Source organism: Myripristis murdjan, chromosome 12, assembly GCF_902150065.1.
Source record: "Myripristis murdjan chromosome 12, fMyrMur1.1, whole genome shotgun sequence".
In the NCBI taxonomy this organism is placed as follows: Eukaryota; Metazoa; Chordata; class Actinopteri; order Holocentriformes; family Holocentridae; genus Myripristis; species Myripristis murdjan.
In genome coordinates, this window is record NC_043991.1 from 23,586,742 (window position 1) to 23,708,637 (window position 121,896).

The following is a 121,896-nucleotide window of genomic DNA, read 5'->3' on the forward strand; positions in this document are numbered from 1 at the left end:
GCCACGTGGCTACAACAATAAGCTCTCTTGATGTTCTAGGAAAAAAGCAGTGTGTGCTGCTGACTGCCTTGTTTGAAGTAAAATGAGAGTAACTCTCCCTCGCGGTTTAAATGAACTACAGCCGCCTCTGACAGGCATTAGTTGTAAGCAACAAAATGTTCCAAAATGTGATAGTGGATGACTGATAGCTTTTGAATGTAAACTCCTGAGTGATGGAGTGTGGTCAGATCGCGACGATAATACCCCTCTTAAAACTTTTGGTGACACTGATGTATTCGTCACTTTGGATTATGAAGCTCTAGCTATAGCCAAATGAGTTCAGCTGTTCATAGTTTGCATTAGCAAGAACTACTCACCCATCCCCACCTAAAATGGGTCACCTAGACCAGCTTTGGCCCTTCGAACAGGGAGCAAAACAAGCAACCACAGAGGAGTCTTTTTGGGTTTTGCTTCAGATGACTGCTGGACTTTGTCACCTGTGAGCCTGGGACTAACATAATGAATGCTTATTATTGATAGCAGTTGTATAGGACAGTATTGAATGGTATTTGATGGCACTGATCTTCCCATCCATATACATTCTTGCTTCTACAGATAACTAACGTCCTCTTTCCACTCCCAGCATGTCTCCTCTGTTTTAGTGTGGCATACAGCAACAGAGAGAAGGTCAGCATGGAGTTGATTGCCAACATTTTCAACAAAATTCTGTCACAACTTGTTGGCCCACATTCAGTTTAAATGTTAAAAGCATCTGTTTAAGGTACTCACAATATTTGCAAAATATCATATTTTTGCATGCCCTTTGACTTATGACAGGTTGAGAATAGTTCACAAGTTTAAACTGTATGCCTACATTGTGCTCTGTGGAGGCCTACGTGCATTTTGAGTATCTTGACTGTGGCAAAAAGTTAAAAGTCAGCCTCAGGCCATGTCCACATGGAAACATTTCTTAAAAACAGCTTTATTTATTCATAAAAAAAATCTCTGTCCGCATGGCAGCGTTTTCAAAAATATCTCTGTCCACAGAGGAAGCAAAAACACATCCATTTCCACAATATCGGCATCCGCAAACAAGCTGAGGAGTGACTGGGGAGCGGCTTGTTGACGTGGAAATGTGGTTAAAAATGTACAATATCCAAAACTGTATGGAAAACTGAGTGGAATGATAAGAAGATGGTGAGCAGTTCATATGGACAGAGGAGGTTGTGCTCCACGTAAAACATGGAGATGAAAACAAGTTATTGAAATACAACTGCATGATCAAAGTCAGACCCGCGTGAGGTCAGCGTCCCCGCTGTTAGTCCCACTGGTGACATCCATGTTTTCAACTTGTTTAGTGTTCAGCTGTTCACACAACAAAAAGGAAACAGCAGATTCAAAAAACTCCACTTTGGAGAGCATCATCCAAAAGTATTCAGTTCATTTCACTTCGATACGCCATATGTTTTCATTTCCTTTTTTGCTGAACTGGTTATTGATTCATATGGCAGCCACGCGATGAAGGCATCATTATTACGTTGTTTCATGTTCATTTTTTGTGATGACACAGGCTTTTACAGTCATAGCCACTGGCTTGCTGGCCTTTTTTGTGTGTGTTTTGTGTATTTGTGTTGTTGCTGCTTGTGTGTGGATGGCCATGTCTACTTTGTCATCGTGTTCATGTGTGTCTGCCAGTTCCAGCAGGTTTGGCTTGTGCACAAGTAATTTGTTGTCAGAGGTGTGGGTTGATTATCTGTGGCTTGATAATGTTATGCTATGTGGTTGCATGGGCACTCAACATGAGTGAATGTCAAACTGCATTTATTTTCTGTCTGTAATATTTATCTGATGAAGTTACCTGACTGTGGCGAGTTACTGGTGCAATCCATCCATCTTTATCAACAAGGGGTGGTGTAATAACATCAAAACCTGCAGCACAGTCTGTACACCTGACATGAAGATGCTGACCCGTCATTGTGCCCCTTCTACCCCCCGAGGGAATTTCTCACTGTGGTAATCAGCTGTGTTTGGATCCCGCCCAGCGCTAACACCAAAGTGGCAGCAGAGCTAGTAGCCAGGAGCGCTTCCTCCATGGGCATATCTTCCACTCAGCTTTTCTGACCGCAATGTTGTCTTCCTGCTTCCACACTACAAATCGGAACTGAAACACATCAAACCATAAATCTACTGCACCTAGCAATGGTCAAAGGATGCCATCACTCACTTACAAGGCTCACTGACATGCAATGATTGGGACATTTTTCAAGGCAATCTGGATATCAGGGAATCAGTTATTACTGAATATCAAGTTCTGCATCACTATCACCATACCCATAAAAACTTTTAGAAAATATCCTTACTCTAAGTGCTGGATCACATTAAACTCAACCTGAAAGAGAAGCAGAAAGCATTACAGTGCAGGGACTCGGCTTCCCTTAAAACAATCAACAGACCGATTAAGAATGACATTAATAAGGCCAAACTCAAATATAAACTCAAATATAAGGACAGACTGGAGCATGAGTTTAGCAACATGAACACAAAACAAGCCTTTCATCAAGTGAGAACCCAATTCAAGATCATTCCACAATCACAGACCCCACCACCTATGCCACCACTCTGAACACTTTCTATGCACGGTTTGACATCCACAACCTCCCTGCTGCCTGTGAGGAGCTGCTTAGTGCACTCCTGTCTCCCAAGCCCACACAGCCCCCCCTTAACAATGGAGGATGTCCGGCGACAGCTGGGCAGGTGTAAACCTGGCAAGACACGAGGGCCTGACAGCATCCCAAATAGGGTGCTCATGCTCTGTGCTATGGAGCTCTCTCTCCCATCCTCCACTCCATTTTCTGTGATTCCTATAGGACAGCATCAGTTCCCACCCTCTGGAAAACATCCAGGATTATACCAGTATCCAAGAAACCCTGTGCCTCTGAACCCAACCACCACTGATCAGTCGCCATAAAGTGCCTGGAAAAGCTGATACTGCAGACCATCCTACCAGCTGTCAGACCACGGCTGGACCCATGTCAGTTTGCTTACATGGCAAAACTACTTCACCTCAACATCCCTCCACTTCTCATCCACTGGGTCCTCAGCTTCTGCAGCAACACACCACAGGCTGTAAGAATAGGCACAGTAATATCATCAGCCATCATCACCAACTCTAGAGCCCCACAAAGACCGTGCCCTTTTTTTTTACAGTCACTACACAAATGGCTGCATGAGCCCCTCGCCCCTCTCTAAATACTACAAATACTCCAACAACACTGCCACACTGGGACTACTGAAGGACAGCAGCTTCATCAGAGCCTATCAACACTCCAGTTCTCATTTCACACAATGGTGCACTGACAACTACCTCCAAGTGAATGGAGGCAAGACAAAAGAATTGGTTATTAACTCATCAAGCACAGTTTGAAATGCCTTGGACTCACTGTAGACAATAAACTCAGCTTTGAACAAGACATCACTGATATCCATAAACGCAGTCCCAGCAGAGACACCCAAGCCACCCACCTTTTGATGCAACTTGCCTCCTGTTGTCGCTTTACAAGAGCATCATCCGACCCATCCTGCTGTGCTATACCCCCGGTTCTCTACCATGCTGACCATCTCCAACAAGAACAAACTCAACAGGATCCCACATGCTGCCTTCAAAGTCATCCACTCCCCCACACCCACTGTCTCAGACATGAATGACAGAGCCATCACACGCCTCGCACTCGCAAGAGTCAATGATCCCGATCACGCCCTCAACCCACATTTCACACTCCTGCCGCCAGGCCAAAGATACAGGACTTTGAAATGGAGAAGAGCACGATCTGGCAGAAGTTTTGTCCCTTCTGCCATAGCAGCACTAAACAAACTGCCTTGCTCATCCAGTATAGACCCAAGATTATCTCTGCGTGTGATACATGTACATGTGTTGGGACATTGCATGGGTGCATGTTGTCTGTATGTATATCTGTATATTGCGGTATGGTTATCTGTATGTTTTGGTGTTGTACAGGCTGTGAGAACAAATTTCCTGTGGGACAATAAATACTCTATTTATCTATATCTATAATATAGCTGTGTGGATAAGAAATTTAATCCAGTAATCTGGAAGAGCAAATCCAGTAAACCAGATCTACTTTCTCATTCAGACAGTTATATTATGAAAATTCAGCTGTCAGGGTTCAAAACAAAACATATTTTACTAAGAACTATGAGAGTCATTTTGTGAACACAATATACAAATGTCTTTATATACCATGGAATATACTATAGCTTCAGTTGGTTTTCAGTGGATATGGAAAACCTCAACTTTTGTTCTTATTTTTATCTAAGTAAGCAGGTCTCTGCATCCTGAATTTTTAATTAGTCAAAGGAGGGTGTGACCTACATAGGCACACTGGGGCAAAAGAGGAAAGCGACTGGTCACCTGATCCCCACATCCAGCTCCCTTCCTGCACCTCCCCCCGAAAATCAGAGTAGCCCTGTTAATCTAGATGGTGAATGGGCTGAGGCTGCTGTGAGAACAAGGGCACTTGGGTGTGGTTCAATGAATCGCTGAAGTAATGTGGCCATGTGATGTGTGCCTGGGCTGCTGCAGGTTTGTTTGAGTATCCTGGCAGGCGCCCTCTCTTCTCCTGTTACAGGACAGGACAGGCAGTATGTGACCCATGTTCCTTTGAGACACTTAAAACTCTGGTACAGTTTCAGTCAGTGACGTGATCTGGACCTATATATGCCTGACTGCCAACTGAAATTCAGGCTAAGTTTGGATGTGTGCCAGATACAAGACAGGAAAGAGCAGGGACATAGTGAAATGCTGTAAGTCCAAAGTCCAAGTCTAATTGTGCCAAATGTGATTTTTTTGCAGTACCCAAATCTACAGTATTACCCTGCATTTGGTGAACACTTCAACGTGTAGAGACCTAATTACTTTAGCAATTGACCCATTAGATCACTGCATTGATTTCTGTTGTCTACATGGCATTATGACTTTCCTGTATCATATTCTGAGTACAGGAAAACACTAAAGAATTGCTGCTTTCCTAATGTCAGCTTTTATCATCACGTTTTTCAGTTGTAACTGCCCTCCAGCAACCTGTGCGAGTGATAAAATGTGGTGCGCCATGGGACTCAGGGTGGATTTAAGTGGCACTAGGTGGGAACCTGGTGAGACTGTTCTGATTAATAATGCAGCAGTGTCTGAAGGGGCAACACAATCTCTTCCTACCACCTGGACCTTTCTGGTACTGGCTCAAAATGTGACTGAAGCACTTCAAGCACTCATATTGGGTGCACTTGTTTTGTGTTTAGTTTTGTCTATTATGTATTGACATACAACTTCTTATGATTAGTCTCCACTGCAGTGTGCCTAATATCACTGAAACATACATTTTGCATTCTAAGATATCATCCATCCAGCTGTTTCTGTAGGTTACAGTTGTGATGGCAGCAGGAAATGAACAGTCCAAACGCCCTATTGCCCATTAACTGTTCTTCTGAAGCCAACAGGGTTGCTCTCACCGCCTGTCCTGGGTCTGTCCTGTGTCTGTCCTGGCTCTGCTGACTATGAAACCAAACTCCCTGGTAGGGGTGGTCTCTCTCCTACTCTGAAGTCTTGATGAAAGGATGAGAAAAAGAGCTTTACTGGGAATGTATTGCTCCAAAACAAATTAAGTAGAGCAGTGACACAACTATTTTACACCAGAAAATAATCCCACCATTTTTGAAACCAGAGGGCTGAAGAGAATGATGAAAGTGAACGTGTGTTGTTGTGCATCCTTTAAAACAATTTTTCAGCCCTGTGTCCCTGCTGAAAATTGTTTTTGTTCCCTGGTTTATCTACTCTTTGTTCTTGTGACAGGAAAAGAGTTAATCAACCAAATTGTGGATGTATTATGCTTGCATAGAGCAACATCCACCACTACATGGGTAAAAATCCTAACTATCACTTGAGGGTTAAGTCGATCTCATTCAACACGCGTACTCAGTTCTTGTTTGTGACAGGAAATCACGACATAACTGAGGTCTGAAGAGTGTCCGGACGTTAGGGCGACATCTCTGCTGTTTGCAGATGATGTTGTCATTTTAGTTTAATTGGACTGTGATCTCTGCTGTGCACTGAAGCAGTTCGCACCTTAGTGTGACATGGCTGAGATGAGAATCAGCACCAAGCAATTAATACAAAGAAGTGCAAGGATCAAAGCCACTGCAGCATTATGATGTGAGCATTTTCAAGGCATTTAGAGTCATACGACATTGAGGAGGTGCGTTTACAAGCTGTGACAATGGATTACAACTAACTGTTCTGTCCATGTAGGGGGAGGGAGGTCATTTCTAGATTGCTATTGGGAACTTCTTAGGACTTGGTGGTAGCAAAACACAGAGCCCATTTGAGGATATCAAGTCAAGGTAATTTTATTATCCCCAATGGGGCAATTTGTTGTGCAGCCAGCAGAGAGAACACTCCTCCATACATACATGGACATACAACTCATCAAGACAGTGGACATGATAAATAAATACAACATAAAGAAAAAAAAAAATACAATAAAACCAATACAAACCAATGAACCGTACTAGTTAAAAAACAGTCATGTGATAGTGTTTAAGAAACTAGTGACCGTGGGTATAAAAGAGTTCTTGTGTCTGTTGGTCTTACATCTTTTTGATACAAATCTACGGCCGGACGGAAGCAGTGTGAACTCTGAGTGTAGGGGGTGACTAGGATCATCTAGGATTGATCTGGCTTTCTTAATGGCTCTGTTTTTGTAGGTGGATGGCAGGTCATTTAAGGTAGCCCCAGCAATCTTGCTACACTCATGCACAATGCTCTGCAGACGTTTTTTGCTTTTTAAAGTTAAAAACCCGTACCAGCAGATAAAAGAAAAGGTAAGAACACATATATATATAAGGCAGGACCATGGTGTGGAGATTTTAATGTGCAGCTCCTTAAGTAGTAACCAGTACCATAGTTTTGACTTTGGTATGAGCCTCCACATACAGCCAGTGGAGAGAGTGGTAATATCTGGTAACATGGTAATATCTATAGGCTAGCTGCTGTATTCTGGATGAGCTGTATGGGCTGAAGACAGTAATGTGGGAGCTGAATCCAGAGGGAGCTGTATTAATGCATATGAGAGATGACTGCAGCTTGAATATAGGAGGAAGGGTCTTATTTATTATATATCATAGAGTGCAAGCCTGCAGGATCAGGATTTGCCTATGATGTAAGCCTCATGCGGCATGAAATACTAACAACATAATAATTTGTATTTTCCCTCATCTGTGATAGTTCAATCAATTTGTGAACCAGTTCTTTATGCTAGACACAACAACAATCAAAATAGTTATGTCAACAATCTGTAAGTCAGTTGACCAGAACTAAGAAAGGTCACTTCACTGCTTACATGACTGGGATTTATTTCAACCAAAAGATGTAATCTCATCCCCAGAAAATGTACACATGCATTTGTATGGAAAAATCTCTGTGGAACTGCATGAAACTCCTCTCTTATTTATTTATGGCAATGGATAACAGCAGTCAACATATGAAACTTCAGTGTTGCTATCCCTCAAAGGGTCTGGCCAATCAAAATATGTCTTCCTCAGTTAAGGTCCACGTTATTGCATAATGTCATCTCTGCTGCATGAGTTTCAAACAATAGCTTTAGTTGTCTCTTATCTCTGGCTCACAAATGGTGCACAGCAATGAATCCCTCCATCTTTTGGCTTACAAATGGTTCATCATCAGTGGCTGGGGCTTTACCTCTCTAGCTGGCAATGGGCATTAACTCATATTCATCTGGCCAAAGCTGGCTGCCTACATCTATAGGTTGGAAACCAATACTCAACAACAGAGCTTTCACTTTCAATAAGCTATTACGCAACAACATCTGGGCAAGGGAGCTATGGAGGCTAACCCATCTCTTTTATGAAGCAGTGGTGATTACATCAACTGGCCCCTCCTTGTCCCTCCAAGGGAAAAAAAAAAAAAAAACACGAAGGGCATTCCTATTTGATTTGTTGATTACGAGCCAGAAACAGGAATTTCTTTCAGCCATCCTCCTCCTCTCGTTTTTATTTGCTAATGATGTTGAAATCCGGAATCATTTTGTATTCTCAGTAATCATGAACATCTGGTCCACACCATCTGGTCATGTTATTGTCTGATGAACTTGACCATGATTATGAATCATGAAAAGGAGAGTCATATTAATCTGCGAGGTGGTTTGGTGGGGGTTATTTTTACAGTAATTTTGGAAAAGATTAGGGATGTACCAATGCCATTAACTATAAATGGTGGGGTGCCATATGCATGTGTGTAGCTGTGCTTTTTGTCAGGTTGGTTGGACATTAAAAACCTCCTCAGGGTTTGTTTGCCAGCAAAAAAAATAAATAAATAAATGAGAAAAAGCTTTAATACATCTTGGAACATCATTTGGTATTGGCACAAAGACCCTCAGAGATATATTTTCTGGGACAACTCAAGCCCATTTATCTGCACAAAATGCAACTTAACACTTACCGCTCACATAGGGCTGGGACAGAGGGAGGATGACACAGGAGGAAGGGAAAGATATGGTGGTGCGGGTCCGGGATCTAGTTAATCTCCCCTGTGAGCTGAAAATACCAAACAAAGTAGGCCTGTACCATATGTGCCTGGCACCCAAACTAAAACATGCTGGTATTCCACAGCCCCGCTATGTTATGCATACTGTGCATGCACAGTACACACACACAGACACACAGACACACACACACACACACACACACACACACACACACACACACACTAATGCAGTGTCAAACAGCCAATCCATGTGAAAAGAGAGCTGTCAGATTGTGGCTGTTGATAATCACTGAGGCTTGTGCTCTCCGCTTTGACAGCATGCAGCATTACACAGCAGAAATATTTTCCCTTAGCCGTGATTAATGTTCTTGTGTTGTCTATACCATACATCCCTGCCTCTGGTTAATTGCCTCAAACACAGCCCAGTCTCATGGCATTTCGTGAAACGGTCACAAAATATGTCATTCGACTGTGGATGAATGCAAAGAGGGCGACGATGAGCATAATGATGCGGAGGAAGAGGTGGAGGAGGAGGAAGATGAGGACAGCAGAACACGTCTGCCCAGGTGGCAGGTGCATTGGGGCTTGTGTGATGTGAGATTTTTTTCCTCCTGACTTTTTCAGGGATGGCCTATGCAGGGATTATTTAAAATAAAATCTACAGGAGGCTGTAGGCTTTATCTTTGAATAGAAAGTGCTTGCAATATGTTATCATTTGGATTGGATTATTCAGAAGCAGTAGATTGAATTTATTTTATAGACTACTTGAAAACAAGAAAGAGATGTGCACCCCGCAATCCTCCAGTTTTAGTAGCAACTTTGGTATCCTAATTTACAGAGACCAAGAGGTCATGGATTTTTTTTTTTTTTTTTTTTCTTTTGTATGCATGAAATCCTAAATTGTGCCCATGGAATTCTAAATCCTAATTCATGTGCTCTCAATATGACATTTCAGTCTCTCGAATTCATGCACAAAATAAGTGCACTCAAATCAAATCATGTGCACAAATTTAGATTTTCTGATCTTGATTCAATATTTTGTGTGCACAATTTAGTACATTGTGCAAAACTAGGAAAGGAAATGAAGGAAGAATTTGATGGAAAATTAAATGAATTGAAGTGAAATAAACCAATCAATCCATCAATAAATGAAAAAATGAATGGGCAAAATGTCGCAATTGTTATAAGAATTAGAGTTTGGGGAAATACAGCAGAAAAAAAAAATCAATGCAACCTGTGCACCATATTATTTTATATATCTTGATTGGTTAGTGTATGTCAAAGGAATTTCATGAGATTTCTTAACAATTAAAGAGAGCCCTCAATGGATTGTGCAACCTGTAGCATCTGCAAGCCAACCGTGGATGTCCTCATGCTGGGAGAGATAAAAGCACACTTCTCTGACAAATAGAGGGGACATCTTGTGCACAGAGGCATTCCTTATCTTCAACACTCAATGTCACCGAGAGTTTTTTTTTTTTTTTTAGTGGCACTCATGCCAGCGCACAAAGGACACATCGAGGCATTGATGATGGGGCACAGGTAACATCTTGATACACTGACGGCACAGAGCCACAGCTGCTGTTTGTCTGATTGCAAACCAAGCAGCTCTAACCTTATGCCTTGAGAATAAAAATTTGTAAACACTTCAGTAAAATGGAATAAATGGCATAAGCACTTGTTGTCCTCCCCTGCATTTACCTGTAGTTTTTTTCATTGGTCTAAATAGTTGGTGTAATAAATAATAAGAAAAAAAAACCTTTTTCATCAGTCTATTCATGAATTCCTATAATCTACTCCATTTTCTGTCAAGATAATAAATAAATAAATAAATAAATAAATAAATAAATTCTTGACAGTTGATTTTATTACTTCTGATTTGACTGAAATATCTTAATTTCAAGTGCTTCTTCATCACCAAGGACTTTATCCCCTTCCTCATCAATGGAATACTACTTTGTAATACCAGATAGTGTAACATGCAGCACTTCACAACTATCTCACACACCTTTGAGGGCGAGTACAGCAAGCTTGCCCTTATCTATAAGCAGAGGAATATCGATTTCAAGATGTTACACTTCAGTATGCAGAAGCTGTGGTTGGGCTAAGCACCAGTGTCAGCAGCAAGAGGCAGAATTGATACACGCTGTCAAATAATGAAATTAATTCAAACATGCTATGTGTTAGCAATCAGTTTATCAAATATGAAGTTATTCACTTGCAGAGGTAATATAATATCAGAGGGCCTCTTACAGACAAAGCTGCGGCCATTTTCAAAGTTACTGAGCCATTGCGCCTATTTTTCCTTGGTGTAAAGTTCCACCTGGAAAATCCCACTAAAAACCACTTTACCTCTGCCATTTGAACACTGATGCAACAGAGATTCAACTATAACAAAACACACTTTCCATAAAGCAGACTGGGGTTTTTTGTCCAGTGTCTGCATTGGTTGTCCTTGTTACCGTTCTCAAAATATCGGGAGTCTGTCCAACAGCTGCTTAAAGCCATGCTCGAGCCAAGCAATGCTAATGTCAGCAACATGTAAGTTAAAAATGTACATTCTGATATATCAAATATGAGCTAATTAGCAACTGACAAATTACTCCTCATTCCAACTTCTGGCTGGTGCAAAAACCTGTTGAATAAAGCATAAACAGAGGGGTGGCAAACCAAATCAAAACAATGACAACCACAATGAATTTCTCCATGCTTGGGCACCAATTTGGGCTCCTGTGCTATTCAATGACATATTGTCCCTTCCCTCTTTACACCTTCCTTGGCACACAGAGGCTGTTCAGTTCAGGAAAATGCTCAGTGTTATAAATTTGAATGGTCACCTCCCCTATTTTTGTGTGCATGTAAAAAGGCTTTTGCACACAGATTGCTCGATCAGCAGCAGTTGGTTTTACACGCATAAATGCTTTATTGCTACAGCAAATGTTTAGTAGAGATGGCCGTGAAGGAATATGAAAAGCTCCAAAAGGCAGGGTGGAGTATCTTACCGCAATGCAGTGAATGCATGTGCATTTGTGTGTAAACATACATTATGTGAGTGTTTGTGTGTGTGAGAGAGAGAGAAAGAGAGAGAGAGAGAGAGAGAGAGAGAGAGAGAGAGAGAGAGAGAAAGGGAGAGAAAGCAGATAGAGGAGCATCCTCTGCACATCTATACACACACATCTCATCTCAGAGAGAGGACCTACACAAATGCAGTAGGAAAAGTGGATCACAGGGTTTTTTTTGTTTTTTTTTTTACTACCAGTTACTTTCAAATACCAGTTGAGTCATTTATCAAAAAAAAACAAAAAAAAAAACAAAACAAAAAAAACAAAGAGAAGTTAATAAGCCTGTCTGCATGATGCATACAGGCTTGACGCACTCTCCAACACATTGCAGCGTTTTCATCATGGTGACAGACCAGTGTAACCAGAACTCACTGGGAGCATCCAATTAATGCTGTAATGCTGTAATTCTCCATGTAGCGGAACATGCTTTGTATGAGGAAGAATAAAATTGGCCGCAGCCCTTTACACACATTGCTTTGTAATGACCATCGTCTATTGGCTCAATAAAAAGCGGAGCCAGCGTAATGAACTGATTGAAATACTGTTCACCACGGTATTTATGTTGCGTTTCATTTGTGTGCACAAAGCCAGTATTCTTCTCCCTTTGGCTTTCCAGCACAGAAACATTTTAGACAGATGAATTGGCTTTCAGTGAGTTTTGGTGTACTTCCCTCAGAATTTACAAGCAGCAGCTGGGGAATTAGCCACGAGAGCTGCAGGGATGGTACTGGTCAAGAGGGCTTGTTGCAGAGTCACTGAAGTGCACTGCAAATAGGATGCCATCCAACCGTTATCATGACTCTGTGTGTATGTGCATGTGTGTGGAGGAGGGGTGGGGGTTTAGGGAGGCATCACACCACTGGGCTACTTCGAAGTGGCTTGGCAGTGTAGTTAATGTTTGACCTTACACATACATGTATTGTATTGTAATTTTGTGAGGAAGCATAAAGAAAATGTCCCCTCAGCACAAACATTTACCTCCTCTGCAATCCAAAAGCTTTATATTCCACTGGTTACTTTGCAATTACAATTCATCTGATCACGTTTTCTTACATAGCTGTAGAAATGTAATCAATTAATAACCCTAACCTACATAAAAAACCCTTGTATAGAGTTGTGCTGACGTCATTGCCATCAAGACTGTATTTTAGGCCGGGCCGTGATTTATCTGCGGCTTCTTGGTTAACTACAATATTAATCATGCGGAGAGCTGTGCCTCGTGTGTAATCTAAAACCTGCAAAGGCAACAAACTTTCTCAGGCAGCCCATAGCCCTTTTGTTTATATTCAGAGAGAGAAAAGGCTCAGTGGAGAAATGTACGTTCGGAGGTGAAATACCATGACTGGGGATTTCATTGCACTTTTTCATTTGAACTTATTTAAATTGGTCAAGTATGTATTGTAATTCTTTGGCATTGTGCTTCTTTTTGAGATGGCACATAGAGCTGTCCAACCCACTCTGACTGAACATGTAGATATAAATCGATCAATCTGAACCACTGTGGTGCACTTTTTGTTCCTTATGAGTTGCCTTGATGTGTGTAAGTTATAGCAGTTTAGGTACCATGGTAACAATGGCTCATTCATATCAAACTCACTACATATAGTGATTATCCTCACTTCTTTTTCTTTCTTTCTTGGAAACCAACCTTTATCTTTATTTTTTCCAGGTTTTCTGGAGTTTTGCTTATTTTCTGGTGTCCCTTTACTGTTTTCCATCACAGTAGATTGTTTTCCAGTGCTTATATCATGCGCATGGCCACTAACCTGCAGCCAAAGCACATAATTAAGTTGGAAGCCCATATAGTAGGTGGGTTGATAGTTTGATTTGATAGTAGCAATGTACTGCGGTGCTGTATGCCTGTTATCCACCAGTTAAATGCACTTTAAAATGTGTTACACAAATAACTATATTTTAAATTATAAATCATTGTTGTGCACACCAAATATTTTTATTTAAGAAAGTTTAGCAAAAAGGATGAAAATAATCGCCTCCTATTGCTGTATATGCATATAGCCTCAAGCTGACTTACCAGTATGTGTGTGACCGCGTGTGCATTTGTGTGTATGTGAGAGTGATCTTCATTTACACTACAGAACTACGCTCAGCTTAACTTATTGAAAAATACATTGAATCTAATACAGGCCATTTTTGACCCACTCATGGAAGAGTGTAGGTTCCAATCACTTATGCATCTGCGGGGATTTTGGAGAACAATGGGAGCATGTTATTAGCATCAGGGAAAACCTGTAGGAAGAGACAGTCGCAGTTTCTGACTGTGGCAAGTGCATTCATGGGATTAGACCCTTCACAGACATCAGTGGTGATAGGAGAAAAAAAAATACACTGGTATTATCTTTTAATTCTCTGGCAAAAGACTTACAGGGATTACTATAATAATTTACTCCTACACACTTGCATATAATGTGCATATGCAAGGCATCTCGCTATTGCCTGAGGACAACAATGCACAGCTAATAATGCAGAGATTTTAGTCTTGGCTCTGATAGATTGCCCTTATTTTGTACTTGAGGTGTCTCTGTGACCAGGCCAAACCCTATCCTGTGAGCAGAGTGGGTACTGTTCTAGTATTTCACACAAAGTGTCAGGTGCCCTGGGTGCACCTGTAAACACAATCCAGTAAGTAGACAGAGAGAGCTGTGCCACTGGGAAACCTGAGAGCCTCTGCCCGTCTTTACAGGAGAACCTCCGTGATTCCAGTTCATACCCATGAAGTCAAGTGTGTAAATGCAAAGCTACAGTACGGCAGGCACACACACACACACATGCACACACAGCCCCGACACACAAAATATGCATTAAACAATCATACGTTATGTAAATATGTGCCTCTGTTTTGTGCATGCATGTCAAATCTCATCTTATATATTGTAAGACAATATATATATATATATATATATATATATATATATACATATATATATAAATAAAAAAAACACAGATGTGTGTGTGCGTGCACATGAACACATACAAGCAGAGGTCCAGAGTTTGTGGAGAAAGGGAGTGCTAATTAGGAAGCACTTGTGGCCGCTGGCAACAGCCAAGTCTCCCTCATTCGTCATTTAAGAGAGGACTTAATGCTATATATGGGATGACTATGTTTGCATATTAAAGTATAGTATGATCCATCAGTGTGCACATGGTCATCTGGTTACATGTGGAGCATATTTCTCAAAATAAATGTATTTTTTTTTTTCAGTTAATATGTGTATCTCTAAATATTGTATTCAGTAGTAGATGTGTCTTGTGATTGAAAACCTTCGGTTGCATTATGGATGCATGTAGGGAGGCTTGTATGGATTTATAGTATCCGTTTTGTTTTACAAATGCATTTTGTGGTTTGGTGGCTTCATGTAAACACACGTCTCAGAGTTCGCCTTGAAACTGACTGACTGGAGCCTTGCTGATGTGCACAAATCCCTGTGATCTGATAAGCAACTGTAAGCTGCATATGCATATAGCCTCAAGCTGACCTGCCAGTAGCTATGTGTGAGACTGTGTGTGCATGTGTGTGTGTGTGTGTGTGTGAGAGTGATCTTCATGTGTACCACAGAAAGTACATGAGTCTACTTTATTAAGGTCATAACATGTGATGGAGCACAACTGTAGCTGCTTTTCCCAAGAGTACCAAGTCAGATGATGCTCTACACACACTTTCAAGATATTAGGGTCAACATGTTTACCCTAATATCTTAATAATACCCTAATACTTTATAATACGCATAATTAACAAGTGGTAAATTGATAGTTAATTAAACTTTAGTTAATAGTTATTTTACAGAAAATGAAATAATACATATAAACTTAATACATATAAACCAATTATTACGAGTTTATTGTTGTTACATATTACAACATTTTATACACAATATTAAATATTTGTTAATGATTACCAAAGAATTTCTAAACTTTCAGGAAAACATTTGTAACATCAACAAACATTACATAAATAGATGGATCAGATATTTTATAGCACTCTTTAATGGGTAATATCTGGCTTGTCAACATTATTTTGATGCTTGCTATTATAAAGTTTCAGCTGATGTTTATAATACTTGGTAATGGTTCATAAATATGGGTCGTGCATCATCAAACTTAATTAAGCTGCTGAAGTTTTCAACCTCTCACAGTCTGTTTTGGCTTGAACCCCAGAATCGCTGCTTGCGGCTATAATCATTAACTAATTATTATAAGCAGTAGTTGCAGCTTTAAAATAGCCATCAAAATAATGTTTACAGATGGATTACAAAGTAGACTATTTATTAACCATTTAGCAAGGTATTACAATCATCTTTACAATTTTGTAATAGCCATAATAGTTATTAACAAATTTTGTTTATAGATGTACAAACCAGTTATTACCCATTAGATGTTTAAAAACAATTTAATAAATGTTCATAAATCATTTGGTAAACATGAACAAGTTCTTAATATGGTATATAAAATGTGTGCAATATTAAACTGAAAGTAGTTTACTATGTAACAAGTAAATAGTATCAATTATCAATTCATTGTTTGTTAAATGGAAAATAACTGAAGTTTAACTATCAATTTTACCATTTATTAATGATGGTTATTATAAAGTGATACCCATGTTTCTCTTTAGACACTACTTACAGTAATATGTATTTACTTGTGCATGAAATGTGAGAGCTGGCGTCTTCGCAGGGCTCTGACAAGAAGTGTCAAATCCTCATCTCTTTGGTTTATGAAACTGCTTGGAATCATCATAAATCACTTTTGTTTAGCAAAATACTCACAAGCAAAGGAATGGATAGCACACTGGGATGAACCAAGGGGAATGGTGCACGGCTGACCTTCTGAGGTAATGATGCTGGCAGAGAGAGGGGGGCGGGGCTCGGCGCATTTGGAATGGTGGCTGCACCAGCTGTTCACCACGTGTTACACTAGCTAAGTTATTACTATGATGATGAAGTTGGATAAAATATTAAGACAGTTTTTTTTTGTTTTTTTTTGCATAAGGGATTTCGGTAGCCCACGAAAGGAAGAAAAGACGGGGAGAATTTGGGAAAGAAGGGGGGCGAGGGAACAACAGTGAATGAGTGAGAATGAGGGAGGAAAGTGTGTCTGCATGCATGTGGTACTTAGTGTTTATTCATGCATGTGTGTGAGTGAGTGTGTGTGTGTGTGTGTGTGTGTGTGTGTGTGTGTGTGTGTGTGTGTGTGTGTTTGTGCGTGTGTGAGTGTGTATGTGTGTGTTGGGCTGATACGCCTGGCTGGCACACTCTCTTCAATTAGGGCAATGTTTGGGCTTATCAATCATGATATAGCTCATTCCCTCTGTGGCGGGAGCTCAGTCACATGTCTCAGCAGCTGCTCTTTCCTGTTGCTGCTGCTGCCGCTGAGCCCTGCACAGCATTATCATGAGTTATGGCAGGTTTTTATCACCACTTTGGAACACAGCATTCCACCATGGGATCCACACACATGCCTATAAATACACATATGTAAACATGGACGCTTGGACTCATGCACAGGGGAGCCAACACACACACACACTCTGACACACGTACACCACTTTAATTATTCCATAAAAGTGAGATTTAAAGGATCACTCCAGTGTTTTGGGGAAAAATGCTGTTTTTCCAACTTACCCAGGCTGAGACAAGATGTTCAATACCATTTTCACCTCTGTGCCGTTCCAAAGGGTAGCACTTTGCGTTAGCTTAGCATAAAGACTTGAAGTCTATGGTAGTCATTAGCCTGACTCTGTCAAAGTAAAAACAAACCTTATAGCAACTCTGAAGCTGTCTTATTTACACAGTGTATCAAGCAAGATCCAGGACATGCTACCCATAGGAACTGAACTAGTGGATGTACAGAGGTGAAAATGGTATTGAACGCTGTGTCTCAGTCTGGGTAAGTCGGAAAAAGGGTATTTTCCCCAAAACATTGGTGTACTCCTTTAAGAATAATATAACCTTCCCCACATCTCATCGTGGGCAAGGGGGAAATAAACTTTCAGGGCTGATTTCCATAAAGGTGAAAAGTTGAAAACAATCCATCAGTGACTGTATATCCTGGCTCTGAAAGCTCATTCTCTTGAAAGCCCCCTCATGGTTATAACATCAGTCAATGGCTGGCCCCGGCCCGCTTCCTGCAACCTCCACCTCTGAAATACACAGACAGTTTGTATTCACTCGGCTGTAACCGTCCTGAATTAATCAATAGCTCTCTGTCAAGGGGGTTACAGCTGCAGAGCCCAGGGTTTTTCACATGTGATGCATGACTGTGTGATGTAAGGAGCACGACTGATTCTGAGTCATCCAGACTGTCCCAGTAAAGCAGATTTATTGCAAGCTTGTAAGAGAGCACCATGGGTAATAGAAAAAAAGGAACATCCACCATCCTAAATAGTTTTTTTTTCCTGACCAACTGATATGAAGTGTGTGTGTGTTTTTGTGTGTGTGTGTGTGTGTGTGTGTGTGTGTGTGTGTGTGTGTGTGTGTGTAAAACAAGTAGTTGAATGATGAAGCAGCCATAAACATAGTCCTAGATGGCCACTCTTAACATGAAAAAGGAATGGCTGCACAAAACTGGATTTAAATTGATCTTTATTCAATTCATTTTCCTTTTTCTTCAGAGCCTGAGAAATATAGCCACAAAACCCCAAAAAACTATGGCCTGACACTACAGTACCATTCACATTCGTAGTTGAGGTAGGCACAAATTATTTTTACCGCAGTTTATTTTAGAGACTGCAGAGTGAGGGGAATGAGTTGAGGTGAAGGTCCTGGATGTCATGTACATGCTCTTTAGATCACTGTGATACAATATACATTTTATTTTCAGTTTTTAATCTGCTTGCCCAACTCTTAGCATAACCATTCTCTGCATTAACTAAATCCATTACATAAGTAGCACAGCATTTTACCGACCAAAACTGCACATATTTCAAGACTTGTTTTCAGTGTTGAGTCAGTTATCGTCATAGGCAATAATTATGACCCATAACAGACTCTCTTGCCTTGTGTGTCACTGTTCCTAAAGGAGGCACCATGTACTCTGACATCTGTCATAACTGTGTCTCCCCATAACAGGCCGTCATCACTCAGCTCGGGCGTAGAGTACCCAACTAATGCCAAGGCAGATTAATTATCAAAATGGCAGTTGCTTTATACCAGGGAAAAGATTAGAGTTATTTCTAAAACCCATTGACTGGTGGAAACAGACTGACAGCTTTGCTCCTCAGATATGAGATCCAAGCCGGAGCAAAGTTTGCCACTGTTTACAGGGACACACCGTCTCTGCCACATGGAGAACATGCGTACACACACAAACACACACACACTAAAAGAGGGAGAGAGAGACAGAGAGAGAGAGACAGAAAAAGCAGCAAAAGATTTTGTTCTGTTACAGCACCATTACTTGAACTACATTTGCTCAGATTTCAGTTTTGGACACCAAAATTGTAAAATTGTGCCTGCTCCCAGTGAAATTACCATTCCACATTCTCTAAAAATAGAGTGTGGTGACACTCTTGTAAGTGTACATTCTGAATTAGCTACTTTCAAAAATATATTTACACTGGTAATTTCACTTCCACTTAGGAAGAAGGATGGATATTGGATGTTCCAGTCCTCTTTCCACCCCTACTCTGTGGTGCTGCATTCATTTTTCAAAGTGAAATTGGATTCTTTGACACTAGATGTTCTGCGCTCCGTGGTGCCTCACTGTTGCCTGTGTAAATCCTCATATTTTGTGTGGTGGAAGGTGATGCTATGCTCCATCTCCAACGCTGGAAGGGATAATTACTGGCAATTACAGTCATGTATGATAAATATTGCACACTTCAGTGCTCTGGGGGCTACCTCATGATTTCAGTGAGCCTGGTGCAGGAAGTAATGTGGCTTGCCAGATAATTGCAGTGGAGTTAATGAATTATTGCTGATGATATCCTATTATTTAAAATGCTGCCATCACTGCCATGTTTCACAGACAAAAGCCTTCTCTCTCTCGGTTTTCCTGGGTCCACTTGTAAAAAATAAAATAAAATAGCTCATTGTATCCACTTGTTTTTTTCAAAATGGGGAATCAATAGTAAGCTGAAATGGATCCGGCCTCTATCCTAGGCTGGTCAGCTTTCTTTAATGCCTGAAAAAAAAATCTGAATTTAAGAGCCCACTGTACCATTTAAACATGGAAGGCAATGCAGACACACACACACACACACACACACACACACACAAATTTAACAAGAAATTCTGAAGGTATTCAAGAGTGTATTGGTTTTGCCGATCCCTATGATTACCCCCAAACTGATTAGTGAAATATAACTTTAAATTCGACGTTGTGGCTCAACTGCTGGTCGACACTTTCCCTCTGAGACTTACTGATGGATAACACTTTTATAATAATTTTCCTCAACAAATGACAAGGCATTAATAAATATTACATTATCATTCCTACACTTACAAATGTTTAATGTGTATAATCATTGCTTTTTTTATGAATGTAAATGTACATATAACCATATTTATAACTACTTTATAAATGTAGGAATGACAATTACATGTTTATGCAAACCTTACGATACATTGGTTAAGGAACTTTATTATAAAGTGTTAACAATATATATATATATATATATATATATATATATATATATATATATATATTTTTTTTTTTTTTTTTTTTTTTTTTAAACTCTGATTTATGTAATATATTTGTGGCTGTGCTTTTGCCTTTCAGAGCTGTGGTGCTGCTCCTTTAAAAGGAAATCACAGTCAGAAATATGAAACCGGCATGAGGCTCTCTTTTCTTTGGACTTAGTAGAATGCTCCATCACCAGTCAAAAATAAATAAATAAATAAATAAATAAATGAATGAATTAGAAGACTGAAGACTGAAACTTTGTTAAGACACAAATTCACATTAACATGAGCACAGAAGGAGAGGCAATTTTGTTATATTTGACAGTGTGCACTTTCTTTGGCTTTCCAGTTAGGGAAGGTGGGGTTGGGTGGAGCCAATCAAAAAAACAGTATACTAACAACTTTGAGTCATCAATTAATATTGCTATTTGAAAAAAAAAAAAAAAAAAAAAAAAAAATCAAAATGCCAGAAGTAACTAATTACATTACATTACAACTTAAGCTACAATTGCAAAGAAAACATGACTTGGAATATCAAACAAAATGGAATAAACAACTCGCTCAGTGTAATCAGGAACAAAGACAAAAGGCAGACCTCCTCAGCTGAAGAGCAAACAGTGAATGGACTCAGGAGGTTTGATTCACCTGTGGTGGCGGCTCAGTAAACACACCTGTACATACTTAAGGCAGTGTGCTCATCTGCTCTGGCTTTCATGTGACCTCCACTTCCAACACGTGGTGGTCAGTTTTTCTCAATCATTTCTCCGCCATCACTGGGCCTATAAACTAAACATCCCAAACTGTAATACCCTCTACCAAAACACAGACTCATTTTCCAAAACTAGAAACATCATTCATCTCCTTGTTTTCACACCAGATTTGTTGAACTTTTTGTGGAAAAACTCCACACACAAATCTTACCACTGGCTGCATCATCTGGTCATTTAGAAAGCACTGGCAGTCAATATCATTGTGTTAATTGGGCTCAAAACTGGAGCCCAATTAACACACAATCCTCCAGGTGGAAACACTACCAGTCAAATTTGTTCACAGTGAGAATCTCAGGATTTAATCAGTGGTCTGTGAGATCATGTTGACTAGACCAGAGGGAGCCAGAGCCACCAGAGGAGCCACGCCACGCTGTCATCTGGGACAGCGTCACTTTCCACCGACTGGTTCACTAACAACCCATGATTCAGCAATATCTTTCTCCCTGCAGATATTCCAAGGAGGATTTTTTTTTTCGAGCATGGTGGTGGAAGATCTATGTTCACCTCGTCCAGGCCATGAGGAGGCTTGTTTATATATTACACTATCCACAGCTGGATAAAGCCCGATCTGGTCCAGAGACAGGACACATTTACAGAATATATGTCATTTCTTTCTTTATGTACAAACTTCATTGTCATTAGTTTGTATTGGTAAATGCATGGAAATTATTTTACAGTATGTACTGCTCACTATGCTCTTTGCCAGTTGCATATTTTCACAGTGCATTTGCCTTTTCACTCAATTTGTGTATTGTACTGCAGTACAAATTTTGAAAATATATGTACTGTGTCTTTATGTTGTGCTCATCATGTAAAGAGGTTGATCTGAGGGAGAAAAAAAAAAAACTTAAGCATTATTATTCACTGCAGTATCAGGTTTTCTCAGCAGTGTTTTGAATTGATCTCGCCAGTGTGCAATGACTATTCTGTAGTGCGTGTGCATGAGTGTGTGTGTGTATTTGATGTGTGTGACAAAGTTTGGTTTAAACAGAAGACGACATGGTTTTGATTTGCTTTTGACATGGAAGTCTGAATTTTGAGATGAGGGATTTGCAGTGCAGTTTTACATTTGTGTTTAGAGTTTTGGGGAGCAAAACTTCAAGACATGTGTCTAAGCAAGCAAGAAAAACCATATTGGATTGTGAGTTCGATTGTCTGAACACGCTTTTTTGTTGAGGACCCAGTAAACATCAGGCAGCTGTTACACTAAGGAGCAACTTAATAACAAAATGCAACACTCCCCTGGTTTTCTCGCTTCCATTTTAGCAGTAACCATACAACATTGAGTTTTGTATTCCCAGAGTTACAGTAAAAAATCAAATAAAATGAAATAAAAATATAAAATAAACTGGAAAAAAAAAAATAAAATAAAACCCTTGAAATGATCCCACAGGAAAATTTAGGAGATAAATAAGATTGCCTCTCTGGAATATAGCCGAGGTATGACACAGCAAGATTCAGCTGACTGTCACAACACCTGACACATTCCCCGGGGACAGGTGCTTGACAGGAGTCCAGGAGAGGAGCTTTGACACTTTAAGCTAAAAGAGTCACAGAAAGTGTTGTTGGTTAAATGTTAGGTCTACTTGTGTCAAGCCTGATGAGATAAGTGAGTCATTAGTGATTGATTCTTGAGCAGGAGATCGAACTGGAGCACCTTGCCATGGTTGACATGTGCATTATTTATGAGGATGTGAGCTCAGAGGACTTTAACCCGGATTTAAAGCTTTGTCTTGGACCTCTTTCGGCCCTAATTAATGAGAAAAACACATAGGAGGCAAGTCAAGTACCATGGACACTGTATGGCTGCAGAAAACACTTTCCTTATTTAGAATACATTAGAATATTTGCCACACATAAATCTTTTCCACTTGGCTAAGAAAAAAAAAAGTCAGTTTGGCTGCTTGTTGAGGCCACTTACACTATATGGACAAAAGTATTGGGCCACAAATCTTAATCATTGAATTCAGGTGTTTCATTCAGTTCCATTACCACAGGTGTATAAAATCAAGCAGCTAGAGGAAGGATAATGCTATTGGCTTGTTGGCCTTAGTTCCAGTGAAAGGAAATCTTAATGTTTCAACTCACCAAGACATTTTGGACAATTCTTTGCTTCTGATTTTGTGGGAACAGTTTGGGGAAAAGGCCCTTTTCTGTCCCAGCATGACTGAGCCCCAGTGCACAAAGCAGCTCCATAAAGTTCTATATTAATGCCTATGGATTTACAATGGGGTGTCATAAAACACCAGTAGGTGTAATGTGTGGGTGGCCCAATACTCTTGTCCATATTGTGTATTTAGTATGTTGATCACAGATCATGTGATTTCTTCACTGAGTGACATGTGCAATGCAGAAGGCAGAGTTCAGTCAAGTTCACTTCAAATGTGCTTACTGGAAATATTATTTGCACTGAAATAAAATAAAATAAAATAAAATTAAATTAAGATGCACCATGAATGCAACAACTAAACTGTCATCAGCAATAGCAATTCTCCATCTGCTTGACAGTTTTGGACTTTATCAAGTACACGTGTGGCTCAGTTGAGTATCAGCATGTTTTGTCAGACTTTGGCATGACCTCTGCATGAAAGTTTGAACCGATACTTTTGCATGGTCAGCCGTATCACTTGTATCACTTGTATCACGTATCACGTATGACTTAGGACACTAGTTGTCCTTGTTAAATTCAGAGAAGACCCATGTGTAATGCTGTGACGTGGGTGTGAATATCACGTACTATCAGTAAACAATCAGGGCCTGATGAAAGCTTCATGATGTACGTAATGTCACAACTTTATATATCTTTTACACGGCTTCACATCAGAGAAACTACACCTACACACACAGCAGCTGCAGATTATGATATATTTATGCTTAAAATATATTTTTGAAATGATTAAACAACATAATAGTGATCCCTAAACCGACCATTAAACATTTTTCTGCTGTGATTGTCAACACATCCACTGGAGCAGATGCACTGTGAGAAAAAAACACAATAGAGCACACAGCCTCACAGACAAAGGGTTCAACTGAGTGCCTTGTTTTCCCCGAGTGTACCTTACTGTAGCCCAATGCAACATGTATCACTTAGCAGCAATTGACTTTATACATGCCAAATCAGGGGAAGCTGTGGTACTGGACACCGCGTTGAGAACTTGATTCCCACTGGTCAATTAAACATTAAGGGATGCTGATAGTGTGGCTGTGAACAGCAGGTTCTTGCCTCACTGTTTAATCAGGGTAGACACAGAACAGGTTAAATAATCAGTCATTTAAGACTGTAGCAGGAGGAGCAATAAGCAAAATGCAGTTGGTGTTTTTGCATCATATTATTTTGCTGATAAATAAACACTTGGCCATCTATGTTTCTTTGTTTGGTCCTGCTTAGCGATATAACATCATAGATAAAGTGCCATGTACCAGGGAACCTTGGGTCACTTGTCCTCTGTATTTGGCTTACAAATACATGGGTGCATGGTGTGTGTGTGTGTGTGTGTGTGTGTGTGTGTGTGTGTCTGTATTCCAAATTACCACATGGCACAGGAACAAACGAAATTAGGTCAAGATAAATCCTGATATAGCAGAGGGACCTGTGCCAGGCACACCATCTTGTTTACTCTGGTTGCCGTGCAGTTCCAAGTCAGCAGCGGGAGTGCAACGAGATGTTGATGTCTGTCATTTAATCCATACAGGATTTATATTGAAAGTGCCATGCCAGATGCATTATTCTGTGATTCAGTTCTCAACCACTTTAATTAACAGTGTAAATGTGCCCCACCCCAACTATAAATCTACAGTGTCTGAGAGAGCATGCAACAGTTTCTAATTTTGTACAATATCAGTTGCCCAGCATATTTAAAATATCCTCAGTTACACGGGCACAACTGTCCACAATAACTCATAAGCTATTCAAATTCTTAATGTTATAATGAGCTGTTTTGTGCCTGTGTCTTGTGACTACAACAACATGTCATGGAGCTGAGTCTTGTATGCAGATACAGACAAAGATACAGTATAAACCAATTAAGCTGAAGCTAATCAGGAGACAGATAACCCCCATGAGACAAATCAAATCAATATGTTCCCTCTCAAAGTGCCACTTAGGGACTCTGAAGTGATTCCTAATTATTTGTGGGAACTGATCTTCTCTGTTTCTGTCTGTAGTTTGTGCTACTGTGCAGGCGGAGATACAGTTTTAGCGCACTATTTATGACAATTACAAACAATAGCCCAGCATTGCTCACAGATGCTCACATTTAATTGTAAATGTGAGCATCTGCTTTCAGCTTGCAAGTAACAGGGAGAATTGCTTGCTATCCAAAACCGTGGTTGGAGAGATTTCACTTTGCTTTCACTAAATTCAAGATGCTGATCAAATTGCTTTGTAAGTTATTTTTTCAGTGACAAAAAACAGACTAAAGTTGGATATCTCCCTTTGTGTTTATAGACCAAAATAAAATAACATGGGGGATGTCTCTCTCTCTCTCTCTCTCTCTCTCTCTCCCTCTCTCTCTCACACACACACACATACACACACGCACACACGCACATGCACACACACACACGCACACACAAGTGATTACAGTTTTTCCGTACCCTGCTCACCCTAACCAGCTACACGAGCAGGGAGCAGGATTTAGGGGTGACCCCTGTGAAATGGAATTTACACAAACACAATTTAAGTGGGTCGCGTTCAAGCGGTGAACATGTTTAAACAAAACCAAGCATCTCAGGTTGATTGGATTGAAATGCTCATGTCGTCCCCCATTTAAATACAATCAAATGGAATTACAGTATTTATTTTCAACCGAGTTCGCATTTCTAAAATTAGAAATGCAACTAACATCCTCGGCAACATCCTTCTGTTTTCTCTCTACTGTGTTTTGCATCTTTTGTTTTCCTGTTTTAACCTGACCTTGATTTTACTTATTGCTTCTGTTTGGCCTTTCTATACAGCTTTCTGTTGTTATTTTGCGTTCTGAGGATTCTGCTTTTGTCAAAACACTCTGTAAGCTCTGTTTTGAAAGGTGCTTTTATTCTTTTATTATGCAAAAGTCTGCTCATAAATGTAAGAATTACACTTGATGAGAGGATGGAAAGATGATACTAATTGGACTCAAAAGCCAAGGCACCCTTGGTAACTGTTCAAACTTAATCTGGCGAACAGCAAGAAAGAAGCAATTAACTGCTCAGCATTTACATGTATCAATGTGGGTTTAACCAATGTAATAAAAAATAAAAACATCCAATTGTATGGGATTAAAACTTTTCTTTGGGTGAAATTTTGACCAAGAAATGATGTCAGTTATGGACCTTATAAATGCATTATTTGTTTCATCTGTAACAGATGCCTGATGAAGACCTAGTGTTGAAGCATTGTACTGAAATAAAGTAAACATTTATTTATTTTGTCACAGTATTTTATTCCTGTATATAGTCACCTATCAGGAAAATGCCAATTTAGGTTTTTCATTGCATCTGTATAAATGAAAGCAAACTGGTTTCCTGTCTCACTGTCTCATCATACAAGGTCACTTGTGATGTTATTATAATGTATTCCTCAGCACTAGCACTTTCCCCTTATTTCCCCTTTTTGTATGTGACATATATAATCAAGCCTTAACACTGTCACTCTTGCAAGGTGAGGGCACAGTGTGTGGTCGTGTGTAGAGCCGCAGGGGACCTCCTACTTTTGAGAGAATTAACCTTGCTGCGCTGCTGAGCCAGCAGACCAAAGCACCAGGGAGGCTTGCTGCCATGATGGAATGGATGGATAGGGATGAACATGAAGGGAAAGAGGGGTGAGTGAGGACAAGGGTTTGAGGGAGGACAGAGGAAGAGAGGGAGAAAAAAGATGGGAACAGGGGAGGGACTGGAGGGAGTGATAAAAATGAGGGCGATAGTCAACAGGGAGGCTCAGTGTTTGGACATCGGACAGGGGATAAGGCAAAGGATTGACAAGGGGAGCAGTGACATCACATGTTACGTAGATGGAGAGTTACGCAGAGTTATGTCTCTCCCTCCATGACGACTCTTCACTTCAATTCCCCTGCCTTGGACAGGAACACATCATATCCTCTTACCCTGAAATGTTCTGAATTCATTTACAGTAATTCCCTCCTCTTGTTCCCTGTCCCAAATGCACACACACACACACACACACACACACACACACACACACACATATAGCCATGCTGGTCTACGGCTGGCTATGGTCTGCCCTGTCTGAGAGCTAGAGTACTTCAGATCGCCATGGATTATTATGGGATTTTCCCAACAGCCTCTCAAATCCCTGGCTTTCAACGCTTAGGCGATTTGACTTTTTGGATCCATAATTAACATTCAGATTCCTCTCGTCGGCCATGACGCAGCCTTTGTTTTCCTCCAGGTTTCAATTTGCGTGCAGCATGCAAATAAATAAATAAATACATAAATATATAAAATCATTTTAACTATATCTAGCTAGCTAGCTAACTATCTATCTCTATAACTTGCACTATATAAAGATAAGAAACAACTTTGTCTCTCTCTAAGTGTTTGGTTGTTTTGTATGTCATTTGTCTTCAGTCAAAGGTGGGGAAAAATAACTCACTCATCTGGGAAACTTTTTTTTTTTTTTTTTTTTCAAACAAATTGTTCTTTTGTTAGTGAGACTATCTGAGGGAAATATGCATCAAAGTGAACCGTGACCTGAGATGCCTGGCTTGGATGGGAAACATGGAGTTTAACAACTGACATCACAGGCTTTAAGGATAGACCAGCTAATTATGAGTTCACATCTGTCAGTGTGTTTAAAGCAGTATTTAAGGACATATTGTTACATACAGTGATGGAAAGAGTGGTGCAAATTGTTACTCAAGTGGAAGTACCATGCTGATATTTTACTTAAGGTGAAGTAGAAATACTGCTGTAAAAATCTACTTAAGTAAAGTAAAAAATAAAAGTAAAAAAAAAAAATGTTACTGAGTAAAGTTACGTAACAGTATGTAAAAGTTACTGAGTTAATTTTTTGTTGTGGATTGTGAAGAGATACATGCTTACCTGAGTGCCAAATTTTCAATTTATGTACAACCTGTCTACCCATGTTGATACATATTATAGTTACAAAAAAAGAGTAACAGGATGATCATGATTGACCTTTTTCCTCTTTTCCAGAATTTCAGTTCAGTAGGTTTAGCATCAACCTTGGAGGTGACGAGCGCATGACTAACAGTGGTTTAGCTGTTACAGTACACAAACACTCTCTGTTGTTCACTGTGGAGGGGAAGTGGGGAAATACTGATAAAAAAAAAAAAAAAACAAGGCAGGACCAATGATGAAAGCAGACTCTGGGGAGGACAGGCAATTAAAATCTCGCGTCAAAATCTCATTTCAGTCCAGCCACTGCACCATCTCTGAGCGCACACTGTGATGGGGTGTCATCGCAGTGAGGGCGTTTTCTAAAGATTCCTGTTGGTTTTCCCTGTAGTGAAGGGAATACAAAAGAGCAGAGAGGAGACTGTCTCTGGAGTTGAAAAATGAAAGAGTAGTATGACTCATTTCTTTACAGGCTTACTGCATGATTCAAGTATCTTGGTTTTCAGTTTAAGCTGGCTGAGCAACAAAAGAGATAAAGGGTGCACACTCACCCACCCACCCACCCAGCCAGCCACACACAAACACTTCACACGCACACACACACACTCCCTCTCTCTGTCTCTCTCTCTCTCACATACACACGTGCATACTGGTAAACACTTCAGTCAGCAAGGCTGGGATGGTCCCCCTCTCCACAACTGTTTGAAAGGACACCACCCATCAAGGGATCAACGCCAGGACGCCAGTAAATCCATTACTAAAAATACTTGCCAATCCTTTGGGATTACTACGCTTAGCAAGTGGACACTGTGCTTGCCACAAATCTGGAATTAGGCAGTGAAAGGCTGTCAATGGTGCATCAACACCTGATCTACTGTCTAGGCATTTCTCTGCTAACAGGGTAAAGGTGCCTGTGAATGTTTCACTCCAAGTGACCTGTGACATTCACCGTGCTGACCCGTGTTACCTCTTGAAAAGGTCAAGAAGAAATTGGCCTGCATTGCCACTTATGATGAAAGCCAAATTTACAGTGTCAAAACCTGTTATTTTTTCACAACAATAAACTATATTTGTATAACTCAAAATGGAATTATTAAGTGTTCTGCATTTAACCAAACATGAATAAATAAAATAAAACTGTTTGGGAAGCATGCATGCAGATGGAGAAGGGTTAAAATGGAGTAACATTAGCAAATGCAAGAGGTGAAAAATACATTAAAAAAAAATAACTTCAACAAAATGTATATAAAATGTTGTAAGTGGCCAGTCTGACATGTCAGTGTTTAACTGAGCACCACTGCCTTTAGAGGTGGTTCAGTTAAGGTGACAGGACTGCTGTGCAGTTAGTGAGATTTCCAGGATGTCAGGAAACATGTTGGTGCTTAAAGGCCGTCAAGCCTGTCACCTGTCACTTTAGCCACCTATGACAGTGATTTAGCTGAGATAACGCATCTGTAATTGGCAGAGGGCTAGAGGGGATGTTTGTGTTGTTGTTGTTCTGTTGTGGGGGAGGATGCTGGACTGATGTCAGCAGGAAGCCAAGCGGGATGTTGGAGTGAGAGCACACTGTTGAGCAGGCAGACTTTTGTTGTTCTGGTGTTGGTTACGGCCTACAGCAGTCTGTGTAGTGCCGTCAATAAAGTGCTTGCGAAAAAAAGCGAACATCTCTCAGCTTGCTTACTGAGGGACGCTGCAATATATCTTAAATTATTTACAAGGCTTGGTCACATTTGGTCTTTACTGAGATACCGTTGAACTAACTCCTCTCAGTCAGCTTAGGACTTGTTCATAATGTAAGCTCATAACGTAATGATCAGCATATAATGTAAACATATGCAGGTAAGACTTTACAATAAGAGTACAACAATTAACAATAGTTAATGCCATAATAAGCATTAAGTAACAGGTCATAAACATTAAGTAACAGTTAACTAACCGTTAACTAATGTGTGTAAGAATCATTTACTTATACTGTTCATACTAAGGTATTAATTTATATGTTATTTAAGGGTTATTGTAGATATTATCAACATTAGTAAATACCATAATAATCATTAACTAACAGTTAATTAACCATTACGGCATTACCTAACGTTAACTAATGTTAATTGTTGTACTCTTTTTGTAAAGTTTTACCCATATGCATAATGTAATCACAGAGTTGCCGGTAATGTAATAAATTATTACACAGTGGGAAAATTTTACATCATGAACTTCACAAACAACATTTTCTTTAAGTAGCACTCCAAAACTTCTTTTCAGCTCTCCTGAAATTATCTGCTCCACACATTGATCAGCCCGTCCTAAAATCTATAGGAGAAATTAAAAAAAAGAGGAGCCAGAGGGGGGATTCAAAACTGACTCAAAGCAAGGGGAAGTCAATTCCCTCTCCCAGCGATAACCCTATCTCATCGTTCGCTCACAACAGATTAAAATGCACGAACTTGCAATTCTTGTTAAACATGACAGGGTTTTCCGCAGGGCCGAACTGATTTGCTTCACTGAAACATAGTTGACTCAGGATGTAAAACACATTGATCTCCCTTATCAGGAGTGTGAGATATTTACTTACGAGCTCTTATAACCTCAGTGGAACACACACTCGGCTATGCTGCTCTCGTGGACACTGCAGCAGCCATTACCCTGATGTCTGCCAGGCTTTTTACAAGGCCCCTGTTTTTGGAGAGGGCAGAGGAGAGAATGAGAAAGAAAAAAATCAGGGATTAAAAAGAGTGGAATGAGGACAGGGTAGAAGAGTGAGGTGGAAAGAGAAAAGAGCAGGAAAGGAAGAGAAGACAAATAGAGAGGAGGAGAAAAGTTAAAGTTAAGAGTAAGAAGAGAAGAAGAGCAGACGGAGGAGGTGCAATGGCTCTCTCCAAAGACACAGAAATGCCATTTTAATGACAGCATGATGAGAGAATTTTCATTTACGGCCAGGTCAAGATGATACAATGGTTCACTGCACACTTTGTAAGTCCTCTTTTAAAACTGGCAGCAGGGGAAGAACGGCAATAGTAGACCATCAACAGACGAAAAATCAGAAAGCCTCTCTGCCTGTGCTGGTGTGCCCTCTGTCACCGCATCCTTCAACAAGGTAAAACCCTGCCAAGAAGAAAATGATTTAGCTGTGCAGGAGGATGTCTTTATATAGCACACTCACACAACCATAGTTACAGATCTATGGACTGCACAGCACACCTTACTCGGAAGCTTTATTAGCCAAAGTTTACATGTGATGCCATGGTGGGTAACGTGCTAGCACCAAGGGCAACTACTCTGGTAACACAGGACCTAGACCAGGTTGAATTTGTGTGTCTGTCCATTGATGTGTCAATCACGCACATGTAAACCTGCTGCCAATAGTATCAAGATACACACACACACACACACACACATCTGTGGAAATAAGAACTGCTTGATTTTGTTGAGTTAAAAGGAGAAACAGCAGGAGAAACTGGCAGTGAGGTACTGGTGGTCATCCAAAAATTTAACCCGGAGAACAAAGTCGTGGCATTCTCTGCCAGATTCACAGACACAAACTTTGGTGGAGTGAATAGGCTGCGGAGGGTCAATGTCCATACCAAAGTTAACAATGCTCTGCAGCGGGAGGTGATTGGCTCAGGCTGCCCTGCCCACATCATTCACGACACGGCCAGAACATCTTTGGATATGATTCCCCTTGGTGTTGAGTAAGAGCCCACAGAGATGTTTGGATATGTTTATATTTTTACCGTCAAAGTAAGCAACGCAAGCCAAGTTTATTTTTATTTCATACACAGCAGCAATTCAAGGTGCTTTACATAAGGCATAAATGGATATATAAAAGCATAGACATGAAGATAAAGAAAAAGAAAAAAAAAGGTAGAAAGCCAGAAGAGCTTTTTTGAATTTGCTGGACAGAGGTACCAAAAGATTTTAGGACACAGCGATGCTGGACTTATCTGCTGGGACTGGCCCAGGGTGTGTGTGTTTGTGTGTTTGAAGGGGGATCACTGTGTGATTTTTTGCTGATTATTTGTTCATCTTTAAATACATAGTGTTACTATCTACAACTACTTAAAGGACATAGCCCACAAGATTTAGCACCCTAGTCCTTGTTGGTAACAATATAAAGTCTTAGATTCACATGTGTGCAGGAGCTTGTCTGTTCACACCAAAGGTTATTTTTCAGCACCAGTTATACACAAATCTGCTGTGTGTGTGTGTGTGTGTGGTGTGTGTCCTTCACTGTCCCTCTCTATTCCTCCTCTATCGCTCAACTCTCTCAGTTGAAACACAATTTTCAGATGTGTGGAATAAGTAAGTAAGTGGATGCTGGGGCCTGCATGGTTCTCATGGTTGGACTGAGTTGTAAGCATGATTTCAGATATTTTGTAGCTCCAGGAATGAAAAACAGACTAGACACCGAGACTGGTGCTTTGAATTGTGAGCCATGGTGCGTCCTGTCAGAACAGCCCAATTGGTTAGCATGGGCGCTGGATAGAAGCAGGCAGCGCCTCCTCATCCTGTCCGACCTCGGTGTAGAATCTCAACGCACATTATCTAACGTGGTTGTGACTGGCCAGTGAGCCCATTCCCACAGCAAACACACAACACACTGTCATGCACACCCTGAATGACAGTCACATAGCGAGGGCCAGTAAAGAGACAGGGCTGTGTGTTTTTTGACGGTTCACCGGCCCACCGATGCGGAGGCCCACTGGGATTTGTCCCGGTGGACCCGATGGCCAGTCCACCACTGTGTAGGAAGAGTGCTGAAAATAGATGTGCCAATAAAAAACCTTTTTTCTCTCCAAAGACAAATGCCCTGTTGAGGATCCACTGACTGAACTTTGGCTTGCCTTTGTCCATGGAAACCTGACCGTGTTTAGTGACACGATCAAGATGCCTGAAGGCCAAGACCGATGCGCTGTAGAGGCAGCTGCAATACTGAGAAACACTGAGGCAAGACTGACTTCAAGATGTGTTGACAACTTCATTCCTGGAGCGATGTCTAAAGAGAGCTTTCTCAAAACATCCTCTTGAGTCTTCACTACAACTGTGAACTACTTGTAAGCATGGGGAAAGCACACAGATGATCAAAAAGATTTACACTGTCGCCTTTTTAAAAGGCGACCTCAGCATGAGGAGATCCGGAGGGCAGCAGCCACACAGCAGGAAAAAAGCTCCAATACAAACGTCAGTGAGGATGCGTCGTATGACGATGTTACTGGCCTGCAAGAGTTCCTAAAGCGAGGGTCGCTTGAAGAACGGATAACATCTGAGACATCGCTTAGTCAGAGATGGCGCACGGTGGTAACCCACTTCAAAGAGAATGACTTCCCACACACTGTGCTCGGGCGAGATTAGCATCCATTGCATGTGCTTACCTGGAAGTAATGCACCAGTTGAAAGTGTTTCCCAAATGAATGATATGTGTACAGCAGCAAGAAATAGCTTCACTGTTCCTAATTATGTTCCTAATTATTTTTCTATTATGTTTTAAGGATTTCACATACACAATTGTCTCTCTTTTTTTTTTTTTTTTTTTTCCATTTTATTCTACCCAGATTACTAAAACGACTGAATGGCTGTTCAGATCGCACAGTTCTGTCTTGTCTGTCATATTTCTGTGATATAATTGTTTTTACCTGTCAATCACAGAGTGCCTGATAGTGCTATCTCTCATCATGTGTTTGATAGTTTTGTATCTGATAGTTTTTTTGAGTTTTGCCTCTGCTTGTCCCTCTGTTACAGTGTGTATGTCTTCTATATTGAACCATTGCTTGACTATTTCTTTTATTGTGTGTTCCAGTAGTTTATCATAGCTTCTCTCACAATGGCGTTGTCAACTATTATTTCCTGACTAATAGATAATAACGCTGGATATTTTAATGATATATTGACTGCTAAATTGAAAATGAAAATGTCCCCGGCTGATCAACTAAACATGAGAGCTGGTGCAGACAAACAACATAAAGCACATTTATATACATCCTTTTATCACTTTTACTGCAGCCACACTTTACTAGCTAACAATTAATCACAGCCAAGTCAGCAGATATCAAGTATGCTAGCACACTAAATGCAACACTAAATGATTTGTCACTACCTTAAAACCATCCATCAGTCACAATACAGCCAAAGGAAACAGGAATGCAGAAATTAAAGCTCTTATTCCATTAACCCAATACACACTTGTATCTGTTCGTGCATATTATCATGTCAATTCATCGTAACAAGTCTGAATATTATAAAACTTCCCTTAAAGCAAATATACAGTCATAGCAATTCAATGGCCATATACAGTATGCACATTAAACAAAACATGGTAATAAGCCATGGTAATATCTTTTGTGGGCCATTTCCATCAGTTATATAGGACTGAAACATTTTTTGTAAAAATAGGTCATGAAATAAACTTTGAAAACTTATTCACAGCACTCCAAGTAAAACAATTATAAACCTCATATAAAATGTAATAGATTACATTTTCAAGTACAATCAAGTTACAAAAATACACTCAAAGTAGTCAAGTGCTTAAATAGTCAAATAGTTGCTTTCATCACTGTCTATGGCAAAATAAGGAGATTGAATTGCAAATTGAACTTCAATTTACAGGCTGAACAGCACACACACATTTATGGTTACAGATTATGTGCAAGGAAGACAGGCTTGTCAGCGGTCTGGCTTGTGACAGCTCACACTGTTGCTACCAATAATGAATGCACTGGTGGCAGGAATGCAGAGGTATTTCTCAGCCAATTTGGCTGCTCTACAAAAACTGGCCTCATGCAGCCTTCCACCACTCAAGTGGGTTGTTTCGCTGGCCACCTCGGGTGTTTCTAGGTAGCTCTGCAGCTCGATCTCAATTGCCTCTCTGTCAGACACAGAAACTGGCCCTGGGGCATGCTGTTTAGTGAGGTAGCTGCTCAGACTTTTGTTTTTCTTCTTTTCTGGAACTGTCTTTGGTTCATCTGCAGCTGTTCCCACTGCAGCCGCTGGTTGGTTAGACACCGGAGTGGATGTGGCCCGCTCTGCCAGCAGTGACTCAATCACCACTGCTGTTCTCGTTTTTATGTAGTCAACTCTGTCATTCTTGATATATGCTGTCTTAAAACATGGAAGAGAGATGCCACATGGAGCAGCTCATCTGTGACTGGATCACTGTTTCATTTACATACTCAAGGGTGGCCTTTTGTCCATTGTCAGCGAGTGTCCTCCTCTTTTTCTGTCAGAACAGTTTGATTAAACAGATGGATGACAGGCTTGAGACGGGACACACTGACATGTTCCTCTCCAGGCTTCAGTGAACTCCGTCGGAGGGCTATGAGCCTTGTTTATGGACTCGAGCATGTCCATGTCCTGCCAGCATGCCACCAAGAGCCTGGTTTTCTGGTCAGCTCTCAGGACCTGTGTGACAGCCTTCTCCTGCTCAAGCAGCCATTCAACCATTTCCTGGCCCCAGCTGGTTGGTGTTTTAGTTACAAAGCTGATTGGTCGGTAAGTCCAGAAAGGCACTTCTTACATTCTCCAGTTGCACAATGTGAAAGTAACAACAATAGCAACAAAAGCATAGATTTTTCTGCGATTCCAGCTTTGCACTGATACAGGCTGTGTGACCTGATGGAGCTGCATCTGACACATTAAGATCGATGCTGCTAGATGCATCAGTGAATTGTCACCCCCGCAGCAACTGGTCAGTGACTCAAGCAGTGATGTCTGCATTATTTTTGGGTTGACTTTGGGTTAGGTTTTCGGTTGAGAAATGACCAAAATGGACAAATGGATGATATCAGATGATGAGTGTGATATCAGAGGAAAATGAACATGGTCTATTGCCAGCATGAGCACAGCTACTACAACCCTCTAAAGGACTTTAGTTCTTCTAAGCCAAAACAACAAAACACAACCATGTTTTTATATAATTAAAGATTTAAGATTTATCTTACATTTACTTACCATTCTTACTTACCACTCTACTTTCTGCTTGCAGTCGCTGCTCCTCGCCTGCCACCTGTAGGGCGGCAGCTGCTCCCGCTGAGTTCCAGACACAATAAATGGTTTCCAAAAAATAAAGATGCTTAAATTAATGTGTTGAGTGAAGAAGCACAGTGGTGGGCTGACCGTGCTCACATCAATTCAACAATGGTGTAATGGCAATATGCACTCGTACATCATTGCTTCTTTCTATAATTTCTAATTCTCACTTTTCCACTTTCTACATGCAGTCGCTCCTCCCTGCCTATCACCTGTTAGGGCGGCTGCTGTTCTTCCTGAGTTGCTTGAGTTACAGACACAATAAATGAATAAATAAATAAATTCCTCTTCCATAAATTCAAATAACTAATTAAATAAATATATACTTAGTCATGAATGCAAAACATTAAGAAACAATTGCAAAATATTTGTTGTATGGCAAACCGTTTTAATTCCTGAGGCTGTTTACTATAAACTACAGTATACATTACTGTCACTAAAACTATATATTAAAACAATGCACCCCGTAGGCATTTGTGAGCAGTAAATTGTTTTCATATGGTAATGAAGACATTGTGTTTATATGGCCTCAAGTCAAATATTGGCTTGGATAAAACTAATGTCAAAGAAAATATTGTCGAGGAGAAATTCTAAAATGTTGCATTCTATTTAGGCAGCGACTTAATTCCTACAAGACTGACGCCTGTTACAATTGCAGCAACACAACCCTTAGCAACATAACCCTTTAAAAGGAGATTCAGGACATAAGATAGGACATGATAAGAGATTGCAGTGTTAAGGTAATGGTTTAGAGTAATCAGGCAAACTAAAATTATAGTTTTCCTCAGCTCAAGCCAATAAAGTGGCTGACTTACTCACTGATGGTCTGCAAAATGGAGACACCTACAGTTATAATGATTATGGAGCCACTATAATGTGCTACTATCACAGAAAAAACCCAGATGAGTGGCTAGTTGAGGACTATACATCTTGAGCTGGGACACAACAAGCACACTGACGACAGAGAAATAAACTGTTAGATTGTAACATTAGTCTTGGCCATGGTTTATATATTGAGCGGGATAACAGCATCTGGCAGCAGAATGAGTTGGCCCACAGTACGGCAGCTGGAGATTGGGAAATGCACGCATACACAGGCCTGCAACTTGCAGTCCCACCAGAGACAGTCAGCATCGGCTTTAGACCTGACCTGGCAAAGCGGGCTAACACTTAGCAGTCTGTTAACATTATAGAGCTCACTGTCCCATGGGAATACATAATCGAGAATACAACAGGAGGATGCTTGGACATACTCAACTCATTCATAGACAAAACTGTAACTGTCACTATATGAACAATAATCAATGAGCCAGAATAGGGCATTTGCCTTTTTGGGTCCAGAGATGACACCTCCCCGACCCCATACCACCCCATGTAGTGCACAACAACACCCCTGGTCTTCCATGTCCAGCTCACCCCACATGACTACATGGTGCATCATAGCAACCATGAGTTATATCACAGCACAGCTTGGTAATTTAATCAACTCTTGTTTTGTCACACACAAAATCTGTATAAATTGTACACTACAAATAAGACAACTTAATGACAGATTTACAACACATTATCTAATGTTTTCATTAAAATAGTGCAAATATCAATACTGTGTGATCATAAACAATTCACAGCCACAGGAATAGAAGTGTGGGTAAGCACTAGCTCTCCACAGCTTACTAGCCCACAACCAAGACCAATTCAGGTCTTGGTTGTGATCATGCACTCTCTCCAGCTTAGTCCAGATATACACAGAATCAACATCTCTTAAAACAAACGCACCACTTCAAATCAAATTGGCAGAAGTGGTAATTTTGCAGGTCTAATATTATTGTATGGCCCATGTAGCACATTAAACCCCATGCTACTTTTCATTCTCTCCCTCATCTGAGATTAGTTCAAGTTTTTTTTTTTTTTTTTTATATCAAACCACCTAAATTACATTAGTGTCATCTTGGCACTGACATAGACCTATGACGGAGAAGTAGTTTGTAATGATTCCACTTCAAGTAGACTATAATGAAGACCTTGGTTTCAAAGACAAATTGATGCTGTAATTGTGATTTACTTGGGGCAGTCAGTTAGCTGCTGCAAGGTGTCCTGGTGTTTTATCAAAACTTGAACATAGCATGATTACTCAGAAAACAGTAATTATATCTTGAGTAAGAATGATCAATTTTAGAGAAAAGAAAAAAGCAGGAAACACTGCCACATCCTTCATCAACATCTTTGGTTCTGGAACTCCTGCTGAAATACTTTATTTACTACTTTATATTATGTTTGGTACTTAAACTGTCTCGTTGTTATGCCTTTGTAAGTACTTTAAGTTTATGGAGCTTTTCAGTTGAGAGGTGGCATAGCATAACTCTGTCTTTACAATAGTTTCCCTTAGGTTAGCACACAGGTCCATAAGCTGGAATGAATATACTGGTGAGTATTACCATATCAGTCGTATAAACTGTGAGAGAAAAATCTTTAATTTTCTCTTTTAAAACATTCATTGTAGTGTCATTAAAATGTCTCGGAGACCAAGCTCAATAACCAACTCAAATTAAAAGTACAAATCTTCTCGCTCCTGGGCCAGACAGGGCTACTAATTCACTTGCCCTCTTTGGGCTGTTGTCCCATGACTGAATACTTTAATTAAACCATGATTGGGGCTGGGAAGATGGTAGTGGTGTAATAGGATTTTAAGCTTTGGTCTTTCTCCAGCTGAGACTATCAGGATATCATGGATCTCAGGGATGAGGCTAAAGCGCTGGCCAGGAACCAGCTGAGGCCAACGTTCACTTAATCAGCAAACTGATTGGTATAAACAAGCGAGCGAATCAGGAGGCTCAAACAAGAAAATGGTGGTCATGAAATGATGTCGGATGGGAGTGTAACCATCAAAATAAATAAACCTGTAATCACAGGAACTGTTATTGTAGAAGTGGAAAAAAAGTGTTGCTTACTTTATTACCAACAAGTGCTCTCAGTGATCTGTGACCCTGTGGATAGCTAACAGTGTTATAACACAGGTGTCTTAAACAGTTATGTACTGCTGGTTGGTGGGGAAAAAAATAAACAGAAAAATGGAAATAAACATAAAAGGAATTTACAAAATCAAACAAACAAACAAAAAAAACCCAATAACAAACTGAAACTGTATTGTGTGCTAACAAAACTAACTAAAACAAACTAAAATTACTGAGCAATTGTGTTTAGTTTTCTTTTTGATGCTTTGTTGATTTTTTACTATGCAATACTTTTTTTTATGACTTTTTAAATCTCGCCCATGACAGTATCCCATATTGCAAAAAAAGACTAAAACTGAAGCTGAAACTAAAAACTAAACTAAAACTAAGGATTTTATATATATATATATATATATATATATATATATATATATATATATATATAAATTAAACTAAAGCACACCTGCTTTAAAAACAAATTAAAACTGAATTTGAAAATAAAAAATAAAAATGAATAAAAATAAAAACTAATGAAAAATGCACTATACTTTAAAACTTTAAACTATACTTATCTTGCTTGGGTTTAGAGTTGTTGTTTTTTTTTTTTTTTTTTTTTTCAAAGATATGTCAGCTACTAGGTCAGGCCTTATCTAATTCTAATCTAACTCAGGACCTAATTCTAAATTTTGTACAGACTGGATTATCGAGCTGAGCCAAAACGCTCTGAGAACACGCGACAGCAGTTCAAAGTTGCCTCCCAATGCTGTGAGCAGACACAGAGCCACTCTCACCGAGACTATAGAAACTGTCCATATGACTTGCAAAAAAGGGCCAAAGGGGGCATTGTAACACAACGCTGCCATCCTGGAGCTGGCTGATGCTATTTGTGGCATGAGCGATGGCTGGCAGTGCGAGGGTATGTAATGTTTCATGTCTGGCTGAGGTATTGACTGTAAGCAGAGATGACTGGATGTAACCGTAGAGACACAATGCAATTTCAGCAGGCCATTGAAACCATCAAATGAATCAGGGACACATTTTACCTTATAGGGAAGAGGATATATGGCCCACCATTTTTTTTTTTTTTGGCATGTATTGTAATATTAAACAGGATTTGATCATCCTTTGTGACTCACTGAGCAGGTAAATTTTGTAAGAGTGGGCATGTAGCTGTATAGATAAGATAAATTTCCAAGCTGTGTCAACAAAGAAAGAAAGAAAGAAAGAAAGACAGACAGACAGACAGACAGACAGACAGACAGAAAGAAAGAAAGAAAGAAAGAAAGAAATGATGGTAATGTTGGACATTTTCTTTACTATTGTCCTATGTTAAAGAAAGTTCTCAAGATGCTGCAGGATTTTGGGATCTGTCTTTAAAATGGTCACTTCCTATTTTCTGGAATCAATGTAAGTCTGTATTGAACCATGAGGCACAGTTTAAAGTGTTACAGCCATCTCATTTTTGATGTCTTTATATGTAAGCTCATACCTTACACTTGGCTCTTCATTAGATCACTACATGAGGTGTCATTCTGCAGTTTAGAGGTTCACCATACACCACACCAGGACCTTTGCTGCCGGACGTTTACTTTTTTTTATATATATTTACAGCATGACACGTGAATGGGCCATCTGGGATTTGCATTGGTCAATATTGTACTTACTTTAAGCCATAAATCTTATGCAATGTTTTTTTTTTCTCTCTCTCTCTCTCTTTCTGTGCCCCTCCCAGCCCCATTAACTGAAGTTACACAAGCGTTATGTTGGGAAAGCAGTTGGCATGCCAACTAATCCAACCCAATGCAAACCCAGTTGAAAGAGAGAAAACACACACACACACACAAAAAAAAAAAAATCAAGGGATGTCTGTTTCAATTATGATAACACCATTATCATTACATAATAATCTATGACCAAACATGCAACATATCTGAGCTAATGTCCTCTCTAGTGATGTACATAACCAGCTGTGGTTTTATATGGCAATGAAACGGCAAGTGCTTGGAAGACAAAATGTTAAATATCTCTATTTAAAATTTGTAACTGTCATTAATGAAGTGCATACATAAAAGAAGTGAACAAAGGTTATTTTCAAAGTCAGGCTTATGTATATGCATATTTCTTTCAGCATTTACAAAGGTACACATTTATTGTTGTAGTGTTTGTATAGGACCATCTTATATGAAAAATTGAATGTATATAAGGAAAAAAGTGAACAGTAAAAATCACTTTTTGGAAGCAAAAATGAGATGCAGCATCTGGACTTTGTGTCCCAGAAGTGCTTTGTCACAGCATTGTATGTAAATTTCATTGTAAGAGGAGAAAAAAAATGTAACTTGTTAGAAATATATGTGGAAGAAATGTTTTTCCAACAAGCCTGTATCTATTACATTCGCATATTGAACTGTTCTATGAAAAATCATGCATTTATTTTTTGCCTGACACCACAGGCGACAGAGCTGGAGTTCCCTTGTTTTGAGAGCAACGTTCCAGCTCCAGTGCTGTGTCTGTGGGTCTATAAGTTCTCATCACAGCCATGGGGCAAGACCGAGATGGGGCATCCCAATGGATGAGCAGTTCTCTCTCTCTCTCTCTCTCTCTCTCTCTCCTCTGCCTGCCCTCGCTCCCCCTCATTGTTCTGTGCCAGCTCCCTACATCTTATCTTGCTCTCCATTAAAATTTCTCGCTCTGCTCACTCCATCCTTCCACTGTTTCCATCCTCCCTCTATTACAGTATAGACCTACCCCATTCCTTTTAAATTTGCCTAGTCTTCGCTCACCGTACCCTGAAATTCTCCTCCTTTTCCAAAAAAAAAAAAAAAAAAAAAAAAAAAAAATCATATTTCTCTTTGCCATTTTATCTCTTTCTCTCTTTGCACTCTCTTATTCATTCTCTCTTGGTCTCCTTTTCTTCTTATTCTCTCTCCCTCGCTGTCTGGATAGCAGTAATCAGCTTTATTTGTTAATGTATCCCATGAACAGGTGGTTGATTTGTCACAACAACCGTGAGCCCCATAATTAAATTATGACTACCAAGCCAAGGATATTTTGCCTGAAACTGCTCATTTTTGGACACACTATAACAGAGGAGGTGGACAGGGGTAAACATAATTTAGAGAGTACTGTCACAACAAGATGATTTCATTTCACTGACGTCTCTGTTTTGAAATGCATCATGAAACATGGGCACAAAATGTACACACAACCTCTTTATGCACTGCATACAGAAGTGTAACTTGTTTGGAAATGCACGCAAGCAGTCTCTCCTCCCATTATGCCTCCTCAGATGGAAGAACAGTGCACCAAGCGATTAAAAAAAACCCTCAGCACGAACTTCACATACCAGTGAATGATATTCAGTTTTCCCTCATAATATTGGCTTCTTCCTGTCATGTGAGAAACTGATGACAAAAGAGGAGCGAGGGGAGAGGAGGGGGCTATCATGAGCCACATTATGGAAATAAGGTGCAGGAGCATGTGCCAGTTAAACCGCAGTGCCGTGCGAAGTGAGACGAGGCAGAGGGTTTGGACGGTAAACCGGGCGGTCGGTAGATGGCGGTAACCCAAGAAACCTGATCCACCGGGTTCACAGGCACTCTGTCTCAGTTTGCACCATTTGCAGTGAAGGCAGAGGAGCTGAGCAGTTTGAAGGACATCAAATGAAACAGGAGAGCTCGCGGCGTGTCCTCTTGAGTTTTACGCGTAGCCTGTCCTCCCGACCAGGAGACAGTACGTTTTGATAAAAACGGGGGAAAAAAATAAAATAAGATGGAAGACAAATCAAATTCGTTCTCCAGCAACAAAGAGGAGAAGGCGGACGGGAATAATGTGTTTCAGAGGCAAGACTCGATACAGAAAAATAACATGGGGAGCCAGAACATGAAAGACCATGGCAACTCAGTAGGCTTCAAGGGGGAACGGGAAGAGGCCATGGTCGGATTTGACGATCTAGACGGGGCGTCCAGGCAATATGGTTTTATGCAGAGGCAATTTGGGGCCATGATGCAGCCTGGAGTCAATAAGTTTTCCCTGCGTATGTTCGGCAGTCAGAAAGCGGTGGAGAAAGAGCAAGAGAGGGTCCAAACGGCTGGATACTGGATCATTCATCCATATAGCGATTTTAGGTAAGGGCTGGAAAAGTCACCTGCAATCCCCCCTTTTTCCCCACCCCTCCCGTCACCCTAAGGTTTACAAGCCCGCACATACACTTTCACACATAACGCTATGTCATCAACACACGCACAGCCTGTCCCAACGCGCATACGATCATCTCCCTCTGTATTAAGGCAGTTACCGCCGGCCGAGGGTGTCACTATCAAAATGTGCTTTGTGGGTGTCTGCTTTTCATTGCGGCATTTCATTGTAATGGGGAGGAAGACGTTACAAAGGTGTATCAGTGATATGTCCTTGGAAAAAGGATGGTGAATGTCATGATTTGAAAACACACACATAGACACACACACACACCACACCACACACACACACGTGCGCGCGCATGTTCTAATTGTTACACCATAACAGCAATCACTGTGTCAGGTGGGCTTTTCATTGCGACATATGCGGGTTCTCTGAGGGGCGACGGTACCTGTGCACAACGTGACAGTGCCATTGCACCATCACGGTTGTAAACATTTCCTTACAGACGCTGGTGGGTCGGGAGGCCTTAGTGGAGAAAAAATAATCATAAAATAAAAAAATAATAACACAGAATGCGGTAAATGAATGTGTGCAACGAGTGAGGAAATGTCCGTGTTTTTAATTTGGCCAGCGGAGTTGAACATTGGTGCTCAGATTTGATTATCCAGTGGCAACCGTGCACAAAGACTAATTTATTAATAATCTATTGGCCAAAATTAAATATTCACGATGCTCTTTTTGAAGCTGCCCTGCCGAGCAAATGTGATGGAATGTGTTTGTTCCAGAGGCGCTGCAGAAGGCTCATGCTGCTGCACTTGCTTCCTTGGCATGCATGGGATGATTACTAAATTTCGTAGTGACATATTAAGGCTATTAGGCTATTCCTTTTGTACGAGCTTACGGCGCACTGGCCCAATCATGAGCTATAGGTGTGATTAGATTAATCTGAACAGCTTTACATAAACCGCCTGATGAAAGAATTAATAACTTGACTTTGCAAATAATCGTCCTTCCATGATCAGCGAAGGAGCCTACTCACGTTGGGCTTATCAAAACCATGTATGTAGGCCTGTGTACAATGAATTGCGTTGAATTGGTCAGCAAATTAGAGCAGGTCCAGGCAAGACTACTTCTCCACAAGCTGCATGTTCACAGTTCAACACTTCACCAATTAAACATCTCATCTGTCCCTGTCTTTGCATGGTGTCCCCCCCCCCGGCACAGCTGGACACTCACAGTCAAGCCTGTTTTCTGATACATCTTCATGTAATGTGCCAGGGCATCTTGTTCCCTGTCCCCTCATCATGGTGCTGTCCATGGTCCTGAACTCCTATCCGGTCTGCCCATGTAGCACCCAGCGTTTTCTTTCAGCTTCACTGCTGATTCGGGGGAAGCTTACAAGCTGAATTCTAACCTAGACCACTGCTGCATTAAAAGTTAAAGCTGTCCCCACTAGCCTCAGTGATTGTCCGACTTCGCCTTGGTTGTATTGCCAGACAAAGATTTCAGTGCAACAGCGCAGTGCAGAACAACAATCATGGCAGCTGTAAACTGCATATATGCCCAGAGGTCTTTATTTGTCTTGCCCCTGTAAGATATATCTGTGCTATCCTTATATTCACACACTAATGCTATTTGGGATATGCTGCACGCATGGAAAGTCAGACACACACACACACACACACACACACACACACACACACACACACATACACACACACACGCACGCACACAGCAATGAAGACGGATAAGGATGAGTAGCACAAGACAACAGTCAATGAGCTTAGCAGTGGCTGAAAACAATTATGTAAGGAGATCGACCCTTTGCAAAAGATGGCCAGAAGGGTATGGCCTAGTCAACCCTGTAGTATTTATCCCTTTTGTGAACGCTTATTAATTATCAATTAGCAATTTAACTGCCTTTTCAAATGTACAGACTGTATCTGTAATGTGGAATAATGGACTGTGTCATTCTGTCACACATTACATGTCTTAGAGCCTATTTTGCAAATATAGAGGGGAGACAGAGTCTGCCAGCAATGGGGATCTTAAAATTTTGTCCTCATATCCGCTTAAACAAATTGCTCCTATTATTTCCGCAACATTGGACAATGCCTCACTGTGCGGAACACAGCCTAGTTGAGGCACCTCAGTTCCTCAGTTCCCTACCTCATGACATTTTCCACAGGGCAGCAATCATAGCAATTCCTTGTCCACTGGCCAGTGTAAAGAAGGAGCCCTGCTGGCTTGCCAAAGTGACTGCCTCCTGGCTAGAGCATCGTTTTAGCCCACTGCCTCAAGCTAGTTAACAACGTCAGTACATAAATGATAGATTTGCAAGAGTGCTTTGTGCTTGGCGGGTCCTCTTGAACCGTAGCTTGAAAGTTAAATCCATTTATCTACTGAAGGACGGGACATTTTTTTTTTTTTTTTTTGTAATTCAGTTTTTCCTGTGTTCTTTTTTTTGCCCTGCTACAGGTGTATGCCTTTGGAATTGCAGTAGCAATCTTTCATTGGTTCATAATTATATATTTTTTTCCTGTTCAGTATTTTTCCTTTATGCTGTGGCACATGCTTCTATGACCAAAAAACACACTATCTGATCTTATAATGAAAAACCTTACATGACAACAGTCCATGAATGACACCACTATTCACGTGTGCTTTGTATTGCTTTGTATGAGCATTTGAAACTCAATATCCAACATATTGTTTGTACAGGGTGGCTGTTTAAAGATTGATGGCAGGTTAGTAATATTCATTATTGATAGATTTTTAGAGAGGTCTCATGCATGGCCTCATATGGGTCTGGTTTTGCTAAGGAGAGCCTTTTGTCTAAGTCTAAAAGTCTCTCAGTGGGGTTTTCTTTCATTAGTCTATCTTAAAGAATGACATGGGTGTGCCATTACAATGAAACACTGGATCATAGTTAAAATGACATGATGCTTACCTCACATACTTAAGTTGTTCCTGCCTTTAACATCTGACATAGAATTTGTCATATAGAAAATGTTTTACTGTTCACTTCTAAAACAATCACAGAAATTTAAACAAACTTATTTAACAGTTAAGTGCATTGCATTTGCATTGTCTTCTAAATGTTTTCTTCATAATAAACTAAAGACAGCTCCTTTTGTGTCATTAATAAATAACAGTGCAAAGAACTGACAATTGGTATGTGAAGACAAATGTGAATATAATAAAAGCCAAACAGCACAACAAATAAAAGTAACAAATTATCCAAAAAGCAAGTAAACACATTTCAAAGATGTTAAGAGGCTTTTTAAAAATTATTATTTGAAATACTGATGAGGCTAATGTTTTCAGACAACTTGTTCTGAAGGATAGGGACTCCCATTGCAAACATCTGATCGCACCTGGCAGTGCCACTGTGTATTGGATAGGGTCAGGCTGCGGAGAGGAGTTGTGTGGGGTTCCCTGTGTTGCCTGGCAGTAGTGGTCTGGCATAGATGCTGCTGGAGCAGCTGTTGCAGACAGGGACTCTATAGGGATGAAATGGGCTGGCTGGAGTTGGATAGGGATTGCTCTGATGGTTAGTCCTCTGTTGCTCTGCTGGTGTTGGCTGCATTAGAGCGCAGTGGGTTCTCCACCATGGGAGTGGTGGGTGTGATTTTCAGTGCTTCATTATTATTATAGTCCTGAGCAAGGCCCTAGTCCTCCTTTATGCTGATGCAAATAGCCGCACAGGTTGGGGCTTGTTTGATAAGAGGGCTGTGCACTGTGGACATTTGACAAAGAAGTTGATTGTATGTCTATGTGGTTGTTTATTTTTACTATCCACTTGTTTGAATTGTTCTTTACTGGACCAATGGGTTAAGGTTACTTTTACTTTTACCACCCCCTCAGCACAGCTGAGACATGTTGATCCGTTTTTGTCAGGTCATTGGTGTCCATATCAATGATAATGACAATGACCTAGTAGAGAAACTGATACCTTCAGTGTAGTGATACACCAGAACATAACAATGCTGTGTTTAGGAAACATCATCCAGTGGTAGTACTTTCCATCGAAATCAATCAAGAAAACAGTCTGTCGGTCTGTTTCACAGCTGGTTGAGAGGTTGGAGGTGATATGGGTGTCGGAAATGACGGGTGGTGTAGCAGGGGGAAGAGTATAGCTGAGGCTGGGTGGATGTTTGTGGATAGAGCTGAGGGTGTGTGCACTGTTAGAGCATGAGGTTCTAGATTGTTCTTCTTGGTAGTGGAAGTGGGTGGACTGCTGGAGCCGGACCCAGGTGCACCTCTGGAAGAGGAGGTGCAGGTGGGTCCATTGTTGGAGATAAAGTTGGTGCACTGGTGGATGTGGGGCTGGTTATACTGCTGGAGACTGATTGTAGTTGTGGCGTTGCAGCTGGAGGCCCTGCTGCAAGTAGAGCTGGGTATGCTGGTAGAGTTGGAGCTGGGTGCACTGCAGGATTTGGAGCTGGAATTAGCCAGGTCCAGTGGTGCAGGTGGGTGCACTGCTGGAATTGGAGCTGGTTGTAGTTTTGGAGCAGGTTACATTGTTGGAACTGGAGCTAGGTGGGCTTATGATGCTGGAGCTGGATGCAGCTTTGGAACTGCTAGGTGCTCTCTTTAACTTGGAGCTGGAGATGATATGCTGATGGAGCTGGAGCTAAATGTACTGGAGGTTGCAGTGGAGTTGACTACTGTTCTCCATTTGACCATTAAACCTTTGACTTTTTTTTTTTTTTAATATTTCCTGTATTTCCATTTTTCATGTAGCTTGTTTTCTCTCAGTTCTAAGGTGCCTAAGGTTTACACTTACTGTAAAGCGAGACACAAAGCCTACGTTGTTTCAGTAAAGTGAGCATCCTAAAAGTGATGTATGCATGCCACCTACTCCATCTGAGGGAGAAAAAAATAATCATTTGAGGTGGCCTGCAGAGCTACAGCACAGCAGATGTGGGCATTGTGTGGGCTTGATTTGAGTGTCTTTCAAAACAAAGCTTTGTCTCGGTCAGAGTCAGAATGGAAATCATCCAGCATTTCCTCTGAGCCTTGGGACATTTTACAGATGTTGATATTGAATTTTGAATTGGTGTCTCTCTAGAATTGTCTGGTTGATGTATTTTCTGACCTTTTCTAATCCCACATTGTTAGTGTATAAGAGTGTCCTGCACTTTAGTTTGACTTAAAGGTTATTTTATTGTTTTTTTTTCTGAATTTTCTACTCCCTCAGACATTCTAACTATCCCTCAGCCTAGTTTAGGAACTGCATACACAGTTAGTCTCAAGTTGTTAATGTCCTATCAAAGGTGAACAGCTTTAAACCAAATACATTTTCTTTGTTGTTTTAAAGTTGTACTTTTTGGTTGGGTTCTTGCTTTTAAGGTGTTTTTTTTTTTTTTTTTTTTTTCATTATTCCATCATTGGTATATCTCCTTTACTGTTTGCCTAACATTCACTTAACCACAAACTAAGCCAACTTTGACAATGTTTTCGATAACAATCAAATGACAACTTGAGAATATATTTATTCTTACTTTACTTTTCAATCAGGCTTTATCTTTATCTTTACTCTTGCCCCTTCTGATTTTTAGTATTTATTTTCAGTCTACCTTGTTATACATTTTTAAAGGATTAAAACCTTTGAGAATATTTTTGCCACTGCTTCTTGTTTATATTTTTAGATGTTTAGAGCACAATTAGCAGAATCTCCTGCCATACAAACATTTACACACACATGGACAGACAACAACAGACTTGATAATAAATTACACTATAATCCACCTGAATTCAAAATGTATTTAAAATGTGTTGAAGTTGCTAATGTGCAACTGAAAGTTGTAAACCCTAGAAAGTTTGACAGTGACTCTAGTATGAATGGCATTAACCATCTGATTTGATTGCTATAGTAAGGTCCCATTCAGTTCCTTCAGGACTCAGATAAAACCATGTCACGTCATGCATGGGATTTGCTGCTCCAATCTTGACACAGTTTCACACTGATGCAGACAGGCTGAATGATATTGGTTGAGAATCCATGGTCCAGTTGCATAAGTATGTTTCTATTATGTGAATAGAGGTAAACTGCATCAAAATTACATGATGTGTATCATGTTGTCTAGTCCCATTCAAGAACTTAAATAAGGACTTTGTATTTAAAAGTTTAGACTATAGGCCCCGGTGAGATGTTTTGATGCCTGGGGGTGTAAAAATACCTATGGTGTATATTCTTAACCACCAAGATGACCGCTGTTTAGCTGAAGTGCAGACAATTAACTGACACATGATCTGTGGATATTTATAAAGCCAAGGCCCCGGCTTAATTTATTCAAACAGATCCATTACTAGATGGCTAGTCTGTCAGCCAGACAGGCAGCTTGCCAGACAGTCAGCCAGTCCGTTTCCATCTTTACCCCCAGTCAGTAGACAGACAACAAGGCAGATCAGAGGCAGGCAGTCAGGCAGCAAGAATGGCGTCAGTGGAGAGTTTTTAGCATGAGATAGGATTCCTGAAAGCATCTATTTTCATTCATGGTTGCACGGCCTTTATCAGTGGCCAGGACACTTTGTGATCATAAATCACTTCTGGCTCGGGTCATCACAAAACTGAGGGCAGGGACATTAACACAGCCCCCCCTAACCCCCCTCCCTCCAATGTAAGGGAGCAAGGAGCACCAATGCTCCAGTGTTGGCAAGAGCCTTATACTAACACACACAATTACTGGCCCCTCCACACTACCTAGTCTTTCTGGATTAAGTTAGTGGAGCTGTGGGAACCAAAGAATAATTTCAGCTGGACTATTACTGAGGTGTAAAAGAAATTGCAACACCTAGTTTTTGCTATCTGCAAGGCACTCAAGGGTGTCAAGACAGTTTTGGTTGCCAGATTTAAGGTTTAACAGAGTGTAGCATCACTGATGTAACAGTGACAAAAGATGTTACATTTACAGATAATATGACCTAGTGGCAGCATGCAGAGGGAAACTAAGATGGAATCTAAAGTAGCCCCCTGTGGAATCCAACAGTTTATTAGTACTTAGGTTGATGGTGATGAGTTTCCTGTGGTGACAGAGGAAGTTCTCTTGCAGATGAAGAAGCTTAACCAGTTCAGAGCGATGTCTGTAATAACAACCCGGTGCCGCTGACGGTCCATTAAGACCACATGTCAACTGCATCAAAGCTTGCACATATAAGGAATTAGGTTTGTGCAATCACTTGCATCTACTGCTAAGTGAAGGTCATTAGCAGAGCAGAGTCGGTGCTGTGAAGTGCTCTAAACCCTGATTGAAATGTCCCCCAAAAAATGTAGTGGAAAAAAATGAATGAGGTAAAACAGCTTTCTCTAAAACATCTGAGTGAAATGGGAGGTTTGAGCTTGTTGTCATTACAGATCTAAACTGCCTTTCTTCATGATGAAAAATTGCATGTTAAAAAATATATGAGAAGGAGCCAGTGGTCAGCGAACTATTAATGATGGACAAAAAAGTGAAAAATATGGGACAGGTGTAGAGTTTTTCTGTGTGGCCCACCAGGAGATCCAGACATAAACAATATAATGCTTTTCAAAGTGTACACATTCGCTGTGGAAAATAAGAAAACTACTTCAACCTAGGTTATGTACAATTTTCCATGTTTATTTTCATTAGGGGTATTGGATTTTGTCCATTAGATGATATTTCGTTGTTTTCCGATAAGCTGATATACATTTTAAAGCCTGTATCAGCCACTGCTGATGATGTTCCAATACTATCATGCATCCCGAAACTATAAAGTATTGGATTATGCTGCTTTTGGAGATGAGATCAGAGAGAAAAAAAATACTTCCATAATGCCATGATAGACTTGTAGTTTGGTGGCTTTTCATTTTGGTCCTGCCTTTTTGCAATTTCTCTTTTAAGGCTCGGCTGTCAGCATAAAGCAGGCAGGAATTTTAGTTAGGAGGCGTTTTTTGTTGTTGTTTGTTGAGGAGCCATAGACCGAAGAATAGTTAGAAAAAAGCATTTTAGAAGTCAAATATACTCCAAGTTTGTTGATGTTTTGGAAAACATAATTTACCATTCTAAGATTTAGCTACTGTTAGCCTGTAAGATACACTGATTAAATCATCGTCATGTAAAAACTAAAATCTCCCCAAAAAGCAATTGTTAACATTCCATCTATTTTTATAAAGTGCTTTGACTTTCCTTTCTGTCCACTTTGTTCATCATCAAAGTGGTAGTTGAAGTGGTGCTGGGCTGGCAGATTTGTATGTAAAAGCTATCGGAGTGGTCGAGCAGACAGCCTTTTGGTCCCATTGCCATGACAGATAAATCTGCACCTTGACGTGATCACCCTCGTCTCTGGAAATGACGTAAAAGTCAATGCACAACTGGAATAACCATCTGAAGAACATTTAGAAGGGAGATAAATGTCTCCACGTATGCTGACATTTAAGCTCGGTTTTGACCCCAGTACCACATTACAGGGAGTGTCACTTAATATTGTAGAAAACATAAACTTTTATCTTCTTAGTCCATGCTAGGGAGGTTCTGTTTTTGTTTAGTATAGATATCCTGATAGTTCCTTGTAATTTTATGCTTTAGCCTGAGGCTGTGTCTGTCTCAGAGTACCAAGTGCATTTGTGACCATTTGCCAGCATGCAAACCCAGATACAGGCTGCACATGCACGTACATACAGAGGCTGATTTGCACATCACATATCCATCTGTGCTTCTACACAATCTGCTGAGCGTAAATAAAGACGTCCACACCAGGGCTCACACTGTTAAACTTTATTCACATTATTAATGAAATGCTTGTATTCATTTTTGCTGTCTTCCTGAGTGAGGTGTAACCCTTCCTGATATGTTTGTTTGCTTACTTTTTTGTGTATTTATTTGTGTGTTGCGCTGCAGGTTCTACTGGGACTTGATAATGCTCATCATGATGATGGGGAATCTAATCATCATTCCTGTGGGAATAACCTTCTTCTCGGAGCAGACCACCACCACCTGGCTGGTCTTCAACGTGGCCTCGGACACCATCTTCCTGGTGGACCTGGTCATGAACTTCAGGACGGGCATCGTCAACGAGGAGAGCTCTGAGATCATCCTCGACCCCAAGGTCATCAAGATGAATTACCTGAAAAGCTGGTTCGTTGTGGACTTCCTCTCCTCTATCCCAGTGGATTATATCTTTCTAATAGTGGAGAAAGGATTTGACTCGGAGGTGTACAAAACAGCCCGCGCCCTGCGCATCGTCCGCTTCACCAAGATCCTCAGTCTTCTGCGTCTCTTGAGACTCTCCCGACTCATCAGATACATACATCAATGGGAGGAGGTGTGTATATGTTTGAATGTGTGTGTGTGTGTGTGTGTGTGTGTGTGTGTGTGTGTGTGTGTGTGTGTGTGTGTGTGTGTGTGTGTGCATAATGGACAGAAAGACAGAAAAGATACACATAGGAAGAGAATGAAGAGAGTGAAAGGGAATTTGCTGGGCGACCACGTGGTTGCAGCGCTGTCTGGGCGCATGTTTTCTGAGCAGCAGGGTTATGACCTTGAAAAGCTCATGCATTGATAGGATTCTGCGTGTGTGCAGCTAACTGGTGCTGCCACTCACCCGTCTGGTCAGAGGGCTTATCTAACAACTCATAATAATGTCACTTTCAGGTCAGTGATGGATGAAATTACTTTAAAATCCCAAATCTATAGTAATCCTTTTTCATTTCCAATTCTTTCAGATTTCAAAGCCGCACATCTGCTTAAATATTAACAATACGGGAATTAAAGGCAAGAACGTATCGATCCGTTTTATCGGAGACAGTTTAAAAGAAAGAAAACAGAAATGATGTTTGAAAGTCAAGGAGAGCCCGAACCAATTTTGGAACGCCACTGTTATGATAGCTTTTATTTCGGCGGTGTGTCCATTGCAGAGGACTCATTTTGTGTTAACGTCCACAGAGTTATGCCTGACTGGACATAGCCCAGAGTAATTCATTATTACCCTCCATTGAGTCATTGCACTCCTTGTCTCACACCATTTAATCAGACTGTAGCGCTTCTCCTCCGTGTCCTTTCCTGCATTTTTATCGCACGTATTGATCGAATGATTGTACAGCTGTGCACGCTAGTAGACTTATTATAATTGTTATTATAATCATGAAGGTATTCATTTATCAATTTAATTATTTTTTCCGTGAACTGACTATGGAAACAGAAGATGGCACCATTGAAAAATATATATTCTATATAATTAAATATGTGACAATTCCTATGCAAATGTAGGATACTCATTTTGTTTCAGTGCTCTAGCTGGTAGCAACATTCAACTGAAGAAAATTTTCCTCTTTAGGGGTTATAATAGAGTAAAGCGAGTTATATTCCTTGATCTGCACAGTGGGAAGCTGTGCAGATGGGTGAATATGTTTCATGTGCGTCCTCCTTTGGCAGCCACTTCGCATCCAGATCTTTTACAAAATGGATATCCATCCGTCCTCTAGAACAAACCTCTCTTTGTTTTTGGGATATCCAAAGTAATCCACACTGCTGATTTTAATTCCTATTTCAGGGGTTGGAGATCGATAATATCAGCCTCGCTTCTCACTGACATTTTCTCTGGTGGATGTCTGGTGGATGTGTGTGTGTTGTACGTGGCGCCTGTTGACACGACAGGTAGTCCACAAGGAAAGGCGATGCGCAGGAGAGATCGCAGCATATAGGCCCCATTTAAACCTTGCATTCAAATGTGATCTCTGTATCCGGATATATTATCTGGATCTCAGTAGGCGGGTCATTAGGAGGTTTGGTAGGCGGGGTCAACAACTAAATGAGTGTAGATATTTCCTGTGACTTTATCCACATATTCCCTTATTTTAGAGATTTCTTTGTCCAGCAACAAAGCATTAACATGAAGCTATAACTAATATTAGTCAGGTATTTATATGGAACAACCTAATGGGTGGTAAATTAGTTGCACATAATCTCCAGCACAACTCCAACTGACTTTTTTGTCTCTTGGCCATTATTTCGTGCATTACACCAAAAGGTTAATTCAAAACACCAGATTAAAACTGAGATTTATAAAATGGAACTGTGGTTGCCATGGTAATCACTACGCACCACACAAACACTCCACGAGGCTACAGCTGTCCATGAGAGTTACATGATAATCTACAGCAGGAAATAGTCCGTAAAGACGCAGGGCTAGATCTCTCTACATCTCTCTGCAAAAGGCTATGAAAAAAATGATATGATGCACTGGTGAGGCTGGACCGCCGGCTCGTGACAGCGGGTTAACTATTTAGTGAGTGGTATAAAGTGCCAGGGACAGAGGGGGCAGCTGCTAGAGGCATGTGCCCCACGTCTCCGCCTGCGGAGAGACAAGGGCACTGTGATGTTTTCAACTTGTGGGTGGATTTTATGTCCAGAATGTGTCCCAGCTGTATGAAGTGCATTTGCACTGACCTAAGATCCAAACACAATATGAGCCAGACGAGGATCCAGGGCGTTGACTACAGTGGCTTGCCTGACTGGAGTTAGGCTCACTTAATAAAAACTTGCACTGACATGGCTTGTAGAAGTAACATTAATAGGGGGGAAAAAAAATCCATTGCCAGCTAATGAGGGCAAAACTCCATCCATCAGATTAAAGCACTTTGGTAGCCCTTGCCTTTTCTGATGGAGGCTGGTAAAATGGTGGATTTATATCCAGGAAGAGCACAAAATGGGCATGCTGTGTTGGTGAGCTACTGTTACTCACTACCGTTCCGTGAGCCTTGTGGAGGGTAGCAGGTGCAGTTGAAGGCTGTCAATCAGACAGGAGCGTACAAGATGGGAAGAATGAAAAATGAGGTTGTGCTCTGATATCATCACACCCACTCTTACTCGTGAAAGTGGCTTTTAATCCCCAGCAATACCGCCTGTTTGACTCAGGACAAATCAACTGTTAGGGCTCTTTCTGCAAAGAGAACCTCAGATTCTTGCAGTTTCATAATGTTTCTGACACTGAGTGATGACAATATAAACATTTAAATTTAAAAAAAAAAGCATATTTTAGTCCCATACCTCTTTACAGCTGCCATTATCAAAATTTCTTAGGGATGATTAACCTAAAGGGTCTATATCAGGGGTTATCATCCTTTTTTATGTGTGTAAGTGCCAGGTTAAAATTCTCTTGTTAATCAATGCCATAGATCGACATTAAGTTTAATTATGACATGAAAATCAAAATCTTCAACGGATGTGTAATTTCAGTGCATCCATGTAGGCAACATGCAAAGTAACAACAGACTTTGAGGGTTCAGCAGAAAATCAGTAGTCTGCTCGGAAGACGAGTATGAAAAAGACTTTGATGGTGTTGGGTTGCTTCCTATGCGTGGCAATATATTGTTTCATTATCTTGTTTGTACAGCTTTATGCTGTGGGTGGATGAGATGGTATATATGGACCAGGTTACAAACAGAAGATAATGCAGCAAGGTTAATGAAAATCTGCAGCAAGCAGGCAGCGCAGTAGATCTGTCATAATGCACGGATACAACAAAAGAGCTCACAGCACTGCAGTCTGTTTCTCTCACGCTCACTCTCTTTCCTCTTTGTCTCTCTTTGTCTGTCCCTGTTTCTTTACCCCTGTTTTTTTTTTTTTAACTCATCCTCCGTCTCTCACGTTCATTTATGTCGTCTCCTCCTCTCCTCTACCACCACTCCTTCTCTTTTCTCTCTCTAGTCCAACCTCAGTGTGTTTAAAAATATGCACCGTGTAGCGTGCCCGGGGAACATTATTTCTGGTTATTTTGGTGTAACCAAATGAAATAGAAGTGCTGAATAAAACAACGGCAAATCAGACTCATTCCGAGCAGAGAGGAGCAGAGAGGAAAGAAAAGCACTCAGTGGAAAAAGCTCCAAGCTGTCGCAACGTGTTAGGTGTGGGATGCAGGATTAGCACTGTAATGGGGAGGACAAAGCAGTGTCCTACCGTCTTAATGGACAACAAGCAGTGATCCATCATTATTTCAGCCCTGGGTGGAGGTGGTTAGTGATTAAATCAATCAGTTTCCACAATATATCATCTACCAACCTATATTCTTGTCATTCCTTCACCTGTTTTGTGCTCCCAGCCTCCCCTCACCTCTTTATCACCCCCCCATGCCTCTAGCCAAGAGATAAAGAGGCCCTGTATCTCATCGAGCCTAAGGTTCAACACTGCACAGAGCAGAGAGTCCAAACAGGACGACACCAGACTCTATATCTTTTACCTCCCCCCACCCTTTTCCGGAGCCATGCATAAGTACAGGGCTGCAGTAGCTTATTCTGTTGTCAATGTCCATTAAGGGACTCATGGGTCTGACTGAAGCAGCTGACTCCACTGTCACCCATTAGAAAGCAGTAGCAGATGACTCCATCTGGCTTTGCTCATTAGTATAAAAAAAAAAAAAAAAAAAAAAAACAATGTCATGACAATGTCTGGTCAAATCACAAGAAAACAGTAAACGTCTCTGACTTGATTCTTTGATGGAAACAAGACCTAATATTACTGTCAGGGGTCATGGTCAGGGCTAAAATGAAATCGGCTGGATTTGGCCACATTGTCAAATCTCACATGTTTGTAAGGGCTTCGACCCCAGCTTATGTGACACTCAGGATAAAATGCTACCATTTGTATTTGTATCTGCATGTTATGTTTCTATGTGTGTGTGTGTGTGTGTGTGTGTGTGTGTGTGTGTGTGTGTGCACTGGCTCATTCATTCATGCGGAACTCGTTTCGCCGTGAGCAATTCTTAGGGGAGTTACGGTATGCAGTGTTTAGGCCGCGCAGAGCCCCAGAGCCCAGCGAAAGGGGAATACAGTGTGTGCTCACACACCAGACAGTACAGTACATTGACATACTACGAAGCAGTATTTTGTTCAGTGCCTGACAGTTTGTTTTATTTTGCTTAATGGTAGAGAGTTAGGGAATCCTACTTCTTCTTTGTTCTCTCTCTCCGCTGTACTAAAACATCGATAAATGAAATGCTGGGAATAAAAAAAACTGATCACTGTCTCAAACAATGAAACAGCAAAAAAACAACAGAGCAATCGCAATTCAAGTGCAGTGAAGAGATTGTTCCTAACGTCGAGATTTCTATGACAATATCAGCTGCTTTGTGCTGTGATTTGTTGTTTTCTGATTTAAAAAAACGCTCCATTTCTCTCATGCAAAAACTAGAGAAAATCCTCAGAAGAAAAAAAGGAAAAAGAAAGAAAACTTGAAAACTTTCGAGCTAACAATTAAGTTGCTGCCAAGTGTAACTTCCCCCCAGGGTGAGAAACCACCATTGGCTCGGCACGTCAACCACTACTGCACCGAAGCTGAATTGTTGAGTTTTCGTTTGATATTGTGGTTTTGTGTGGCGTCATTATTTTCTTCTACTGGGATGCGTCATGTCAACAGTCTCAGCTGCTTCCTGCTGCATGTTTGGTTGTTTCCTGATGAAAAAAAAAATAATGCTCTATTTTTCTCTCACACACACACATACACTCAAAAGAATTCCTCAGTTACAGTTTCCCACAACTCAAGAAACGGTAGCCCATAGGGGACAGCAGTCATACTCGCACATTAATATTTTACAGCTCAATTAAATAATTTGAACAGGGTGAAATGCAAAAAAAGTGCACTTTTAATTATCGGGGGGCATTTATTGCCCTCTCATTTTTAATTTCGCCGGCATTTTAGGAAGTTTCAAGGACTTTTGTGCCCCATGCACTCATTAGTTTTTGACCCTGCATCTGCCATGTCTCTGTTTTCATTATTTCATGCCCTCTTGGATACACAGTTCATTACCCCAATGACCTTATAGTCATAACAAGCTGTTTTCACCGTTTCTGTTCATGTGAACCTATGCAGATGCATAACCTTTTTTTATGATATACTTTACCAGTAGTGGCTGCTGATACACACACATGCAGTGCTAGTTTCAGTTTTTTGAATTTGTTTATTTGTTAGGTATAGAATTACAGACACAAACCCGACTGTAAAGATGAACTTTTCTCAGCCATTGCAGAGAATCCCCATGCCTCCCAGGACCACATCTGGCTCATCACAATTCCCCGGCCTCCAACCAGATCACAGCCGTGGCACAAGGGCTCAGGTTGTGCTTGTGGCAGCACACCAGCCCCCCATGTGCAAATCCATTGCAGAATTATGCCCTGCAAGATTTGTCATGCAAGAGTGCAACCTGTTTCAGTGAGGGAATTATGACACCGATTCAACAGAGTAAACCGGCTCTCAAGTGCATTTGTTCATTTAATTGACTAATAATTTCTTGGATGACTTTAATGGTTGCCTGTTATTGTTAGTGACACACTACAAATGAGACAAAAAAAAAATGGGTGAAGGAAAGAGTTTTCATTTCAGCTGGACATTTCCTCAGGTGACCGCTGTGATAGTTAAAACCCTCAACGCTGCAGAAAGATGCAACGGATCTGTTTGATTGGAGTGTCAGCAGCGGGGCCCCATGTCTTTAAGCATCTTTTTACCCAAGCAGAGGTGTATGGTTGATTCACGACCAGACTGGTAAATTGATCTGAAAGTGGGGGAAATGCGAGCCAAATGACCCGGGGATCTAGTTTACCAGGTGGGAGCAGAGAGGAGAGTTTAACCACAGGACACCAGATTAATTTAGTCTCCTCTGAGATGAGCCATACTATTACATGACAGTCTGACAACGGACCCTTTCATACTGTGTTAAGACATGTGAACAGACATGTTAAATGGTGGTGGTGTCAGTGTTCTGGGGCAGAGTGAGGTTGGTCACACTGATATCTCTCCTCGGTGTTTTACAGCAGTTTGATTTAGACCACAGTGGCGACGCTGAATTAAAACCTGAATTGAAGCACGTTTGAGTTTAAAGGCAGAATGAGTTGGATTTGTCGGTTGCGGTTTATAAACACAATATTCAAAGTTGGCCCCTCCTCCCTGGATAAGCTAAATACCGGTCTTTTCTAGGATGGTGTCGGAACGAAACAGAAACCCAAAATGGAAAGCATTCCGTCGCTGTACTATGAAAATAAAAATTGATTAGGAGTTTTCCCTTGCTATATTTCCTTAGTAACACTTTACAATAAGAGTGCAACAATTAACGTTAGTTAATGCCGTAATAAGCATTAAGTAACAGGTAATAAACATTAAGTAACAGTTAACTAACTGTTAACTAATGTGTCTAAGAATCATGTACTAATGCTGTTCATGCTAAGGTATTAATTTATATGTTATTTAAGGGTTATTGTAGATATTATTAACATTAGTAAATGCCATAATAATCATTAACTAACTGTTAATTGACCATTATGGCATTAACTAAAGTTAACAAACATCAATTGTTGTACTCTTATTGTAAAGTGTTATCATTTCCTTTCCTTCCCATTAATCTGGCATGATGCACTGTTATTGGCTGGAAGCGACAAACCCACTGTCAAAAGATGCTTAGAAAAGTCCTGAGCTCAGCAAAACAAGAAAATCCAGGCAGAGGGGATACACACACACCACCACACACTTCTAGTGGCTCATAAGTGATGTTTGTGGGAGATTATTTTTGTATGAGTCTATACAGTGTTTTTAGGAAAATCCTACTCATTACTGACATAGCACAGCATATCTTTTTAATACATAGCGTCCATGCACACTTATTAAATGAAATGTTGTTGAATGAGGGCATAACACAGTGAGAGCTGAAGTTAAAAATAGTGCTTCATTATTGATGAAGACACATAAAAACTTTGTGGGACAGTCTGCGATGGGAGGCCCTGGCGTAGTGAGCAAAACAAATAACGAAATTTTAAAAAAGCATGTAGAAGTGGCTGTGTGATTTGCCACCTCAGCGAGAGACGGAGTTCAGTGCCAAAGGAGATTAGCTGTCTTTGGTTTATAGAGCGTTGTGGACTTGCTTCACCTGTCTCAAAATAGGTATCATGCCAAATCTTCACTGCCTCGAGGCCACCATTGCAGCCTCATACAGGGTGCACAGGCACAACAACACACTCTCACTCACACACACACACACACACACACACACACACAAGGTAAAGTGCTGACTCATTTGTGAGGCTGAAGGAGGGTGAGAGTGAAAAAGTGAGAGAGAAGCAAATGGAGGGGGACAGTATGCGTGTGTCTCTGTGGCTTTATGTGTGTATCACGCAGCAGCAGCAGCAGTGATTCCTGTGGTGTGTCCCCCTGATTAATTTCCTGTCGTGTCGGCCCTTTTCCCCTCTATAATTACAGCTTGTAAGAGGAAGCTGAATGAAGTGAGGACAAAGAGAGATGTTTAAAGTGATGTTGTAAGGTTTTTAAATTACTTGTTTGCATTTCAGCAGAGGCACTTGCCCTCTGCTCCGTTTAAGTTGGTAGGATTGCACATAAACACAATTTATCATAGTGACTGCAAGTCTTGAAAAAAAAAAAAAAAAAAAAAAAAAAAAAACAAGCCGAGAAGACAGCAGTCCCCCTTTTCTGTAAAAAATTCATACAGCACGTTTATTGTCGACAAACACAAATGGCATTTATAGGAAGGTAACCAAATGGAGCTTGGCCTCATTTTCATGTTCCCTCAAATGCCATTTAGTTGTAGGACATACGTACAGTATGAGCACGCAGTAATGTGACCCACTGCAGCATCATGTCCTATGTAAAAGCTGCATCGAAGCAGAGCAGCCGTCGGCCGATGACTGTATACGACAGTGGCCTGTGATATGATGTGATCTGACGTGACGTGATGTGATATGATGTGATGTGAAGTGATGTGATATGATGTGATGTGCGTGTGTGTGGGTGTGTATGCGCCTGTGTACGTGTATGCATGCTCGTGTGTGTTTGAACGCATGTGTGTGTGTGTGTGTGTGTGTGTGTGTGTGTATGGATATGCCATACCCTATAGCCCCAGCGTTGGCCTGCATTGCACTGGATAGCTGCGGCCAGGCATGCTGCAGGAGGCTAAGCAGATCTTCCTTGTTGCATGTGAGGGACTTGTAGCCTGCGGAGGGCTAAAGACCTCAGTCACGTGTCTCTGTATGTGACAGTCTGCCTGGATTTGACATATTTGGAGGAAGGGGACCATTTCCCAGCTTACTTGAGACACAACCAGACTCCTATAGTTTTGCTGGCCTGCATCCGTGTTGAACCTACAACTATATTTCACCATCCATGCTTTTAAGGTATCTATGCTGGTATTCTTTGTTGCTTTTGGCTTAAAAAAAACAATGCCATTACTACCACCCTGACTGTGGTTTATGTGACCTTTAGATTTTACTAAGGCAGTTGAGGCGATTAATATGCAGAGTTCTCTTTCTTCGGTGCAGAAATTAATGTGGTGCTAAATTTTATCAAACAAAATCTCATCTTACACTTCTTTGGCGGGTACAGTTCTCTTTTTTTGGTACATGCGAAAAGCAGTGACACACACACACACACACACACAGAAGCAAGTAAGAAAGCACACAAGGTCCTAGACTCCTAGCCCTGATTAATCTTGCAGACAAAATAAAATAAATATAAATAAAAAAGAAGGATTTTCCACTTTTTTTTATCCCCCCTTCTGTGTTCTTGTCCTTTCCGTGGTAAGATACTGTATGGCTCCGAGATACAGAACATACTGTGCCTAGAACCGTGTTCTAGCTCAGCGCACTGGGGGAGGTTCAGTCTTGGCCCATGGGGTGGAAAACCCAAGCTCCCTCAGACTCAACTGACTGAGTGGCATAATTTTTTTTTCTGTTTTCTCCCCCACAGATTTAACCCATTTCCTCTTGCCAAGGCACTTGGCTGTTCTTCTGTTGCAAGTTGGTCTTGTTAAATGCAGTAGGGAATGTTAATTGCTTGCCCATATGGGTTCAAGTACAAAGGCAATTGTCAGATCCTTCATGTTAAAGTGGTGAGGAACATATTATGTAAGACCTTTTATTTGCAATCAATCAATAATCTGATTACCTTGCATAGTGCCACTTTTTTTCTACCCTCACATCATTGGCTGAGGTTTTGACTGGCTGATTTTACAAACTAAATATTAGTGAATTCATCTAAAATCTGCAGATGCTTTGTTGAAGTCAGATGGACTTGCATTTTGATTTATGGTGGGACTTTAATGGACCATACCAGTGATGTACTGTATGTTTAGTGTAATATCTACTTCATGTTTCTGCTTATCTCATCATAGTATCTTAGCAAACAGTCATATTTTAGAACTTCTATATCATTTTTGCTACCTTTCATCCAGTTGTTGGTTTCCATTCAGTTCACTGGGATAAGAAAATGAAATTTCAGAGACTTCAAACTTGATTCACGCCAGTATTTCATCACTGTAACAAAGACATTATCATCACTTTACTTGAGAGCAGCAGTTTTATTGTGTTTTGATGAATTGAATCACTTGAAATTGGGTGGAGAGAAACTGTCTCTCTGCCAGAAAATAGTCCCCCAGTTTGTTTTACTCAGCCAATTATCAGATTTGTGTTTTATGAATGGCAGAACATCTTAAGGTGGAGGTTTCAGCCAAAAACTCAAATGTCAATCCAGGGTGAAATCTTGGGGACACCCCACTTCATTTGTAAATTTTCAATTGCAATGTAAAATGTGGGTAAATTGTAGTAAATGGATAACATTCAAAATCACTGGTATAGCTCTTTAAAGTCCTAAACTTCAAGAGCAATGCGTGTTCAGTTCAGGTATGTGTTGCATGCATTCACATTTGATTTATATGTCAAATAAATAAAACAACAAAACAGCAACTGGTACGAATAAATATACAAGCTGCGTCTCTGCTCCTATACCAGGCATATACACTCAAATAACTAAAGTGCATAGTCCTAGGTATTTTTTAGATATTTATAGAGAAAGGTGAGAGGAAAGGAAGATGGAGAGAGAGGCTATAGAAAGCACAATACTGAGATTTACTGAGATAATGCAACCACTGCTCTGTATCCTGTTACATGGATCTGCTTTGGAGACACCTCCTGTGTGCAGATCTTTCCAAAATGGTGGCTTGTCAACTAGAAACTGTCTGTCTATATATGCTTATGTCAGTGATATAAGTTTGCATATGTGTTTGAATTAGAGACAGTGAACTTTTTCCTTCTTTTTTGGAACATATCTTGTCCGTAATTGATCGGCACATTGAAAGTTTTTTGACGAAAATATCCTCTCGCTGCGGAGCACGGTTGTTTTAGCTATAGCATCAAAAAGGACTTACCAGTCTATATTTACAGGGCCTTTGAGGGGCTCTCTTTTGAAGTGGACAGGTGGATCAGAGTATCAGTGTGTGATTAAAAAAAAAAAAAAAGAAAAGAAAAAAAGAAAAAAAAGAAAAAAGAAAAAGTGCTGAATCACTCTCGGGTCTCCATGAACACTTTTTGATCATAATCATAGCCAGCAGCTTGAAAGCTCTGATTCCTGCAAGCCAGTCTATATTGACAGCTGTTGTCTTTATGGCTCACTTCATGGATCATGTTGTCACTGTAAAGTGAGCCACAACTCTTCCACTACTGTATGCCCTCTCTCTTTACATGTGTCTCTGTCTGTCTGTCTGTCTGTCTGTCTGTCTGTCTCGCTCACTGGCACTCCAGCAGTCCAGCCCTCTCAACTTTTATTTGATGTCATATAAACAGATTTGTCTCTAAAACAGAGAGACAGAAACAGAGTGGGCAAACATTTTCTTCAGAGCAGACTAATATTTCAAAATATTAAAATACAATATTGTTGAAATCCCGAATACTTTATTAATAACTGCAAATGCATAGCAGGGAGTTTCCACACAAACTGCTGGCATGTGGCTGACAATCAATCACATTAACTCCTTCTTTTGCAAGGGTTAAAAAACAAAACAAAAAAGTGCAGCTACCAGTCTACAGCTAGTGTTCATTTTCACAACTCAGAGAAAAGCTGCAGTAATTTTGACATGCTTCTCATGGTGAAACGAGGCCATTTCATGAAAAAGTAGCAGTTCAGAACAACACAGTCTTTACACATGATTGCAAAGTTTTGCAGCAGCCATTACTCCCTTATACTAATACTAGCACAATGAGTTCATTTGGTGAAACCCTTCCTATTATATTAAGTGCAATGGAAACAACTGTGCTGTTTACTGAAGCTAAAATGATCCTCGTTTCAGTTGCTGAAGGGTGTTGCACACTGGCATTTCTTAAGTTTGGCTTTGATTTGAAAATGGCCAAAAGAAACAACTTTCTCTGAGCACAAACACAGAGAAATATCTGTGATTCCAAACAGTAGTGTGTGTGTGTGTGTGTGTGTGTGTGTGTGTGTGTGTGTGTGTGTGTGTGTGTGCGTGCGTGCGTGCGTGTGTGTGTGTGTTTTGGCTGGGCAATATGCACGAGATCAATTTTAGCAACCAAAAGCAGACAATATCTAGTCTTATATCACAATATTGATATAATAGCAATATATTGCCCAGCATGTATATCACACAGGTAGAAGCAGCCTCCTTGCTGCTTCTACACCAGCGATGTGATCTTGGTTGACTTTTGCCTCAGCTCCCTGTGGGGCTTCCCCTGTGAGCGGCATTCTCCGTATGGATGATGTGTCCGCTACAGTAAGCAGACAGATGACAGATATAGAAAGGGGAGGGGGCTAAGGTGATAAGTGCAGAGATTAAGCTAATCTGGGTTATTTCTGTCCGTTGCTCTGTAGTTGGTGGTGTTTGTCTGTGTGAATGAATTTGTGTGTGTGTGTGTGTGTGTGTGTGTGTCAGTACATGCATGACATGAAAATTCCTAGTGGGTAGCCAGGCTCTTACATTGCCTTTCCAGTGCTGACTTTCCAGTCTTGATTGGCTCTGATTCTCCATGAGGCACATGATGAAGCCATATTTGTCATAGTGGGTTGAGGGGAGTAATAACATTCATGGGAGACATCCTGTAATGATGCCTTCCACCAGCTACTTCATTAGTAACTGCTGAAGCATTACGGGCTTTTCCCAAGCGTTAATGTTCTGTGGGATGGAGCTTAAGGGAGCACCTGACTCTCATCTCTTTTGGTGATTGCTATGCTCAGCTGTTGCTGGTAATATGAATCCAAACACAGATTAGCAATCTACATTTCCTTCACTGTGCATTGCAATGTTACAGCGCTGACAAAACACTGTAATCTGTTGTCTTTAAGTATTAATATGGATGTCCATGTATGTCTGTCGTACAGTGTCAGCTATGCAGCGTGTCCACTGTCATGTTATGATTGCTGATGGTGCTGCACAGTGAGACGTATTTGCATGTGAGAGAGGGACACTGTGCTCTGGGTCTTTGGAACCCGGGCAAGCTGGCTTAATTTCTTTCTTTATAATCGTTCTGATTAGATATTTAATTTTTTTTCTTTGACTTTTCTTTTTTGGTTGCTTAATTTCAGGTCATTTCCTTGTGTGTTTTTGCTTTTTACTTGTCTTTTTTTTGTTTGTTTTTTTTGGTTTTTTTTCTAATTTTCAGGTCATTTATGCAACTTTTTTTTTTTTACCAATTTCTTGTTCAATCAAATGAAAGCCTCACACTGGTGAGGCTCCGTCCTTAAAGTTTTGCTGTCTTGGAGGGGTATCCTCTGCTGGGACAGGTATTTCCCCGCTGTTAGCCATACTGGGATGGGTCTGTCTTGCGGATGTTGACATGAACACAGCAGGTCAGCCTGTGCAATCCAGTCAAATCCCATCTGCCCTCACATGGTCTCTAATCTTCCCTGGCCGCCTCCTCAGCACACCCACAACTCAGACTGCAACACTCATCCTTCCTCTCTTTCACTCGCTTTCATGGCATTTCCATTTTCTGCATCTTGCGATCACTCTGTACTATCTATCTATCTATCTATCTATCTATCTATCTATCTATCTATACTGCATAATTTGTTTTTTGTATGTTGTGTGCTTATAGAAAAGTTGTTGTGGTTAAAGTAAAAACAATGCACATGTGATATCCATTTTTCTGTTAATCTTGCTGTGTCGTGTCCAGTGAGGCTGAGAACCATATTGACTCAGGGTAGTTTATTTTTAATTCCATGAGAGCTCTGGGTTCAAATTAAATAAACTAGTTAGCTATAAGCCTTTCCAATACAATTAGTCTTTGGGGGCATTAATGTGTATAGCTCTAAATCTTGTAGAGAAAATCACATTAAACAGTTAATGATTTTTTTTCAGGGATCACTCATCACGGATACTGTAATAGTGCAGTAACTGCAGTTCATTTTAAGAAGTGGATAGTGTATCTTTGCTATAGTCTAGCTGTTGGATGTAATAATCCTCTGTGCTCATGCCCCATAGGCTGCAACAGAAATCTGATATCAATAACATTGATTCACATACAACATAAGCTGCAGAGTACTTAAAATTTGACAGTTTGAAAATCTTCTGTTTTGTGAGTAGTTTTAATTATTTTAAAGCTTTTTCTAAATTAGAGACCACATGAACATATCAGTGCCAAATGAGGGCATGGTATCTGAGCAGATTCAAAGTCAAACACCACCTAAAGGTATTATACCAAATCCACTAAGAGTGGGCATGCACATCTTGAGGCCTGACTGATTGGCCAGCTTACAAATCTATGAGATGTCATGTTCTTGCTTCTCCTTTAAATATTTTACATGTGGTATTTTTTTGCCTGCTATAATTAGCAATGTTTGATGGGCTCTGGGGCCTGTTTCTGGGTTGTGGTGGCAGGCAGCAGTGCCTCGGGTAGATGTAGCATACATTAGGCTTCTCCCTGCCCTCCCTCTTAGCTCTCTCAGCTCTTCGTCTCTTTCCTCCATCCAGCCGTCTGCGATATGCAGGCGACATTGATTTAACTCCTGAAATAATGTTCTTGTCAAACTGTAGTGCCAACTGTAGTGCAAAGTGTAGTGCTTCTTTAATCAGCCAACGGGAAACAAAGTGGGTCATGAGGAGAAAGCAGATGTTACTGTAGTGGAATGTGATTGTGGGGTTTTGGACCGATCTTTCTATTTTATACACAGCGCGTATCCTCAAAACCTTCCTCGCTGCTTTGATGGGATTTGTACCGGCGTTGCACAGGTGCAGTTGTCTGTCCTCTGAAATAGGAGCACTGTTTGCATTCGGAGATGTCAGTGGTGTGCACATGTTTTCTTGGAGCTGATGTTGTTATTTTGTTACCATTGCTCAGGTTACATGCACAAATCAATAGAACATGCCATTCAACCTCCTCCTCACCCATAAATACTTTTAGTGTGTTTTTTTTTTTCCTGATGCACTTATTTTATTCTTGATGCACCCCATATAGAACAGACTTTCTGATTATGTATGAGCCTTACAAGAATTTGCCTCCAAGTATTAATGGATTTCTTTCAACCTTTTGTTAGTTATTGTCCCACTGCCAGCACAGTGGCATGAATAAATCAAACAGGATCATCTGAAAACTTGTAGATTACTGCTTGTAATTTGATGCACCACTGCATTTTTACATGCAGTTGTAGGAGGGCATGCACTGTTTATGAATTAAGACACATCTTTGTAACTTACCACACAAAATGCACAACAACATATGGACATTTTGATAGAAGATATTCAATTTATTTTCCTCTAAATAAATATATTGGATTTTTTTTCCATCAAGACATTTGTTTTTAATCCTAAAACCATTACCAAACACGGCTCCTTCCCCATGCCTTCCCAAAACCACAGTCAGAATAAATCCACGCAGAAAACATCACAAGTGTGACCCTGTGATTTGTCAAGGCGCCGACTCCTGACGATGGTGCTGCTGCCAATGCGGCTCTGAATGGTAAAGCGTAGATTAAGGCAGAACAGACGTGTTGAGGTTATCACGCTCACACGCCCAAAATAGATGCAGAGCGCGCAAGAAAGTGAGTGAGGGAGGAGAGCTGGCAGTGGAGTGTGATGTGCTCAGTGGAAGGACGTGAGAATCCAGGGGACGCAGACACATGGTGAAAAAACATGATGGATGAGTCGAGCAGATCGGGTGGATGGACAGATAGATAGATGGATAGCTTTGTCTCTGGGAAAAAAAAAAAAAAAAAGCTTGACAGGTTGACAAGGGGTGGCTTCTCCAGTTAGATGAATACAGTGATAAATGGGTAGGGAGAGTAAAGGGCTATTCCAGTCAAAGAAAAGTGTGTTTTATTATTTTGACTCTGTGCGAAGTTTGAGTGGGATGAGCCAGCATATTCACCTAATAGCTGCCTTGCCAAAATACTGCAAATTTTGTATGACAGTAAAATCAATACCTGGATGAAGTGGGGTTTTTGTTTTTCTCCTCATTTTTGTTGCTAATCCAGAGGTCTGTTGTGTAGATATCCTTTGTCTGGCATCTATGCGGCAGATGTACATACAGCGGTAAAGTGAGGATTTCTCTCTAAAATTGTCACTGCTCTTTGTTATATTAATGGATCACTCCTTGTTTTCTCCCTGCGTAAAGGTCTCATCGATCGCTACCTGGCTTTTAATTAAGTCTGTAGCTACAAATTACTGTGCAGTCTCATTAACTAAACGCTCTGCCTTGGAGCCGAGGAATCGGCAATGTTTGGGAAAAACTCTCGCTGCATGTTTCACATGGGGATACACTGGTGCAAGTTAAGGAATTAGCAGTCATATTTGTCACATTACTGAGAGAACATTATATTCTTCTCAGTTGTAAATCTTCTCCTTTTCTTTTCTTTTCTCTTCTCTTCTCCTCTCTGAGAGAGATGTACACAGATCAGCTTTTCACAGCATATATCATGTTGCCCTGAGCGTTTAGATGCTGACAGCTCTTATTTACTCACATGTGTGGAATATTGCTGAACTGCACCTGTGTCAACACGATTACCAACATTGTAATGTAAAGTCTTGAGAATCCCAGTTCCTTCCACTCAGCTACTTTGCTAGTATGCCATGATGACCCTGCTATGACCTTTGGGGTCAAAACTGACCCCAAAGATAGTAGTCGGGTTATTACTGATGCTCAACGTCTCGAAATATATGATTAACATTTTTTTTTTTTTTTATTTAAAATGAATGTAACTGAATGTAAACATTAATGCTTCCTGCAGTAGTGCAAGAACCGCTGATAATTCACATGACACCGGGAAGGGGAAAACATAATACCCACAAGAACTTTGATGTATAAGAGGGTGTGGGCATGTGTGTGTGTGTGTGTGTGTGTGTGTGTGTGTGTGTGACAATTTTTTGCGGTTATGTGGGGTGATTTTAATACAATGATTTTCTGGGGGTTTAAAATGTTGAAGTCAAACTGACCGCAAATGGCAACAAACATTAGTAAATTTGACTGTAGCAGGAGCCTTTTTTTTTTTGGTGGATTCAGAAATTTTTGAGAGACATGGAAAAAATAGGAGCCTGGCTTAATCCCAGTAAATTTCCATTACAGGATAATATGACTTTTCAAATCCCAGTTCAACTGTAATTTTGTGATTAAGAAAAACCAAGGGAGATCCAAAAGGAGATTTACAAGACGATGTTAAGCGGGAGAATTCCAGATTTTCCTGGAAGCAGTTTTGTCATCCTTCAATGTAATAGCCAGCGGTGGATTTAATCCCCTCAAATTAGTCCCTTACTAATCCTTGCTAACCTTAAACAGAGGTCACTCATTGCCACGTCCAATTTGAAGATACATAAAGGACACTGTCTAATTGCGTGTCCGAGGCCCACAGCTTTGACGATGAGTAATTCTTGTGCATGCTCTTTTCCCCACACATCAGATTCAAAAAGTTGAGCCTCCAGTACACAGATTACTGCGAAAGGTTGCAGTGGTGTAAGGCCTTTGGACGGGTTTGAGCAAAGCACGTTTCTCACCATTTCCATCAATCTCATATGCATTAATATGTGAACTGTGCTATGGACAGCATTCTCTTATAGCTGCTTATATTCATTATTCAGTGACAATGTACCAGTTTTCTGTAATTCATGACTGAATTCTTACAGCTGGCAGGACAGTCTGTAAATCCTTTCTTTAAAAAGGTGGTCATGTTCGACAACATATTATTAGATGTGCTTGGCATTCTCTATATTTACATCATCTCAGCTGTACTGTTCCGCTGAATGGACAGAAGAGGGCCAAATGTGAATGGGTGCAGTGGCGGCTGGGCATGACCAACATGTGACCTTGTGCCGCTATCACATCACATCTTGGCTGTTGGTCTCTACTGTATTAGAGGATTATACTGACCTATTGCGCCCGCCCCACCCTCTCTGAGCAAATTTAAGCTTGATGCACTTAATTCTAAGCCTATATTGTGGCAATGCCAGCTGAGAGTTTTGGCAGTGCTTTGGCTCCCTGTCAATACTACCTACTGCCTACTGTCTGCTCATAAGAGCTTAGTGGTACAGAGAGTATTCTGAAAATGCATTTAGACCCTTTCAGTGGACACAGGGTTACACAACCGCCTCTTTCTACGCAACATTAGCGAGAATGTTCTGCCACGTCCATTTAACGCCGCCGCTTCCCCAATGCTTTTTTTGTAGCCTGCATGAGCGCGGACCTCTGCTCGCATCTCGAGCGCCGATGTAAACCCAGTCCAGAGGAACTCTTACCCTTCTACTCGTTTTATTATTTCCTCTCCCCTTTCCTTCACCCCTGCTCTTCTTTCCCTGTCTCTCAGGGGGTTCGCTGAGAGATTAACTCATTAATTAGGATAAGGAACACGTTGTGTGCTCATAATTCTTGTATAGACAAGTTGTGCAAACACATTAGATTCTTTGTGTCATTACAAATGAAGTGATATTGCTGACAGTGTATAATCACGAGGAGATGTTGATGAACGTTATACCACATTCATGCATCTCTCAGTGCAGAGCATTTTACATGAGCATATCAGCTTGTTTCCTGTCTGTGATTCTGTCAGCTTGGAATTACTCAGCAAGTAAAAGCCACACCACAATGTGCCATCAGTTTCTCCACGTAAAATCAAGTCACCGAGATGATTACGTCTGGAAGTAATAATGAAGTTTATCCTGTATAACCTTGTGACCTCAGCAGCAATCTACATTCAGAGGAGCTATTGTTAGGAGCTCTAATAATAGACTGCACGCCCAGGGACTGGCTAGCTGCTGCCTCCAGCCACTAGACTTTGTAATCAGTGCACCTGAAATGGTTTGTAAACCCAAACAATTGCCGCAGTGTGTACACCAGCAGAAGTTTACACAACCTCTGTTCCGGCTCCCGGTGACTCAGCCCGACCCAGAGATCACGGAGGCTTTCCAGCAAGGTGAAACCGTCCCTGGGAATTTGTTTCCGAGCCTCTCTGCCGCTTTCGTAGACATGATCTAACCTGAAGCTCAATTAACATCTAAGAGCTCCCCTCGGCGTTTGCCCGTTGCTTTTGTCCCTCCCTTTCTTGGGGTCTCTTTTATTGTGTTTTCGATTATGTATTAGCTGATGAAGGGAAGTTCAGACGGGCTGTCAGGCCCTCTCTATTTCTGCCTGATGCGAGGCATTAGCAATTCAAATCGAACTAAAGTGCTACTTCCTGTTTTTTTCAGTCATCGCAATTCTCTAGGAACATGTGCCTTTATTACATGTGATCTCTGTCCCTCTTTTTCTTTCTGTCTCTCCCTTTTCTCCCTGTCTCTGCCGTGCTGTGTCTGTGCTCTCTCTTAGTGTGAGTAATCAAACCATATAGAAAGAGAGGGAGAGAGATAGAGAGACACAGAGTTCTGCTAAATTAAGAATAAAGATGTAGGCAGTAAGAGAGGTACTGGGTGCTTTGAGACAGCCATCCTGTAAGCTAGTGGCTAATTTTAGCCTTTCAGGGCAGTGCACTGTATCTCTGTGGATGAGTTGAACCATAGAGGGATCTGAGCATCAGCTAGTCTCTTGTTCTCTTGTCTGCTCCATGTGTGGCTACTGTCCTTTGTGCAGAAAGGTTACAGGACAGTCACAATAGGCTGGGGTGGAGAGATGCAGGTTCAAAGGGCTTTGAAAACACTGTGGTTTTGAGTATGGCGTATCAGGCAGGGTTGGGTTGCCGGGCAAAACTAGTTAGAATTAGGCCAGACTGCATGTCAGCACAAAACCTCCCAATATGTCCTTGCTCAGGCTCTCCTTTATTTCTGGAATGAGCGCACTGCATAAAAACAGGCAGTCACCTAGCCCTTGCTGTGCTGCTAAAAGTAAACTGTAGCCGTATTTTCCCACAAGCCAGAACAAAAGCAGAACAGCACCGAGAACAGTAGATGACAGAGAGCGTCCACACACTGATCAGATGCTAAATGAGACATTTTGAGGCTGACGGTGAAGGAGAAGATGACGCGAGTAAACGTGGCTGGAAAACGGACATTTTCAATACAAGTGCTGCTCACCTCATCTCTTATTCAAGTCAATTATCTCAATAGATTATAAATTTATGTACTGTGCCTGTGCTCGCTCTGTGTCACTCCAATCCTCCATGCCTCTCTTTTCTCTTTTTTTTTTTTTTTCAGTCACAGCAGTTTGGTTTTCTCACTGCATCTTCTTATCTCTCGTTCTCACTCTACCTCTGTATTTCTATCGTGTACGCGCAAAAAGAAACACGCACGCACACAGACACACACACACACACACACACACACACACACACAGCTGCCACCTCGGACCATCTGGTCTATTCCAGTAATTGTGCTTAGGTAGCATCCCATGGAGACAGCAATGTCTTTTCAAATAATTATTCTTTTCTGTGCCTTTATCACAAATGCAGCCTTATGCCAATATGATTCCTCATCCTCCCTAAATCTATCCACGATCTATCATACAGGAATAGTGCAGTGACCAGTGACAGTTTTGAGTTTAGTGTGACGCAGAAAACTGTGACTCAGAAATATTGATTTGCAAACTACTGCTTCTCAGATCATACGCTGCGTCTTTTGGCAGATCTGGTTTTGTCGAACACCTCCATGCACGCAGAGCAACAGTTCAGTCCAGGTGCTCTCGTATTACTTGAGAAAGTATTCACTGATATTCATTTGCATCATTTGCAACCTTCCATCTCAGTCCAGCTGCTTCTCTTTCTGCAGCAGCAGTGTAGAAAAACTCCCCAGAAACAAAAAAAGGTCACCATTTCTCACAATCTTTCAATTAACTTCTTAATCTGTCATGGCAGTGTGCTGCACCATACCATAAGGGCCTATTAAAATATCATTAAATTCAGTGCAAGGAGAATAGGAAGTTTATGAGGAGAGGAATGCCATCACCTTAAAATAGATAATTGCCTGAAAATCCTGAAATCTTTCATTTGGGAATACGAGCTAATGGCTTCAACAGCACGGTGGTTAGCAAATTGGGTGGGTTTATAAATCCCAGTAATCATGGACAATCTTTTTTTTTTCCAGATTTGAGAGTTTTTTTTTAAAGCTTCATCCCTAAAAAGACGATGGAATAACCAACCTGGAAAGAAGTAATGGACTTCTCATGCAAATGAGGAACTCTGAATTGGTGGGATATCCAGCCAGGCGTGAGCCAATTCTCTTTGTCCAGGCCCAATGTCAATGAAACCTCTTCTCACTGCGGACATGCTTACTCACCCCGCATGATGACTTTCTATTCTGGAAACTTCCCACTTTGATTAAATAGCCACACCAGCAGTAACGCTCGCCTCAGCTCATGGCATTTAAAACGCAGTTATTGACCGACTGCTCCAAAGGCCTGTACTGCCTTGATCGTTCAGTATCTCCCCGAGCACCTCTTTCTCTCGGGAGCTGAACCAACCATTAGGCATTGGCTATGTGTTTTTCCTGCACTGGTCAGTTTGTTTTGGATAGAGGCCATGCTGAATTATGAATAGCACAACATCTGTGAGTGCAGAGACGCTCACAGACACGCTGGCAGCAAACCAAATTCCCCGGTGGCCAAATAGGCACACCGTGTCCTCCACTTCAGAGGTGATTTTGTAGTTTACGGGTAACTATGCCCAATACATCACTTCAAACATACTGACAAATATCAACTAAACCCCAACAAGGGTGCGCTTGTTTTGACTGCTAGATATTTTGACAGTGTACATGACATGCAAAAATGGTTTATGATCCCTATCACATTTTGATTGTGCATTTTCATGGAAAAATGAAAGTTCTTAAGCTCCCTGTTACATTCAAATTTACTAACCTTAGTTACACAACTTTGCTAACATTTTATACCCTCAGGGTCAATTTGACCCCAGCAATTTAAACATGCAGAAAATTGTTATAACAAAAAATTGTTACCCAGGTTTATGAGTCATGTACTTTATGTTTCTTGCTGACTAAATAGCCTTTTCAGTGAAACATGATTTCTTGTAGAAATTATGTTTTTCCCTTCAAAGTGTCATATGAACTGAGCTGGTTCTGGCACCACTACAGGTGTGCCTATGTTCAGTTCTGGCCCTATAGCAGAGAGACGTTATTTGAAGATTATAAATGGCATGCTCTAGTTCCTCGGTGTCATCCAAAACAGCTAAAACAAATGTGTGTGAGCTGCTGGCAGTGCTTGTAAGTTTTGTACAGCTAAAACAGCCTGAGGTCAAATAGAGACCAAAGAAACAACGATGCGTCCAAAGTTTGTGCAGGACATTGATAACATATCGTCATGCAAATTTCATGTTTACCCCAAATGTCCCCATTAAATTAGAAAAAAGCCATGAAATCCGAAGCAGAAAAATATGTTAAAGTATTTTGAGATGCTGAATGGCATCAGATTGACCCTAAAGATAATAAGAGGGTTAAAAAATGAAAAGTCTTAAAGATGATTAACAGATTTTCTCTCTCTCTCTCTCTCTCTCTCTCTCTCTCTCTCTCTCTCTCTCTCTCCTCCGTGTTGTTTTACAGATCTTCCATATGACCTATGACCTGGCTAGTGCTGTGGTAAGAATATTTAATTTGATAGGGATGATGCTGCTTCTTTGTCACTGGGATGGCTGTCTCCAGTTTCTGGTGCCTCTTCTCCAAGATTTCCCCCCTGACTGCTGGGTGTCCCTGAACGGTATGGTTGTAAGTATTGCCCAATCTTCTCTTTTGTTATTTTGGCATATTTGGTCAATTAAAGGATTTATCTATGTGATCACTGAATACAACATTCTGCCAACATACACGCGTGCACAGAAAGCAGTTGTAGCTTTGTTAGTGTCCGTGGTAGTTTTGGTGTTTAATTAAGCGTTGGGTATGTGCGATTGGAAACGACAACAAACAGCCAGGGCGTCTCAGGGCATTTATTTTAATGTTCTGATAACTGTTGTAGACCAATAGCCTTTATGGTAATTCCACAAATCATAGCCATTTTGTAAGTCCATTTTATAAGCCTGTGCATGTCTAAAGATCAGTTTGAAATCATGCCAAGCACACAATAATCTACTTGAATGGATAAGAGTAAATTCATGTGCTTCATTATGTTTGCTTTATTAGTTAACAGATGGAAAGCGACTGTACACTGTCACAACCTTTTCTTTCTCTTTTATTTTCATGATTTCATTTTATTTTATTACTATTTTATTATCATTATTTTCATTCTTTTTTTAGTTTCTCAGCAACTGCAATTTCATGGTATTTAGTCATATTTGCTTAATTTGGCTTGTGCATTATGCACAATTTGTTTGCATGCATTGTGCAAACTACAAATTTACACATGAATTAAGCAGTGATGTTCTCAGTCTGACAAGGGAACAGTGCACATGACTGTGCACTGGTCAGCATATTGATTTTCTTTTTCTTTTTTTAGATGACAGTTCCTTATTTTCATTTAGGTATTGATTACACGTTTGGAATGTTCATCGAAATGTAATTTGTCAAAACCGCTGTGCGAAAAATCCCATGAGCTGAATCCTGACATATAAACGTAGTAACAGATCTGGTCTTGTGTTGTTTTGCCAAACCTACAAAGTAACAAAGGTTAATGAGGCAGTCATGCAACAAGGCTTTATCAGCTTTATTACATGCCAGCCAGTGCCACAGTAAATATACTGCATGACAAACTCAATTAAATCTCCCCTCAGTGAGCCTCTCTTCCTTAGCATTTTTGTTTTATTCATATGTGATATTGCTATTTCTCTCTCTCTCTCTCTCTCTCTCTCTCTCTCTCTCTCTCTCTCTCTCTCTCTCTCTCTCTCTCTCTCTCTCTCTCCTTCTCTGAGTTGGGGTCAAATGGACTGTGCTTGCCTCTCTCAGAGGGATGAGATAGTGTAGAAGTGTGTACAGGCCTCCTGGGCAATGCTGATTGTAAATGCTTGCCCTAGGAACTCTGCCTTCTCATCTCCCTCTTTCCGACAAACATCTCTGTAGTACACATGCACACTGACTGCTGGAGGTGCAGATGTCAGCTCTCCTCAGCATCACAACTCAGTATCCCTCTCTTATCTTTACTTTGAGGCAATGAGGGCCAAGTTGCCCAAGTGAGCCCAATCCCAAATAACATGTGTTATTCACCCCAACAGACATCATGCATCTCATATTTGCACCAAAATTACTCGGCAATGATATCACTCCTCTCACAAGTATCATAATTCCTCCTTGCCGATGGGTATTTACACAAAATTAGGCAAATTGCCACCACCTCTGCCATTTGCTACAGCAGCCGAGATTTTAAATTTGTCCTTTGATCAGCAACACTCCATATTCACATTTACTTTTAATCATTAACCTCAGTCGCGAACCAGTCATTGCACCTGCGTTGTGTGGTGTTCCACTGCTTGGCATGAATCACGCATATTCATTTCCATCTTTGTGGAAAGATAGCAATAGCAGTAGATGGTGCAAAGGCTGTTGCAACGTATGGACCAGGAGCTTATAGGTTAACATAAATGTGTTTCGCCTAAGCCTCTGCTGATGGATGTTTCTTTGCTATCTACTAAGGGTAAAGTGAAACTACAGAATGTCGTTTGTAAACAGTATGTTCAAACACTGTTACAAAGATGTCTTACCAGTCAGTCTTCAACAGATATAAGGTTTCTAGTGACATGCTGTGTCTGCAGTCGCTTGTCTGCGGAAGAGCACACCTATACAGTGCAGTGTCACAGAGTCAAGCTGTACAGAGGTCCATACTAACAATCATGCCTTCAAATCCCAATAAAAAAAAAAAAAAAAAATCACTACAAACAAATTGGACAGGATTAGCATATTTTTGTGGCTCTGTAGGTTCCCTGGTTTGAAAACTGAGGCTTTGTCAGCAATGAGATGTAGGAAGGATTTTCATAACTTTTATTATTGGATTGTTAGGACTGTTAGGGTGTCAGGTCACAGTAGCTGGCACAGTGGTTACTAAGTGTGATGGGGTGGTGTTTGCTGTAGCGGGATCTCTTCCCTGTGGATCCTTGCTGAAGTAGAGGTCTGTGTGCTGACTGAGAAATCCAAAGTGAAAAGCCCAGCTCGCATGCGACATCCCTGTCCTCCATCCCTTTCCTCCACCATCACAATGCATTAGTGTTCCTAAATAAAAATCTTAATATACTGTATCCCCTTTGTGCTTAACGCAGGTGTGGTCCCATTTTTCCATTCATCATAATGCAGCCTTGCTTTTTAAACACTGAGATGTTTTTCCTCCTCTCCTCTCCCCTCCTCTCCCCGCCTCTCCTCTCCTCTCACACATCCCATGGTGGCAAATCATTTCAATACATCTCTGAACAACATTGCATTCATACGTCATGCCTCCCACTCTCTGCTCAGCTGCGTGTTTGTTTGCATTTGTTTGCTCACGAGTGAAGAGTTTAATCTTAAGAAGATTCAGATTGCATCACATTTTTTTTCTGTTGTTGCCTCCCTCCCTCTGTTCTCCAGCTGGGAGGAAAAGAGTGGTGCCAGGCAGGACTGCAGATACTGCTGAGTGGTGCAGTACAGGGTATAGGACGGTTATCTTCTTGACTAATGGCCTGAGAGTAGCTTCTTCCCCTTTGGAAGCTGCATTTACTTAATCACCAGACAAGATAATGCTGCTGTCACTGTGTTGGCTGGGGTGAGAGGGTTATGAGTGCTGGTCTGTTTGCATGTATATATGGGTACTATGTGTGTAGGAGTATGGGTCAGGATATATGTGTGTGTGTGTGTGTGTGTGTGTGTGTTGTGTGCGCGCGTGTGTGTGTGTGTGTCCCTGCACTCTTATTGTGAGATTGTGGGCGTGGGTGTTCTTGTCCAGGCTCATTTGAATGTTGATAGCTGAACAGTAGCCCACTGAGGACGTGTACGGAGGATTAATGCCTGAGAGAGTGAGAGAGAGAGAGAGAGAGAGAGGGGGAGAGGGAGAAAGAGAGAGAGAGAGAGAGACCGACAGACAGGCAGACCAACAGACAGACAGAGACGGAGACAGAGAAGCCCAGCTAACCATGCATAACCACCCTTCAGCATCATCAGTCACCCTCCCTAGCCTCTTTTGTCCTTGGACCTCCCACTACTGTCCTATCTATTTCTCCACAAACCCCTGAATGAGTCACTTCCAATACCCTGGCTCAGTCTAGAGTTTATGAATTAATCAAACTCTCTTCCCTCTCACATGGCACTTTAGTCACCATGAAGACTACCCACTGGCTTCGTCTCAGTAAAAGGAAAGACTCCTTTTTGCCCGGTATGAATTGCAAGTTTTCCTCCATTCTCAGGGTGAGCTGTTTGGTGCTTTGGAAATTGATGGGTGCATTATTTACATCTCAGCCTCTGACGCTCCTCACTGATAACAGCAGGTATGAGTATATACCTCAAATTCACACACAGCCAGAGAATTACAGAAAACAAGACTAGGTCCAAACCTATCATATGACTAGGCCACGACTACATTTGCACTGGACAGCAGATTCAAAACCCTGATTATTTATACAATTAAATAGCACTGATGCATTTTCACCGAGAGGACCAATATTGTTTTAATGATACAGTCATGCTGCTCTGGTGGTTTGCCCTCTTCCTTGTTCTGTTGGTTACATTTTTGCTTAACATCTTCATCCACTCCTGTCCCCTTTGTCCAGTGAGCGCATTCTGAATGTCTGCAGTTATTAACTGTTATGTAGCTCTGAAATGTTAGGGCTTTAAAGGGAACTTGAAATTGTAGCTGTTTACGCTGCTATTTTCGTAGTTGATAATCTATCCATGTAAAAAATCATGTTTTCAGGGAAACACTTCGCTATACTTACACGGTTCATGTGAAGCAGCCATTTTGAATTGGTCTTGCTGCAAAGAATAAATTCACATGTGTGCAAGAGCTTGGCTGTTCATATCAGAAGTGTCAATTCATTTTGAAAGACCAACAGCCAATAGGGATAGTGCAACACAATATTGGCATATTGGATATTGTGCATCCCTAACAAAATAAATATGGCATGATGCACAGCAGAAGTTGAAAATAAATTGAATGAGTTTTCTTATTTCGTCCGGTGAATATGTACATTTTGAAAAGCATTGTATTTTATGAGTGCATCTGCCAGTAGGCCATCACAGTAAGAGTGGGCACAATAACATGTTAAGCCATGCAAACAGCTTAGTGGGAATATTGTCTTTTTGCATAGGTAAAATTTAAAAAAAAATCTGGCTGAAACCCAAGATATAGGCTTATACACAAAGTATGCATGCGACAATTAACTCTTTTCTTTCCATCTATTTTTTCCAGAGAGATTGTGGTGTGCTTAGCGGTGCTAAAATGTTTCTCTGTATAAGAGCATTTTGTGCTAAAGAGTGAGAGTATTAGTGAGATATGAAAACATGGTTTGCTGATAGAACAACTTAAATGCAACACAAATTCACCATTGTTACTTGGGTCCATCAGCTAAATCCGGCTCATGGCTCTCATTTGCCACAGAGAGCCATGCGCATGCAAGTTGTCATCCCCAAACATCACAACAGATGATTTTGCTGGTTAGTTCCAGCTCTGTGGTTGAGGTTGTGCTAATCGGTGAAATTGGCTGGTATGATACTTGTTGTAATGAAAACCTGCATACACACGGGTCTTGATTGCACATGGCTGGAGAACACAGGGCCAACTAAATCATACTGCTTATTATTCCTCTTGTACTCCAGTGAGCCTTTTGCCTACCCACTAATTGAGGAATGGATGAAGTTGAATTAAATGTAACTGAATACTGCTTTACATTGTTTTGTGACACTATAAGTGTTGCCAGATTGGGCGGTTTTTGGGTTGCATTGTGTGGGCGGATGGAAAGGATTGTATATGTATATGTCAACTGAATATTTTCTCTCTACATCCAATCACTCAGCACAACTTGAGTGGCCAACATTACCACCCACCAGCAGCTAACCCCATTAAAAACCCAGTCATCAGGATAAAAGGTTGTCATTTCACGTTTCTGCAAAACACAAATATGTTGAATGTCAAGTTTTCTGAACCAAAAACATGTTGTAATATTTACAGATAGCCAACGTGGTGGAGCCTGCATCAATGTCATGTGACTGTTAATGTTCATGCATGTGCAAACAGGAATGAATAGATGTTGTAGTCTGGCATACAGTGTCTCCATCTGCATTCTAGTGCATTTAATTTATGAGCATTTAAATTGTTGTTTTATTGTTATTATTCCATGTTGAAGAATTGTGGTAAGCCACCACACTGTTGCTATTGTGTATGAATTCATTTGTATTGTTTATTATTGATTTTTTTTAATATGTTTGTCACATTTTGAGCAATTATTGGTTTGGAAAACATCAAACCAATCTGGCAACACTGACTGTCTGTTATCGAAAATATTTGGGCAGTTTTTTTTTTTTTTTTTTAACAATTTGGTTGGATTTTGAGCAATTATTGGGCTGGAAAACATCAAGCCAATGTGGCAACACCAGACACCATGGTTTCTTTCATCTGTGACTCATTACAGTTTATTTTACCCATACAGAACCACTTGTGTGAATCTTCATCTTGTTGACTTATAGCTTGATACTCCAGTAAGCCTGGAGATCCCTTCAGTTCCTCACTTTGCTGTTCAAAGCCTGTTGTGTCCTCTGTGCACTCTCAGCGAGAACAGCTTGTGGTTTTATTATGTAATTGATAAATAAAAATTGAGCAGCACATTTTTTTCATGCATGGGACAGCTTGCCTGGTTTTTAGAGTTATATGACTGAGTAATTAAAAAAAAATCAGATAATGGTGTTGTGCTCATTCACTGTTGCACAAATACGGGGAAACATAGCAAGGCGTTCTCTTTAATAAATGCATATTTCCAAATTTAATAGATGTAGTGTTTGTCAAACTCAAAAGCCATTACAATGTAAAATTGTGTAAATTCCACAGGAGTATGACAAGAACTTAATTTTATTTGCATTTGTGTAATCAAGTGAAAATGTCAGCATTTCAGATATAATTTCTGTCCACGCTTTCACCAATTATGCTGCAGTGACACCAGGAATCAGACCTCATCTCTGGTAACATAATACAGGCTGAATAAGGAATTAGGCTCTCATTTTTCCCCCAGCTATGGTCCTTTTGCAGGTGAAAATTTTGTGTTTGGTGTTTAAGTCTTGACTTTTTACTTTCTAACTTTTTGAGTCCTGTCCATCACCTTGCCCATCAAATCTACACTGATTTTTGTAACTGGAAGCAGACTGCAAGAAACTTACATTTTATCTCTTGATAGCTGCTGGACGATGTATGATTAGTGGCATGCCCAAGGTGCCAAAAATTTTACTTAAAAATTATCGATCCTCCTCAATCAATCACTTTCCCAATAGTTGCTCAGTGCTGCCGAGGATGGTTAGGAGAATCTTGTGTTGTTTTTCCAAACCCCTAGTTGTTTATTTGGTCTCACATTCGCCTTGCAATGTTTCAGCAAAATTGGTTGGTTTACCTCAGTTGTGTGACTATGGCAACACCCACAGTGGTCAGATTGTGTTTTAACGTGCACCCAGCTTTGCTGTCAAAATAATTTGCATAGTAACAGAGTGATTTTTGCCTAGTTTGCTTGTTTATCTTTGTGTCCATCAACCAAACCAGACAAATCCTGTAGTCACATTTTGTTCCCCTTCTCGTTCCCACCATGACGTGCTGCAGAATGCGTATCACCTATTTTTTTTTGTGTTTGTTTGCTTGTTTTGTTTTGTTTTTTTAATCTCAACAACGATCTGACCTGGTGTCACACTCATCTCTTTTTTTAGGTTGTAAAGCTTAAATGTTTTGAGTCGGCACATATGACGCATGTGGCATATTAAAGCTTTGCAATCTGTCTTTGCATTCATTTGGTCCAGAAACATAATTTTCTAAAGTGGCGGTCCTGCATGTTGACAGGATGCACTGTCCTCTAATCCCAAATTCCTTCCTTCTGCCCTATTTTTCCCCCGTGATGTGTAATGTGAACTTGGAATGAACTTAAAATCGTCCAAACCTGCCTAGTTTTTGATGAGATGTTGTTGTTGTTTCAGTGGGCGTGCCCTCGCTGGTATAAGAAAAGCTTTTAGGTCTGGGATAGTTACTTAGCTGTGGCTCTTTAATCAAGCCACCGAGTATGAAGCGCTTTGAGGTGAACCAGGCATTTTATAAATTTTCAACTTTTATGATTCAGTACTTGTTTAGACACTAATGGTCTGCAGTTAATTATGCATACTATGGAGTTATTAGCATGAATGCTAATAAATTCATGAACACAAGAATGAGAGAACTTTTCTCTTTGCTCTGAAGTATCTTTAGTCCAGGTGATAATGGTGTCCCACCTCTCTCTCTGTTTTCATCTCCAAGTTCAATCATCAAAGCATTCTGTTAGCATCAGTATTACTAATGCTGCTATAAAAACAAAAACAATATATACCAAGAAAAATAGAGAGCTTAATATAGGCCTGTCTTGATCTGGGTACTTAATGCAGCACTTCTTGTTGTGTTATATGTGGTCACATAACAACACAGTCACTCCTTCTAGGCTCAAACACATAACACTGGGAACACTGGGAACACTGGGAACACTGGGAACACTAGGAACACTAGGAACACTGGGAACATTAAACCTATTTGCATATAATGTGCATAACAACAAAAATGCATCAGTTATACAAGGATGCAAGTTTATTGGTCATTATACAACAGGTTGTATAATGAAATTAAAATGTGGTTCCCTCTTGATTGATTTATCTGAAATAGGAAGCATTTTTGCACTCTATTATTTATTTATTTCTTCAGCTGATCAGTTTGAATTCTGTTAATTCTGTTAAAAATGATTTCCAACACAACCTACTTAACATTAGGATGCCACTGGAATACTAAAACTATTTTTTAAGTATTATATGTTGTTAATTAGAATACTCTGGCACTGATGTGAGCTGAAATGCATGCCATAAAGGAATTCAACAACCAATAAATAAACAAATAAATAAATAAATAAATAAAATACTTCACTGCACTCTGAAATACTTAAATACAGGCAAAGCTGCTGAAACATGAATATGCGGCAGTATCTGGTGTCAGCTCTTTTGTTACACTGGGCGTTTGATTATATTTAGATGGAGCTCGAAGGAACTGAAAAACACTGTATACATCTCCTGTTATGGCCAGACTAATTGAACCTGATCTGAAAAGAATGGAAAGGTAACAACAAGGTGAAACAGAGTGGAATTTTCATACGTTCACGATATCATGATCCTCAAGCATGAACAATTATGCTGTTATTTTATACAGTAGATATAGCTCTGATCATCGTGAGCACTGAACCAGCTGAACCTATGCTGCACTTGGCACCATGGCAGGCATTTGTGATCCAAAATATAATCTAAGTCATTGTAAGATCTTCATCATTAATTTATTGCTTATAATGTAGCAAAGTTTTAAAAAACGTGCCGAGAGCAGTAGTGACATTTCCCATGTAACTAACACATGAACAAACATGAATGTAGTGACTCACAATTTATGGCAAAACAACATTTTTCTGTTTGAAGTGGTCCATGCAAACACATATGTGAACTCAAAGCTGTGCAGTGTAGCTCAGTAACGAGTCCCCCACCATATACTATACACACACACACACACACACACACACACACACACACACACACACGCTAAATGTACACACATGAAAGGGCACCTCAGGCCTGGTTGTCACCAGTTGTGTGTTTGCAAGGCCTGTGACCTCACGTGTGGCATTTATTTCAGTTCCATGGTTGGCTGAGCTTGCTTCCCATACAGTATGTGTGAGGCTTGGTGGATGACTGAATGTGTGTGTGTTGTATGCCGCAATACTAAATTACTATTTCGCTCTACTTTCCTCTAGCTTCAAACAGTTCCAAAAAAATTGGCGGCTATTTATGTGACATGCAGCATATTGGCTTTGTTTCGATTCAGATCACATCATCACCTCACCAGATTGAGCAGATGCAATTCTGCTGTAAAATTTAGAAAATGCCAAGCCCAACAACGTGGACTTTATTTTTTAGTAAAGCTGGCAAGAGTAATTATCAGCTCATTTTCTCATCTGTGTCTGAAAGAAACAGCTAATCAGCATCGAAATGGAAATTCATTTTTACAGGTGAGTCGGCCAGGACAGATAATTAGGCTGTGAATTCAGTCATTTACTCAGCTAAATCCCAGTTGATTAATACTTTGGAGCTAAGCAGATCGGAGAATGACATGGAAAAAAAAAAAAAAAAAAAGGAAATACCAGTACTTGGACCTTATGGGATGTGGGATATAACTACTTGGCGAGAGGAACTATGTCAGCCTGTGGGAGAGACAGTGATTAAGTATATTTTCTTGTGGCTTCATATTTCTTTCATTAGCCATTCTGTTTTGGGGAGACAAGGTATTCTGTGTAAGAAAAGAACACTCCCTCAGCACTTTTTGCTCACAGAGGGGGAAACTGTTGGAGGAGTCAGCAACTTGGCTGTGGCTACAAGGGTGTACCAGGGAGCTGTCGCATTTGTCTCCAGCACGGAGCTTACTGGGTTTCACAGATGTAGCCTGGCTGGGCCCGTTCTGTTGCTTACTGGAGCTAGAGATTTTTGCAAGTCTCGAGGGAGAAGGCACACTCTCACACACTGTATGGCACGCAGTGTATTATAGAGCAGACCAAATTGTACTGTAACTCCTAGCGGTAAATTACTTCTCCTTCCTGTACTGGAGAAGTTAAGCTTGTAGAATGTAGATCATATCAACAAAAAATGGCAAAGAGGCTCAGTTGGAGGAGAAACATCTTTAGATAAATTCTCTCCCCATGGTGCACTATGAAATCTGTTTTCAAGCCCCAGATACTGTCAGAGGCTCCAAAAGTCCCACATACTGTGAAAAGAGGCTACTCATGAGGGAGCATGCTACACGAAGAAACACCAGTTTGAATTCATTTGCAAAAAAGAATTAAAGGAGGATTACTGCTGATTATTAATGTATATTGTTATTTTTCATGTTTCCTGTCTGTTGTTATGCTGCTTAACCCTATAAAGCCATTTGTATCATATATGATACACATTTTCAATTCCATTTTTCATTTTCAGTTTAATCAATACTTGACCAAAATACTGTTGTATACCTTTGAACACTTCCCCTGTTCACCCTGGACCATACCATTGGCACATTGGCAATTCAAAAAATTGGAATTTTCTGCCAATTCTTTCATAGTTCAGGCTTTATAGGGTTAACACTGAACATTTGTATGTCTGAGTTTTGGCTGTATCTCCTCTCTTTTCCTTAACCTCTTAAGAGGGCTGCTCTTTTAAATAAGAATGTGCTCTCAAGTGACCTCCTTGGTAAAGCAATGGTAAATAAAAATAAATAGATGTTCAGCCTGATGTCTCAGATCCCTGTGAGCCATGAGCTTTTCTATAGCTATACATCAGTGTGTGTGTGTGTGTGTGTGTGTGTGTGTGTGTGTGTGTGTGTGTGTGTGTGTGTGTGTGTGTGTGTGTGGACTGCAGCAGGGTTGCCCTGCCTTCCAGCCCTGAGTTTCTGCTTTCCTGCTTCCAACACACTGAATCCCATTAGAAAACTTGTGAAAATCGAAACTGAGAGGGCACAATCGAGGCCGGCTCTCCTTCTCCGCCTGTGCATGTGAAGGCTGCCTTAGGCTTTAGGGAAGCTATACATCAGACGTCTGAAGCTGGTGCAGGTAATATTCGTTTGATTAGAGTGTGCAGCCATCAATTGTTTCGCGAACGGGAAAGGACTGGAAAGAGCCGGGCAAAAGGAGAGCAGAGAGGGAAAAGAACAGCTCGTGGTGAAAAGCGGAATACTGAATGAAAGCGAGAGAGTAGAAAGTTAAGTCACTCAGTGTGGGTATTAGGCTCTGAGGCATGAAGAGTATGTTGGCAGGATGTTCGGTGGAGGTTCAGTGATCCATCAAAGAAAAGCCTGCCTTTCCATTCTGCCTGCTGGAGAGCCTTCCCTTCCTGCCTCGCCTTGCAGTAACTCCCCCCACTCTCTCTCTCTCTCTCTCTCTCTCTCTCTCTCTCTCTCTCTCTCTCTCTCTGTCTCTTTCTCCCTCTCTCTCTATCCTTCCAGAACGACTCCTGGGGCAAGCAGTACTCGTACGCCCTCTTCAAAGCCATGAGCCACATGCTGTGCATCGGGTATGGAGCCCGCGCGCCCGTCAGCATGTCTGACCTGTGGATCACCATGCTGAGTATGATTGTAGGCGCCACCTGCTACGCCATGTTTGTGGGCCATGCTACTGCTCTAATCCAATCACTGGATTCCTCGCGCAGGCAATACCAAGAGAAGGTAAGAGCCTAGCACATTCACATACTACTATAGTTAATATCATTAGTTAACTCCAAAACACCTGGCACTGGAAAGAAGACTGGATATCTGTAATACTAAAAGTGATTTATCATTTAAAGTCATCTTTAATTCATGTTCCTCATGGTCCTTTGATATGGGGGCCTGTTTGTGACATGCAATAATCAACTGATCAATAGGTAAATCAACTATAAAATTAATAATAAATTAAAGAATCAATAAAGACACACGCAACTCGATAGATGAATAGATGAAACAATATATAAATAAATCGTGGGTATAGCTGCTCGTATGAACTTCGTTTCACAGTTGGTTTTGCTATTACTATTAAACTGTTAAACAATATTAGTATTGTTGTTAATTTGGTTAGCTAGCTAGCCAAGCAGCTGACCAGCGGTTCTAAAATAATGGTGGAAAAAACAAGCTTGTGAAAGTGGGTGCGGCGAAATAAGGTGAATAATAGTGACAGAATAAAAGACATCATATGCTATCTTGATATAAATAAATAATAAAAAAAGAAACATGAAATGAAAAAAAGAAACATGAAATCACAACTAGTGATCATTCAGATGTAGCTGTTTATAATAAGAAACTGCATATAGCTTATGACATTTTTCCTAAAGAATGATGTTGTGGGTATTTTTTTATTTTTTTATTTTATTTTTATTTATTTTTTTATTTTTTGATTAGGATGAATTGAAATATCGATATGTGCAATACATGTCCAGTCCAGCTATGAAATGTTAAAAACATACAGGAGAATTAATCATAGCTACTGATAACTTTTCTGCATGGCTCAGCACCGTCAGTGATAAAGAGGCTCTTCCAATTTAGCTGAAGATGAAAAATATTAGTAGCTATGTCAAAAAAAAAAAAAAAAAACAACACGAAGACATTAAGCCAGCTAATAAAACAGAAATTTGCCAACTGGCACGTAGTTGGAAAATATGAAGGAGGGCAAGCATCCCACTCCACTCCGACCTAACAACGTCAGGTCTACACTGACATCTTTATGTTTCTGTGTGAGTGGAGTGGTCCTTCCCGTGGTTTTCACTGTGCCTGATGAACTTGAGGAGAAACAAGGACGTCCGGCCCTTGAGGACCAACGGCAGCTTTTGGGACGTCTTCTGCCACAGTGACAACAATTGATAATAGAAAAAATAATAGAAAAGCAACAAATCAAATCAAAAATTCACTAATCACCCTGTTATGATACCAGTAAAGAGCATTTCAGGTGTATTATTATTTATCATTTATAGTATTCTTAAAATCATCATTTATTTTATAATTATGTTGTCATTTGTTTAATACATTTATCCATTGATTTCCACATTTCTTTATTGACTCTTTAACCGAGTATTGATTGATTATTGGTTATTGATTTGTCAGTTGATCAGCTGATTAGTGCATGTCACCACCCGGCTGCCATTCTTGGAGGCGTTGTCCAGAGGTATAAGAAACACAGTCTGGCGTGGTCTGCCATGCCTCTACTAAATGTTTTGAGTCATCTCAAGAAAGGTGATTCTTATTATAATTGAATAAGTATTATTTTAGATATAATTGAGCTAGAACAGACTCTTCTCTTTGTGGCACTGTTGACCAAAGAGTTGAGCTCTCACAGCCCAGCAGCCAGGAAAGAGGATTTCTCCCTGCAAGCGTTTCACAGAAGGCCGACAGGTTTACGAGGTCTGCAGCAGGACCAGCCCCTCATTGTTTGGGTGCTGCCAGCAAACAGTTCTCTTTTTTTTTTTAGCCCCTGTGACATCAGTTTTTTGCATGGAGGGTGATTATCCAGCAGCGCAGCCTAGCCACCATCTGTGATCCCTCACAGGGGCCAAGGCAATTCCATGAACACTGTGGTACGACGGATGAACTCGCATGCGGGAACCTGAGTTTAACTCCCAAAACCTTTGCTATGCTTATGGTGCAGATTTTTGTGACCATACCCCTGTAATGCAGGAGATTATAGTAATCTATGGTGTGTCGTAATCCACATGTACAGATGCTGTACAGTTGCCCCGTGTCTGTAGAGGAACGATACAACCAGGGCATCTCACAGAAAAATCATGGCTTCACTTTAAATGAAAGGAGGGAAAAGATCATGTGGAGATGTCAACTAATTTATGTTAGTCTAAAATCAATAAATATATCATACATTATGTGTAATACATGATATGGGTGGGGCATGCAGACAGGTCATCAACTACATTTGTCCAAAGGCCAGATTTTTTTCTCAGCAGACACTATATGCTCACTATACTATACTATATACCATACTTTGAAATAACAAAATTTAAATGTAAGCCTAATTACCTTTTATTGTTTAATATTTTTAATTTCTTACAAAATTAATGTTATTGTTATCAGCCTTTATCATCAGTGCAAACAGACTGCTAAAAACATGAAAAAGCCACAATAATAACTACATACTTATCCAGAAAATGCTCTTGGTGGAGTGCAGACCTCCAGAGGCGATTCACTAAGGAGTGATGGTTCAAATCTGTAAATTTCGGAAAAGTATGTAGTCCAGATTGGCGGGAAATATTAATCAGCGTTAATCAGTTTTGGCACTGTTTTTCAGTGCAATAATTGTTGGAAAATGTTTTCCCCATGCTTGCATGAAGATATGGCACATGCCGCATTCTATATTGAATAATTTCATAGTGAAATCTGATCATGATTAAAGATGGCACATGTTATAAGGCTCAATTTTTCCATTTTTCACGGTTTTATCAACTAGGCTATAACACCGCATGTGTGCAAAAGTAACCACTTGGCATCCCTTTGGGATAAGACAAGCTATATGGAGGCAGTGTGAGATTGACATTGACCTTAGAGGCAAATGCGATCAATACAATTCCAACAGTTATCAACTCAACACCAATAAACTCCCCTCCCGCCCGCATTTATTTACCTTGAAGCTAGTCATAAAGGTACGTCTTTGTTTCAGTAGAAACTGCGACGTGCTGACATAAATAACTGTCAGTTATGTAATTGACTGTATCAACAATAAAAAAGGGACCTCATTCCCATTTACCTTGAATGTAAGGCACAGGATTAATGGCTCACTGAAAGGACCAGAGCTGTGCACCGTCAGCACAGCTCTAAAATAACAGCTAAGCAACCAATTAGGTGATTTCCTCATGTGATGAAGGACCGCATGGGTTTCAGTGACAATAGTCCTTACAGTCCCTCTCAATTTAAAAACCTTCAGATTTCATATTCTTTACTTGTATAGTAAAGTAAAATAACAGCTCATTATAAAAGATGTATAAATCTACTTGGTGCTATAGAAACAAGCTGCACTCTGTGATAAAGGTTTGTTGTCACTGGTTTAAGGGAGCGACTGACTGACCTGAATTAGCCACTCATAGCCTAGAGCACAGCTGCATTCCATGGAAAAATGGAAAAAGCTCTGAGCTTTAGCTGACATTGTAACAAAGTTAGTGTGAAGTGAGATGGAGTGGCTTACCTGTACGTTATCACATGCACAGAAAAAAAAACTGTTTGTTTATTTTTTTTTTTTATTATCAGCATAACATAATGAGACACATTTAATAGGTGCATTTTTAAAATCTTTGGACTTCTAAATCTCATGCCTTCAAATTTCTGTTGGTGATAAGAGGCTTTTTAAATCACATTTACATACTCCCACACACACACACACACACACGCACACACACACATGCGCACACACATTAAGGCAGGACTTCAATTATCCTGTGGGAGGTAGTTAGCAGAATTCTTATCAGACCAGGACTCATCTGAAGAGTCACCTTGGCTGTGCCGACGATAGGGCTCGCTTAAACGTACCAAGCAGTTTATTAATTTACACCCTGCGTCTAGAAGCATTAGCTGTTGTCGTTTCATTCTAATACGATGGCCTGACCTTGCCAGCCTCTCCAATGGGCACTGCAAGGTAGTGATATCAGCCTCCATGTGCTGTAAAGCTGTTTGACATGGCAGCTATAAAGCTATGCTCACGAAATAAAACTGTATGCACTTCATTTAACCTTTGTGCCTTCGCGAAACAAGGGTACAATTACTATATCGTTCATCGTCATTGATATACGAGACTGCACACACAAATAAATAAAAATCCCAGCTGATAGATGAAAAGTGCATGGTATGTCAGAAGCTTCCTCTGAAGGAGCATAATAGTCATCGTGATGAGATGACAGCTAGTGATGGAACAAAAATCTTCAGTGGGACCACTGAATGATAATTATTCTATTAAACCATCCTCTGACAGATTTAATTTCTCCCTCACACTAATTGTCTGGAGTATCTATGTAGTTATTGTCTAAGGTGTTATCTTGGCTGCCACTTTTCTGATAGCAGCCAATGCACTCCAGAATAATGACAGAGAGATGAGAGAGTGGATGCCACAGTGGAAGAAATTATACCCTCCACCCCCTCCAAAATAAATAAAAAAAAATGAAAATATGATATTTCATTTTGCCAGATGACACCCCTGCCAGTGGCATGGGCATTTGACTCACAGCATATGTGCTTTTCTCACAACGGATGTGGCACATGATTTTTCTTTTTTTTCCTTTTCTAAATGCCTTATATGATGTCTTCATTCAAAGAGGTACAAACCGTTATGAACAGAGGTGTGCAGCATCTTCGTTACTTAAGACTTACAGTGGCATTGCTTCCGTTGTGTTAGCTTATACTCCATCATACAGCACTTATACATGAGGCTGACTTCTTATGTAAGTGGAATGTGATTTTAGTTGGAAAAAAATCATTCTATGACTGATCATAAACAGCCAGATCCATAGATGCTACAATTCATTCTGATGAAAATTTATGACAGCAGGTCGCCCACAGCAAACAAGTCAGGCGTTAGAAGTCACTGTTTGAATTAGTGACATGCCTCTTGCTCAGTATGTGATGTACATCTGCTTCACAGCAAATCTGCTTAATCTACATCCCGGTTTATCCTTTCAACATCCCTTCAGGCATTGAACTGACAACTTAGAGGCTGTGAATGCCATGTTCATGGCAAGAGAGCCCCAGTGTGTAGCTGGATTCAGCTAGGACTGATTTGCTGCATGGCTGTGCAGATCAGGGGAGCAGGCTGAGGAGCAGCAGGGATGGGTTCAGGGTGTTCAGCCTCTACTCGTTTCATCTATCATTGCCACAGCTGGGGAGGGAAACATGGATGGAGAGGTGGAGGAATGGATAGAGATGGATAGAAGATGTGAGATAAATTAGCTAATGACAGAGGACGTATGGTTCTAGCATAGAGGACATATTTGAGTTTGCAGAGATGGATACAGTGGAGATGAGGGAGGAGGGCCTGAGCATTAAACGCGGAGAAGGGATGAAGTACATAATTGAGAGAATGAGCTCATCATTGTCTACTTATCAATAGATTCTATTTAAATTACACTTAACATTTTTAAATCGCCCTGTCTACTAATCACTTGCAATCGCATCTTTTTCAGAGTCTTTAATCTTAAGAGTTACCTAAAGTCCTTAAGGGATTAAAAAGGGAGACAAGAGGAAAAAGAGGAAGACTGATATAAAAAGTAGGCAGAGAGAGGGACTCAGAAAGATACGAGTAAAGAGGAAGAGGCGGAGACGGAGAGATAGTGGGACGGGGTGGAAGGAAGTGAGGGTGTAAGCATTTATGGCTGCTGAGTTGCCCTGGTGCTGGATAACTGTGGACCAGCATACAGCTGTGTGCCAGTCAGCAGCTGTCAGCCAAGAAATTATTATTCTCTGAGACACGCACAAGCTGTACCTTACTTCATATATATTTCAAGGCAAGTCTTATGCAACATTACATCAAACCCAACACAGCTGTCCCAACAAACACTTAACTGATTATCTCCTTTGAAATTAGGTGAAAGATTTTTTTTTTTTTTTTTTTTCTTATACATTCAAAATTTAATATATGATATGTGCTGGCTCATCTTTTAATGCATTGTGTAGCCATCAGATTTTCCAAAACAATCTCCTGAAAGCACATAGACATCTAAAAAACACTGACAGTTTTCATAGTTTAAATATCTAAACAGTGTGGTATGGATATTTTTAGCATACCAATTACACAACCAGCCATGCTCACTGTTTTTTTTTTCCTATTCCAAAAAGGTTTATAGAACAGGGCCACAGTTAAGTGGCATTAGTGGCTTTTTGTTTGAGTGTTTTTTTTTTTTTTTTTTAGAGCTGTGTAGAGAAGACCATATGGGCCACTGTTTCCACAGCCACTCATGCATTTTGAGAGACAAAAGTGTTCAGGTGCTTCCTGTTGCACACAGGTATCAAATCCATTTCTCAGTTTCCCAGTTCGTCTCAGATCCATTTCAGCTAAATAAGCAAAAAATGTCTACACCATGTCAGACAAATTCCAAGCCTGCTGTTTTTAGGGTTGCTCTCTCGTCGCAGAAAGATTATTAACATTGTACAGCTGCCATGAGAAGTTTTGTTCATTTGCAAACACTACGTTACATTGAAGGATTTTTTTTTTTTCAATAACACTTAGTTATTATTTAGAACAGCTTACATTAAAGTATAAGTAAGAACACATATGAACGTATCGTGGATGTTATTCTTTCAGACAACAAAGAACCTCAAGCTGTAGTATATCAACAGCAATGACTGACAGTGCCACTGGCAAACAGAAATGGGTTAATTTGGAGCCAGTGGCACATCCCAGTATGAGTAGGACTGACTAGGCCTAGGCTATTTCTAGAGAGAGGGGGGAGGGGCTTGTAGTATTGTGGTGGACTTAATCTGATTTCAGTTTGAGAGTGACTTCAGCATTGGGATGAGATTAAGATGCTCTCTTACAATGTGCAGTTAATAAACTATGCAAGACACTAAAACAGTATAATGTTATGCACCCAGAGCGGGGCATTATGACTTATAGTTAACCAATAAAATCTTGATTTAGAATCTGTAGTAATGGACTTAAAGTCATCATTTTACACTTTGGCGGAGTTGATATGAGTCCAAAAAAAAGCACACATCAGCACTGGTGCTTATTCTTTTCCTTCATAATTCTCATCCATAAACAAAAGCTAACCCTCTATATCTTAAATCTTATCTGTATATTTCAAACCCCAAAATGCTAGACACTCTCCAACTTCTACTATGTACTCAGCATAAATCAATATCCCCACAAACAAAACCCTAGCCCCTTATCACCTTTCTGCAGCTGGGAGAGGAATCAATGAGGAGGGCGATGTGACACAAGTGTCTTTTCTCACACTGACAAATTTCATTTTGTGGGCCCGGGCTTGAATCACTTTGACCGTGGAGCCGGGCCGGGCTACCAAGCCAGCCGCTTCTGTTGCCTCTCGCCGGTTGTTCTAGCAGAGGTAATGTGAGAGACAGAGTTTATTCTCACTTGTGAGGGTCTTCGACTGACTTGGGAGATTCTGTTAACACCCCTGTCTGTCATGTACCTGTGTGAGTAAACAGAGACTGATTAAAATGGATGAGCTGTTAAAGTATCCTCCTCTCTCTCTCTCCCTCTCTTTTTTTTCTGTTAGTCAATACTTGCCTTGAGTGTGATGTAGACTGAATATCAATTCAAATTAAGATTCAGCCCACAGGCTTCTTCTGAAAGTAACCATCCCCTGAAAACTCCTATATTAGGCCACTTGTTGACACATTTGACCATATTTGCTCTGTTACACACTGATGGCACAGACATCATGATGGCTGATGACATGAGTGACCTGATGACTCTGATGGCCAACGGCGGATACGGCAGATGTATCTGCTGCATCTTGAGGATGAATTTGAATGTGTCATTCCTGTCTCTCTCATCTTTCTTTTCTCGTTCCACTGAAAACCGTCGAACAAAGAAAAAACATTAAAAAAAAATACTTTAAAATACTGAATTTATATTTTCCTATTTTGTATCAGTTGTAGATCAGTTGTAAATGTGTGCATAATAGGATAATGTTTATGCTTGATGATATTTGGATATTGCCTGAACTTCTTTATTACTCTTTAGGAGTTCATCCCTCTAAAACTGAAGACCAGCAACAAATCATCCATTTTTGAACAGTTTATGAAAAACACATCCAACGATCATCTAAATTGTATTTCCCTTTTCAGTGCAAACAGCCTATTCAGATGTTAATTCCCAGTCAGTTTGCCTCAGGATTTTACCAAATGAACATTAATTTAGCATGAGTTATTAAAACATTTTTCTCACCTGACAGCTTCCCCCTAGACAAATATACAGAATAGATTGTAAATGTCTGAATATCTTAGGGTATTTTTTTACCAAAAATGATCAGTCTTTTGTTTTCTTACGGTATGGTTTCAGAATAATGGATGTGTAAGGTTCATTACACATCAGTAATATCTGTTTCCTGATTATTTATCACTTGTTGCTGTGCTCTTAATGTGCTCTTAATGTCAGATTATTGAGAAATTGACACTAATTGGCTGTGATGATGATAAATTAACAGCATCTTATTCGGCACATTACTTTTGAAAAGTGTTGCTAAAACAAAAGTTACACAAGTTACAGAGCAAGCACAAATTCACATAGTGTTTGACCACACACACACATGCATCCATGTGTCCATACATGGACACACACACACACACACACACACACACACACACACACACACACACACACACACACACACACACAACATGCCTCCCATGAGTGTGACAGCTGGTTTATTAGTTATGAATGGGAACATGGAAAAAATGGTGTGTGTGTGTGTGTGTGTGTGTGTGTGTGTGTGTGTGTGCCTTTGTGGGTGTGTTTTTCTACAAAGTTTGGCTAAGTTACATGAATCCGTTTAGAAATTCTGCGTCTTTTCATTATAGGCCACTACCACTGCCACACACCCTTTTCCCAATTGACATGAACACACACACACACACACACACACACACACACACCTGAGCTCCATGACACATTTCAACCTCCCTGGGTGAAAACCGTAGCCGCCAAAGAGTGGAAGGGTGGGGAAATTGTGGACTGACCAGTGGACTGACTGACAGAATGAGCTGTAGAGCTGCTGGTCACAGTTAAAAACACGCAAAAACAGAAACAAAGTGACTGCAAGGAAGCGTAGACCAAAGAGCAGGACGGTGGCAAAACTGAGGACTGAGCAATTAGAGATGTGATACTGTCCCTAGTTACACTACAGGGTGGATGACAGAGGAAAGATTATACCAAAACTATGGTGAAATAGTAGCAATTGTGAGTGATAAATGAGTATTTTATTTTATGCTATTAAGCCATTTTCCTTACAACTACCTGATGCACAGTAGCACTTTGACACGAGGGCAATAACCAGACACCAGTAAATCCTTCCTTCAATAAGCAAAGAAAGAACAGAGAAGCTCGGCATGGTTATAGACCGACAGATTTTACAACAAAGTACCTGAAGGCAGAGGCGGTGTTAGTTACAGCAACAGGACAATACTTTCAAGGGACCCCCTAGTTCAGGACAGCAAGGTGATACCCGGGCAAAGTGTCTCATCTTGTCATCTTGTCAGGGGGGGTCCAGAACTGCTTTGGTTGTCCCAGCCTGAAGTTTAGATCCTTATGGCATCATATGGTTGGTTCCATGGCACCCCCTACCAATCAATATGGTTCGATACTGTCGGTACAATGTGACTGTGAACGGTTCCGATGTAAAGAAATCCTGAGAAAACATGAAAAGAGACATCATGCAAAGAACTGCCATTTAATCAGCCGTGCAAGCCATGCCATCTGTATCTAAGTCTATGCAAGACATAATCCTCTCTCCAATTTATCAGGTATACCTTGCTAGTTCATATTAGATCATAACTTGGTTGCCTATTAGGGCAGGGCTTCCTGCATGGGTGAGATAATCGGAGCTGCTACCTTGGTCTGACATAGCCCCAGGCCTGTACTTGTTCCTACTTTTTTTCACCACCTGCCTCCCTCATTCTTTCTCTCCCTCCCTATACGCAGAACCAGGACATGGCACTATGACTATGTGAGAGCACGGCTTGTCCTCAATACAGAGACACAAATACAGACTGTGTAAAGACCACATTTTTGTAGGTGGGGGGGGTTGCTGTTTATTTTAGGTGTACTTTGATAAACTCTGCTTTTTTGCATCATTAATTGTGGCACTCACATTTATATAAGAGTGCTACTGATGCTTGAAATATTAAGGCATTAACGTGTTAGCAATGACAGCTGTCTGTTTGAACTGATATCCATCTGCCTTCTTTCCCTTCTCAGTACAAACAAGTGGAGCAGTACATGTCCTTCCACAAGCTTCCGGCAGACATGCGCCAGAAAATCCATGACTACTATGAGCACCGCTACCAAGGCAAGATCTTTGATGAGGACAACATCCTGAGTGAACTCAACGACCCGCTCAAAGAGGTGAGTCAACTTTGCCTCCTTGAACTAATTTAAGCATCCGTCCTTTCAGATGCTACCGTCCCTGGTGTACGACTCACCTCGCTTAGTCGGATTTATAAATTTCCTGAAAGACTCAGCAGCGTTGACAGTATGAGTTGATTACCCTTTGAAGACTTTAGATGTATTTTAGGTAGAAAACAGGGGAGGGGGGGGAATACACACATGTCAAATCTAAAAAAAAAAAAAAAAAAAATGTTCTTGACAAGCGAGTAGCACACAGTTGTTTTAGCTTTGGAACATGAATCAGTTCCCAGAAGTTCAGGAGTGAATCATCATTTGGCAACTTTAAATGCACAGCAGCTGGAACTGAAATCTCCCGATAAAACACGTGATCAAGGCAACCGTCAGTTCAGCCATGATGGGCTCGTTTACAATACCTGTCTCATCTTACAAGCTCGAGGGGGAAAAATAGCAAAATGGATTCTCCTCAACGTGCTGGCTGCCTCCATACTGAATCAGGATATAAAGAGATATGATTGTCTCAGAGAAGATCGCCGTGCCCGCTCCTCACAGTTGTGAAAGGCAAACTGACTTTCAGAGCTGTTGGACAAATTGGTCTCCCATTTACCATATTGCAACATTCATAATAATTAAGACGTAGATGTAAAACAGCTACACAGCTACACAACTCTAGGATCCGCTGAGAATATATTATCCACAAGAGAGGTTACAAGAAAAAATAATGAAATGTGTTGTAGAGTCAGTGACCAGTTATAATGTTCCTGGCTGCCCTCCTCGTATCAGCAGATTATGGGGCTAATTATGCATAGGTGGATAGGAGAGGAGAGGAATAAGGCAATGGGGGAATTGTGACTGCCTCTCATGCAGCCCCATTAAGTCACCTAGCATAGTCGAACACTGAGGCATGTGGCTGTGCAGCATGGCCCCAGACAGACATAGGGAGGTGCAGGGAATTAAAATTATGACCTACAACACGGTATATCCTACAGGCTTAGTCCACTGTGCACAGCATAGTCAAGCAAAGTTAAAATTTGCATACAGGAACTTTGTCTGATGATTCATCACACCAAACATAGCTCCTGAAGAGCATAGAGGCGCAGACACACAAATCTAAACTGCGTGTTTGTGTGTTAGAAAATCACTTACATACTGGTTTGGGACTCATAAGAGACTCTAACAACATCAGCTCGGATTGAGTGTATAGTAATACCATGTGTTGTGAATGAATTGTGCCACTCTTTCCTAGTAACACAGTGATCAAAAGAATACGTATTAATTCAGCGTTTGATGAGTGTGGCTGTGCTGGTACAGCACTAAAACAAAGCGGAGTGAAGTAACAAAGAGAAAAGGGAAAAGTTCTGGTTGTTGCAGACTGTACTTAAAGCAGAAGACGCTGGGTCATGCTGAATCTGTTGTTTTGTTCAGCCCAGCAAATAAAGCCTGATAGGATAAAGCATCTATTGGAGGGTTGAGGGAGGTTCATAAGCAATAACACTCGAGGAGAGTTAACATCGCCTCCTCAAGATTATACAATTGTTCACAGCAATCATACTTTTTATTGCTCTCTCTCTCTCTCTCTCTCTCTCTCTGGTGTCTCTTGCTCTCTCTGTCTCAGTCTCTCTCTCTCTCTCTCTCTCCTTCTCTTTACTTTGCCATATGACAACTCCACTTTAAATAGGCAAAGCCCAAAGATTGTTTCCCCAAGAGAACTCCTGGCTGGGCATGAAAACTGCTCACTATCTAATTCATTAGTTCTGGTGCATGATTGAGGTCAGAGCCCCTTGGCTTTAGCTGACACCGGCATCTGAGGCAGAGCTAACAACTCTTTGCCATAACCCTCATCTAGTTCACAAGCATCCCAGAGATTGGTTATCTCTCTTTCAATGTCCTGTTGTCACTGGAGGAGAGTTATCCCTCACGGGGGGGTCAGCACACCACCATCGACGCCAAGTGCCCTGGCTTCCCATCTGCACAGCGACAGAGGCGATGTGTGGGTAAACAGAAAACACGCCCCTAATCTCCTGCTGGGTCTGAGGGGACAGGACGAGACCAGAGAGATGGCCTGCCGCCGGCACCCGAGGGCAAACTCATCAGCACTAGACTAGTGTGCCAGAAAGTTTCTTCTCAGGAGTGATGGGAAGTGCTTTAGAGGTATTAGGGATAAAGTGGCAACGTGCATCCAATTCAATTACGCTCTCAGATGAAAGCTGTGATTACCTTCAAAGTAGAGGATTTATGATAGTGTTTTGTATCAGAAATCACCTAAGTGATGCTCATTTCTCAAGTTTTGAATGGCAAGGGACTGGGATCAAATTACTGAATTATTCATGGCAGCAGTCTCTGCCATGGCCTCATTTGTATCACCAACTTTTGTGCTTTTCACGCAGGAAATTGTCAACTTCAATTGCCGTAAGCTTGTGGCCACCATGCCCCTGTTTGCAAATGCGGATCCCAACTTTGTGACGGGCATGCTGAGCAAGCTGAAGTTTGAGGTCTTTCAGCCCAACGACTACATCATCCGCGAGGGCACAGTGGGCAAGAAGATGTACTTCATTCAACATGGTGTGGCGAGTGTCATCACCAAGTTCAACAAGGAGATGAAGCTAACAGATGGGTCCTACTTTGGAGGTGAGGGCAAAAAAAAAAAAAAAAAAAAAAAGCTTTGTTAGTACTTTGGATATATTTACAGCAGAGGTGTTATAGGCTGTGTGTAGCAAAACAGCCGAGGCAGAGGCAAAATGGATGTTGTCTTCAGATACGATATAGATTTACTCTGTTAATCTTTTTCACACATTATGCCACATGCATATACAAACAGGACTTATTTATGTTCATACTCTTATACAAGAACACCATGCCCAGAGGCGCGCGCACACACACACACACACACACACACACACACATACACATACACACGCACATTCATGCATGCATACATCGATATACAGTTTCATCAGCATAGCCTAGGGTCATGTGTTTGATGCTATTTGAAGTTAAGCTTTTGTAGGTGTAGATTCTCATTAACCAGTGTTGGACATTACTTGCCATCTGCAGTTACATAACCTCTCATCTGGTTGGTGGAGTAGGCCAAGGCGTGGATCAGGCATCCCTCAGGACACACAGAGGTTGCTGTGCCCACCCCCAACACTCCCCACCCTCCCCCAACTCCCTCTCTCCTTGCTTTCCTTCTGCCTACACTTGGCTCTAACAACAGCAACTAGATGTTCCTTTTGCGTAATTTAGGCAGCAATTCCCTGATTCTCCCCTAGCTTGTTCTCTCTTTCTTTCTCTTTCATTGTCCCCCCCCTCCCCTCCCCCTTTGTATGCCAAGCTCTCTCTTTAAATCATTACCCATAGCATTAATTATTGAAATGTCAAATGTAATTTCATTGCAAGTTGTTTACTCTGACAAAACAAGGCCGGGCAGACATTGTCATGTCTATGCGAAAGCAAAGCAAAGTTTCCTATTTTAGAGGTTCTTGCATATTTTATCTCATGAGTTCATTCCCACTATGGAAGGAGACTGAGGAGTCTAAGAATACCTTCGCTTTGGTGTGTCTGCCACATGCAATCGTCTCGCAGACGAGCTAAGGAAAAAACAGTGAATCAAAAAGAAATGAGTAGTCTTTAATTTTTTTTTTCCTCTTCCTGTTAAAACTAGGGGATTATTGTCCCACACACTCCTCCCCCCTCACATCACACCACCTAGAGCTTGACAATAAATGTTTTAAATATGGGACTTCAGATGAAGGAAGCTGTTAGGAACTTCCTGTGTAAAATGGACGCAGCACATAATAAGACGAGGCTGAGATGTGCTTTAGGTATGTGCAGTATGCCCCGTTCAAATAAGTCATCTTCTTGCACTGTGGCTCACACGTGTTCTGCTCATTAGGAATTTAACACAAGGGAAGAACCATAGTGGGGCAGATCTTGTGAAAAAAAAAAAAAAGCTGAAAGGTCAGGGAAAAATCTTTGGCCATTAAGGCTCTGACAAATGGGGCTTAATGGCAGCTAGTGCCAGTATATTAATCAAACTGTTTCAGACCAAGAGAAAAAAAGCTACTAGGCAGTTTAACTGACTGTTGTTTCCTGTTAGTGGACCCAATTAATAATGACAACTCTAACTATACTAGTCAGAGGTGGGCAGTAGTGATTAACTATCTTTCACAACTGAGCACAAGAGGATTAATGTGGATGAACTAGTAATGAGGAGATTGAGAAAAATGATACAAGGGAGAAGCTCATATAAATCCTTCAAAGTCATTTGTTCAGAATAATATTCTGCTTCTGTATTTTCTTTATGCTTCTGTAGACTACATAATGAAGCCTGAAAATCCATAAAGTCTTGCATTTGTATTGACGGTTGTTGGTGGCTCTAATATGTATTGTAGTCATACTAAATACTACTGTATGCAAACACAGATCACACAACAGAGAACCTGTACAAAACATTTGCGAATCCCATGGCTTCCAACAAAATAGGATCTAAAATTATGAACTGATAAGGCAATAACAAAAAGTTAACAGCAGTGGCAATAAGCTGCAACGCTGGAAATTTGACCTCTGGGGACCAAATTAATAAACACCAGGAGATGTGCCTGGGTTTATGGGAGTTCACAGGAGTGCTATCCAGGGATTTTTGGATTATCGTTTCCAGGCGTTGTCTAAAATATTTTGAAGGTTACATCACAAAATCTGAACACTCATTTTCAGGTTCACTATCTGGAGTGCGCTCATTCTGTGAGGCGGAGACCCTCCAGTAAGCACTCAGTACTGTATTGATTGGGAATCATGACAAGTATTAGGACAAAAAGTGGAAGAAGAGGTGACAGTGGAAGAGCAGCTCTCTCTCTATAACTGGTGTAGGTCAGTGTGAAGAAAAAATATTCAAATTCAAATGAAACAAAGCAATAATGCTCCCGGTTTATTTATTAAGCTGAAAGATGTGCGCTGCATCTTTCCAAGGCAAAAGGGATGCAGCGCTTATTTTCCTATGTTCTGCTGGTGCCCAGCCACCTGCTCTTGCTTTCTGCCCAGCTGGTATTTTTACCCGTTTGTATGGCATTACTAGATGAGCTCTGACTTGGGAGCAGCTGGCCGTGCCAGGCACCTCACTCTCCTCCTTCTCTCCGATGATTCACACACCCCTCACAACCAGGCCAAACTGTGGCTAGAAAGCAAACACGGTGAGGGTGACTGAGACACTGAGAGAAAGAGAGAGTGACAAAACCAACCCCAGCCACAGGACACCATTAGCATACTAATGAGCAGGAGGATAGTGGGCCAAAAAGCGCCTCAGACCATGGTCAAGTCCACACCTGCATGCTAAGTAGTTAGCATGCTAATCACTCCTGGGTCTATGTGAATGGGATTACAATTTAGATACACCACAGCTCTGCCGTGGAATCACTCTGAGGCCATGGGACTAAAGGAGTATGACACTAGAACAATGACAGACAGCGGTTTAAAATCCCTGTTGGGCTTGTCCTTAGTCATGTGGGACTCCCCTTCCTCAGTCCCTGCCATAAGGGAGAAGGGGAGCTGGTTACCATGGGAGTACATGACACATGAAGTGATGGCAAATTACCCACAATATCCCTGGGGTCAGGAGTGATGCTTTGTGACAAGGCAATGGACACGTGTCAGGCCACATCATGTGAAGTGTTAACGGGACCTTGCCGTGCACACACACACACACACACACACACACACACACAAACACCTTGAGTTAGAGTGGCAAGTCTTTCAGATGACAATGCTAGTGGGACTGGATTTCCATTTTGAAGATTGTTAAGTGACTGTCCAACCCGCAGCTGAAGTTTTATCAATTTTGTCACCACGCACAGAAGCCACTTTCGCAGAGGAGCAATTTCTGTTTACAATACAACCTATAAAGTGTCCCTGTCAAAAAAAAAAAAAAAAAAAAAAAAAACTTACCAGAAGGCTTGTTGTTTACTGTCGGCCCCAGTGCACGTACACTGACAGCTTTTTTCAGTATGTTTACATAATAATTTAAGAAAGGAGAAATGACAAATACTGCTAATTAGTTCCTGGCTTTCTCCAACAGTTGGCATAGTAATTGAGGAGGCACAACTGTACTTTATGGGAATTATCAGCAAGGCTAGAGCATGTCCTTGAAAAATCAGATGCCTTGGCTGAAAATTTGCTGAACAGCAGTATAATGAAAAAAAAAAAAAAAAAAAAAAAAAAGTTCTGGCACACCTATAATGATTCATAGGAAGCCGAATTTATATGAAGCAAATTAAAAGTTTTCCACAATGTTTCTTCATTTGTACTCACCTTATTTAAACAACATTTTGCTCAAATGACTGAAACTTGATAGAATGATCCTAGAACCTGTACCTCATGTTAAATAGAGTGAGTTCAAGTGATGGGACATCTTCCCCTAAATTACGGTAAGGAATATGTAATCCCTCAATGCATTGTTAGCCTTTGCCCCATTATTGGAGTCAGACACCCAAACCCATCCTCTTGTTCAGTTTTTCCAAAGCCATATTGATGTGAAATGCTGCAGCAGGAGCATTAATGCTTGTGTAAATGAGCATGATGCCCTTGTTACTTTATTTAGTTCGTTAGCTAGTTATCTTGTCATTGAGCTGTTTCCTCAAAGAATGCATGCTCCTAGCTGTGGCCGCGGGCAGTTCGTGTTGATTATGTCAGCTGCAATTATGCAGAGTTACCTTCATGATAAGGTCCTACTCATAATTTGTTTGGACTGGTTGCATCTGTATTTACGGGGGAAAGTACATCTAGCAATGATTTTGAACAACGTGAATTCAAGTGGCCAAGCAGTAATGATGCTTGAGTGAGGCTGGATGCTTTCTCGAGACTTTAACTGCACCCACAAGCTGTATATGGCACCAAAGCCGTTTTAGACCTAAGGCCTAATGCAGTAATTTTGGGCTCATCACGATCCTAGCACGGCAATGGTGATTTTTATTACCGTGGTGTAGTAATTTGCCATGGCAACAGCACATCATGTTCTCAACTCACCTACTCAGCCAGCATAACCAACATAGATTTTTTTTTAGAGCCGGTTCGCTGGGCGCTCACTGTCAAGTAATGCAGTTAACTGAGGATGTAGCCTCTGAGGCATGACTGCTTATTAGTAAAGTAGTAGAAGTCTCTGGTATTTCACAGGACATGAACCTTTCCCTCCCTTACCCTTTCAGCCCAACTGCACTTCTCTCATTTTTGTCTGTCTCTCTGTTTCTCTCTCTCCTCTTTTTCCTCTTTCTTACTTTGTAAAACAATGTGCTGTTACTGCAGATGTGACAGTTGATGTAAACAGAGAGGTGCAATGCACTGATTTTGCTGTATTATGCACAATATGGATCTCTCTCTCTCTCTCTCTCTCTCTCTCTCTCTCTCTCTCTCTTATTCTCTGTGTGTGTTTTTCAGTGTTAACAGAGATTTCATTTATCTGTTTTTTTTTTCCCATTATAACAGCTCTAACACCTTATTCACACCCGCAGCTTGAGAGTGCTGTTCTCACATCTCGCAGGCTCCCCGATTTCACTGTGGAAATCAGACTCCTGTGAATGTCAAGGGTTACCATCCAGCTAACCGTAGCGCACAACTTCATTCATCTGCTGCTAGTCAAAATGACATGGGCCAGGTCACACGCCCTGTGATGTATAGTTCAGCTTTTCTCATGGAAATGTTCGGTCCTCGCTTTGCAAATCGGGGGCTCTGTGAAGGTGCCTTTTTGAGATTGCTTTATGCATGATTGAAATAGCCAACAGGCATATCAGATTTCATTCTAACCTGCACGATATTAGCGCCATAAATCTGTGCACATACCATAATACTGTTCTTGTGGGCAGGAAGCAGTGGATAAAATGACCTTTAATCAGTCAGATTTTCAATATATGGGTGAGTGCATAATCTCTCTGGCTAATTTTACTTCAGCTGCACCTTTATGGTTATGTGAGATAACTGAGCTTGGTTTGCATATCCTGTCCTAAGAGGTAACACACTGTACCAACAGGAGAATTGGCCTGCTCAACTCAAAATTTGTTATGTTTCTAATGGGTGCCCACCTTCACAAATAAGCTAAGGAAAGCCTCGGCATCCGTTTTCTTTGCTTAAAATTGGAAAAAAAGAAAAAAAAAGTGTTATATTCTTCATTGTAAGTGCTGATGGTTTTATTCACTAACATACTGTACCATCCATCTGCTTGCATTTTGCTGTGTCCGGACTAAGACAATCAAAGTTTCACAAAAATGTTCTGCATAAAATCTTCCAGTTTTTAATCCTTAGAAGTGGAAAGGGATGGGATCGGATTCTCTTGCAGCAAACATATGGGAAGTAAAAATTCTCCATCAATCACCAACCAGCTACACTGTGGATGCACTGTAGATTCACTGTCAGTTCTGCTGAACTCGACGGCGGCTCACAGATTGACCAGTCCTCTGGGAAAACTCCAGCTCCTCCAGATGGCTAGTCTGCCCTTAGCCCCGTGTGGCGGAGCTGGACTCGATTTTGTTAAAAAATAGAAAATTCAGATGATATAAGCACCCCTTCCCCCTTCACAGGTGGTAACAGACATATTTAGATTTGAATAGCAAAGTGCAGTTGCAATTTATGTTCATCAGTGTATCCTCAATTAATGTTCAGTACGTACACTATGCTGCCACTATGGCAGTTGTTTGAGGATCATGTTTGAGGAAATAAACATCATCAACAACATAAACATCCAACAAGCGGCATTAGGCTCAGATAGTTCAGTTAGTATTCTTCTAATATGGATTGTCAATATACTTGCAGAACATACTTGTTACTTTCAAATTACTCACATTTTTATTGACCCCGGCAATTTAAACCTCCAGAAAATTATTGTAATAAAAATTGTTACTCATGTTCATGTGTCAGGCACTTATTATTCTTATTATTATATTATTGTTGACTACCTAAATATGCTGTAAAATAAAACATAACACCCCCCACTCGATGTTAAACACTGAGTGGGGTCAAACGATAGGACGATAGGAGGGTTAAAGGATATAAATAATAAAGGAGTGACTCGTGCTGCAATCTCTAGTTTGACAAGGGAATGAAAATTCTTCAGTGTGTGCACTGCAGATACATTTTAAATTCAGAGGTTCATGTAATCCAGCTGCATCATGTGTAGACACAAACTGGATACGAGATGCATGTTAATGTGTGAAGGGGGCCACAGGGTAGCCATGTTGAGCATTTCTGCACTGCACCGTACAGTGAGGTACCGCAACACAATCGTTATGATTTCAAGAACAACGAGAATTTCATCTCTTTACCCCTGGCGCAATGAGTGATCTGACATACAGTCACAAGTGGAAAAATATTCCTGTTTACCTCTGCATCACATTTGAGAAGTGCCCCCAGCGTAATGCAGTGATCCTTGATGGGGAATTCTCGTGAAGCCAGCTACTGTACAGGATTATGGGACCATTAGCTCTCTGCCAGATGATGAATGAAGCTAGCATAATGCCAGTGACAGCACTGCTGATGGGCTTGTCATTTTATTTACATTCACATTAGCTTCCTCTCCTGTACTTCTGCACTCAAGGTTCATCTATATGGTAATCTGTCCTCACGCTTGGGGCTGCACTTCCACTCTGTACTCTGATGATCAGTTTGTTACGGGTTGTAATTATTTACTGGGATGATTTCCTTGGTGTGTTTCTAACCCCTCGCTTTGTTGCCTCTTTCTCCATATGTCTCTCTGCACCCTCTTCCCCCGGTCCATCGCTGTTCCTTCATTTGCCAATCTCAAACTCTTTACCATCCTCTCTCAAACACACTTGTATCCCTCCCTCTTCCATTTTCTGTCTCCCTTCCTCACACGCAGAGATCTGTCTACTGACCAAGGGCAGACGGACAGCCAGCGTGCGTGCCGACACCTACTGCCGCCTCTTCTCCCTCTCTGTTGACCACTTCAACGAGGTGCTAGAGGAGTATCCCATGATGCGCCGGGCTTTCGAGACCGTCGCCATCGACCGATTGGACCGCATCGGTAAGACCTGCCTACATCTAATCCTGTTGTCTGACTGATTGAATCTCTTGCCCGTCATTGTGCCTTGTTGTCTCGTCTCCATCAGCATTTGTTTGCATTCTCCTCTCTTCATGAAAGCATTGTGTCTGCCATCTTGTGCTGCATGATCTGTATGCTTTCCTTTGTCTACTTCCTCCTCTTTCCTTGTCTTAACTAACTTTAAAGAAAATTCCTCGTACCGAGCATTAATCCTTCTAAAGAGACAAAGTAGCATTTTGTGGATGGATTAAGTGGAAGGCAGTGCATGTCGCTGTCCGGGAGGGAGTCAGGTCGCCCCCTCGTTGGTTTGGTGTTGACCCCTCCACTGGATCCCAGCGAGTGGATGGAAGCTAACCTCACATGCATGTTCCTCCGCCCCTCTTTCACTCATCTGCACACCTGGGTATGAGCAGCACCCCATCCCATGTCATACTTCTTCAAATCAACAAGTAGCACTGTAAAACGAAAACTGAGCTGGGCAAGGTGACACCAGAGAGTTGCTAAAGTCCTTGCGTTTACCAGGTCCAAACCAGCTTGTAAACAGGCACAATCCTCTGTAATTTCACACAACTATTCCCTCATTGGTGTCTCCTTTTCAATCATGTCAAAAATTATTTTCATTCTCTGATGGAGGAACATTTATCCAGGAACCTGGCCATGACTGGCTGTAGCTGAGGGGAAATTAATCCCAGTGGTTTAAATACAAAACATTTTTTTATTATTATTATTTATTTATTTATTTATTTATTTATTTTATTGAAAAAGGGGCACATGTATGGAATACAACCAGGGCAATAATTATCAGACTGTCAATCCATAATAGATGTGATTTGAAACCATGAAATCTGTTAATTTGTAGTGCTGCATGTGGCATTTTCCTATTCATAATGGAATCAACACATTTAATAGTTTAAACATGGAGACTATATAATGCCACATGGAACTGGCGTCTGAAAAGTTCATGTGTTGACTCATTGTCAAAAGTTGTAAATAATGCAGTAGAAAATGCAATCTTTATGAAAGAATACTGTTCCCCTTGTATAACATTTTATATGCGTCCTCTTTTTCGAAGACAATCATAATGCTGTAAATTTTAGATTGAATAAATTACGTCATTTTATGGTAACCTACTTTTCAGTTCACATTCAAGTCTCTTATTCAAGTAGTAAGCAAGTGCATAATAAAGATAACCTTTAAGGTGTCAATAACCAATTTGTAGTGTCTTTACAATATATCAACACATTTCCAATTTGATAGTATTTATAAAAATTGTGACATAATATGGATACCGCACACAAAGCACTCTTCTGAAAAAAGAAACCCTTCCAAAACATCATCCTCAGGGTTTGTCTTACTCAACCCTCTGTGAATATAAAACAGTACAATTCTTCTCAACGTGGAGGAGGCAATTGCCATTTCAAAGCTTCGTCATTCTCATAATTTTAAACAAATGTGGATGCCGCTGAATGATTCACATAGTATGTTATCCCTCTGTGATATATTGTATAATGTCTGCTGATTAGGTTTACCTCATGCCTCCCTCGCTTTAGCACTGAAATAGAAAACTGTAAGATTATAACCCGAAATCGAAAAGGCAAGTTGAATCTGCAAAACGATAGTGTGCCAATGTTGTCTCACCTCAGTGGTTATTTGTTACTGTTGTTCTTTTTCTTTGTCATGGCTGTGTTTTTTTTGTGTGTGTCGTTTTGCCTGATTGAGGCATGTTGATATTGACTTGCTTTGCAGCCCTAGCACTGACTCAACATTGAAATACTATTGTGACAGGCAAGTCAGCGTCGGTCAATCCACAATGCGGTTGAGATAGGACCACTCAAAGGCAATCAAAATCCATCAAAAGATGTGTTGTATCACACTGTTGAGAAGAATACCTTTTTTGGACAGCCCAGCCCGCTCATACTTGGACTGACAGTAGTAGAATACACAGACTTTGTTTGCCCTGCAGTGAAGTGTATTATCTTTCTTGCCTTATGCCCTTTAAAATGTATGCCCTTTGACCTGAGCAGTCACAATCTACATTTGCCCTTTTTATGTGAGAGCTTGCAATGTTGGCTTTTTTTTTTACCAGCCAGCAGAGTCAATCATCATGTGAAAATGAGAGCCGCCCACTCTGAGACACACTTCTCCCTAATGCAGAAGTGTTGTGCATTTGACCCATTCATTCAGACTTATCATAAAGGGGGTTTTGTCTCATACGAGGGAAAATACAATGTCATGATCCGTGCTGGTTGTATCGTTTATGAACTGCATTTGGTTACGTGCTTGTCTTGCTCTAAAAGGAAAGAAAAGAAAAGTATCCATGTTTTGAAACAAATAACTTGTTGCACATTTGACATAATCTTCTATCTATCTAAAAATTATTTGACCAGGAGTCCGTCTTGAGACGAGCACATCTCGTTTTCAAGAGTGTCCTGGCCGACGAATAGGCACCAGGTAAAACTCTTTATTCCAATTCCAAATATTGGCACAGGGGGCTAATAACCTAGAGGCTTGCTAAAATGGATCCGGTCTCAAAGTCATTCCCCAAGAGCATGACCTCTTGCACAAGGTTACATGAACATAACAGCAGATGGTATCATTTAAAATGTGAAAAATTAAGACAAGCAGTTGAGTAAACAAATATATCAATGCTTTTCAATTCAGTGTTTAATTTAATTTAATTCAGTGTTACATGCCATATTTATCTCATAGCAGAGTTGCAAAGATAAACTAACTGAGGATATTAAGCACATATTCAGCCCTATTGATGTCTGGCATTTTTTTTTTGTTTACTTTAATCTTTGAATCCTTTGTTCAAAGTGTAACTCACAAATGAAATCATGTCTTTCGATTAGTAAGTCCCCAGAACTTTACTAATGCAACGCCACAACACAGCTTTTGTTACATGCAGAAAACCCATTTCATTATTTTCCTCATGTTTTCACTTGCAGAAAACATTTGTTTCTGGCTGTCTGACTTGTAATGTGAACTCTGCTGGATTTTATTTTTGTAAACAATTGTGAAAAAGATTTGGCCGTTGGTAAAAAGAATTAGAAGAGAGTCGATCTTTAAGCTGCTTTATATTAGGCCTATATTTAGACCCAGGACATGATGTCATGTTGACCACCTGGTGAGGTGCTTTTGCTCAGTGCTTGCACCTACCACAATCAAAATATTGAACCTTACTTATTATAATACATTAATTATCATAATCAATGCTCATTTTCATGCACACACAGGCTACTTTCTCTTTGATATTTGCTCTTTGGTTATGCTGTACCAAATTAAACCTCAGCAAAAAGAAATAAAGGACGATTGTTGGCACAATCTTAAGCAGAAAAAAAAAAAAAAAAAAACTACATTCAAAATGAAGAGGAAACCAAAGGAGTTTGGCAATCAGGCTTCTGACAGATTAGTCAAATTATGTAATTAATTAGATTGGAAGTCAGAGCAAAACATTTTAATTTGGTCCCCCTCTATAAGGCACAGTCGGTGTTACAGCAGAGAGCAGAACGCAGCCTGTTGAGTTTCAAAAGCCAAAATGTGTGTGCTTCAGCAAAACAGTTTAATGTCAGTATAGCCTTTAACGCCATTCTAAAATTGTGTTGCTTTTATTTGTTTTTGTTTGTTTTTTGATTGTTCGTTCTGATTGTCAAATTTCAGATGATGTATTTTTTTTATGTATTCTGTTCTTTATTATTTTTGTCTCTTAAATTCTATTAATGGATGAGTTTTGCATTTTCTAATCAGCCTCATTAGTTCTGTTGTACCAGAAAAGACAAATCAATAACAGAAAAGTAAATGTATTCATTCCAAGTAGTAATTTGACCCAAATCATGTCTGTGTTTATGTCTGTTTGCCAAGTTTTGTGTTAAGAAAAAACTTTTTATTTACTTGTGATAGGGGTGCACCTTTTTTCAAAATGTATTCAAACTTTTCATTTGAACAGAGAAAGCATGCAGTCCTTTAAGTATGGTAAACTGTTAAAGCTAAAGAAATCCTCTCATGGTAAAAAAAATAATAATAATAAAATAAAAAAAAAAGAGTAAATCATCTATTAAAGTTAATATATGCAATATTTTTGATTGTCTAACTAGTGGGGATAATTAAGTGCTCACTCACTTGCAGGGAATGTTTAAGCGTTGTGTGTGTGTGTGTGTGTGTGTGTGTGTGTCTGTATTATGCACTGTACAAGAGAGAGGGGTAAGACTGATTTAATGGTCAAAGTGGGCCACTTATTTATGTGAGCTATCTTTATAATCCAGCTTTGGGTGTGTTAAGGTACATACCAGGGCACAAAACAAGTTCACATGTCCTTTGTTATGTATATGTATATGTGTGTGTGTGTGTGTGTGTGTGTGTGTGTGTGTGTGCGTGTGTGCGTGTGTGCGTGTGTGCGTGTGTGCGTGTGTGTTTGATAGGATTCTGACAAAGACAGTTGTGTACTTTGAATAGGTCCAGAATGTCTCTTGTGTTTCCAGTCTGCCGTTAGTAAGCTCATTAAGCCAGCTGAAGTAGGATCTTGTCAGCCTCATCCTCTCATGCAGCTTTATTGTTTGCACTGCTGAACATTAAAAGCATTATGAGAATATTCCCCTCCATACGAAATGTTTACATTATTTTCAGCTTCAGCCACTGTTACAATTAAATGTAAGAACATGTCTTTAAAATGGCATTTTGAATTTGTACCTGTGTACATTTTGACTAATACGTTGTGGGCTCCCCCAGCTATTCAGGATGGATTAGGCTTTACCTAGTCATAATCCGTTTTACTAGAGCAATGTTTGACCACGGAAAAATATCAGCCCTATGAAAGAAGAGGATGAGAGGTTAGATCTCTTGATTCTTAAAATAAGTTGGGCTTAAAGTTAGTCCATGTTTGACAGATAAACAAAAGTATTTTACTATTAGGATTTTATTAAAGTGCCGCAGCCTTTAAAGATTGTGGATTTGATTTAGTTGCTTTTCTTTTAGGCCACATTGCAAACAGAGAGCACACTACAACAGCAGTCCACACTTCTCAAAATGCCTAATTTAAATGTATTTATGTTCATTTCCAAGTTGACCAGATTACAGCATTATGCTGATGCCTGCAGATTCCTGCTCTATATGGCTCTGTGTACTTTTAGCCTGAGCCCCTGATGTTCTTTAATCCCCAAAACACATCCATGTCTGCCTATCTTCTTGATATATTCAAATGTCTCGGCCATACCAGCAAAAACTCAGATGTGCTTGATGACGTACTATAGTCAGAAGTCAAAGCCCTCTTGAATGGGCTTCATGAGATGCCCATTCCCCAATCGCCATGGGTTTTATTTTGAAAAGTAACATATGCATGTCCTTCCCATCTGCAGAGTTTAACCCTGTCACCTTTAAACATGCAATGAAAGTGGCCTTGTAAGTGAACAGTAGCCTTACAGTCAGTGTCTGGTGCTAGTTTTAGCTGTGAACCACCCAACCCCAGTAGCAACTGATGGTAACCGTGAAAACCTTTAATCAAAGAAATACACTGTAGCAAATAGTTGTGCATGTGATAGGAATGTATGTTAATCACTGGATATATTGTTAATCATGCTTTGAGAAATCTGCACATGCAATGATCCAAAATCATGTGAGCAGCACCATTTAGAATTGTGGCATGATGCAGTGACACCAGTTTTTGTTATGAACACTAGTTCTAGTTCCACATATGACAACAAAATTATTAGTCCTTTTTCAGCTGAGAGAGTGGCAGTTGTGAGTCCTTTGTTATACAGTAGCTGACTGCACAATGTATGTTGGAAGGAACAAGTTATCCAGCATATATTATTATATATTATTATATACAGAGTTTGTATATGTGGAGAAAAATGTTCTCAGTGTCAGGGATTTATGATTGACCGACTGTGGCTTGAGCTATCAAGGCCGTAATGCCCATATACATTGAGAGGTACCAGTCCCCCCCATTATCAAGCACTCTAAAACTCCAAAAGGTCTACAGGAAAAGGTTAACAATATAACAATACGCTCCTCAAAAAAAACAAAAAACAAAAACTGGATGCCTTCATTTCAAGAGGGAACATAGAATCATAGAATCAAGTGGCGGTATTAAAAAGAAATGGTTAAATAGAGCAGTTCTTTTGCAAAAAGATTAGTTTCAAGGGGCCTTTCATGCCCCTTAGTACCACTCAGCATTATATCACAGTTTTACTCCCAAAGCCACAAAAGTAGTTGATCTCTAAAGTAGCCATCTGTCAGGCCCAGATTATCACAGCCCCATGACTTGTGACAGGCTGGGAAAGATTTTCACACCCACTCAAGCTCAAATGCCCTTTACAATATACAATTTACACAAAGGCGATTTGTGTAGTGATTTATTTAATTTCTGTAAATACAGGGAAATAAAGCTACATGATAAGACTGAAATTAGGGGTACAATGGTTGATGACATTTAGAAAAGTCTCTCTTTAAAGAATCTAAATTTATGAAACTAGGTAATGATTTCCATTGACTGCCAAGTGAATTTGAATGATAAAGGAACTCCATATAATTATTTTATAATTCTATGGTAAGATGTACAGGTGATTAGTATCCCAGTAAGTTAATCAATGCATAACAGTATTACCCATGTGTGGCTATTGACGGTAAAGCACTGTAGTATGTTAGAATAGTAAATGTCTGTTTTTTTGTTTTACTGTATTTTGTTGTTTAATGTGTTTATTTTGCATTGTTTTGTGTGATGTGGTTATCCCAGGTATCCCTGTGGTGTGTTTTTGGTGGTTTGTCATTTCCTCTGTAATTTAAGTAGAATGTGACTTTGAATTAGATTATTAGAAAAAAAAAAAACTGTTTTTATTTATTTATTTATTTATTTTCAACTTAAAAATGTACAGTAACGTGATATTTGTCTTTAGTGGGTACAGCATATTATCAGTATACTTTCTTATTTCATTATCTTTACATCAGTAACTTCACAATCTATGCTATCACGTTACATCATCAATAATATATGTCTCCTTATGTCTCCCTCACTCTTCTCAAACCTCATACTTCCCATAGTCATTGTCATTCACTGTCTTTCACACTCCAATAATACAAACTTTGCTGAGATTAAAGATGCAGTTTGTAAGATACTGATAATCCAAATACCTCTAAAATGTCAGAATTTAGAGGATTCAATAAAATAATGCTCCATTGCGTCTTTTCCCAGTTAAAAACACTTTGAAATGCCAGCAGGCAAGACAGTAAGCAAGGCAATGAGACAGCAGAGCATGTATAAATCTGCCCCAAATTCCCTTAAAAACATACAAGCTGCGTCTTTAATGTTTCAGCCCTGTATTCCTGTATTCTAATGCTACCAAAGTTTGCCATGGCTGTGTGTGCTCACATCCCCCTGATTGCGCCCCAACAGGGAAGAAGAACTCGCTGCTGCTTCAGAAGTTCCAGAAGGATCTGAACGCCGGAGTCTTCAATACGCAGGAGAACGAGATATTGAAGCAAATTATCCGTCAGGACAGGGAGATGGTGATGATGGTGGACCGCAAGCAGTCGGTCACCGGGATGAACTCGACACCAATGTCTGGAAACTCCATCATTAACTCACCTGCCCAACCGCCCTACTCTAGCTCCTTAGGCAACAACCAGTTCCAGCAGTCCTCTGTACCCCTGACCTACAGTGCTTCAGCCATTGCCAATGCCTCCGCTGCCCGCATCCTGCCAGCCGCTGCTGCTGCTGCCGCTGCTGCCGCCGCACAGGGGGTCTACCCTGCGCCTAGCGTTTCCCATGGCAACCTGTCTTCAACCAACCCTCAGACCCCGCTCCAGCAGCAGGGGGCCATAATGTCGCCCTGCTCCTTCACGGCTGCCATGTGTAGCCCACCCGTGCAGACCCCTCTAGCTGGCCGGAGCTTCCAGTACAGCTCGCCCACTGCCTCCCAGCTGTCACTCATCCAGCAGCCCATGCCCCAGCCACCTCTGTCCACGCAGCAGCAGCTCGCTCAACAACCTGCTGTGTCCACCGCAGCCGCAGCCTCGGCAACACAGCAGCAGCAACAACAGCAGCAACCGTCACCTCAGCAGCAGCAGCAGGTCCCCTCCCCCCAGAGAGGAGACATCCACAAGAGCACGCAGGCACTCCAGTCAGGCAGCTTGAGTCGAGACGTGCGACATTTGTCAGCATCCCAACCTTCTCTGCCACATGATACGTCCCTGGGGCCCAGGGCGCACCCAGCCTCAGGAGACTCTCTGGCCTCCATTGTGCCACCAGTTGCGGCGGCGGCAGCGATCCAGGGAATGGGTCTACAGAGCGGCATCCGCACCACAGTGCCCCAGCGGGTCAACTTATTCCGCCAGATGTCATCAGGAGCCTTGCCCCCGGTGCGTTCGGCAGCGGCGGCGGCAGCAGCAGCGGCAGTGGCAGCATCAGCATCATCCACAGCCCAGCACAGGGAATCCCCTGGTTCTAGGAGAGATTCTGTCTTGAGCAGTACAGAGACCGAGCAAGACAAAATGCGTTTTGCATCGAATTTATGATCCAATTTTTGCTTTTGCTTTTTTTAAACTTCTATGTTTCAATTCATTTTTAAAAATGGAGATACAACAGAAGAGATGAATACGAGGAACTTCAGTATTTTTGTTTCTCTCCAGTTTTCTTCAGAAAAGATAACCTCATAGAAATCCTGTACAGACAGCCCTTGTATTATATTTTAGACACATTGTCTCCCTAAACTTAAGAATGTATATTAAACAAATCTATAAATCTCTATATATACATATACATCCATATATATATATATATATATATATATATATATATATATATATATATATATATATATGTACACACACACACACATGTACATCCAAGTAGAGTATTTGGAAATGGCTATTTAAAAGCTCTAGTATAAACATGAGTCTTCCTTTCTGAGAAATATAAAGAAACATATACAATGTATGAAGTGTTTTTTTTTATTTTATTTTATTTTGTTATTTATTTATTTGATTTTTGTGTTTTGTAACTGGAATGCATTGTGGATTCTGAAAATGACTTTCATTTTCTTTTTCTTTCTTTTGTTTGTTTGTTTGTTTGTTTGTTTTTGTTTCTTTTTTCTACCAGTGAGGAAGAGGAAAATTATCTTCTCCTATTAAGCAGCTTTAGGCACCACTGTGGAATAATAAATGCAAGCAACTTTGAAAAAAAAAAAAAAAAAATACTGTCAAAAAGCACATACTCACAAAGTGAATCTCATACCAATTTCCGGAACCCTCATTTCAGATATCAACACAAATACAGTAGCTAAATGTTATGTTGCTCTCAGCCAGAGAAACACATCCTCCTGAGCCCCCACATCCTCACAGAGGCTCAAATACCGACCATGACAGTGTTATGGGTCCAAAGGGAATAGAATAATAGAAATGCTGCTTTCTTTGTTTATTTTAGAGGAGGATGGAGCATGGAGAAAGTTATGGATGGATGCTGTTGTTTATTTGTTTTTGTTTTTTTTTTTCTATTCCTGATTTCAGATGGCTGAGGTAGAAGTTATGTAATGTTGCTTAAAAATTATGTGTACATTTATAATATTTATAAACTAAAGATTATCACCATTATGCAATAGACTGTCATATAAAGAATACCTATATGTGTGTTGTAAATAGTTTTGTAGATCTAGTATTTACAGAAACTGTGTGGTGCATTCTCAATCATAACAATGTCTTACTTCTATCAGGAACCTGGATATCATCTATATGCGAAAAAAGTTAATAAGTGACAAAATACATATGTTTCATTAGAGATAAACAAACCTTAATGCAATAGCTAGCACTACTTGATACTGAGAAATGCCTGGTTGGAGGACATTTAAGAATCCCTTTCTCTCTGTATACTATTCCTAGTCCTAGTGTAGTTTTTGATTTCACATCAAGTGAACATATACAGTATTTACCTACAATACACAACTTCATTTCAAAGTCATCCTATTGAAAGTAAAAGTGTTTATCTTTTCTAACGCCTCATTTCCCAGAACTGCTGTGGTGTTAAGATCATTTTATGAACCACTCTTTGGTCTCTCTGGAGCTAAAACTGGATATTTTATGAGATGTATTGTTGGATGGAGGAAATGAGGCTTACTTTTTTATTCATTATTGTATCTCATTTAATTAACCACAATTTCAATTTTATGCTTGCGTGATCTGCTTCTTGAGTATTACTGTACCGTGAGCTGTCATATCACAATTACTCAAGTTGAGAAGTCTGGCATGACATTTTCAACACGTTCCTGTTTGCTGTTGAAGAAGTCAGGTATCCAGTTACTCAAGTGTGCAGGGCACATTTTCACCAAATGGTGTTTTTTGTACTGCTGCAAGTACAAAGATGGAACAAAAAAAAAGACAAAAAAAGGGGGAAAATGCTGGTTTGCATTAAGGTTTTTGTCTCATGTAAATCCATTATGTGGGCTTAGATACTCTAAACTGACTTGGACCGATGTTGAGAAAGGGAGGCATGGTCAACCCCGAATATTGTGACTCTACCATATAAAGGAAAGAAGGACAGCAGCTTATTTATGTTGAAAATGTCAATCAAATCAATCAACTTTTCAACATAATAACTAAGTGGTATTCATGCAGTTGTGGTCTTGTAATTGCCAAAATGTATTGTGACTCAGTGGCTCATCTAATAAGGCCGTTTCCCAGCACACAGATTGTAGTTTGTGCTGAAGGCCTTCTTATGGCCTTCTTTAACAGTAGGGTCTACTGGCCATGTGATAATGTACTGTTTTCTCCTTACAATCACTCATCATTTCTATTTAGAGTCATAGTCTTCATGGCACCAGATATCCCATCAGTTCAAAGTGGCTAAGCCCTTCGAGATACAGTTTTAAAAGATTTCAAAGTCTTCGCTACAGATTGTGTCAATAGTGTACCAATACAGAGTCAACCCACCAATGTCATGAAAGCATGCACTGTCACAAATACTTAGAAAGATACTATCTCAAAATGTTGACGTTAAATGTATTGTGAGATTATGTTTTGTTCATTGTCTGTCTGCCTAGACGTTATTTGTGTGTAAACAGAAGCATTGACTTTTCACATGGACATTCTTAAGTATTTGTGCCTAAACTATAGCCATGTTCCATCCTTTGTTATGAGTGTGAGCTTGGTGCAAACATGGGCACTTCTGCGCACAACCATTCATTATTAGTATAATCTATGTGTTTTATGTCTCAATATTTTTAGAGAGGAAGGTGTAAGCAATGATGATGGCCAAATGTCTCAGTTTATCCAATTGGAATCTTTAAATACAATGTGAACTTCTAGAAACAGGTTTTTTTCTATCATTCTCAGTTAAGCTATATAGAATATTTAATGAGGTCATGTACAGTTTTAAAAAAAAAAAAAGAAAAAAAGAAGAAGAAGTGCAATCTTTAGACCTGCAGTAATATCATGCTCAATGAGACATTGTAGAAATTTGGAGCACCTTTATACCTTTCTTTGTAGCTAGCCACTGATGTTTGGGTTGAATATTAATGTTGTGTGGAATGAAACTGGCCAAAGCAAAACATTATAAGTAATTTTCTTTGTGTTGAATTGCACTTTCTGATCAACTAAAGAGGTGATACAGATTCTTTTCAGCTAGTTTAGATGTTGGAATGAGTCAATAAGGGAGACGTATCCCCTAGAAATTGTGCTGCCCTGATCCTGTATGAGGTTCTAAATGAGGGGAGCTGTACTATTTACAACAGAAAGCGCTTAATCGTGAATATGCCATAGTGTATAGGAACTAGTACACAGTGAAGATGGATAGCAGCACTGTTGGTTTGTGCTGTTTTTGATACTTGCCTTTGGAGGGAGAGCTTCCCAACTATGTGCTTTTTTCACAATTCCAATCACAACCGACAACCTGGAATGGGCATTATGGTGATGTACAACACAGACTAATGAGCTTACATATTAGCAGTATAGAGACTCTCAACAAACCAGCACATATATTTGTATATTTCTTTTTGTTTGTTGTTTTGTTGATTTGAAAAAAAAAAGAGAGAGAGATGCAAAAAGAACTGAGAATAATGCCCGCAGAAGGAGAACCAAATGTTTATTTTGGTTTTATGACCACGACAGTTGCTGGTTTTATATGTTTACCAACGACATGCGTGGTGGAGAGAGGGACGGAAGCTGGAACGAGCTGCCTGCTCCTCCTAAACCCCGCTAACATGGTCATTGTTCAGCTCATTCATGTAATCCAAGGCTTAGAGAAAAAAGAACTATCAGTTGGTTACTTGATACGGACGAAAGAACGATAAATGTAAACTTTCTTACAACAATATGCAGACAAACGGTGTTTGTCAAAAAATCCTTTTAATTTTTTTTGTTTATTTTGTTTGTTTGTAAATAATAAACCTTTAAAATATAGAAAATAAACGACATATTGTCATTTAGCACTGAGTTTGTGTGATTCTATTGTGAGAGAATATGTGTGCTTCTTGGAAACATACCGACACTGCCTGAGGGAGTGAGTACATTCACTCGGTTACTAATTGATCAGAGGAGAAACGGAGGGATGATTTCACAGATGAAGTAATGATGGACAGGGCAGGAGAATAGTGAGGAACACTTCTGTCAGCGGGTGAAAAATTGGACCTTGGGAGCACCAGGGATTTCCATTCATTTACGTACAAATCCAGTTATCAATCATAAAGTAATCATACAAAAGACAGATTCCTCTGGATGACTGTACACCCATAGAGGAGAAGGGGGGACAAGTGCTGTCGGCTCTTATGAGTCACAGTTTTATTATTAAGAGAGCCGTCATCACCCAAATGTAATAAAAGATCTCATATCACAACTACAGCCGAGTTTGGATACAATGTAGCCGGCAGTTCTTTTTGGTCGCATGTCAAGCGCCATAATATTTAGGAATGTGTTACTTTGTCAACAGAATATAAGTGTTTAGATGAAATCTCAAAGAAGGAACTCGGCGTACGATACACAGCAAGGTTGTGCGCTGTCTGCCGGTTAGAAGTTGAGCACAGCTCAAATTGCAGCGGTGGTTTGCAGTTACCTTTTGAAAGCCAGGCGCGCAGGGGTTACCCCGGGGTGAGACATGCATCAGTTGATCTGTAGCTCCATTATCAATGGCACACTGCCCTCCATTAGGCATTTATATTGCATTAAATGTGTGTAATTGTATACACAGCAGATTAATTTTTAACATGTTAGTGATATAGGACTTAAATAAACCCTTGTCAACGTCATTATTTATCACTACCTGTGACACAAGGCGCAGAGCTATTACATTCATAGTTACATTCATAGTACTGTCTTGACAATGATATACTATAACATACTGTTTCTAGATTGAAAATATGTGAATATTGTCAGTACACTGTTATGCTGGGGACTACGTTTGTGTGCATAAAATAAATGTTGCACATTTTACAGTCCATCTCTCAACAATTGTCATGTCAGTGACCTTCCTCTATGCCACTGCCTCTGTTTTATATTCTATATATGAATACACACTGACATATAATCCATATTTTAGTGCAACATATGTTTCATCATCTGAAAACACTGTACATTGCAGCGGGCACCTGTTATCTTAGTCATCTCCACCTGAGTTGACAAGTGTTTTTGGCTGAACGTAAACTAAAGCCTCAGGGGATTTTAATGAGCATGTCACGGTCAGTTAAAAAACATTTCATGGACAACTTGATGTGTCACTATGCACAATGCACAATTTGCTTCAGGTCATGGTTGAAACTGAGACCATAAGGCAGGTGTTGCAAGCTACTGGATTACACGTTTAAATATAAGGCACCTGTTGTCTGAAGCTTCTTGTATGTCCACAGGTAGGTACACTGTGTCTGTTGCTGCCCACCTTTCTAAGCAGGAACAACATGGCATATCGATCATTTGTTTGGTAAAACATGCTAAGACTTTGTACCACACTGTAAGTTACAGTTTGCAGAACTGGAACCAACATTACGGCAGTCCTTCATTTTGCCATGTTGGTAAAAGTGGCACGATTCTATTTAATTACCAAGACAACTAATATACAGAGATAGCTTTAAGAAAGGCTTAATGGACTGAAAGAATGCCCTGATTAGCATAATAAAACACGGTAACAGAAGTACACCCTTTTAAGGAATACTAATCGGAAACAATGTGACCCAGATTTCTGTAATAAGTGAGTGAGCAAATGAAGGTTACAGTATTGTAACCTGAGTTCTATGACCACAGGCAGAGCCCTCTATTGGACTCAATGGTAGCTCACTCAAAATTTGCAGGAATGTTGTTAACCAATGAGGGGCAAGCCAAATGAAGTGCATTGTGCTTCACACAGTGTATGGCGGCATACCAAGCTGCCAGTATCTGCAACTCTCTTCAGCTAGCAGTATAGTGAATTTCCTTCGGGATGAATAAAGTATCTGTCTATCTATCTATCTATCTATCTATCTATCTATCTATCTATCTATTGGAGCGGTGGGGTCGAGGTAAAGGGCTCTACATGTGCTTACAGAACTTGGGTTACAGTATCATAAACTTCACTTCATCTCACACAGGCTCCACCATCTACTGGACTTTATGGGTAAACTGGGTGGGGCCCAGTGAATAAACACCCTGACATGAAATAATCATCAAACAACAACCTCACTGCCGCTCTGGTTAATCACCTACAGGTGATTAACCAGGGTGATTACCAGCTACAGGTTAATCACCTCACCTCACCTTAATCACCTGTGATAAGCAGCAAAAAGGGAGGGCCCCCATCCATCTCCAGTTAGACGCATGACATGTAAAAACATGAGGGATAGAGGGATAGGCTTA

The 121,896-nt window shown here is 40.5% G+C and overlaps 1 protein-coding gene across 1 annotated transcript; it reads left to right on the forward strand.

Moving 5' to 3' along the window:
* The first annotated feature begins 42,622 nt into the window (after positions 1-42,622).
* Positions 42,623-119,504, forward strand: hcn1 (hyperpolarization activated cyclic nucleotide-gated potassium channel 1). The gene is made up of 8 exons (XM_030065694.1): positions 42,623-43,193; positions 52,071-52,494; positions 74,908-75,069; positions 86,465-86,683; positions 96,915-97,061; positions 99,449-99,689; positions 106,915-107,079; positions 114,485-119,504. Exons 1-8 carry the CDS (start codon positions 42,838-42,840, stop codon positions 115,603-115,605), a joined length of 2,835 nt encoding a protein of 944 aa, XP_029921554.1. The 5' UTR covers positions 42,623-42,837; the 3' UTR covers positions 115,606-119,504.
* The last annotated feature ends 2,392 nt before the right edge of the window (positions 119,505-121,896 follow it).

Coding starts and splice junctions, on each gene's coding strand:
- hcn1 (XM_030065694.1), top strand. CDS start 42,838: ATGGAAGACAAATCAAATTCGTTCTCCAGCAACAAAGAGGAGAAGGCG. Junction 43,194..52,070: donor CATCCATATAGCGATTTTAG/GTAAGGGCTGGA, acceptor GTTGCGCTGCAG/GTTCTACTGGGACTTGATAA. Junction 97,062..99,448: donor TCAACGACCCGCTCAAAGAG/GTGAGTCAACTT, acceptor CTTTTCACGCAG/GAAATTGTCAACTTCAATTG.